This window comes from Chlorocebus sabaeus, chromosome 6, assembly GCF_047675955.1.
Source record: "Chlorocebus sabaeus isolate Y175 chromosome 6, mChlSab1.0.hap1, whole genome shotgun sequence".
NCBI classification, from domain to species: domain Eukaryota; kingdom Metazoa; phylum Chordata; class Mammalia; order Primates; family Cercopithecidae; genus Chlorocebus; species Chlorocebus sabaeus.
In genome coordinates, this window is record NC_132909.1 from 44,788,067 (window position 1) to 44,918,232 (window position 130,166).

General features: G+C 54.0%; 6 protein-coding genes across 23 annotated transcripts in view; 2 read left to right on the top strand and 4 right to left on the bottom strand.

The window, feature by feature from the left end:
• PDE4C (phosphodiesterase 4C) overlaps positions 1–2,082 on the top strand; it is an 18,374-nt gene extending 16,292 nt beyond the window's left edge. For both annotated transcript variants that reach the window (XM_037992215.2, XM_037992217.2), the window contains one exon: positions 1–2,082. This exon is cut by the window's left edge and continues 1,565 nt beyond it. The gene's annotated coding sequence lies outside the window, so the exon portion shown is untranslated.
• A 3,083-nt stretch (positions 2,083–5,165) lies between these two features.
• RAB3A (RAB3A, member RAS oncogene family) lies at positions 5,166–12,412 on the top strand. Its single transcript, XM_007995781.3, has 5 exons — positions 5,166–5,313; positions 6,446–6,673; positions 8,710–8,828; positions 10,363–10,487; positions 11,513–12,412. The coding sequence occupies exons 2-5, from the start codon at positions 6,446–6,448 to the stop codon at positions 11,701–11,703; spliced, it is 663 nt and encodes a 220-aa protein (XP_007993972.2). The 5' UTR covers positions 5,166–5,313; the 3' UTR covers positions 11,704–12,412.
• A 7-nt stretch (positions 12,413–12,419) lies between these two features.
• On the bottom strand, positions 12,420–15,693 carry MPV17L2 (MPV17 mitochondrial inner membrane protein like 2). Its single transcript, XM_007995780.3, has 5 exons — positions 15,422–15,693; positions 14,863–15,033; positions 14,032–14,108; positions 13,799–13,927; positions 12,420–13,168 (listed from the first exon to the last, which is right to left on the bottom strand). Exons 1-5 carry the CDS (start codon positions 15,606–15,608, stop codon positions 13,112–13,114), a joined length of 621 nt encoding a protein of 206 aa, XP_007993971.3. The 5' UTR covers positions 15,609–15,693; the 3' UTR covers positions 12,420–13,111.
• Positions 15,694–35,671: 19,978 nt separating this feature from the next.
• IFI30 (IFI30 lysosomal thiol reductase) lies at positions 35,672–40,919 on the bottom strand. Its single transcript, XM_007995778.3, has 7 exons — positions 40,726–40,919; positions 38,873–39,055; positions 38,710–38,784; positions 38,398–38,490; positions 36,498–36,650; positions 36,025–36,078; positions 35,672–35,940 (listed from the first exon to the last, which is right to left on the bottom strand). Exons 1-7 carry the CDS (start codon positions 40,855–40,857, stop codon positions 35,878–35,880), a joined length of 753 nt encoding a protein of 250 aa, XP_007993969.1. The 5' UTR covers positions 40,858–40,919; the 3' UTR covers positions 35,672–35,877.
• Positions 40,920–44,206: 3,287 nt separating this feature from the next.
• On the bottom strand, positions 44,207–62,711 carry PIK3R2 (phosphoinositide-3-kinase regulatory subunit 2). Its single transcript, XM_037992226.2, has 16 exons — positions 62,562–62,711; positions 59,647–60,391; positions 54,982–55,074; positions 54,575–54,625; positions 54,353–54,484; positions 54,046–54,259; positions 53,486–53,571; positions 53,227–53,335; positions 53,031–53,129; positions 52,392–52,572; positions 52,151–52,276; positions 48,619–48,761; positions 47,462–47,638; positions 46,214–46,285; positions 45,857–46,027; positions 44,207–45,669 (listed from the first exon to the last, which is right to left on the bottom strand). The coding sequence occupies exons 2-16, from the start codon at positions 59,966–59,968 to the stop codon at positions 45,462–45,464; spliced, it is 2,184 nt and encodes a 727-aa protein (XP_037848154.1). The 5' UTR covers positions 59,969–60,391; positions 62,562–62,711; the 3' UTR covers positions 44,207–45,461.
• A 1,760-nt stretch (positions 62,712–64,471) lies between these two features.
• Positions 64,472–119,865, bottom strand: MAST3 (microtubule associated serine/threonine kinase 3). Of its 17 annotated transcripts, none has more exons than XM_007995774.3 (29): positions 119,800–119,865; positions 110,659–110,690; positions 96,138–96,226; positions 95,989–96,061; positions 95,784–95,804; positions 95,155–95,233; positions 94,522–94,679; positions 94,264–94,339; positions 93,771–93,980; positions 93,553–93,654; positions 93,145–93,277; positions 89,416–89,474; positions 88,924–89,009; positions 87,127–87,335; positions 85,763–85,901; positions 81,537–81,669; positions 81,266–81,431; positions 80,437–80,538; positions 78,888–79,010; positions 77,146–77,255; positions 74,125–74,258; positions 72,449–72,693; positions 71,764–71,991; positions 71,238–71,464; positions 70,601–70,723; positions 69,427–69,590; positions 68,853–69,034; positions 66,541–66,959; positions 64,472–64,831 (listed from the first exon to the last, which is right to left on the bottom strand). In XM_007995774.3, exons 1-29 carry the CDS (start codon positions 119,836–119,838, stop codon positions 64,646–64,648), a joined length of 4,047 nt encoding a protein of 1,348 aa, XP_007993965.3. In that variant the 5' UTR covers positions 119,839–119,865; the 3' UTR covers positions 64,472–64,645. The 17 variants fall into 17 exon arrangements, with proteins under 17 accessions (XP_007993965.3, XP_072872905.1, XP_007993967.3 ...); XM_073016804.1 differs by lacking the exons at positions 110,659–110,690; positions 119,800–119,865 and adding exons at positions 107,257–107,346; positions 107,633–107,992 and having other exon boundaries at positions 95,989–96,058; XM_007995776.3 differs by lacking the exons at positions 110,659–110,690; positions 119,800–119,865 and adding exons at positions 107,257–107,346; positions 107,633–107,992.
• Between the last annotated feature and the right edge of the window lie 10,301 nt (positions 119,866–130,166).

Below are 130,166 nucleotides of genomic sequence, written 5' to 3' on the forward strand. Positions count from 1 at the left end.
AAGAAAAGAGAAGGAAAGGAAAGAGAGGGGGGCTCTGAGACTGAGCACAGTGGCCCATGCCTGTAATCCCAGCACTTTGAGAGGCTGAGGTGGGTGGATCACCTGAGGTTAGGAGTTCGAGACCAGTCTGGCCAACATGGTGAAACCCCATCTCTACTAAAAATACAAAAATTAGCTGGGCGTGGTGATGGGCGCCTGTAATCTCAGCTACTTGGGAGGCTGAGGCGGGAGAATCGCTTGAACTCAGATGGTGGAGGTTGAAGTGAGCCGAGATCGTGCCACTGCACTCCAGCCTGGGCAACAGAGCAAGACACTGTCTCAAAAAAAAAAAAAAAGAAAAAAAGAAAAAATTGCCAGGCCAGGTGGCTCACGCCTGCTTGTAATCCTAGCACTTTGGGAGGCTGAGTGGGGGTGGATCGCCTGAGGTCAGGAGTTCGAGATCAGCCTGGCTAACATAGTGAAACTCTGTCTCTACTAAAAATACACAAAATTAGAGATCGGGCGCGGTGACTCACGCCTGCAATCCCAGAACTTTGGGAGGCTGAGGTGGGCAGATCATGAGGTCAGGAGTTCAAGACCAGCCTGGCCAACACGGTGAAACCCCATCTCTACTAAAAATACAAAAATTAGCTGGGCGTGGTGGTGGGCGCCTGTAATCCCAGCTACTTGAGAGGCAGAGGCAGGAGAATCGCTTGAATCTGGGAGGTGGAGGTTGTGGTGAGCCGAGGTCATGTCATTACACTCCAGCCTGGGCGACAACAACAAAAAGAGGGGGCTCTGTGCCCGACATGTCTCTGAAGATTGATTTAACCTATGCACCAGTTGTTGCTTTAAGTCGCTGTATTTTCTGTCTTCGGTATCTGTGGATGTAGGAGCCCCCTGCTTTCTCTGTCCTCAGAACTCCATGCTGGGTCCCCCACATGTTGCTCCTTCCCTAGGACAGCAACAAAAACACACAATTTTCCCCTCCCTAGCGGGTCTCTAAGTCTCCTGATTCCTGAAACTGCCTCAGACTCCCCCTAGAGGGAGGGAGGCCCCTGAGGCTTTCTTGCCATCGTAGCCCCTTCTGGGCCTCCGTTTCCCCTCTGTAACCTGATCCTAGTACTTGGATAAACTCCGATTGGGGGTGGGGAGTTGTTGTCTGTTACCTACCTGAAATATCCTAGACATTTGGGGTACTGAGCATTTATCTGGGGTTAAATAAAATCTTTACATCTTAAGACATTCGATTGACCAAACTGAGCGTCCTGGCCATTTCACTAATGGGGAAACTGAGGCACAGAGCGGTCCTCTTGCCAGCACAAAGTCAAGCATCTGGGCGCCCAATATTAGCCAGCGGCGCCCCCTGGTGGCGCGCGTGGGAGACACGGCGGGGCGCGCTTCTCGGGGGTTGGCGGGTGGGTTGGAGGGGTTGCATCCTCCCGCCCTGATGGTCTCACTTACCGCACCTCGCCAGGAAGAGCTCGTCCTGCTGGTCGGGACTCCGAGCGTACTGGGAGCACCATGCCCAAGCCTAGGGTTCGATCCCCGCCTCCGGAAGCCTTAGTATCCATCCCTACCCTCTGCCTCCCTCTTCGCGTGCCTGAATATTTATACAAGATGCAGGCTTCATCACAGCCGCCCTTGGCTTCCAGAGCAGCTGGCTTCGTTCGTAAATATTATAACCACTCAGAATTCATCATCATCACAGTTAATGATAAAATTCCACAGTGCCAGAACTAAAAGTCATCCGGGTTCACGAACTTGGTGCATTTCCTTCCAGACTTTTAAAAGGCAGAGATTTAGGGAATTTTTTTTTCCAAGATTTTTCCCCCAGTCCCCTTACAAAGTAGTACGTGTTCGTTGTAGAAAATTTGGGAATAATGGAAATGTATAAAGAAGGAAATAAAATTCTGCTGTATCTCCACCCATAGATTATCTGCAGTATTTTGCCTTATTTCCCTCCATTTTTTCTACATCTGTTATAAGATATTCATATTTCTTTTCTTTCTTTCTCTCTCTTTTCTTTTTCTTTTTCGTTTTTTTTAGGTGGAGTATATTTAGTAGAAACGGGGTTTTAGCATGTTGACCAGGCTGGTCTTGAACTTCTGACCTGAGGTGATCCACCCGCCTCGGCCTCCCGAAGTGCTGGGATTACAGGCGTGAGCCACCATGCCTGGCTCCCCACTGGGTTTTTTTTTTTTTTTTTTTTTTTTGAGACGGAGTCTTGCTCTGTCACCCAGGCTGGAGTGCAGTGGCCGAATGTCAGCTCACTGCAAGCTCCGCCTCCCGGGTTTACGCCATTCTCTTGCCTCAGCCTCCCGAGTAGCTGGGACTACAGGCGCCCGCCACCTCGCCCGGCTAATTTTTTGTATTTTTAGTAGAGACGGGGTTTCACTGTGTTAGCCAGGATGGTCTCGATCTCCTGACCTTGTGATCCGCCCATCTCGGCCTCCCAAAGTGCTGGGATTAGAGGCTTGAGCCACCGCGCCCGGCCTGGGTTTTAAGTTAGTGTCTTCTTCCCCAAGAAGTCGTCCCTGGACCCGTATCTGGGATACTTTTTTTTTTTTTTTTTAATTTAATTTTTTTTTTTCTTGAGACTGAGTCTTCCTGTTATCACCCAGGCTGGTGTGCAGTGGTGGTGTGATCTCAGCTCACTGCAACCTCCGCCTCCCTGGTTCATGCGATTCTCATGCCTGAGCCTCCCAAGCAGCCTCCTGGGACAGGCACCAGCACACCAGGCTAATTTTTGTATTTTTAGCAGAGATGGGGTTTCACCATGTTGGCCAGGCTGGTCTCGAACTCCTGACCTCAAGGTCAAGAAGTGATCCTCCTGCCTTGGCCTCCCAAGGTGCTGGTATTACAGGTATAAGCCACCGCGCCTGGCCAGATTTTTATTTTTATTTGTCTAGTGTAGACGATAGGGTGGGGCCATGGGGAGGCCTCTGGACTTTCCTCTGAGTGGGGCCGGCCTGGAAGCCCAGCCCCTTCTCCCACCAGCTGTGTCTCTCCTGCCACACAGAAAATGCCCCAAGCCCACAGCCCCTCCCCCAGCTCAACCATTTCTAATTCCAGAGCCCAGTGCTGCTCTGGATAATCAAGGGCTTGCATTCTTTTTAAATTTAAATTAAGTAATTAATTTTTTGAGACGGGGTCTCACTCTGTCGTCCAGGCTGGAGTGCAGTGGCGCGATACGGTTTCCTACAGCCTCGACCTCCTGGGCTCAAGTGATCCTCCTACTTCAGCCTCGGGAGTAGCTGGGACCACAAGCACGCGACACCACACCCAGCTGATTTTGAAATTTTTTGTAGAAACGGGGCCTCCCTATGTTACCCAGGCTGGTTTCCAATTCCTGGGCTCAAGCGATCCTCCCGCCTTGGTCTCCCAAAGTGGTGGGATTACAGGCGTGAGCCGCCTCACCCGGCTATTTTTACTTTAAAATACTACGTCAGTGACAGAAGCTTTTGCACATTCTCGTGGCTCACTTTTCTCTTCCTGGGGAAAAAAAGGAAGGAGGTATTTCCGAGAGAACCACCCATGTAGGAAGCGTGCCTTTGGGCGATCAGGGAGCTGAGCAGCCTAAAACCTCCTCCCCTCCAACGAGGCCGCAGGCAAGGGCTTGGACCAGCTGCCCCGGAACCCCCCACAGAGCACGGACTACCGCGTGGGCGCGGAGGGCGGGGAGAATGGGAGGTGGATTTCTTTTTGATTTCTTTTTTGTTTTTCTGAATTTTCCCAATCTCTCCGCAGTGGATTCGTGATACTTTTATAGTCCGAGTGGGGGAGGAGGGAGCAACCACGTTACCCTAAAAAGAAAAAAAATAAATTTCCCAAATGCAAACGGTGCGGGGACATGGGGTTGGGCGTCCCAGTACTTCCAGGGCGTTGGGGGCGGGCTGGAGACGGGGTTGGCGGCGGCTGGGCCTCGAGGCGCTAAGTTATTCTGGTCTCTCCGCGCCTCCGCAGCTGGCGAGCTTTTTATAAACAGGACGAGTCACCCCCAACACACACACACTCCAGCCCCGCCTACTGGGAGGTGTGGGGGGAGAATCTAGGGGATCAGGACTCTCCAGGGGGCCACACACCCCTGGAGGGTTTGAAAGCTGGAGTAGAGGGCGCAGGAGACCCAAAGTGGGGGCTGGGGTTTCGGGCTCCTGCCCCCTCCCCAAATTCTGACTTCTTTCCCTGAAGATTTGGAGGAATAAACGATGGACCATCTTAGCTCCCAAAAGGCTCCATTTGCTTTCCCAGGATGGAGGGAGGGGCGTCTCCCAGCCCCCGGGTCTTTGAACCCAAGCATTGAAGGGCTGGAGGCTTCGGCTGGTGCCCTCCCTGTTTCCCGGGGCATTTACCGCAGGCTTTAAGGGGTTTCCAGGACAGGTCGCTTCTCTGTCCCTGCTAAACCTTTTCTTCGAATTTTCCTCTTGATGACGGGGCGCAGGGAGGGGAGGGGTTCCCAGAGAGTCCGTCAGCCCCTTCCTCCTTTTCTGGGAATGGTGGGGAGAGGTGGCTCTCTTGACCTCTACTTCTTTCTTTTCAAACCTCAGAAACGGGGTGGAGTCTTTGCTAGCCCCTCCCTCAGTGGGGGTCTTACGCCTCGGGAATGGGACAGGGGTCCTTCTTGACCCCTGTTTATTCTTTTGTATTATTTTGAACTCCATTTGTGTGAGGGCATAAAACGTCTCTTGGTACTCGGTTTTTCTTTTCTGCAATTGGGAGTCGGGGCATCTACCAAATGTCACAGCACCTTGGACGAGACGGTGGCCTCAAGAGTCCCTACCTGGGGTGGGCGCGGGCGGGTAAGGGAACCGCCCCTCAAAGACCGGGGCTCAGCCAAGGCCTCAGCCTCTCGACCCTTCAATCGCCCAGATGCCACCATTGGACAGGAGGAGGGAGTAGACAATCGTTGATTGGCTACTCCGCCCGTCGCTCGAGGGCTTAAGCCAGTGAGAGAACGCTGAGGGGCCCCGCCTCCCCGAGGCGGACGAGAGGCGGAGTCGGCCGCCGCGCCGCTCCCGCCCCTACTGGATGCAAACTCTAGGCCCCGCCCCATTTGCGCGTCAATCTGCGCAGGAGCCCCGCCCCATCTGGCTCCGCGTTCGTCAATGGGCCACATCTCTACGCGTGGCTCCGCCTCCGGATGGCGTCACGGACTTATCTACATGTGTGGCCCCGCCCCTCCCTTTGCAGGACGTCACCGAGGACTGCAGGGGCCTGAGCCGCTGCCGCCGCCGCCACCGCACAGCCCCACATCAACGCACAGGGGGCCCCGTCACCGCCACCGCCAAAAAAGTCACTGCCGCTAGGGTCGCCGTTGCATCGGTTCAGGGCAAGGTGAGCTCCTGGGCGGCCGGGTGTGCTCAGACTCCAAGCACCTGCATAACCTTCATTTGACTGATGGGTTGACTAGGGTTGAATGAGGGGAAGGATGCGGCGGTCGCGAGGCTAGGAATGGGTAGGGCCTGGGCGCCTCACTCCTGTCTGATCCTCACCACTAACCCCCCCAACCCCCCTGCTCTGCGGCGGAGGGGGAGGGGAGGCGAGCTCCTTGCGGGAAGCTGTGCGCGCGGGAGGCTTTTGCGTGCGCGTGCGCGTGGTGTGCACACGCGTGTGCGCGCCTGCCTGTGTCAGCAGGTCTGTGTGTACCCTTGCGTGTGTACCTGGATATGCTCGTGTGACCCCGTGGGGGTCTTGGCCTAAGTGTGTGCGTGTTGCACGCGCGTGGAGAAAGACGTGTGGACCGCCTGTGCATGCATGGCCCGTGCATACAAGCATGGGGATCCGTGTCCGTGTGGGTGATGTGCACACCCTGCATGGGTGGAGGGGCCTGTGCGCACGGGTGGTTTGCACATTTCTATAGGCAAGTCGGTGTGCAAACAGGTGTCTATGTCTTTGTCCTGTGCACCCCAGTGCGTTCACACACTCCTGTATGTATGGATGAGCGTGTTTGAGGCTGTGTGCACGTGAGCGTGTGCTTGCCCCGCCTGTATCATGTGATGCAGCGGCCTTGGCCGGAGCTCTCCGGCCTGGAGGTTTGGGGGAAGCGGGGGCTGCAGATGCGCGTCCTCGAGGGACCATGCACGCGGTGCACGTGGGGCAGTGCGGCCGGGTTCTGAGGACCATGAAAGATTGATGGGGGGCGGAGCCAGCTGCAGTCATCCCCTCTGGGCTCAGCCCTGGGTTTAGGGTTACAGCCCCACCTGGGGCACAGGCCTTTTGGAGGGGGCTGCTGGAGTGTCCCCATCGGCGACTCTCTGAGCCCCTCCTCCGAAACGTCCAGGATTTCAAGGTCACAGGCTGCCCTCTGCTGGGGGCACCACCAATTAATACTGGGGTTCCTGATGGGATAAGGGTGTTCTCCATATACTGGCCGTTTTCTGGAGCCCTCGCCATCCTCTGCCTGGGCTTGAGCACATGAGGATGGAGAGAGACCCCCTCACGGCTCTCCTACACCCGGTATCCCCAGATGGCATCCGCCACAGACTCACGCTATGGGCAGAAGGAGTCCTCGGATCAGAACTTCGACTACATGTTCAAGATTCTCATCATCGGCAACAGCAGCGTGGGCAAGACGTCCTTCCTCTTCCGCTATGCTGACGACTCGTTCACGCCTGCCTTCGTCAGCACCGTGGGCATCGACTTCAAGGTCAAGACCATCTATCGCAACGACAAGAGGATCAAGCTGCAGATCTGGGTGGGTCCCAGCTGGAGGGCTCCGGCCCGCCTCGGTCTGATTCCTGTCCTTGGAAAAGCAGCCCCAGCCTTGTCTGTCTCTTTCCTGACTGGAGTCATTCACTTACACACTGGGCATTTATCAGGTGCCCACTATATACCAGGGGCAGAAACAGACAGCAACTGTGTTCTCCCATAAGCGCCTAATCCTTGTCCCTCAGTTTCCCCATCTTCAAGTTCTTCTATGTATGAGGTTTCAGCTGGATCTTGGTCCCCATTCTCTTTTTTTGTTTGTTTTTTGAGACAGGGTGGTCTTAGGTCTGTCACCTAAGCTGGAATGCAGTTGCGTGATTACGGCTTTCTGCAGCCTCGATTTTGCAGGCTCAAGCCATTCTTCCACCTAAGCCTCTTGAGGAGCTAGGACCACAGGCGCCTACCACCACGCCTGCTAATTTTTTTCTTTTTTGCAGGGTTTGGCTATGTCTGCCCAGGCTGGTCTTGAACTCCTAGGCTCAAGCGATCCTCCCACCTCAGCCTCTCAAAGTACTAGGATTACAGGCATCAGCCACCCCACCTGGCCTTGTTAGTTTTAAGAGACAGAGCCTCACTCTGTTGCCCAGGCTGGATTTGAACTCCTGGGCTCAAGCAATCTTCCTGCCTTAGCTTCCCTAGTAGCTGGGAGTACAGGCGAGTGTCACTGAGTCCGGCTTCCTTTAGTTTTTAAACCTACACTTACATTCTCTCCATCTTCGTTTGGCTTGATTTTTCTCTTTGGTCCTTGTCACTTTCCAATATAGGATACATTTACACTGTTCTTTTCTTTCTTTCTTTCTTTTCTTAAATGGAGTCTCGCTCTGTTGCCCAGACTGGAGTGCAATGGCATGATCTCTGCTCACTGCAACCTCCGCCTCCCGGGTTCAAGCAATTCTCCTGCCTCAGCCTCCTGAGTAGCTGGGATTACAGGCACCTGCTACCATGCCCAACTAATTGTTTTTTTAGTAGAGACGGGGTTTCACCATGTTGGTCAGGCTGGTCTCGAACCCTTGACCTTGTGATCCACCTACCTCGGACTCCCAGAGTGCCGGGATTACAGGTGTGAGCCACTGCGCCCAGTTTACACCGTTATTTTCTATTTCCCACACTGGGTGTCACTTAGCAAGGGCAGGGATTTCTGCCCATCTTGTTAACAACTGTATCCCCAGTGTCCAGTTCAGGGTATGGCAAAGATCAGTGCCCAGTCCATGTTTGTTTGTTTTTTGAGACACAGTTTTTGCTCTGTCACCCAGGCTGGAGTGCAGTAGTGCAATCTTGGCTCACTGAAACCTCCGCCTCCCGGGTTCAAGCGATTCTCCTGCCTCAGCCTTCTGAGTAGCTGGGATTACAGGGACTCACCACCACGCCCAGCTAATTTTTTTTTTTTTTTTCAGTAGAGACAGGGTTTCACCATGTTGGCCAGGCTGGTCTCAATCCCTGACCTCAGGTGATCCACCCACCTTGGCCTCCCAAAGTGCTGGGATTACAGGTGTGAGCCACCCCGCTGCACCTGGCCCCCTGTTTGTTTTTTTGAGACAGAGTTTCACTCTGTCACCAGGCTGAACTGCAGCGGTGCAATCTCACCTTACTGCAACCTCTGCCTCCTGGGCTCAAGTACCCCTCTCACCTGAGCCTCCTGAGTAGTTGGGACTACAAGTGTGAGCCACCACACCACCCTGTTCATTTTTGTATTTTTTGTAGAGTTGGGGTCTCGCTGTGTTGCCCAGGCTGGTCTGGAACTCCTGGGTTCAAGCCATCTGCCCACCTCAGCCTCCCATAGTGCTGGGATTACAGGTGTGAGCCACAGCACCTGGCACAGTACATGTTTGTTGAATGACTCTGTAGAATAATGGAGCAATCATATATTCCGAGCACTGGTGACCCAACCTGCTCTTCCTGACACTTTGTGCCCCTGGGCAAGCTCCTACTCCTCCCATGGGGCTGAACCGGATGGTATCAGAGCTCATTTCCTCTCCCAGGGCCTTATGTGTGGGTCCTCTCTGACCTTCATCTCTTCCTCCCTAGGACACAGCAGGGCAAGAGCGGTACCGGACCATCACCACTGCCTACTACCGGGGCGCTATGGGCTTCATTCTCATGTATGACATCACCAATGAGGAGTCCTTCAATGCAGTGCAGGACTGGTGAGTGCATCCCACTTGCTCTTTTTTTTTTTTTTTTTTTTTTCCTTTTCTTTGAGAGAGGGTTTTATTCTGTCACCCAGGCTGGAGTGCAATGCCACTATCAGGGCTCATTGCAGCCTCGACCTCCTGGGCTCAAGTGATCCTCCTGTCTCAGCCTCCCAAGTAGCTGGGACTACAGGTGCATACCACCACACCTGGCTCATTTTTTTGTAGTTTTAGTCGAGATGGGATTTCGTCATGTTGCCCAGGCTGGTCTTGAACTCCTTGGCTCAAGTGATCTGCCCACCTTGGCCTCCCAAAGTGCTGGGATAATGGGCATGAGCCATCACTTCTGGCCTTCCACACTCATTCTGGGGCCATTGTCTCTGAGCCAAACTTTCTTCAGAAAATAACAAATAAAAGGTAGGGGTCTGGGAAGGATTTCAAATGGAAAAGTAAAACTATAACCATGTAGAAAAAAAAATGTCTGCAAGCGTAGGGTGGAGAATATAGAGACTATAAGGAGAGTTGGCATGGCCGGGCACGGTGGCTCACACCTGTAATCTCAGCACTTTGGGAGGTTAAGGCAGGTGGATCACCTGAGGTCAGGAGTTCGAGACCAGCCTGACCAAAATGGAGAAACCCCATCTCTACTAAAAATGCAAAAATTAGCCAGACGTGGTAGCGCATGCCTGTAATCCCAGCTACTTGGGAGCCTGAGGCAGGAGAATCGCTCAAACCCAGGAGGCACAGGTTGCAGTGAGCCAAGATTGCGCCATTGCACTCCAGCCTGGGCAACAAGAGCAAAACTCTGTCTCAAAAAAAAAAAAAAAATGAGAGTTGGCATAGGTTAGAGGTTGCAAACATTTCAATTTTCTGCTCAGAAGTAATAACTGTTTTTTTTTTTTTTTTCTAGAAATAATAACTTAAAAAAAAAATTTCTGGGCCGGGCACAGTGGCTCATACCTGTAATCCCAGCACCTTGGGAGGCCAAGGTGGGTGGATCTTGAGCTCAGGAGTTCTAGACCATCCTGGCCAACATAGTGAAACCCTGTCTCTACTAAAAGCACAAAAAATTACCCAAACGTGGTGTCTCATGCCTGTAGTCCCAGCTATTTGGGAGGCTGAGGCAGGAGAATCACTTGAACCTGGGAGGCAGAGGTTGCAGTGAGCCTAGATCGCACCACTGCACTCCAGCCTGGGCAACAGAGCAAGACTCTATCTCAAAAAAAGAAAATTTCTGGGCTGGGTGGCTCATGCCTATAATTCCAACACTTTGAGAAGTCAAGGCAGACAGATACTCCAGCCTGGGCAACAGAGCCAGACTCTATCCAAAAAAAAAAAAAAAACACAAAACACAAAAGCAATAATGGGTCGTTGGGGGCTGGAGTAGGGTGGACGAGGGGCACATGGGGGAAAAGCATGGTGGGGAGGATGGAGGGCCAAGCTTCAGGGTCTTTCTCCCTCGGACAAGGACACGGGCTCCACACCAGCCCATCAGGGTGGAGCTGGGATCCTCCAAGCAATAACCTGTCCCCCTTGCTGCATCCTATAGGTCCACCCAGATCAAGACCTACTCGTGGGACAATGCCCAGGTGCTGCTGGTAGGAAACAAGTGTGACATGGAGGATGAGCGGGTGGTGTCATCAGAACGTGGCCGGCAGCTAGCTGACCACCTTGGTGAGTGCCCAGCTGGGCCGGAGACCCACAAGGCTAGAAAAACGACACTAAGAGAGGGGAGGGCTCACACCCAAGGTCTTACAGCTAAGCCAGGTAATTCACACTTTCTGCAAACTAGCCTTCATCCAGGAGCCATTTGTGTTGGATCTTGAGGGATGTGTAGGAGTTCACCATGCAGAAAGTTTAAGGATTGATTCTGACACTCATCGTCCAACGCTTTGTTGGGTGTTGCTGGGCTTGAGAGGCATCTAGGGAGGCCTCAAGGGACCCCTGAGGTGGAGGGAGGGACCTGGATGAGAGGAGCCCATGAGAGGAGCCAGGCTTCCTGGAGTGGTGGGCAGTGGACTCTAGAGCTTGGAAGAAGGTCTTTTAGGCAGAGGAAGTAGCTTGGGCAAAGGCTTGCGGTGAGAAAGATCCTGTGTGTTTTGGTGATAATTTCACAAGACTGAAACATGAGGGTCAGCTGGAGGAAATGTGGCTGATCAGAGAGGGCCTCAACCATATGCTGAGAGGCTGGGACTCTTTGGAGGGCAATAGGGAGCCACAGAGGGTGTGTGAGCAGGGGCAGGTCACGGCTGGATTTGAGTGTCTGAGGCTTCCAGGGCCAGTATATGGTGCTGGGCTGGACGCTGCAGGGCATGTCTTGCCAGGTCCTAAGGACAACGAGACACAGTTTTAGGAAGGAAGGGCAGGAGGCCAGGTGTGCTGGCTCATGCCTATAATCCCAGCACTTTGAGAGGTGGAGGTGGAGGATTACTTGAGCCCAGGAGGTCAAAACTGCAGTGAGCTATGATCACGCCACCATACTCCATCCTGGGCAACAGAGCAAGGCCCTGTCTCAAAAAAAAAGCAGGAAATGCAGAGCTGACCCAGTTCAACGTTGCTTCTCTGCGGGATTTGTCAGTACCTTCAATAAGCTGCTTGGCACTGGGAATCTCCAGGTGTTTCCTTTCCTCAGAGAAGCATCTCTGGGAGTTGGCATAGGGCGTGGCCAGGGTCTTCATCTCTGCCTTCCCTGACCACAGGGTTCGAGTTCTTTGAGGCCAGCGCCAAGGACAACATCAACGTCAAACAGACCTTTGAGCGCCTGGTGGACGTCATCTGCGAGAAGATGTCCGAGTCGTTGGACACGGCAGACCCTGCGGTCACAGGCGCCAAGCAGGGCCCACAGCTCAGTGACCAGCAGGTGCCACCTCACCAGGACTGCGCCTGCTGAGAGCCACCCCACCCCCTTTCCCCTCTTCCCCGTCTTCCCCACCTTCCCCCAACTACCCGGGCCTGACCTGGCCCCTACCAGCCATGGGCACAAAACCCCTGCTCCTGACTTAGCCCGTCACCCTTATTTATTATTGTAGCTATTTATTTATTTATTGAAGATGTCCCCCAGGGGCCCGGGCTCCCCTGCCCACCCCAAGCCCTGCCCATCCTGTACATATAGCCCTTTCCCCACTCAGCTGTGGTGTCTCGTGGCCCTGTGAACTCACCGCTCACCCTCCTGAACCCCCTCGCCTTTTTTTTAAATTCACCCCCAACCACAGTTCAGTTGTGAAGAGGGGGCCAGATGACACCCTAGAGCAGGCTGATCGGGCAATGGGAGGTGGCCAGGCCTGCCAGCCCCTCGGCTCTGCCGCGGTGGGCCGAGGCCGCTGTTGGGGGTTTCCCTGTGCGGACCATGGGGGTCAGAGTCTGGCCTGCCGGGCTCTTCTCCCCCAGTTTTCTCTTTTGGTGGGGGGGTGTGCTGTGGGTATTCACCACCCTGGGACCCCTCCCCCTACCCACCAGACCTGTTCTGACCTCATGAGTGTCAAACGTGCCCCCCAGTTCCTTAGGAGATGTCAAGACAACACTACACACACCCAATAAAGCGAATGGACCACGTGTGTTCCTGTGAGCACCGGGCCCTGCCCACCCTGGTTTTGACCATCCACAGCATTTTCTTTTGTTATTTTTATTTTTCAATATAAATAGAGACAGGGTCTTGCTATGTTGCCCAGGCTGGTCTCGAACACCTGGCCTCAAGCAATCCTTCCACCTCAGCCTCGCGAAGGGCTGAGATTACAGGTGTGAGCCACTGCGCCCAGCCAGCAGTTTCAATTACATTACAGAGATAAATTAATGGCATTTCCACAGTTCACAACCGGGGAAGGAAACACAGAGGCTGCCCGGCCCTGCCTGAAACTTTTGGGGACCGACTCCAGGCCTGAGCCTGCTCTGAGGGGATCGGCCACATCCCCGCCTTAGTCCCAGGACGTGAGGGAGCTCTGGATCAGTGGCTTGGCCCAGAGCCAGGTGGACGGCAGTGTTGAGGGGTTGGGGCTTGGGACTGGTTGGCAGGGTGAGCCCCATGCTGAGTCCCAAGTGGGACATCTTGGTCACAGGTCGTATGAGGTTCCTGCTGAGAAGAGCTAGGGGATGATCATCCATCTTCATGGGTGTGTTCCAGTTGGGGAAACTGAGTCCCAGAAGTGAGCTTGGGAAGGGTGGCTCAGCCCAATGCCCGGGAGCTGGAGTGGTGCTGGGACGTGGCCCAGAACCTGAGCTCGCTGCAGGAGCCCATTCCCCTTCTGGTAGAGGGGATGGTCTGCCAGGAGTCAGTTTTGCATCTGGTCCCGGAAGTGGACAGTTCAGTCTGCTCGGGTGTCCAGGGCCACACAGCCTGGGGGTGTCAGAGGAACTGGGCTCTGTCCACACAAGACAAGGCATCTGGTCAGAAGCCTGGCTCATCCCTCCTGGTCCCTCCTAACTGAGCCCTATCCTACCTGCCCTCGGGCCAGACGTCAGCCCTGCTCAACAGACATGGCAGGGACCTGGCTGAGGTCGCATCAGACAGCACAGGAGGGCTGGGTCTTTTTTTTTTTTTTGAAATGGAGTCTCGCTCTGTCACCTAGGCTAGAGTGCAGTGGCATGATCTCAGCTCACTGCAGCCTCTGCCTCCTGGGTTCAAGCGATTCTCCTGCCTCAGCCTCTCAAATAACTGGGATTACAGGTGGGTACCACTAATTTTTTGTATTTTTAGTAGAGAAGGGGTTTCACCAGATCGCCCAGGCTGCTCTCGAACTCCCAATCTCAGGCAATCCACCCGCTTGGGCCTCCCAAAGTGCTAGGATTACAGGCATGAGCCATGGCGCCCAGCCGGGGTTGGGTCTTAACGGCTAGTGAGGAGCTCCCCACCAGCCCACTGTTGGGTAAGGGTTGTCTGGAGCATAGGAGACTCCCACCCTCCAGGGTGGCTGGCTACACTGCCACTCGGAGCTCACACGTGTAGCCCCCTGGGGAGTCCCCTGGGTGCCTGGTATGCCCTCCACACTCACCCGGTACTTCAAGTACGACAGGTACGTGTCCCAGCCCAGCGTCAGGCCGTTGATGTAGGTGACTCGAAATTGGGGGGGCACGAAGAGGAAGTTCACGAACTGTGCAGCAGGCCACACGCACCAGTCTGCCTGTGGGGAGAGGTGGGGCATGAGGGGCGGGGCCGGAGCTGGGTGGGAGCCGAGCGTCCATGAGGGGGCCAGGCCGGACAGGGGCAAGGGGCGGGTGCTCCCACCTTGTAGAATTCCCAGAACTTCTCCCGCAGCTCCTGGCAGCTCTCACCCACTGTCTGACCCTCCAGGCAGCCAAGGCCTGGGAAGGAAACCAAGAAATCAGAGTGTTAGAGGCCACGAAGTACTGTTGAGATGACAAGATGGGCTGACGATAGAGGGCGCGGGGTTGGGCCCTTGAGGGCCCGCGCCCCCCACCCCGGGCAGAGGGACAGGGACTTTCAGATGGGATGGACAGAGAATTAGGGTAGCTGGTGTAGGGACAAAACAGAGCAAGTCAGTCCCAGTGAGACACAGAAGTCATAAACATATAAACACGTGCCCCAAAGGAGACAGACACATCCTGTAGTTGAGGCAGTTGTATTACTTTTCCATCACAGACCAGGAAGCCGGCCTGGGAGGTGGAGAATGAGAGACTCCTCTATTAATACTGCTGTCTTTACCGAGCCTAGGGCTGGCACGGTTGCACCTCATGAAGTCCAGCCTCAATTTCTCTTCCTTCAGGTCTCAGAGCCTTTGCATTAGCTGTTCCCTCTGCTCGCTGGTTCCCTCTTCACGTCTTAACTGACTGTCGTCCCCTTCTTTGGGAAATGCTCTCAACCTCCCGCCCAGGACGGCCCCAGCAGATACTGTAGGAGGGACGAGGTCCCTCCTACACTCGCCAGCGTTCACATCGGCCGAGTCTGTCCCGTCCCCGCTGTGCCCTGGCTCCTAGTCCGGGGCCACCCAAACAGGGGGCACATTGGAAATGCACCTCTGCATCCTTCTTAACACAAAGCTGGCTCCACCCCTCGCCACCTATGAGAGGCAAAGCCTAGGCTTAGGAAGCTCCTTACCCAAGAAGTACCAGACGCCCAGCAAGGGAGAGGCTACCAGCTGATCCACGAGGACCTTCTTGAGGACATTTGGGAAGCCTCGGAGGCCAGACGCAGGGAATAGACGGTCCAGCGACAAGTACCAGTAGTGCAGGAAGGGACCCATGCTGCAGCCCACCGCAAACATGCTCACTATAAGAGTGTAAGTCAGGGGGCTGGGTTGCGCCGGCAAATTCTCCAGTCCACTCCCTCCCTCCCTGGCTAAGGCTGGGTAAGCCCAATGCCATCCCGGAGCCTCAGCCTCACCGGGAAAACCGGAAGAGCCCACCCGTGCATTCTTCCACTACAAGCCCCACCAGCAGGCGCGGCTCCAGAGGCTCCTAGGTAGTGGGCAGAGACCCCCGGGGGTTGGGAGGTGATGAAGACCCAGGGCTGCGGGAGAGAGACACCCGGAAGAGGCGCGGTCAGGGCAAGGGTCCTGCGGGGGACTGAGGCCACGGGTCAGGGGTCACGGCCAGCAGTCGGATATCGGGATCAAAGGTCGCCCGGGGTGAAAGGCTAAGTAGCGTGGCGTCCTCACCGGAGCGCCGCCGGTCGAAAACCTGGCCGGGCCGGGCACGGATCTCCCATGACTGCCGCATGCCATCACCGGCCGCCATGAGCGCGCCGCAGCCCAGCGTGTTGGTGACGAGCAGCGCGCGGCCCTGGAATAGAAGCTGCCCCGCGGATAACAGGCGGCGCAGGCGGCGCCAGCCACCCCGCGCCATAGCCCTTGGGAGCCAAGGAATCCGCGGGCCGCTCTGCTCCCGCCGCGCCGACCAGTCGCGAGTCACAGTTGATCCCAAATTGCCCGCCCCTCCGGCGTCCCGACCAATGCATAGGGATCTTCAGTCCGCATGTCCGCTTGAGCCGCGCCGCGTCCACCAATCGCAGGCAGCCTCGGAGAGCCACATTGCCCGCCCCGAGGAGTATTGACCAATAAAAGGCAGGCGTTCTATCCCAAGGTCGATCTCCCAGTGACCGCCCGAGCTTCACGGACCAATCGGAAAAAAGAATTGCGTTACTTCCCGCATGCCGATTGGTAACGCTGCACTCTTGTTGCCCCGCCCCTTTCTGTGCCAGCCTATGGGAAACCGTCGCAGCTACCGAACAGCCCAGTACCGCACTGGCCAATGGTAGACCGGTGTCACGCGGGCAAATCAGTGACTGTCGTCCCGCCTCCCGCTTTGAGGTTGGACAATCTCAGGAAGTTACAACGCCTTCTGGCCTGGTTGCCTTCCGTATTTCCAGATTCTCCTGGACTTAACCAGAAGGGATGTGATCTGTGACCACGACAGCTACCGAGGTGGACTCCAATCCTGTAAAACACATTCATGGAACTTGGGGTGGGGTACAGTTCTGCTGCGGCTCGGCCCAATTGGAGCTCGGTCCAGAAAATGACCTTGGGCCTGACCTTGAGTGGTTCTCTTATCTCAGGTTCCGAATAATGATAGTAATTGAAGTGTTAGTCACTGTTCTGGGCATACCATTCACGTTGACTCCTTCCAAGCGAATTTGTGCTCTTGCAGAAACAATTGTATCCTAATTATACCATTCCCGTAGGGAAAAATGATTTTTTTCTTTTCTTCTTTTTTTGAAATGGAGTCTCGTTCTATCACTCAGGCTGGAGTGCATTGGCACGATCTCCGCTCACTGCAACCTCCGCCTCCGGGGTTCAAGCGATTCTCCTGTCTCAGCCTCCCAAGCAGCTGAGATTACAGGTGTCATGCGCGTCCGTGTGAAGAGACCACCAAACAGGCTTTGTGTGAGCAACATGCCTGTTTATTTCACCTGGGTGCTGGCGGGCTGAGTCCGAAAAGAGAGTCAGTGAAAGGAGATAAGGGTGGGGCAGTTTTATAGGATTTGGGTAGGTAAAGGAAAATTACAGTCAAAGGGGGTTTGTTCTCTGGTGGGCAGGAGTGGGGGGTCACAAGGTGCTCAGTGGGGGAGCTTTTTGAACCAGGATGAGCCAGGAAAAGGAATTTCATAAGATAATATCATTGCTTAAGGCAAGGACCGGCCATTTTCACTTCTTTTGTGGTGGAATGTCATCAGTTAAGTTGAGGCAGGGCATTTGAACTTCTTTTGTGATTCTTCAGTTACTTCAGGCCATCTAGGCGTAGACGTGCAAGTCACAGGGGATGCAATGGCTTGGCTTAGGCTCAGAGGCCTAACAACAGGCACGGGCCACCACAACCAGCTAATTTTGTATTTTTGGTCTAGACAGCGGTTTTGCCATGTTAGTCAGGCTGGTCTCGAACTCCTAACCCCAAGTGATCCACCTGCCTCAGTATCCCAAAGTGCTGGGATGACAGGCATGAGCCACTGCAACTGGCTTGAAAAATGATTTTCGATGGAAACCCCTATGCATTCTCTACTAGAGTAGCAAACTACTGCCTGTGGGTTGTTACCTGTTGAAGGTGTCCAGGTTCTCGGCATCTTGAACAAAGAATTGAACAAAGTGCACAAACAAAGGAAAGAATGAAGCTTAACAAAAGCAGAGATTTATTGAAAATGAAAGTACACTCCACAGGGTGGGAGTCAGTGGAACATAGGGACTCGAGAACTGTTTAGGAATTTTCTGGGGTTTGGCCGGGCACGGTGGCTCACGCCTGTAATCCCAACACTTTGGGAGGCTGAGGCGGGTGGATCACAAGGTCAGGAGATCTAGACCATCCTGGCTAACACGGTGAAACTCTGTCTCTACTGAAAATACCAAAAAAAAAAAAAAAAAAATAGCCAGGCGTGGTGGTGGCCACCTGTGGTCCCAGCTACTCAAGAGGCTGAGGCAGGAGAATGGCGTGAACTCGGGAGGCGGAGGTTGCAGTGAGCCGAGATCGTGCCACTGCACTCCAGCCTGGGCAACAGAGTGAGACTCCGTCTCAAAAAAAAAAAAAAAAAAAGGCTGGCATGGTGGCTCATGCCTGTAATCCCAGCACTTTGGGAGGCCGAGGTGGGCGGATCACAAGGTCAGGAGATTGAGACCATCCTGGCCAACATGGTGAAACCCTTGTCTCTACTATAAATACAAAAATTAGTTGGCTATGGCATCAGATGCCTGTAATCCCAGCTACTTGGGAGGCTGAGGCAGGAGAATCACTTGAACCTCAGGAGGTGGAAGTTGCAATGAGTTGAGATCGCACCACTGCACTCCAGCCTGGTGACAGACCTAGACTCCATCTCAAAAAAAAAAAAAAGAGTAAGAAAAAGAAAAACCTGATTAACTTCAGGTTACTTTTTTTGGTAAATGTTAAAGCAGAGGGGACTTCCTTATTGGGCTAACTCAGGTAGACTAAAATCAATTTTTAGGAAAGACAGGTGGGCACAGTGGACCATGCCTATAATACCAGCACCTTGGGAGGCTGAGGCAGGAGGATTGCTTGAGGCCAGGAGTTCAAGAGTAGCCTGGGCAACTGGGCAGAACCTCATCTCTACAAAACAAATATTTTTTAAAAAAATAAAAAACTGATCTGTTTGGCATATGTCTGCTTCCTCAAAGTTTCAGTTTGATTATATGGCACTTTGCACAAGTGACTCCATTCTTGTTTCATCTGGTCTGTTGGCGCCTAGTGCAAGAGCTCAGTCCAAAACAGTGGTCTCCCATAGTTTTGTTTGACATTGATCTGAGCATTTGGTAATCTATAAATGGATTACTGGTTGCTGAGAGACAATGGTGGATAAATTAAGAATTTATTGGCTGGGCACGGTGGTTCATGCCTGTAATCCCAGCACTTTGGGAGGCTGAGGCAGGTGGATCACTTGAGATCAGGAGTTTGAGGCCAGTCTGGCCAACATGGCAAAACCCCATCTCTACGAAAAATACAAAAATTAGCTAGGTGTGGTGGTGCGTGTCTGTAATCTGAGCTACTTGGAGGCTGAGGCAGGAGAATCGCTTGAACCTGGGAGGCAGAGGTTGCAGTGAGCCGAGATCATGCTATTGCATTCCAGCCTGGGCAACAGAGCAAGATTTCGTCTCAAAAAAAAAAAAAAAAAAAAAAAAAAAAATTTATTGCTTGGCTGGGCTCAGTGGCTTATGTCTGTAATCCTACCATTTGGGACCTGGACACGGGAGGATCGCTTGAGGTCAGGAGTTGGAGATCAGCCTGGGCAACATGGTAAGACCAGGTAACATGGTAAGATCGGATAACAAAATTATCTGGGTACGGTGGCGCACACCTGTAGTCCCAGCTACTTGGGAGGCTGATGTGGAAGGATCGCTTGAGTCCCAGAGGCTGAGGCTTCAGCTGGCTGAGATGGTGACACTGCACTCTGGCCTGGATGACAGAGCGAGACCCTGCCTCAAAAAGTAAAATAAAAAATAAAATTAAGAGAATTTATGGTACTGGGTGCAGTGAGTAATGGCTGTAATTCCACCACTTTGGGAGGCCGAGGTGGGCGGATCACCTGATGTCAGGAGTTCGAGACCAGCCTGGCCAACAAAGTGAAACCCTGTCTCTACTAAAAATACAAAAATCAGCCGGGCATGATGGCAGGTGCCTGTAATCCCAGCTACTTGGGAGGCTGAGGCGGGAGAATCACTTGAGCCCGGGTGGCAAAGATTGCAGTGAACCAAGTGTTAGGCAGGGATCTAGACCTGACATGGCGGCACCACCTGGCATAGCAGGCCCTTTGTTCGAGACTTCCCTTCCTCTTTGAACACACCCGCAGACTTGCATACGTCAGAGGTTCCAGCTGGGCAACCAGACTTCCCCATGACCTACAGCTCACCTGCATTTCACAAGTTTGTAAACAGCAGTTTTGGTTAACAGTTTCCAAAGACCCCTTCCTCATGACCCTTACTCGACTCCTGCCCTAGTAGTTTCAAGACCCCCCAGGCCCTGTTTGCACAACCAGCTTCCCTACCTCTCGGGTCATAAAAAAGCCCCTACCCTCCTCCCTCAGCGCGACTTCCTCGGCCCGCACCTTTGGACCGAGGAACCTCGCCCGTGAGTCCTAATAAAGGCTATTCTCACTGCCATTTGCCTTGTGTCTTCGTTCCTGGTTTGGCTCCAGCCTCAGTTTACCTTTACATTTGGTGCCGAAACCCGGGAGGAGACCCCTCTCCCAGACCCCTGCCGGGTTGGGCAGGCTCTCCTCTCCCCGAGCCAGGACCTTCTTTCCGAGCCGGGAGCCGTTTCACCAAATCCAAGACTCAATTCGATCACTGCTGGGTAAGTTTTCCCCCATCCTGTAGGCCCCCTCTGGGAAGTCCCTGTCTGAAACGCGTGGCCACATCAGGGGCTCCCTCCGGTCAACTGTGACCTTGGCACCAGGGACAAGGAGACGTCCAACCTCCCCAGAAGCCGCCGTACCCCGCACTCTGCGTGGTAGTAGGAGGACGCTCCCATTGCCTCCGGACTGCCCGTCTTAGGACCATGGGAACTACCCAGTCCAAACCAGACCGAAAATCCCCTCTGGGGTGCCTCTTGGCGAATCTCCAGACTTTAAGTCTCAGCCAAGACATAAAACAAAAGCGGCTCATTTTCTTCTGCACAGTAGCATGGCCGCAGTGTAAATTGGATAATCAGTCTCAGTGGCCTGCAGAAGGCACTCTAGACTTTAACATCCTCATGGATCTGGCCAACTTCTGCAAGAGACTAGGCAAATGGCACGAGATACCCTATGTTCAAGCCTTTTGGGACTTGCGTTCTCACCCAGATCTCTGTGCCCAATGCTCGTTAGCTCAGGTTCTACTCACAAAGTTTCTTCCCTTGAGCAAGGAGAGGGATGATTCCTCCTCTTTTTCTGAGCCTCCTGACACCCTATCCCGGCCACCCCTCTGGTCTCCCGCCCAACCTCCTCCTTACCCTGACCCACCATTATCCCCGTCCTCGTCAACGCCTCCCCTCCCTTCCACCCCTCTTGTGCCCTTACCAAACCCGACAGATTCTGTCTCCCCTACCTCCACTTCCTCCCCTTCCTCGCCTGTCTCAGCCCATACTCGGTCCAGGACCGACCTCCTGTGTCCCTTGTGAAAGGTGGCAGGCGCTGAAGGAGTAGTCCGGGTCCATGTGCCATTTTCATTGGCAGATTTGTCCAAGGTTGAGGAGCGTGCAGGCTCCTTTTTGGCCAGTCCTACTCATTATATCAAAGAGTTCAAGTATCTATGCCAGGCATATGATCTCACCTGGCATGACCTCCATGTCGTTATGACCTCAACCCTGTCTCCTGAGGAGCAGGATCGCATCCTAGCGGCAGCCAGGCAGCATGCTAACCAGATTCATTTAACTGACCCCGCCATGCCAGTCGGCACTGAGGCAGCGCCCTTGGCTGAGCCTGACTGGGACTACCAGGTAGGGCAGGCAGGCCGCCGCCGCCGAGACATGATGGTTCAGTGCCTTCTTGCCGGCATGTAGGCAGCCTCTAACAAATCAGTCAACTTTAACAAACTAAAAGAGGTAGTCCAAGGCGCAGATGAAAATCCGGCCATTTTTCTTAACTGGCTGACTGAGGCACTTATTCAGTACACCCGCCTTGACCCTGCCTCCCCTGCAGGAGCAACCGTCTTGGCCTCATATTTCATTTCTCAGTTGGCCCCGATATCCAAAAAAAATTTAAAAAGGTGGAGGAAGGCCCTCAAACTCCCATCCCAGATTTAGTCAAACTGGTCTTCAAGGTCTACAACTCCAGGGAGGAAGCAGCTGAGGCCCAACGACAGGCCAGGCTAAAACAGAAGGTACAACTCCAAACCCAGGCCTTGGTAGCAGCCCTGAGACCGGCAAGCTCCAGGAACTCCCAGAAAAAAGGTACTACCCACGCGCCACCTGGTGCTTGCTTCAAGTGCAGCAACGACGGCCACTGGGCCAGGCAGTGCCCTAACCCAAAGGAGCCAACTCACCCCTGTCCAAACTGTGGGCTGATGGGCCACTAGAAGTCAGACTGCCCTGACCTAAGGATGGTCGCTGCGCCTCCACGTGACGACCCTCCTCCAGGTATTGAAGGCGCCTTCCAGCTCCTTGACACCGACGAAGATTGAAGAGGCCTAGACTCGGGGACCCCTCTCACTCTTGCCGAGCCCAGTGTTATGCTCCAGGTAGCGGGTAAGTCTATATCCTTCCTTATGGACACGGGGGCTACCTAATCTGTTTTGCCTTCCTTCAGTGGCCCCAGCCACCCCTTCACTGTCACAGTCATAGGAATTGACGGCACTCCCTCCACCTACCGCCAGACTCCTCCTCTGTCTTGCCACCTGGATGGCTCCCTCTTCTCGCACTCATTTCTTATCATTCCTTCGTGCCCAGTCCGCTTGTTAGGACGAGATCTCCTCTCCAAGCTAGGGGCCTCAGTTCACTTCCGACCCAACCCCTCCCCACACCTTGCGTTCCTCTTCCCCCTTCTCTTACCTGACAAACCCCACCAGACTGACCCCCCACTCCTGTTTCCAGTCCCCATTAACCCTAAGGTGTGGGACACCTCCACCCCGATCATTGCCCAGCACCACACTCCGGTCCGCATCCAGCTAAAAGACCCTTCCAAGTTCCCCTCTAGACCCCAGTTCCCTATCTCCCTTGAACACCGACAAGGACTAAAACCCATCATTACACGCCTGCTCCGGCAGCACCTTCTAGTTCCCGCCAGCTCACCACGTAATACTCCTATCCTGCCTGTACGGAAAAGCTCTGGGGCCTATCGCCTCGTACGGGACCTATGCCTCATCAATGAGGCAGTAGTCCCTACCTTTCCAGTTGTTCCTAATCCATATACACTCCTCTCACGCGTTCCCCCTGACACCACTCATTTCACTGTCCTTGACCTGAAGGATGCCTTCTTTACCATCCCTCTACACCCAGACTGCCACTTTCTGTTTCCCTTCACATGGGAGGACCCAGACACTCATGTTTCTTCCCAGCTGACCTGGACTGTCTTGCCGCAAGGGTTCTGAGATAGCCCCCATTTTTTCAGACAAGCACTGGCACGGGACATCCTCCTCTGCCCCCTAACCTATAGCACCCTTCTACAATACTAGATGATCTATTATTATGTAGTCCTTCCTGGGAGTGCTCCCTTGCAGACACTACTACACTTTTAAATTTTCTAGGTGACCGAGGTTATTGGGTTACCCCGGCTAAGGCTCAACTTTGCACCCCTACTGTCACCTACCTAGGTATACTCCTCACACCCACTACGAAAAGCCTCACGGCAGATAGAATGAGCCTCATTAAAACTCTCCAGCCTCCTCAGGATGCAGAAGAGATCTTGTCCTTCCTAGGACTGGTAGGGTATTTCAGGCATTGGATTCCCAACTTCGGGGTCTTAGCCAAGCCCCTCTACCAGGCTGCCAAGGAGACACCCACCGGACCGCTGTCCGACCCCTCCTTAGTTGCCAACTCTTTCAGGAAGCTTCAGGACTGTCTCCTTTCTGCCCCTGCTCTCTCTCCCTAACCCCCTTCAGCCCTTTCATCTATTCACCGAGGAGCGCCAGAAGATAGCTACTGGTCTCCTAGCCCAGCTGGTTGGATCCACATACCAGGCTGTGGCCTATTTCTCCAAGCAGTTAGATCCCACAGTCCAGGGCTGGCAACCTTGTCTGCGAGCCCTGGCGGCTGCCACAGAACTTACCCAAGAGGCCCTCAAGGTTACCCTAGGGCATCCTCTCACAGTCTACTCTTCTCACCGACTGTCAGATCTCATCACACACAAGTGTCTCAGCCATCTTACCCCATCCCAGCTTCAACAGTTTCACCTGCTATTCATTGAAAACCCTCACATCACTCTCACCACCTCACCCCCTCTAAATCCTGCTACCCTCTTGCCCACTCTAGGATATGATTCCGCCCCCGCACATTCCTGCCCAGAAGTTCTCACCACCCTGCCACCCGCCCGCCTCGGTCTTTCCAAACAGCCATTAGAACACCCAGACCGTACCCTGTTCGTAGATGGGAGTTCTGTCTTAACCCCCAATGGACGCCGACAGGCAGCATACGCTGTCGTAACAGCAACCCAAACGGTTGAAACCAGGCCCTTGCCTCTAGGCACCACCTCCCAGAAGGCTGAACTCACCGCTCTTACCTGTGCCTTACTTCTCTCTGAAGGGCAGAGGGTTAATATCTATACAGACTCTAAATATGCTTACCTTATTGCACATACTCCCTCTATTCTCTGGCAAGAATGCGGGTTTCTTACCACCAAAGGGACGCCAGTAGTCAATGGACCACATATGAAGAGGTTGCTTGATGCTCTCCAGGCCCCCAAAGAGGTAGCCATCATCCACTGCAAAAGCCATCAGCATTCTAAGGACCCTGTGTTGCAAGGTAACAGCCTAGCTGACTCCAGTGCATGGGCCACTGCCCTCACGTCCCCTGCTCCCCGAGCGCCTTTACTCTTTCTTTCCCCCACATATTCCCCCGACTACTCTTCCCAGGAACTTCAAACCCTGATGGCCCACCCCAGTGTTACCCGAAACAAGGATGGGTGGGTGTTCATTGACAGCCAAATAGTGCTCCCTCAGACTCAGGCGGTGCATATACTAACTGACATACACCGCTCTCGCCACATAGGACCCAAGGCTATGTATAACTTCCTAGAACCCATCTTTCACCTTCCCTCACTGCAGGCCCAAATTAAGAAAGTACATCAGCAATATGCCCCCTGTTCAGCCACTAACCCCCAAGGTAGGCTCAGACACCCAGGGCCTACTCATCAGCTAAGGGGCCACCAGCCAGGAGAAGACTGGCAACTTGATTTTACCCACATGCCCCGACATAAAAAATTTCGCTACCTGCTGACCTTAGTTGACACCTTCTCAGGATGGATTGAGGCTTTCCCCACCACTCGAGAGACTGCAGAAGTCGCGGCAACTATTCTCCTAGAGCACATCGTCCCCAGGTTATGTCTCCCCTGAACCATCCAATCAGACAATGGTCTGGCTTTTTTTTTTTTTTTTTTTTTTTTTTTTTTTTTGAGACGGAGTCTTGCTCTGTCACCCAAGCTGGAGTGCAGTGGCGCGATCTCGGCTCACTACAAGCTCCGCCTCCTGGGTTTACACCATTCTCCTGCCTCAGCCTCTTGAGTAGCTGGGACTACAGGCGCCCGCCACCTCGCCTGGCTAGTTTTTTGTATTTTTAGTAGAGACGGGGTTTCACCGTGTTAGCCAGGATGGTCTCGATCTCCTGACCTCGTGATCCGCCCGTCTCAGCCTCCCAAAGTGCTGGGATTACAGGCTTGAGCCACCACGCCCGGCCCTATGGTCTGGCTTTAATTTCCAAACTCACCCAGCAGGTGGCAGCCGCACTCCAGATTACCTGGAAGCTCCACATTCTCTACCATCCGCAGTCGTCTGGTAAGGTAGACGTTCCTATCTCCCTAGTCCCCAGCCTCACCCTGTACAGTGAAGCTGAGCTATCCTCTCTTCTGTCCCTTGCCCTCCCCCGCCAGGCAAGAGCAGTATTCCTTCTGCTAATGATTGGAGTCTCTTTAGCCGCATCCCTCATGGCCTCTGGCCTTGGAACTGGAGCCTTAACTCATTCTGTCCGATCCTCTCAAGACCTTACGGCCCGATTACAAGTAGCAATCAAAGCTTTGGCAGAATCCCTGGCTTCCCTCCAATGACAGATCACCTCAGTTGCCCAGGTGGCAGCCCAGAATCGCAGGGCACTCGACCTCCTTATGGCTGCCAAAGGCGGGACCTGTATGTTCCTTAATGAAGAATGCTGCCACTACATCAATGAGTCAGGACTAGTAGAAACCAACCTCCTCACTCTAGAAAAAGTCCAAGAAGGACTCCACAAAAACCCTTAGGATTAGAGTCCCCACTCAGGTGGTGGCAGTCGTCCATGGCCGGCTGGGTCATACCCTTCCTAAACCCCTTACTAATCATTGGCTTCTTACTACTCATAGCTCCCTGTATCCTCCGCTTCATCCAGGACCGCATGAAAGAAGTCTCCCGGGTCACTTTCAATCAGATGCTGCTCCACCCCTATACCCGAGTTCTGACCTCTGAAGAACCCCACGATGACCCATACCAGCAGGAAGCAGCCAGATGAACATGTCGCCCCTTTTTTCTTATTAGAAAGAGGTCAGAATGTTAGGCAGGGATCTAGACCCAACATGGCAGTGCCACCTGGCATAGCAGGCCCTTTGTTCGAGACTTCCCTTCCTCTTTGAACACACCCGCAGACTTGCATACGTCAGAGGTTCCAGCTGGGGAACCACACTCCCCCATGACCTGCAGCTCACCTGCATTTCACAAGTTTGTAAACAGCGGTTTCAGTTAACAGTTTCCCAAGACCCCTTCCTCATGACCCTTGACTCCTGCCCTAGTAGTTTCAAGACCCCCCAGGCTCTGTTTGTACAACTAGCTTCACTACCTCTTGGGCTATAAAAAAGCCCCTACCTTCCTCCCTCAGCGCGACTTCTTCGGCCCACACCTTTGGACCGAGGAACCTCGCCCGCGAGTCCTAATAAAGGCTATTCTCACTGCCATTTGCTTTGTGTCTTCGTTCCCGGTTCGGCTCCAGCCTAAGTTTACCTTTACACCAAGATCTTGCCGTTACACTCCAGCCTGGGTGACAGAGCCAGGCTCCATCTCAAAAACAAAAAAACAAAAGAGATTTTATTGCTTTCCAGGAAGAACAGCTTTTGATACCTGGCTGTGATTTTTATGTTTCTGTTGATGGTGTTCAGGACATGTCACCCATAACATGCCAACATATAACTTTGGCATATTGATATGGAGAATTTTGAGTTAAACACACTTGTAAACAGTAGATGCAAGAAGGGCTCTTTTTTTTTTTTTTTTTTGAGACGGAGTCTTGCTCTGTTGCCCAGGCTGGAGGGCAGTGGCGCGATCTCGGCTCACTGCAAGCTCCGCCTCCCAGGTTCACGCCATTCTCCTGCCTCAGCCTCCCGAGTAGCTGGGACTACAGGTGCCCGCCACCTCGCCCGACTAGTTTTTTTTTTTTTGTATTTTTTAGTAGAGACGGGGTTTCACCGTGTTAGCCAGGATGGTCTCGATCTCCTGACCTCATGATCCGCCCATCTCGGCCTCCCAAAGTGCTGGGATTACAGGCTTGAGCCACCACGCCCGGCCAGGGCTCTTTTTTATTTATTTATTTATTTATTTATTTTGAGATGGAGTCTCACTCTGTTGCCCAGGCTGGAGTGCAGTGGCACGATCTTGGCTCACTGCAACCTCCACCTCCCAGGTTCAAGTGATTCTCTTGCCTCAGCCTTCCAAGTAGCTGGGATTACAGCCTTGCACCACCATGGCTGGCTAAATTTTGTATTTCTAGTAGAGACGGGGTTTCACCATGTTGGCCTGGCTGGTCTTGATCCCCTGACCTCAGTTATCTGCCCACCTTAGCTTCCCAAAGTTCTAGGATTACAGGCGTGAACCACCGTGGCCGGCCCAGAAGGACTCTGTGATCTTCCTTTTTATTTTCTCTTTATTTTTGAGAAGGAATCTCACTCTGTTGCCCAAGCTGGAGTGCAGTGGCATGATCTCGGCTCACTGCAACCTCTGCCTCCTGGGTTGAAGTGATTCTCCTGCCTCAGCCTCCCAAGTAGCTAGGATTATGGGTGCCCGCCACCACGCCTGGCTAATTTTTGTATTTTTACTAGAGACGGGGTTTCACCATGTTGGCCAGGCTGGTCTTGAACTCCTGACCTCAGGTGATCCCCCAGCCTCTGCTTCACAAAGTACTGGGATTACAGGCATAAGCTACTGTGCCTGGCCAAAATTTTTTTAAAATTAGCCAGATGTGGTGGTGTGCAACTGTAGTCCCAACTACTTGGAAGGCTGAGACAGGAGGATTGCTTGGGCCTGAGAAGTCAAGGCTTCAGTGAGCTGTGATCACGTTACTGCACTCCAGCCTGGGTGATACAGCAAGACCCTGTCTCAAAACAAACATTTCGGTCTAGTTACTTCTTTGGGTTTCCATTTTTCTTTCTTTTTTTTTTTTTTTTTTTTTTGAGACGGAGTCTCGCTCTGTCGCCCAGGCTGGAGTGCAGTGGCGCAATCTCGGCTCACTGCAAGCTCCGCCTCCCGGGTTCACGCCATTCTCCTACCTCAGCCTCCCGAGTAGCTGGGACTACAGGCGCCCGCCACTGCGCCCGGCTAATTTTTTTTCTATTTTTTAGTAGAGACGGGGTTTCACCATGGTCTCGATCTCCTGACCTTGTGATCCGCCCGCCTCGGCCTCCCAAAGTGCTGGGATTACAGGCGTGAGCCACCGCGCCCGGCCGGGTTTCCATTTTTCTCATGAGGGCTCCCATCTACAATGAATAAGCTTTGTGTGCTATTGTTTTGTTAATCTGTCTGTCAGTCTGAGCCAGACACCAGAGAGAGGAGGAAAACTCTAGCCCTGCTACCGTTTCTGGTGACAAGGATGGGTTACAATTGGCTGGGAAAATCTGCTCCCTCTGAGGTCTGCAGGGGAGAAATCCTGGGACCTGACTAAGCCAATGCAAAGTAAGAATTCGACTGAACCCGGTGGCTCATGACTGTAATCCCAGCTTTTTGGGAGGCCGAGGTCGGTGGATTACTTGAGGTCAGGAGATCAAGACCAGTCTGGACAACATGGGGAAACCCATCTCTACCAAAAAATAGCAAAATTAGCTGGGTGTGGTAGTGTGTGCCTATAGTCCCAGTTACTCAGGAGGCTGAGGCACGAGAATCACTTGAACCTGTGAGGCTGGGGTTGCAGTGAGGTGAGATAGCGCCACTCCACTCCAGTGTGGGCAACAGAGTGAGACTTTGTGTGGGAAAAAAAAAAAAAAAAAAAAGGCCACGTGGTGGCTCACACCTGTAATCCCAGCACTTTGGGAGGCTGAGGCAGGCGGATCACAAAGTCAGGAGTTTGAGACCAGCCTGGCCAACATGGTGAAGCCCTGTCTCTATGGCACAGGAGAATCGCTTGAATCTGGGAAACGGCTGCAGTGAGCCGAGAAAGCGCCACTGCACTCCAGCCTGGGCAACAGAGCGAGATTGCATCTCAAAAAAAAAAAGTACGAATTTTTACCAGGCTGGGATTATGGCTTACGCCTGTGATCCCGGCACTTTGGGAGACTGAAGCAGGAGAACCTCTTGAGCTCAGGAGTTTGAGACTAGCCTGGGCAACATAGCAAGACCCTATCTCCACAAAAACTAAAAAAATTAGCTCGGCTTGGTGGTTCATGTCTGTAGTCCCAGCTACTCAGAAGTTTGAGGCAAAGAGGCTTCTTGAGTCCAGGATTTGGAGACTGCAGTGATCTATGATTACATCGCTGCACTCCAAGCTGGGCAACAGAACAAGACTCTGTCTTTCAGGAAAAAGAAAAAAAAAGGTGCTGTATAACACCACCAGCTCACCCTTGGATTCTTTTTTTTTTTTTTTGAGACAGAGTCTCGCTCTGTTCCCCAGGCTGGAGTGCAGTGGCGTGATCTCGGCTCACTACAAGCTCCGCCTCCCAGGTTCACGCCATTCTTCTGCCTCAGCCTCCCGAGTAGCTAGGATTACAGGTGCCCGCCACTGCACCTGGCCAATTTTTTATATTTTTAGTAGAGACGGGGTTTCACCATATTAGCCAGGATGGTCGATCTCCTGACCTTGTGATCCACCCGCCTCATCCTCCCAAAGTGCTGGGATCACAGGCGTGAGCCACCGTGCCCGGCCTTGTTTGTTTATTTATTTATTTATTTATTTATTTATTTATTTATATTTTTTGAGATTGAGTCTTGCTTGGTCACCCAGACTGAGTCGGCTCCCTGCAACCTCCACCTCCCGGGTTCAAGTGATTCTCCTGCCTCAGCCTCCCGAGTAGCTGGGTTTACAGGCATGTGCCACAACACCTGGCTAATTTTGTGTTTTTGGTAGCGACAAGTTTTCTCCATGTTGGTCAGGCTGGTCTCGAACTCCCAACCTCAGGTGATCAGCCCTCCTCGACCTCCCAAAGTATTGGGATTATGGGCGTGAACCAATGTGCCTGGCTAATTTTTGTATTTTTAGTAGAGATGGGGCTTCTTCTTGTTGCCAAGGCTGCTCTCAAACTCCCTGGCCTCAAATGATCTGCCCGCCTCAGCCTCTCAAAGTGCTAGGATTACAGGTGTGAGCCACCGTGCCCGGCTCCACCATTTTTTTTTAAACTAGTAAGTTTTGTATTATCACACCTGTCTCACAGCTATAATTTTAAAATGAAAGCTCTAAGATCTCTGACTGCACCTATTTATGTTTATATGTGTATGTTATAGGTATGTAACACTTTCTCCCTCTTGACGGAATTCCTAAAGATTAACTTGTGAAGGAGCTCTATTTCATTGACTTTAGAAAACCACATTCGCGGCCGGGCGCGGTGGCTCAAGCCTGTAATCCCAGCACTTTGGGAGGCCGAGATGGGTGGATCACGAGGTCAGGAGATTGAGACCATCCTGGCGAACACGGTGAAACCCTGTCTCTACTAAAAAATACAAAAAACTAGCCGGGCGAGGTGGCGGGTGCCTGTAGTCCCAGCTACTTGGGAGGCTGAGGCAGGAGAATGGCGTGAACCCGGGAGGCAGAGCTTGCAGTGAGCTGAGATCCGGCCACTGCACTCCAGCCCGGGCGACAGAGCAAGACTCCGTCTCAAAAAAAAAAAAAAAAAAGAAAACCACATTCGCTTATGTAAATTAAGACTAGTCGGCCGGGCACCGGTGGCTCACGCCTGTAATCCCTGCACTTTGGGAGGCCGAGGCGGGCGGATCACGAGGTCAGGAGATCGAGACCATCCTGGCTAACACGGTGAAACCCCGTCTCTACTAAAATACAAAAAAATTAGCCGGGCACGGTGGCGGGCGCCTGTAGTCCCAGCTACTCGGGAGGCTGAGGCAGGAGAATGGCACGAACCCGGGAGCGGAGCTTGCAGTGAGCCGAGATGGTACCACTGCACTCCAGCCTGGGCAACAGAGTGAAGACTCCGCCTCAAAAAAAAAAAAAAAGACTAGTCAAACAGGCTTATGTTATTTTTAGACGTTGAAGATTATAAAAGTGTAAACTGTAAAACTATAAATTAAACCTAAGAACAATACATGCAATAAAAGTGAATTGCTTGGCCAGGTGGTGGCTCAGATATGTCATCCCAGCACTTTGGGAGGCTGCTGGAGGTGGGTCATTTGAAGCTAGGAGTTCAGGAACAGCCTGGGCAACATGGCAAAACTCCCTCTCTACAAAAAAAAAAAAAAAAAAAAAAAAACCAAAAATTTACCGTGCGTGCTGGCTCGTGGCTCTCGCCTATAGTCCCAGCTATTCGGGAGGCTGAGGCGGGAGGATCGCCTGAGCCTTGGAGGCGGAGGTTGCAATGAGCTGTGATCACATTACTGCACTCCAGCCTGGGTGACAGAACAAGACCCTGTCTCAAAAAATAAATAAATTTTTAGAAAGTGAATTGAGGGTGGGCACGGTGGCTCATGCCTGTAATCCCAGCACTCTGGGAGACCAAGGTGGGCGGATTGCTTGCGTCCAGGAGTTTGAGACCAGCCTGGGTAACACAGTGAAAACCTGTCTCTACTAAAAATATAGAAAATTAGCTGAGTGTTGTGGCTCGCACCTGTTGTTCCAGCTACTCGGGAGGCTGAGGTGGGAGGATCGCTTGAGCCATGGAGACAGAGGTTGTAGTGAGCTGTGATGCTACCCCACTGCACTCCAGTCTGGGTGACAGAGTGAGACCCTGTCTGGAAAAAAAAAAAAAAAAAAGGTGACTTGCTTAATGGATGTCAAGCCTGACAGTAAATTAATTTTAAAAAGTAAAGGAGAGACCCATATGTGGGTTTTTTTTTTTTTTTTCTTTTTTAGTTGCTTGGATGGTTATTTTTTGAGACAAGGTTTTACTCTGTTGCCCAGGCTGGAGTGCAGTGGCATGATCTCAGCTCACTGCAGCCTCCCAGGTTCCAGTGGTTCTCATGCCTCAGTCTCCCGAGTAGCTAGGATTACAGGTGTGAGCCACCATACTCAGCTAATTTTTTTGTTTTTGGAGATGGAGTTTTGCTCTCGTTGCCCAGGCTCAAGTGCACTGGCATGATCTCGGCTCACTGCAACCTCTGCCTCCCAAATTCATGCGATTCTGCTGCCTCAGCCTCCCGAGTAGCTGGGATTAGAGGCACTCGCCACCACATCTGGCGAATGTTGTATTTTTAATGGAGTTGGGGTTTCTCTATGTTGGTCAGGCTGGTCTTGAACTCCCGACCTCAGGTGATCCGCCTGCCTCAGCCTCCAAAGTCCTGGGATTACAGGCATGAGCCACCATGCCCGGCCACTTTTTGTATTTTTTTATAGAGATGGGATCTCATTATGTTGGCCAGGCTGGTCTTGAACTCCTGGCCTCCAGTGATCCCCCCACCATGGCCTCCCAAAGTACTGGGATTACAGGTGTGAGCCATGGTGCTGGGCCCCCTATGTTTAATTTTTTTGGTTCTTTATTTCTTTGATTTTTGATACTTGATTTGTCAACAAGAAAAGTAACTTAAGATGATGGTGATTTTTTCAATGTTTCATGAAATGTTCATGAGTAATTAAGCATAATTGTTGAACACAAGTAAGTTAAATGAAAGTGAGATAAAAGCTTATAAATAAGCTTTTCAACAATAATTATGTCTTATAATATGCCTGCTTAAATATTGTTTTCAAAATCTTTTTGTAAATGTGTACTTTGGGGTGGGGTGCAGTGGTTCACGCCTGTCATCCCAGCACTTTGAGAGGCCAAGGTGGGTGGATCACGAGGTCAGGAGTTCAAGACCAGCCTGGCCAAAATGGTGAAACCCTGTCTCTACTAAAAATATAAAAATCACCTGGGTGTGGTGGCGTGTGCCTATAATCCCAGATACTTGCGAGGCTGAGGCAAGAGTAATACTTGAACCTGGGAGGCAGAGGTTGCAGTGAGCCAGGATCGTGCCACTGCACTCCAGCCTGTAGTCCCAGTGACTTAAGAGGCTGAGGCAGGTGGACTGCTTGAGTCCAGGAGGTCATGGCTGCGGTAAGCTGTGATTGTGCCACTGAACTGCAGACTGGGCAACAGAGCCAGATCCTGTCGAGTAGGAAAGGAAGAGCTGGGTACAGTGGCTCACGCCTGTAATCCCAGCACTTTTGGAGGCCAAGGTGGGCAGATCGCTTGACCCCAGGACTTTGAGACCAGTTTGAGCAACATGGCGAAACCCCGTCTCCACTACCAATACAAAAATTAGTCAAGTGTGGCTGGGTGCGGTGGCTCACGCCTGTAATCCCAGCACTTTAGGAGGCCGAGGCGGGTGGATCATGAGGTCAGGAGATCAAGAGCATCCTGGATAACACGGTGAAACTCCATCTCTACTAAAAATACAAAAAATTAGCCGGATGTGGTAGCACCCGCCTGTAGTCCCAGCTACTCTGGTTGAGCCCAGAAGGCAGACGCTTCAGTGAGCTGAGATCGCACCACTGCTTTCCAGCACGGGTGACAGAGCAAGACTCTGTCTCCAGAAAGAAAAAAAAAAAAAAAAGGAAGGAAGGAAAGTGAGGGTGGGGAGACAGAGAAAGAAAGAAGAAATGCTCATTAAATGCCTGATGGCTCGCACCATTTAGAGATCTGACTTAGATAGGTTCCCAACTCCCTCCTAAGCCACCCCCTTCTAAAATGAGACACAAGGGCGGGCACACTAGCTCATGCTTGTAATCCCAGCACTTTGGGAGGCCAAGGTAGACAGATCACTTGAGGTTGGGAGTTCGAGACCAGCCTGGCCAACATGGCGAAACCCCGTCTCTACTAAAAATACAAAATTAGCTGGGCATGGTGGCGCATGCCTGTAATCCCAGCTACTCAGGAGGCTGAGGCAAGAGAATTGCTTGAACTCCAGAGGTGGAGGTTGTGGTGAGCTGAGACCACAGTTGCACCATTGCACTCCCGCCTGGGCAAGAATAGCAAAATTCTGTCTCAAAAAAATAAATAAAATAAAATAAAATAAAATAAGACACAAGTGAGTAACCAAGCTAACCTATTCTCAGGACAAAGATACTGATTCGACAATATTTGGCATAGTGTGCTTACATTTATTCCTTTCTATTTGTTCTAATCTGTCTTTTTCTACCCCTTCTATGGATATCTTATTTCAGAACTTCTACCCTGAATTTCTGTCCACCACCCACCAATTCAGCCAGGGAATGAGGAAGTTCAGGATGTGCCACCTCAAAACATGCCACCTTTGCTACTTGATGATTTTTATTTATTTGTTTATTTATTTTGAGATGGGGGTCTCACTCTGTTGCCCAGGCTGGAGAGCAGTGGCATGATCTCGGCTCACTGCAACCCCTGCCACTGGGTTCAAGCCATTCTCCCATCTCAGCCTCTGGAGTAGCTGGCATTACAGGTGTGCACCACCACACCTGACTAACTTTTGTATTTTTTAGTACAGATGGGGTTTCGCCATATTCGCCAGGCTGGTCTCGAACTTCTGACCTCAGGTGATCTGCTTGCCTGGGCCTCCCAAAGTGCTGGGATTACAGGTGAGCCACCGCATCCAGCCTAATTTTTGTATTTTTAGTGGCTAATTTTTGTATTTTTTAGTAGTGACGGGGTTTCACCATGTTGGCCAGGCTGGTCTTGAACTCCTGACTTCAAGAGATCCACCCACCTCAGCCTCCCAAAGTGCTGGGATTACAGGTGTGAGCCGCCGTATTCTTTTTCACTTTCCTTGTTCTACTCTTTGCAATCTAGTTACTAAATCCAGTTCACTATCAAGGTGGTTGTAGGGCCGGGCGCACTGGCTCACGTCTATAATCGCAGCACTTCAGGATCCTCAAGAAGGATCCTTGAGCCGAGGAGTTTGAGACCAGCCTGGGCAACACAGCTAGACCCCATCTCAAAATAAAGAGAAACAAAGGTATTTGTAGGGAGTGGAATTAAGCCTCACCTCTTTGAAGGAAGAATATATACATCTATGATTTGACCAGTCCATCAGCAGGAAATAATACAACACTGAACATGCTCTTTCCTTTCTTTTTCTTTTAAGAGGTAGAGTCTTGGCCTGGTGTGGTGGCTCACGCCTGTAATCCCAGCACTTTGGGAGGCCGAGACGGATGGATCATGAGGTCAGGAGTTCGAGACTAACCTGACCAGCATGGAGAAACCCCGTCTTTACTAAAAATACAAAATTAGCTGGGCGTGGTGGCATGTGTCTGTAATCCCAGCTACTCAGGAGGTTGAGGCAGGAGAATTGCTTGAACCGGAGAGGCAGAGGTTGTGGGGAGCTGAATCACGCATTTCCCTTCAGCCTGGGCAACAAGAGCGAAACTCCAACTCAAAAAAAAAAAAAAAAAAAAAAAAAAGAGGCAGAGTCTTGCTCTCTGGCCCAGGCTGCAGTGCAGTGGCGTAATTATGGCTCACTGCAGCCTTGACCTCCTGTGCTCAAGTGATCCTCCTGCCTCAGCCTCCCGAGTACCACAGTTGCTCACTGCCATGCCCCGCTAATTCCTTCTATTTTCATGTTTTGTAAAGACAGGGTCTTGCTATGATGCCAGCCAAAGCTGGTCTCAAACTCCTGTCCTCAAGCAATCCTCCTACCTTGACCTCCCAAAGCACTGCAATTATAGACATGAGCCACCTCGCCTGGCTACAACCAGTCACTTTTTTTTTTTTTGAGACGGAGTTTTGCTCTTGTCGCCCAGGCTGGCGTGCAGTGGTGCAATCTCGGCTCACTTCAACCTCTGCCTGCTAGGTTCAAGCAATTCTCCTGCCTCAGCCTCCCGAGTATCTGGGATTACAGGCATCCGCCACCATGCCCAGCTAGTTTTTCTATTTTCAGTAGAGAGGGGGTTTCGCCAGGCCTGGGGAAGGGGGAATGGCTGACTTATCAAATTAATTACACCATCCAGAAGGGTTTATTAAACTAGTTTTACTTTAGCACCGTTCTTAGTGGAGCAAGATTCGTGATTATGGGGTGGAATTTTGTGTATCTGGTCTTCATGGGATGCATAGACATTTTCCAGTTGGTGAGAAGCAAGTGCCGAGGGTCCAGATCAGAAAAAAAGGCAGGAAGCTGGGTTCCCGCTTGCCTTGCATCAGCTCTCCACAGCGCACCGGCCATCACTTGAAGCAGACACCCCTGAGGGAGCGGGTTGAGGGAGGGCAGATACCCGGCTTCTCGCCCTGGAGGGGAAGGCCACAAGTTGGAGTCCTGGAAGCAGACCCTACCCCCACCACTTGAATCCCACTGCTCCCCTCCCGGCTTACCTGGTACAACTGGCAGACGAGGGCCAGGAGCTGGCTCTGATCTTCCAAGGGTTTCTGCACAAAGCAAGACAGAGGTCACACACTCCCAGCAGCTACCCCAACCCATGCACCCTGGTTCCAGCCCAGAAAGGGCTGCACGTGTTCCCAAGTCTGGCCCCCACCTCCTGCCTCGAGAATCAGTGGCACACCTGTCCCAGCGGGGGTGGCTATCAATGTTTACTACTTCGAATTAATACGTACATTTTTTTGCCTGATGGACTCCTACTCACTTTTCAAAACTCCAGCCCCAATGCCCCTTTTCCATATGCAAAGCCATCAAGTTTTGCTCTTGTCACCCAGGCTGGAGTTCAGTGGCGCGATCTCGGCTCACTGTAACCTCTGTCTGGGCTCCTTTATCCCTGGTCCCTCTGTCTGGTCCATCCCTGACTCCATGGGACTATGAGTGTCAAGCTGAGGGCTAAAAAGAGTCTTACCCCATTGACGGTGACCCAGGGCACATATTCGTGCGGTGGCTGAAGAGCATCTGTCCGCTGGGCATTGGCATGCATGAGCTGCATGCCGCGGTCCCCCGTTGCACACTCCATGATAGTGTCTGGCGACAGCCCTGGGGCGTAGAGCTGCAGGCACTGGGTGGGTGGGGAGCAGGGGGTTGCCTCAGCTTCCTCCCCGTTATCTCAACGGTCCCCCCACCAGCCCTGAGTCAAGCCTGTTTCGTCACTGAGAAGAGGGTTGGCTTCACAGCGATGCGACAATGCCCACAAACAGCAGACGCTCAATACATGCTTGAGTGGAGGCCCCTGAGTCAGGGCTGAGGCTGCTCCTGCCTCCTAGCTCCCTTGTTTTCATCCCTAAGACCAGACCCCACTGTCTCTGACCCCCATGGTATCTCACTTTACTCAGGGCCTCCACACAGGCTGATCCCTCTGCCAGGAACACCCTTCCTCCTCCGTCCACTGTGTCTCCTCAGTGCCCTCTCCTTGCCACTCTCTCAGCCCTGATCTAACCCTGCAGGACTAGGGTATCGCTAGGTGAGGCCTCTTGGGTGACCCGGATTTTTTTTTTTTTTTTTTGAGACGGAGTCTCGCTCTGTCGCCCAGGCTGGAGTGCAGTGGTGCGATCTCGGCTCACTGCAAGCTCTCCGCCTCCCGGGTTGACGGCATTCTTCTGCCTCAGCCTCCCGAGTAGCTGGGACCACAGGCGTCCGCCACCACACTTGGCTAATTTTTTGTATTTTTGGTAGAGACGGGGTTTCACTGTGTTAGCCAGGATGGTCTCGATCTCCTGACCTTGTGATCCGCCAGCCTTGGCCTCCCAAAGTGTTGGGGTTATAGACATGAGCCGCCATGTCTGGCCGGGTGACCCAGATGTTTGATGAATGAATAAATGATTGGAGCCGATGAGTCACTTCTCTGGAAGTCATTCTTCACAATCCCCTGAGGAAGTAGGTGGGGTCTGTCCTATCATCTCCACATCCTATCATCTGTGTCTCTGCACATTCCTGCTTATCCTTCCATGACCAGCTCAGAAATGCCTCCTCCAGTAAGTCCTCCGTGATCACTCATGCTCCTAAGAGACCTGCATTCATTCCCCTGATTCAGAGATGGAAGTTTCAAGAGGGGAGGCTGGGGCCAGGTGTGGTGGCTCACACCTGTAATCCTTTGGGAGGCTGGGACAGGAGGATCACTTGAGGTCAGGAGTTTGAGACCAGCCTGGCCAACATGGTGAATGCTGTCTCTACTAAAAATACAAAAATCAGCCGGGCATGGTGGTGTGCGCCTGTAGTCCCAGCTACTGGGGAAGCTGAGGTGGGAGGATCACTTAAACCGAGGAGACAGTGGTTGCAGTCAGCCAAGATCGCACCACTGCACTCCAGCCTGGGTGACAAAGCAAGACCCTGTTTCAAAAAAAAAAAAAAAAAAAAACCGGCCGGGCACAGAGCCAGTAGCTCATGCCTGTAATCCCAGCACTTTGGGAGGCCTAGGCAGACGGATCACGAGGTCAAGAGTTCAAGACAAGCCTAACCAACATGGTAAAACCCTGTCTCTACTAAAAATACAAAAATTAGCCTGGTATGGTGGCACAGAACTGTAATCCCAGCTACTCAGGAGGCTGAGGCAGGAGAATCACTTGAACCCAGGAGGTGGAGGTTGCAGTGAACCGGGATTGTGCCACTGCACTCCAGCCTGGGTGACAGAGCGAGACTCCGTCTCAAGAAAAAATAAATCAATAAATAAAATAAAGAAGGGTAGTTGTTTTCTTGGGCTGCACAGACAGCAGTGGTCAAGGCTAAGACTTGAATTTGGGTCTGCCTGGGTGTAGGGAAGGTTACCACCCTTGTCCCCCTCCTCGTGCAGAGTGAGGGGCGTCACTCACTAGTGGCAGACTTTTCTCCATGTCGTCAAACTCTTCCATGCAGACAACGGTCAGGAAGGCTAGATCCATGTCAAGTATATCCAACAGGCAGGCCTAGGGTTTGGAGAGGGGGCAGGAGAGGGCATGAAGAGGGCCCAGGGTACCCTGATGCCCTCTTGTAATAATCACCAGTACCCACCCAGGAGATAGGGAATAAAGATGTGATTAAATGGGAGCACACGAGGCAGAAGACAGAGCTGGCATCCTCGTATTTACTTCCTGTACATCGGACGGTTTTCCCCCACCCCGGTGTGGGGCCCTGGGGACGCTCACCTCCACCTTGTTGAGTTTGCACTCCTCTTCTCCATGCTGGCACTTGAACTCCCATCTGCCGCTGACATTTTGTTCCTGCAAGGCAGCAGGGTGAGAGCTGCCTGGCAGGCTGGGTCCCCTGCTCCCCTGCCCACGTGACTCAGTTTCCCCAGCGCCCATGCACCTGTGCATTTCCGTAGGGCACCAGCGTGACATTGAGGATCTCCATGACCATCAGCCACGTTGGGAAAAGGTCTCGGATCAGGAAGACGCGGCAGCCACCGCACAGTGCTTCATAGTAGAGGGTCACGTTGACAAGCGGTGCATTGGACTTCTTGACGGGCCCCCGCAGGTATAGATTGCCCATCTGTGGATTAGGAAGGGGTGTGAGGCAGGTGTAGCCCTGGGCAGTTCCCCACTTCTCTGAACCCCACTTGGTATTCTTGTAGAAAGGGGGCTGTCAGAGGCAATTCATCTTGCACGCCTTCCAGAGCTTGCCAGGTGGAATCTTGACTTTGAGACGTTTGTTTGTTTTTTTTTTTGAGACGGAGTCTCGCTCTGTCGTCCAGGCTGGAGTGCACTGGCACCATCTCGGCTCACTGCAAGCTCCGCCTCCCGGGTTCACGCCATTCTCCTGCCTCAGCCTCCCGAGTAGCTGGGACCACAGGCGCCCGCCACCACACCCGGTTAATTTTTTTGTATTTTTAGTAGAGAAGGGGTTTCACCGTGTTAGCCAGGATGGTCTCGATCTCTTGACCTCGTGATCCGCCCGCCTCGGCCTCCCAAAGTGCTGGGATTACAGGCGTGAGCCACCGAGCCCAGCAGAGACTTTATTTTTTGAGATGGAGTCTCACTCTGTGTGCTGTGGTGCGATCTCGGCTCACTGTGACCTCCGACTCCCTGGTTCAAGCGATTCTCCTGCCTCAGCCTCCAGAGTAGCTGGGATTATAGGCGCGCACCACCACACCCAGCTAATTTTTGTATTTTTAGTAGAGACAGGGTTTCTCCATGTTGGCCAGAATTGTCTCGAACTCCTGACCTCATGATCTGCCTGCCTCAGCCTTCCAAAGTGCTGGGATTACAGGCGTGAGCCACCGCGCCCAGCCTGAGCCTTTTTTTTTTTTTTCTTTTGAGAGGGAGTCTTGCTCTGTTGCCCAGGCTGGAATGCAGTGGCGTGATCTCGGCTCACGGCAACTTCCACATCTTGAGTTCAAGCGATTCTCCTGCCTCAGCCTCCCAAGTATCTAGGACTATAGGCGCCCACCACCACACTCAGATAATTTTTGTATTTTTAGTAGAGACGGGGTTTCACCATGTTGGCCAGGCTAGCAAGGCTAGAACTCCTGACCTCAGGTGATCCACCCACTTCGGCCTCCCAAAGTGCTGGGATTACAGATGTGAGTCACTGCCTCCGGCCTTCGCCCATGCCCATTTCTTGCCACTTCACCAGGAGACCTTGACTCTGAGCTGAGCAAGGGACCCATGTGAACCCTTTCCAAGTCCGACCAAATAGAGGCGGCACTTAATAGGTGCTGACTTCCGGCTTCAGCTAAGGGGTGGCGGGCGGCCCGTGTCGCTGGAGCCCTGAGCAAGTCGCTCAGCTTCTAGGGCATCTGCCTAGTAGGTCCCAGAGACACGCAAGCCACGCAAGCCCTGCCCTGGCTGGAATGAATACACCAGGGGTAGCAGCAAGAACGCATGCCGGTGGCCCTCGGCCAGCTGCTGAACTTGTGCCCTGGACCATAAAAGGAGACCCCAGCTCCTGCCCCAAAAGTACACAATAGGAGCTCAATGAACCCTTGGGCGGGACGAGGCGGGTGGAAGCAACTGCGCGTCTCAGATGCGGGATGCGAAAGCGAAACGGCACGGAGGGAGTCTGGCCGCAGTGCCGGGAAATGAACGGGGTTTTTCCAGTCGGGGCCCTGGTCTTCCCCTGTGAAGTCTGGGGAGAAAGAAGGAGCCGCCTGCCCCGACAGGGCGCCTGTCCCGACAGGGCGCCTCTCCCCTCCAGCCTGCCCGCCCTGTCGCCGTCCCTACCTTGTAGTTAACTGGCGGCCCATTCCCAAAGATATCTAACGCTTGCAGAGGGGACGCCTGCACCGCTGCCGTGGGGTCGTCCAGCAGCAGCAGCAGCGGTGGCAGGAACAGCAGAAGTGGCGACAGGGACATCGCTGCGGGGCAAAAGTGTGGCGGCTGGAGCGGCTGCCTGGGAAATGAGCGCCTTTAACCAGGGGGTGGTCCCGCCCCTAACCCGGGCCCGCCTCCCGGTGCCCACGCCCCTCGGCCCGGAGCCAGCGTCCCTCCCTCCTCCACTCCTCCCTCTGGGTGTCCCACCCCCACCCCTGCCAGGTGCTGGGTCCCCAGTCACGAGGTCACTGGGCCCCTTGGCAATCAGCCCTGCCCAGGCATGTGAGCCCTGGCACAAGAGTACCTTTAGGGGAGGTGAGGTGGGGCCTTTGAGACAGACACAAAGAGGCTGAGAGGAATGGCGGTGTGTCCACGCACTCCTAGACTTTCTGGGGGCGGCTAGGGGACTTGAGGCCCGGGACCCACTCTCAGAGTGGGCCTGTGATCTAACGGGGTGACGTCGGATGGAGGCTGGGGATGGGATGGAGGCTGGGGATGGGATGGAGGCTGGGGTGTTGGGGGAGTAACTGAAACGTTCAGCCCCCTGAGAATGGGCAAGGCCTGTGTGGCCAGGTCCCCTCCCTCCAGCCTGGCCTGTGACCTCCCTCACGCCCAACCCCCACGTCCTGCCCCTTGACCCTTCCCCCTCAAGCTCCTGACCCCGATGCTCCAGACCCGGCTCCGTGGTCCCGTGGGACTGACTCAGGCTTGACCACAGCCATGCCAGAAAGCAGAAGCTGTCACAGGGAGCGGCGTGTCATTTCTCTAGGGTACCCCCCCTCCAGCCCCACTTCCGACTTGGGGTGAAGAGAACTGGCCTTCCTTCTTTTCACCATCTAAGGCTTGTGGAGGGTGGGGGGCAACCTGGCCTTCAAGGGGCACCCATGGGGGAAAGCGGGGGCCTGTGCTGTCTGGGATAGGGGTGGGGCGGCTTGGAGTCCGTCTGGCTCTGGATTTGAGTGACGGAGCCTTAGCTTTCCCTTCTGTGTAAAGGGGAGAAGGATAAGGTTTGAGGAACAAGAGTCACCATGGAGAGCTCAGAGGCAGGTGGGGGAGAGTTGTCCCAGGTTGGGGCTTCCGGGTGGCATGGTCAGGCCTTGGTGCCTACACAGGACAGTGGCCCCAGCAGTGAAGGCAGAGAGAATAGCCTGGAAAAAAGGCCCAGATGGAGGTTGGAGTGTTGAGGGAATAATTGAGACATTCAGACCCTGCAGGGCCTCACATTCAGGGCAAGACACACCGGATCCTAAGGAAGAAAATATCCCAAAGATGGCTGGAAGATATAGCTGAGTCCCCTGTTTTGCCCCCTTCTAGCTGTGTGGAAGACCCCGACCACGCACACAGCAGCTGGTTTGGGAGCTGGAGTTTCCCTGAAGTCCCGGGGGCTGGATGGTCCCCGAGCCCATCCCTCAGACCACCAAACCATTGGCAAAGCCCTTTTCCTTCTCAAAGCCTCCCCAGGACTCACCGCCTCAAGTCTGGTGCTTACCCTATGCCGGGTGGGATTGAAGAAATAACCATAAATATAATTGCTACAATTTTTCCAGTAGTTACCAGCCCAGCCCTATTGGAAGAAATCGTAAATGTAACCCCACAATGTATTGCTCTCTGGCTTGCTGCCAGGTATAGAGTGGGCCCGCAACCCATTTTATCACTGAACCCTCAGAAGCATCCAGTTGGGGCTGGGGGTAGGGGCTGCTGACTCCAGTTGGTAACAAATAAATGGCTGATCAGAGAGGGAAGGCTATCTTGCCAAGGCCACACAGCCAGTGGTTGAGTGTTTTTAGAAGCCACACAGGCTATGCTCTTCCACCCCTAGCTCAACAGAGCTGGGGCCATGAAGACGGCAACCTTCCTCCTGTGAGAACCTAAGTAGTGAGAGACACTATCTGGGCTGGAGTTATTTACGGGGTGTCTCCAGACAGGACACATGGCAGGGACAGTGCCTGGCAAGGTTGGGGGGCTCTGAGACTAAGGGAGGCAGCTCCTGTTCCAAGGTCCCAGCAGTAGCCTGGATCAGAGGGGAGGTTTGTTTACGCACTTGCCCCAGGTTCAGCCTTGTTGGGCCTTGAGAGGTGGCTGTACAGAACAGACAAGAACAGCAAGGCCCTAGAGTTGGGGAGGGCAGAAGGGACAAGGACATGGCAGTGGTGGTGTGAATTCTGGGTGTGATGGGAGGCTGGTAAACAGGAGTCCAGGTCAGAGATGCCATGAGGCCACACGTGGTGGCCCATGTGACTTGGGGAGGCTGAGGCAGGAGGATTGCTGGAGGCCAGGAGTTTGAAATCCACTTGGAAAACGGCAAGATCTTTTTTTTTTTTTTTTTGAGACAGAGTCTCACTCTGTCACCCAGGCTGGAGTACAGTGGCACAACCTTGGTGCAGGGCTTGGTACAGCGTCGACCTCCCAGGTTCAACGGATTCTCTTGTCTCAGCCTCCCAAGTAGCTGGGATCACAGGCACGTGCCACCAAGCCTGGCTAATTTTTTTTTTTTTTTTTTTTTGTATTTTTAGTAGAGACCAGGTTTTGCCATGTTGGCCAGGTTGGTCTCAAACTCCTGACCTCAAATGATCTGCCTACCTCGGCTTTCCCAAGTGCTGGAATTACAGGTGTGAGCCACTGTACTCGGCAAGATCTTGTTTTTAAAAAAATTTAAAACCAACTAGCTGGACATGGTGACACGCACCCGTAATCCAGAAGGCTGAGATGGGAGGACTGCTTGAGGCAGGAAACCAGGAGTTTGAGGCCGTGAGCCACGAGCGAGCCGTGTTCACACAACTGCGCTCCAGCCTGGGTGACAGAGCGAGACCTTGACTCTTTAAAAAGAAACAAAAAACCCCACAGGGCTTCTGCTCAGCGTCTCCTGGGACCTGGCGGTCTGTGCATGGGAGGGGGTGAGGAGAGATCAGAGAAGAGCCTCCAGTGCTGGATGGAGGTGCCGACGCCTTGAGAACATCAAAGACACAGGAGACCCCTCCCTGTGGCATGGGAGGGTTGTGGCTTTTGACACCACTTGGCAATGAATGAGGAAGCTGTGGATCAGGGAGGGGATATGACTTTTCCAAGGACACAGCTGATGGCTGCGACAGGATTCAAGTTTGGGGGTGGCAGAGGGGAGCAGCTTGGAAGCACCTGAGTGGCTGGATGGGGTCTGGGGTCCCCTGAGCGGTCGGGAGCTCAGGATTTGAATATCTCTCCTGTATGACCTTGGGCACTGCCTCAACTGCTCCCGGCTTGAGCAGCTAAACTGGGGGAGGGAGGGGTTGTCGGGTCTCAGAGGTGGCTTGGAGTTAAACCCATGGGCCCGACCTGCTGTGACCCTGTAAACACCACGGTCCCCGACACGCAGAGATGGTACTGAAGCCCAGTCACTGACAACAGAATCATCCACGACGTTTGATGTTTTATATCATATCAATAACAACGTACCGTACAAAACCTGCCTCCCAGCTCGCCGGGCAGGCAGTGTGGTGGCCAAGGGCAGCGTAGAAAACCAGGGCTCTTGTCCCAAAAGAGGAGAGGAAAGAGGGTTTTGCAGTCAAGGAAAAACAGAGTCAAAACCCAACATGATCGAAGAGAAGCCCTGAATCTGCATCAGGCGGAAGGGCCGTGGGCAGTGTCGCAACTTGGCCACTGCGGCGGCACCAGTACGGGGAGCTGTGATTCCTAGGGGGGGTTGGGACCAGCTCACGAGTTTATTTTTTTGAGACGGAGGAGTCTTCTTCTGTTGCCCAGGCTGGAGTGCAGTGGCACGATCTCTGCTCACTGCAATCTCCATCTCCCGGGTTCAAGAGATTCTCGCGCCTCAGCCTCCCAAGTAGCTGGGATTACAGGCGCCCGCCACCAAACCCAGCTAACTTTCGTATTTTAGTAGAGACGGGGTTTCGCCATTTTGGCCAGGCTGGTCTCCAACTCCTGACCTCAAAAGATCCGCCCGCCTTGGCCTCCCAAAGTGCTGGGATTACAGGCGTGAGCCAAAGCGCCCGGCCTGCGAGTTTAATTATTTTTTTAGGGGTGGGGGAACTTCTCGCAGTGGCCCCATTTGTGGGGATAACTCGGTGGCGGGTTTCACTTCGGGGTTTGGAGGGGAAGTTGGAGTCTGTGGGGCGGGTCCCGCCCGGCCCCGAACGTCACGGCCGAGGTTCTCGGAAGCAGCGGAGTGAAGTTCCTTCCTGCCCTGACCCCAGGTCTATGGCTTAAAAATCAGGGTGCCCAGGCTGGGGCCGCGCAGCCCAGGGGCCCTCTGTAAACATGGCAGGTGCAGCCAGAAGGGGCTTCCGGGGCCCCAGGGGACCTGCGGTGGGCAGGGCAGAGGGTCAGGGTGACCAGAGCCATGGAGAGGGCAATGCCCGGGGAACAGGGAGATATGGGGTCGGGGAGGCAGGACCCCCAACATGGAGAAAGACAAGGACCAAGAAAGAGAGAGAGAAAAGGAGACAGGAGATCTGGAGAATGGGGGAGGGAAGGAGAGAGGGAGGGAAGGAGAGAAGGAAAGAGAAAGAGGGTGAGAGAACCCCAAACAAAAGCCAGAGCCGTAGAAATGAAGACCCCTGGATGTGGCTGGTCTGGTCCGTGGCTCCTGCCGCCGCAGCCTCCGGTGCAGACGGGCCCAGGGGCGGCTCCGCTTGGGGGGGGGTCCTCGGCGCTCAGCGGGCGGCAGGCGGCGGGCCGGGGCCCGGGGCACGTACTGGGTGCGCCAGGGTGACAGTGAGCGCGTCGTTGTGCTGCACGAGCGAGGCGTGCTGGTAGTGCAGCACCAGCTCCTTCAGCGACCCGTACAGGTTGTAGGGCTCCGCGAAGCCGAAGCCGGTGGCCGTGCGGTAGATGACGCAGTGCTTGGTGTCTCCGTCCACCCTGTGGGGGCAAAGGAGAGGGCGGGTCGGGAGGCTGGCCTCCCCGCCAAGCTTTTCCCGCCCCAGGGCCGCGTGCTCCCCTGTGCCCGATGACCCCACCAGGGACTCCTCAAGGCCTGGCACGCATCAGGCATTCAATGAGAGCTCTGGGAGGGACGCGGGGATCCCCAGCGCTACGGTCCACTCACACCACGGAGCAGGCGTAGCAGCCCCGCTGGCTGCTCTCGCGGATGAGGAAGGTGCCATCCCGCTTGCCACTCAGCATCTCCTCTGCCTGCGTGCGGTTGATCTTGCCCACGTACCAAGTGCGTTCCTCGTGGTGCGGGAGATCATCCTCGTCCTCCATCAGCGCGTACTGGCTGGGGTCGGGGCGTGGCGGGGGATGGTGGGGAGGGCCCTGGTCACTCATCTGCCAACTTCCGAGGCTCCCCAGCTGCCTGGACAATTCTTCCTCCCTGGTGAACTCCTACTCATTCTTCAAAACCCACCCCAATGGCCCCCTCCTCTGGGAAACCCTCCCTGCCTCCCTCCAGGTGGTCACTCACTCCTCAGTCTCATTTTTGATCCCCAGCCACTCGTTGATTTTCTTCTGCCGGGCGCCCTTCTGGGTGAGCCACCTGAGAAGCAACAGGAGAAAGGTGGGCTTGTGCAGTTGTGTGGGTGCTGAGCCCACAGTGGGCCTGTCCTGTGGGAGGCAGGGTCTGGCTGAGAAGAGAGGGTTCTGGGTACAATATCTCCGGTTGCCACAAGAGGGCAGTGCTGACCTGGCTCAGGGCAGCCTGAACCCAGGGTGGCTCCCCCAGCTCTGCTGGGGAACCCTGACCCACACCCCTCATTTTTCTGTTTCTGTTAATGCTTGTGGAGCCCCCCAAGAAGATGCCAGCCCAGGCACCTCATCGTCACCAGAGGCTCACTCCAGCACTGCTGGCCTTTGCACAGGGCAGCTGTAGGTTCTGTGTCTCAGTCTCCCCAGCTGTAAAAGGCAAACTTTACAAAGGGCTTGGAAATGAACTCATAAGAAATGAACTCATAACAAGCACGGTGCTTAGCATGGCACCTGGCATGCGACAGTGCCTTCCCTGAGGCTCAGGAGGGAGGTGGACACTCTGGCTGAGGTCTTCAGGAGGTTGGTGGGTGGAGGCAGGATTTGAACTGATTCGAACCCAGGACAGGGCTGCCACAGCCACCCAGCATGGTAGGATGCACAGCAGGCGATTTTTTTTTTTTTTTTTTTTGAGGCAGAGTGTTGCTCTGTTGCCCAGGCTGAACTGCACTGGCGTAATCTCCACTCACTGCAAACTCTGCCTCCCAGTTCAAGCGATTCTCCTGCCTCAGCCTCTTGAGTAACTGGGATTACAGGCGCACCCCGCCATGCCTGGCTGGTTTTTGTATTTTTTGTTTTAGTAGAGATGGGGTTCCACCATGTTAGCCAGGCTGGCCTCAAACTCCTGGCCTCAAGTGATCCATCTGCCCGCCTTGGCCACCCAAAGTGCTGGGATTACAGGTGTGAGCCATCGCGCCCAGCCCAGCAGGAATTTTTGTAGAAAGCTCCCAGCTTTCCACAAAATGGAATGGGATAGGAGTGACGCTCCCATTGCACACATGTCTAAGCTGAGGCTGATCTATGGGAAAACGTTCAAGGGGCCCAGGAGGAACCGAGTTTTGGGCCTGGTGGAGAGGAAGAGGGCTTGTGGACAGATAAGGTGTCTTGGGGCCCAGGAAGGGCCACTTGGTGGAGGGAGAGAGACTGAGACACCTGGAGCCACAGCAGTCATGGGGGAGCCGCCACTTACACGAGGTACTGGTCTCGGATCTTACGCAGCTGCATGAGGTCTGGCTTGAGGCTGTTCATGCGCTTGTCGATCTCCCGGTTGTCCGAGGCCTGGGCCCGCAGCTGCTGCTCCAGCTTCGTGCGGCTCTCGTGGATCTCAGCAATGCGGGACTTGAGCCGCTCAGAGTTAAGCAGGATCCTGTGGGAGGGGTGGGGTAGTGCAGAGACCTCAGGGTTTTATCTCAGCTCACTGCACCCTCAAACTCCTGGGCTCAGGTGACCCTCCCACCTCAGCCTCCCGAGTAGCTGGGACCACAGGTGTGCACCACCATGTTCAGCTAATATTTTAATGTTTTTTGTAGAGAGAGGTTTTGCCATGTTGCCCAGGCTGGTCTCAAACTCCTGGGCTCAGGCAATCCTCCCACCTTGGCCTCCCAAAGTGCCTGGAGTTGCAGGAATGAGCCACTGCGCCTGGCCTCCAGGATCTTCTCAAGGACCTACTTTGTACCAGACTATGTGCTTCCAGTGTCTGAGCCTAAGCATATGCTGTTTCCTCTGATTCTCTTTCTGACAAAGTCCTATTCATCCTTTAAAACCCATTTCCTTTTTTTTTCTTTTTTTTTTTTTAAGAGACAGAGTCTCGCTCTGTCGCCCAGGCTGGAGTGCAGTGGCGTGATCTAGCTCACTGCAAGCTCCGCCTCCCGGGTTCACGCCATTCTTCTGCCTCAGCCTCCTGAGTAGCTGGGACTACAGGCACCCACCACCATGCCCAGCTAATTTTTTTTTTTTATGTATTTTAGTAGAGACAGGGTTTTACTGTGTTAGCCAGAATGGTCTCGATCTCCTGACCTTGTGATCCGCCTGCCTCGGCCTCCCAAAGTGCTGGGATTACAGGCGTGAGCCACCGCGCCCAGCCTAATTTTTGTATTTTTCATAGAGATAGGATTTCACCTTGTTGGCCAGGCTGGTCTCAAACTCCTGACTTCAGGAGATCCACCTACCTCAGCCTCCTAAAGTGCTGGGATTACAGGCCTGAGCCATCACACCAGGCCCAAAGCCCATTTCAACAGACTACTCTTCGCCTCCAGGTGACTGGTCTCCTTCTACTTCCTTCCCTTCCCCGCTTGTACCGCACCAGATCCAGGGTGGGGTGGGGCAGGGCAGAGGCGCCAGACTCACCTCTGCATCTCTTTCTCGTTGCCCTCACGCCGGAAGCGCTCCAGGTATTCCTTGCTGCACTTCTCTTGAGTCTGGCCCTGCTCTTCAAAGATCTTGATAGTCTCATTGAAGGCCTCAATCGCGGTACGCTTCATCTGCAGCTCCTGGAGGAGGGGGCGCAGCTCAGCACCTCCTGGGACTCCCCAAAAGGCCCTCGTGAAGGGTAAAGGCACATCTCAACTCTGATATGGAGACTGCTCAAGTTGGTCCCTCTATCGGAGTGTCATTCTTCTAACTCCTGCTGTACCAAGTGAACTCCTATTCAGCCTTCAAAACCCCACCCCCCAAACCCTCTTCTTCTTTACATCCTCCTATAGGTATCCACAAACACCTGGACCTGTTAACACTGCTGGGAATGAATGAGAGATCTAGTTGCTACAGCTCACAGTGCTTCTTGGGGGAGACGCTTACATTTCCTTACATTGTCTCACGGACCCTTCCAACAATTCCCAACAAAGTAACAACTATTAACAGGGAAACTGAGGCTCAGGGCCAAAGCCAATTCTGAAGTTACAGTGCTCCTAACTGATCCTGGACAGTTGTTTTGTCCATTTAGAGCCTCAGCTAACACATCAGTAAAAAGGGGCAGAGGCCAGGGCTGGTGGCGATTGCCTGTAATCCTAGCTACTTGGGAAGCTAAAGTGGGAGGATCTCTTGAACCCTGAGGAGTCTGAGGCCAGCCTGGGCAACACGGTGAGACCGCACCTCAAAATTCTTTTTTGTTTGAGATGGAGTCTCGTTCTTGTCACCCAGGCTGGAGCAGTGGTGTGATCTTGGCTCACTGCAACCTCTGCCTCTTGGGTTCAAGTGATTCTCCTGCCTCAGCCTTCCAAGTAGCTGGTATTACAGGTGTGCGCCACCATGCCTGGCTAATTTTTTTTTTTTTTTTTCTGAGATGGAGTCTTGCTCTGTCCCAGGTTGGAGTGTAATGGTGTGATCTCGGCTCACTGCAACCTCCACCTTCTGGGTTCAAGCTATTCTCCTGCCTCAGCCTCTCAAGTAGCTGGGATTACAGGTGCATGCCACGATGTCTGACTAATTTTTTGTATTTTTAGTAGAGATGGGGATTCACCATGTTGGCCAGACTGGTCTTGAACTCCTTACCTCATGATCCACCTGCCTCAGCCTCCCAAAGTGCTGGAATTACAGGTGTGAGCCACTGTACCTGGCCCAGCTAATTTTTTTGTATTTTTGGCAGAGATGGGGTTTCACCATGTTGCCCAGGCTGGTCTCAAACTCCTGACCTCAGATGATCTCCCTGCCTCAGCCTCCCAAAGTGCTGGGATTATAGGCATGAGCCACTGTGCCCGGCCCATCTTTTAATTTTATTAATTTTTTTTTTTTTTACTTTAGGAGGCTGAGGCAGCCAGATCACTTGAGGCCATCAGTTCAAGACCAGCCTGGCCAACACGGCGAAACCCTGTCTCTACTAAAAATACAAAAATTAGCCAGGCATGGTGGCATGTGCCTGTAGTCCCAGATACTCGGGAGGCTGAGGCAGGAGAATCGCTTGAACCAGGGAGGCTGAGGTTGCAGTGAGCCAAGATCATGCCACGGCACTCTAGCCTGGATGATAGAGCAAGACCCTGTTTCAAAAAAATAAATAAAAAAGAGGACAGAAAGAAAACCCTTAGGGTGCTAGGGAGGACTGAGGAATTCCCAGCTGTTCCATCTGAATCTATTCCCTCTTAACTTGCAAAAGAAGCTTATTAGCACAGTCCTGGAGTGACAAAACCTCTTGCTTAATTTTTATTTTATTTTAATTTTTTTAAGAGACAAAGTCTTGCTATGTTACCCAGGCTGGTCTTGAACTCCTAGGCTCAAGCTCAAGTGATCCTCCCGCCTCAGCCTCCCAAGTAGCTGGGATTAGAGGTGCACGCCCTGCACCTGGCATGATTTCATCTTGAATAACATCTTGGTTGAAGGGGATGGAAGTAATCAAGATCCATGGTTCTATTCTGCAGATGGGAAAACTGAGGCCCAGCCAGAGACAGGCTCATCCTGGACACTCCCCAGGTCCTGGCTCAGCAACTCTTGTGAGGCTGGTTGGACCCTTCTCATCTGTCCTTTTTTGGTTTTGTAAAAGCTTGTACACTTATTTATTTTTTAATTATTATTATTATTATTATTATTATTATTTTTTGAGATGAAGTACGGCTCTGTGGCCCAGGCTGCAGTGCAGTGGCATGATCTCGGCTCACTGCAAACTCCACCTCCCGGGTTCACGCCATTCTCCTGCCTCAGCCTCCTGAGTAGCTGGGACTACAGGCGCCCGCCACCGCACCCGGCTAATTTTTTGTATATTTTAGTAGAGACGGGGTTTCACCGTGTTAGCCAAGATGGTCTCGATCTCCCGACCTTGTGATCCGCCCGTCTCGGCCTCCCAAAGTGCTGGGATTATAGGCCTAAGCCACCGCGCCCGGTCTATTATTTTTTATTTATTTATTTATTTTTTTGAGACGGAGTCTCGCTCTGTCGCCCAGGCTGGAGTGCAGTGGCCGGATCTCAGCTCACTGCAAGCTCCGCCTCCCGAGTTCATGCCATTCTCCTGCCTCAGCCTCCTGAGTAGCTGGGACTACAGGCGCCCGCCACCTCGCCCGGCTAGTTTTTTTGTAGTTTTAGTAGAGACGGGGTTTCACCGTGTTAGCCAGGATGGTCTCGATCTTCTGACCTCGTGATCCACCCGTCTCGGCCTCCCAAAGTGCTGGGATTACAGGCTTGAGCCACCGCGCCCGGCCTATTTTTTTTTAGACCGAGTTTTGCTCTTGTCACCCAGGCTGGAATATAGTGGCATGATCTTGGCTCACTGCAATCTCTGCCTTCCAGGCTCAAGCAATGTTTCCTGTCTCAGCCTCCTGAGTAGCTGGGATTACAGGTGTTCGCCACTACGCCCAGCTAATTTTTGTACTTTTAGTAGAAACAGAGTTTCAACATGTTGGCCAAGTCGGTCTTGAACTCCTGACCTCAGGTATCCATCTCGGCCTCCCAGAGTGCTGGGATTACAGGTGTGAGCCACCCTGCCCAACCTTGTACACTTAATTCTGTTTTTATTTGTTTTTAGAGACAAGGTCTTCCCCTGTCACCCAGGGTGGACTGCAGTGGTGTGATCACAGCTCACTGCAGCCTCAAGCTCCCAGGCTCAAGGGATCCTACCACCTCAGCCTCCTGAGTAGCTGGGAGTAGAAGCGTGCATCACCACACCCAGTTAATTTTTAAATTTTTTTGTAGAGGGGTCTCTCTATGTTGCCTAGAATGATCTTGAACTCCTGGGCTCAAGTGATCCTCCTGTCTCAGCCTCCCAAGTGCACAGATGTGAGCCACTGTGCCTGGCCTTATTTCTATGTTTTTAGAACAGCCCTTGGTGCTAAGTGTCTGCTCTGTGACCTGCAACCGGATGTTCATCCTCAAGTCCTCTGGGGTTGGTCGTCCTGCTCTCGGCCTTGCCACTGCCCCTCTATGCCTTGGTTTCCCTCATGTGCGGGGCCTGGAGTACCTGGGAGGTCCGTGTGTACTCTTCATAGAGCTGGTCATACTCGCGGCTCTTGTCCTGGTACTGCTGGTGATAGACCTTGAGCTGGGCGCCCACCGCCTCCACGCTGTCCTCCTTGACGATCTGGTCCTGGAGATACATGGGGGAATCAGGGGAGATGCATGGCCTGGTTGGGTCTTTCTAGGAAACTGAGGCCTGGGGCCGGCCAAGTGCTACCCTCCCTGGCTCCCAGGTCGGCACGGACCTGCTGGTATTTGGACACAGGGTAGAGGAGCCGTGTGTCCAGCTTGGCGTTGTACTGGGCCAGCGACTCGTGGCGGTAGTGATTGATGAGGTCCACGACGGAGCAGAAGGTGAGTGGCTCTGAGAAGCCGTAGTGCCCATCTCGGTGGAAGACCTTGATCAGTTTATTGTTTCCGCCTTTCCTGGTGTAGGACAGGGGGTGTTGGCACCTAGTGGGACCCAGCACCTGACTCTCAATCCCCATCCCCCCCCTTTTTTTTGAGACGGAGTCTTGCTCTGTTGTCCAAGCCACAGTGCAGTGGTGCAATCTCGGCTCACTACAACCTCCGCCTCCCAGGTTCAAGCGATTCTCCTGCCTCAGCCTCCCAAGTAGCTGGGATTACAGGCGTCCACCACCATGCCCGGCTAATTTTTTTATTTTTTAGTAGAGACAGGGTTTCACTATGTTGGCCAGGCTGGTCTTAAACTCCTGATCTCAGGTGATCTGCCAGCCTCAGCCTCCCAAAGTGCTGGGATTACAGGTGTGAGCCACCGCGTCCAGCTCCCCATCCTTGAAACTGCACATGTCCCATCATCCCTCTGAACTCCCAGTCTCCATGACCTGTGACCCCCGGCCATCCTTACAGGGACAGGCCCCCACCTGAGGGTCAGCGTGTACTCGCCCTGGATCTTGCTGGAAGCATCTCGGACTAGGAAGGTGCCATCAGGAGTGTCCCGGAGTTTCTCGTTCACCTCCTCCCTGTGGGGACATCCAACATTGGGATTGCTGAGCCACCTGGAGACCCTGATTGACCTGTGACACCTCCTTGGTCCCTGACCCCCTGCCAGCAACCTACCTTGAAATGTCCCCCCAGTACCACTCGGCATCCTGCAGGGAGGGTGGGCTCCCTCCATTCGCCAGGCCTGCAGGGGCCAGCTTTGCCTTGGGGGGTTTAGGCGGCAGCGCTGAGGGACAGGAAAACAAATGCATCCTGAGCACTGACTGGATACTGTGGCTGCCTCCCACTGCAACCGGCCTGCTGATGCCGGCAGCATCCAGGAATCAGCAATCACGGCCCTCAACGGGAAGAAATGACAGCAATATAGGGGACTCACCTGGGGGCGCAACCTCCTGTTCTTCCAAGTGTTCCTGAAGCAGCTTCTCCACCAGCAGCGCCGGGAAGTCAGGACTGGGCTCACTCCTTAGGGGGAAGGGGAGTGCGGTGAGGGCTGGGTGGGGTCTGTCTGCCCACACATGTGCACAGGCGTTTGCACGCCTGGGGATATATATGAGACGGTATGTGCAGGTATGTGCAGGGGGGAGGGGGAGATGATACAGGCACAAGTGCGAGGCCAGCTCCCTCATAGCTGTATGCAGTAAGTGCTCCATAAATCCTCACACAAAGGCGAGCAAGAGAGTAGTACTGGAGCTACGATGAGCAGAAGGGAAGGTGCAGGCTCCACCCACATGCTTCGGGACTAGGCCCCTTCACCTTCTGTCTCATGACTCAGGATCCCAGGTCCCCTCTCCGTCATCACAAGAACGCAGCTTCTCACTCACTCTGGATCCCCTCCCCTCCCTTCTTAGGGTCCAGACGCTGCTCACTCTGGCCATGCCCCGCCCACCCCACCCCAAACTCCACCCCTGCTCGCTCCGGCTGCGCCCCGCCCCTCACCCGTCGGGAGCGCCCCCTGGCGGCGGCGAGGACGGCGGCGGCGCGCGCAGCAGCAGCGGCCCAAAGGTGGCGCCCAGGGCCCGGACCGCGGGACCCAGGGCCGGGGCGCGGCGGGCCACGCGGCCCAGGTGCTGGAGCAGGAAGCGCAGCGTGAGCGCGCGGTGCAGCGGCAGCGTCGGTGGCTCCAGCGCCGGCCCCACGGGCCCCGCGGCCTCTGCGGACAGATGGCCAGGGCAGGGTGAGCCGGGCCTGGGCCCTCCCGCCCGCTACAGGTCCCTCCTTCCCCTGGGCTCATCGCCAGGCTCACCCCGGAGGGCTCTGCGCGCCTCAGCCGAGGCCTCGGGGGTCACGAGCGGTGCGGGCAGTGCCAGAAGGAAGCTCTTAATGCCGTCAGCCAAGGCTGTCACGTCCCACTGGTCCACGTCGCTCAGGGTCCAGTCTGCGGGTGCAGTGGGGGGGACATGTCCAACTCATGTATACTGCGGACCCCAGGCTCCCCCCGCCCCACCCCATTGAGGCTCCCCTTTACCTGTACGCGGTGTGGGCAGCTCCGGCCGGTAGTGAGATTCGCTGTCCAGCCCTGGGGGTGAGGGGAACAGGCGAGTCAGCTCTCAAATGCTGCCCCAACCCCCTTGAAGCCTGGGCCGGCCGCTCAAATCCCCTGCAGTCTCGCTTTGCCGCCCAGAGATAAGGGCATGGGAGGGGTGGGGAGGGAGAGCTGGGAGAGGGCACAGCACATGCAGTGGCCTGGTCATGTTCACCTTCCCATCTTCCCTTAGGAGTCACTCTGTGCCCTAGTCAACACAGAGGCCCAGGGCATCCAGGCTCAGCCTGTTTCCATGCAGCATGAGCTTGGAGGCCCTGTGAGGGGATGAGTCGCCTGTCACTAGAGGTAAGCAAGCAGAATCCAGGGGCTGCAGCCAGACTGGAACTCACCTGTCCTTTCAATGGCCTCCACAAGCTTCACCAGAAGAGGGGGCGCCACATCGGGTGGGGAGAACTGCTCAGGCAAGTCGGGGAGTGTGAGGCCTGGTGGGGGAAGAAGGGGGGGTGGCCTATTGGTGGGGTTCCTGGAAGGAGCCCAGCCCCTCTCTTTGCCGGCTGGACCTCAGCTAGGGCAGTTTGAGGCAGGGCCCAGCTCAGGCAAGTGCCTGGCACCTTGACTGCCATCTGCAGGAGGCTGTAAGACCTTGGGTAGAGGGGCTAGGAGAGGGCAGAACTGATGGGACACAATTTTCTGGGTTAAAATACCAGGAGTTCACACAACTTCACAGAACAGGTGGACTGCGCTGAATAACGTCCCCAAAAAGATATGTCCAAGTCCTCATCCCTGGTACCTGTGACCTTATTTGGAAATAGGTCTTTGCAGGTGTAAGGAAAGCAAGGATCTGTACATGAGACCAGCCTGGCATTAGGGTGGGCACTAAACCCACTGGCTGATGTCCTTGTAATAACAGAAAGCCGGCCAGGATGGCGGCTTATGCCTGTAATCCCAGCACTTTGGGAGGCCGAGGTGGGTGGATCACCTGAGGCCAGGAGTTCGAACCAGCCTGACCAACATGGCGAACCCCCGTCTCTACTAAAATCAGAAAAATTAGCTGGGCGTGGTGGTGGGTGCCTGTAGTCCCAGCTACTCAGGAGGTTGAGGCAGGAGAATCGCTTGAACCCGGGAGGTGGAGGTTACAGTGAGCCAAGATGGCACCACTGCACTCCAGCCTGGGCGACAGAACAAGACTCTGTTTCAAAAATAAATCAATAGGCCGGGTGCGGTGGCTCACGCCTGTAATCCTAGTACTTTGGGAGGCTGAGACCAGCAGGTCACTCGCTTGAGGTTAAGAGTTCAAGACCAGTCTGGCCAACATGGTAAAACCCCATCTCTACTAAAAATACAAAAAATACAAAAAAAAAAAAAAAAAAAGAGCCAGGTGTGGTGGTGCACGCCTGTAATCCCAGCCACTCAGGAGGCTGAAGCAGGTGAATTGCTTGAACCCAGGAGGCGGAGGTTGCAGTGAGCCAAGATCACATCACAGCACTCCAGTCTGGGTGACAGAGTGAGATTCTGTCTCAAAAAAAGAAAAAGAGAAAGCCAAGGCAGAGATTGGAATAATCAACCCATGCATGAGACGAATGAATGCCTGGAGGCACCAGTAGCTGGAAGGAAGGAAACTTCAGAGGGGGCACGACCCTGATTTTGGACTTCCAGCCTCCAGAAACCTGACAGAATAAGTTTTTATTGTGGCGGGGTGCAGTGGCCCATGTCTGTAATCTCAACACTTTGGGAGGCCAAGGTGGGAAGATCGTTTGAGTCCAGGAGTTCAAGACCAGCCTGGGCAACAGAGTGAGACCCCATCTCTTAAATAAAAAAAAGAGGCCAGGAGCGGTGGCTCACTCCTGTAATCCCAGCACTTTGGGAGGCCGAGGTGAGCATATCACTTGTGGTCAGGAGTTTGAGACCAGCCTGACCAACATGGTGAAACCGTCTCTACTAGAAATACAAAAATTAGCCAGGCATGGTGGCATGCGCCTGTAATCCCAGCTACTTGGGAGGCTGAGGCAGGAGAATCAGAATCCAGGAGGCGAAGGTTGCAGTGAGCAGAGATTGCACCATTGCACTCCAGCCTGGGTGACAAGAGCAAAACTCCATCTCAAAAACAACAACCACCACCACCAAAAAAAACGAGGAGGCTGAGGCAAGAGGATCGCTTGGGGCCAGGAGTTCAAGGCTGCAGTGAGCTAGGATTGTGCCACTGCACTCCAACCTGGGTGACAGAGCAAGAACCAGTCTCAAAAAAAATGAGAGGCAATGTCATTGGCCCACTTTTCTTTTTTTTTTTTGAGACGGAGTCTCGCTCTGTCACCCAGGCTGGAGTGCAGTGGCCGGATCTCAGCTCTCTGCAAGCTCTGCCTCCTGGGTTTATGCTATTCTCCTGCCTCAGCCTCCCGAGTAGCTGGGACTACAGGCGCCCGCCACCTCGCCCGGCTAGTTTTTTGTATTTTTTAGTAGAGACGGGGTTTCACCGTGTTAGCCAGGATGGTCTCGATCTCCTGACCTCGTGATCCGCCTGTCTCGGCCTCCCAAAGTGCTGGGATTACAGGCTTGAGCCACCGCGCCCAGCCCCACTTTTCATTTGAAGGAACTGAGGCCCAGAGAGGGCAGGTCCTGTGGCCAAGATTGCACAGCAGGTTGTGGCAGAGCCCAAACCTGCTATATGACTTTCAGTGGCTGCCGCAAAAAAATTACCAACTAGGTGGCTTCAAACAAGGGAAATATATTTATTAATTAATGTATTTTTTTGTTTTGTTTTGAGATGGAGTCTTGCTTTGTCACCCAGGCTGGTGTGCAGTGGCATGATCTTGGATCACTGCAAGCTCCATCTCCCGGGTTCAAGCGATTCTTGTGCCCAAGTAGCTGGAATTATAGGTGGGCGCCACCATGCCTGGCTAATTTTCGTGTTATTTTAGTAGAGACGGGGTTTCACCATGTTGGCCAGGCTGGTCTGGAACTCCTGACCTCAAGTGATCCTCTCGCCTTGGCCTCCCAAAGTGTTGGGATTATGGGCGTGAGCCACTGTGCCCAGCCCGCTTCTCCCTTCTTGATGCAAACAAAAAAGTGGATGAAAGGAAAGAAAAGCAAAATATCCCAGCCTGGGTCAGAACAGCTTCCTTCCAAGGACCATGACCCGTTTTCTTAATCATTTTGCTTCTAAAAAATTATTTTCTCCCCAAGTTAAAATTTAGAAAAGAAAGAAAATTACTGCTCCCCTTTTGGAAAACCGAAACCCCTCCCAGCGGGTGCCGGCGGCATCCTGGGCCCAGCCCCCTCCCAGCCCTGGCTTCCCAGCTCTACAGGGCCTTTTGTGTGCAGCATCCCCGCCTCAGCAGCACGCTGTCTGCCACCATTGGACGCTGCTCTGGCCCTCGGCGGGGACGCCCTGGCACACAGCAGGGGCAAGCTGGGGCCTGCGAGGCCTCCCTGAGTGATGGGCCAGGTGGCGCCTCAAGCTGGAGAAAGGCCCAGCTGCAGTGAAAACGCCAAAAATAAAAAAGGAAAAAAAAAGAAAAAAGACAAGGGGAGAGGAGGTGGGTGACATTCTGGCCGCTGGGTTGGGAAACTCAACCCTGAGAGTGGCCTGGGATCAGTTTGCAGAATCGGGAGGGGGTTCTCATCAGAACTGCATCAGCCCAACTTCACAGGTGAGGAATTGTGGCTCAGGGGCTGCAGCCTCCCCCGTGGGTGCACAGACAGGTGGGGCTCAGGTGACTTCAGCACATTTCCGAGGGGTTGGGTCGCAGCATCCCCAGGGACCAGCCCTGCTGTTTCCAGCTGAGGAAACTGAGGCCTCGAGGGGGCGGGTTCTGGCCGAGGTCACATAACCCTGGAAGATTCAGAGGGTGGGGCTGGGCAGCCGCCCCACGTGGGGCCGTGTATGGTGGCTGGACAGAGGCCAGGCAGAGGAGGGAGGTGGCTGTTACCAGGGGGAGAGGCAGATTCTGGCTGGGAGCCCGGACGGGGCCACCTCCTGCTCCTTCAGGCTGAGGCAGGACGCAGATCTGGACCCTGGAGATACCAGATGCCGGAGGCCGGGGCCAGTGTCACACCACCTCGGCACCCCCTATTCCACCCTGCGCTGAGGGACTCTGATTTGCCTTTGGGCAATGTCACCCTGGCACAAAGCAGGCCTGGCACCTCCCGGGGCTTTGGCCTCCCTGGGTGACCAACTGGTTCCAAGTGCGGCATTTGATGGCCGGCCTTGCGCTCAGGCCTGCCGGTCTGCACATAGGGCCTTTTGCTGGGCTGCTGGGAAGGTCGGAGCAGACCCTGCTGGGCATGCAGTACCCCTCGGCCTCCTTCTTGCAACCCGAGCCTCAGTTTCCCCGGCCAGAGCCCACACTCCCTGCCCATCAAACAGCAATCACTGAGTGGGCTTGGTGCCCTCGATTCTCCACATCTGGCACATCCCTGGCAAGTGGCAATGGCCAAGGGTCTTTGGGGAGGGATGTGGGGTCCTCATACTCCACTGTGCTATATGGCCTCAGTTGAACAGCCCACATCCCACTCTCCTTGTGGCTTCATTTTGGAAATCAGGGTCTCCAAAGGGGTTCTTCAAGGGACCCTGTCTGCAAAATGCAGGATAAAGCTAGGCTGAGCCTCTGAATCCTACTGAACACTCTCCATTGTCCTCAAAATCAATCCCACCAACTCCTTGAGGCCGGCGCACACTGCCCTCCCCTTCCTCCCTCCGGTCCTCCTGCTGGCTGTTCCGGTCATTAGAGTTCTACTCCACAGGCTCTGCCCTTGCTGCCCTCACTGCCTGGAGTCTCCACTCTCACATCTTTCCATGCAAGCCCCCTTCCTCATGGTATGTGTCACCTCCTAACACACTCTCATCCCTTCTTGAACCAGAAGCTCATGAGGGCAGGACCAGGCCTTGTGTCCACCGCTGAGCCTAGCACTTGACAGTAGCGAAGACATTCGTCAAATGACCAAATGTCCCTTTTCCTCCTTCCTTGGAGATCCCATTGCCTCACTAGACAGAAGAGGAGACCAAGGGTCTGAGGGGACCACCCCCCCCTTCTCCAGTTCCCCTGATGGCTGCTCACCTGGCTCAGGGGCCCCATCACGGGGCCTGGCGGGCAGTGGGCGGGGGCCCCGTGGGCGAGGGCCGGGCCGGGCCAGGGCCACAGGCCCCAGGAACTCGACGTAGGTGCCAGGGAAGTCACCTCGCTGCCGTGTGCGCTCGTTGAGGCCGGGCATCCAGCCCACGCTCTGTGGGCAGCGCTCGCCACCCTCGGCCACACCCAGTGCCTGCAAGGCCGCCCGGCTCACTACCAGCACGTCGCCAGGCAGCAGCTCCAGGTCCTCTGGCCGCTCCCGGCGGAACGGGTACAGAGCGCGGTACTGGAAACCCTCAGGGCCCGCCATGGCCGCGTGGGTGGGGTGGGCTCTGGATGGTTAGGTGGCTGCTAGGAGTCCCACTGGCCCCATTGGCTGGAGCAGGGTTGGGAGGGTCCGCTGGGTTGGCTTGGGGTGCTGGGACCTCTATCTCCAGCAGTCACAGGCGACCACGGGGGCCGCTCATGCCTCGCTTCAAATTATTCCATGACCCTTACAAGGGCCACTCGTCGCTGGGTCCACCATTCGTCAACTGGTGGGAGGGGGTTAGTGGCGTGGTGTCAGGTCACTGGGCCACTGAGTCCTCCATCAGCAGGTGAGGCTGGGGCAGGCCGCTCACGCCCTCACATGGAGGGCCATGGGCGCCCAAGGGTGGCGGCTCTGCTGGCTGCACCAGACGAGGGAGCCAAGGGTGCAGGCTGCCACCATGCTCGGCCAGCCGAGGACGCCGACCTAGGGAGACAGGGATAGGGCAGCGTTAGCCAGGCAAACTCCTCTCACCCCCAACATGGAAATGGGCCCAAATCCTGATTTGGAATTCCCTGAATCACTGGGTGACCCTGGGGTGAGTCCCTCTCAGGGCCTCAGCTTCTCCATCTGTAAAATGGGTCTACTGACAGCCTTCCCTTGGAGCTGCTGGGAGTAGAGCTCCCAAGAAACTGACCCAGGTATACTACATGCTCAGTAAATCAGTTTTTCTTTTTTTTTCTTTTTTGAGACAAAGTCTTGCCCTGTCGCCCAGGCTGGAGTGCAGTGGCGTGATCTCAGCTCACTGCAACGTGTCTCCCAGGTTCAAGTGATTCTCCTGCCTCAGCCTCCCAAGTAACATGCCACCATGCCCAGCTAATTTTTGTATTTTTAGTAGAGAGATGAGATTTCACCATGTTGGCCAGGCTTGTCTCGAACTCCTGACCTCAAGTGATCCACTCGCCTTGGCCTCCCAAAGTGCTGGGATTACAGGCATGAGCCACCTTGCCCAGCCTGTTTTTTTTCAACAGAGGTGGGGTCTTGCTATGTTGTCCAGGTTGGTCCCAAACTCCTGGGCTGAAGCAATCCTCCCGCCTTTGCCTTCCAAAGTGTTGGGATTACAGGCGTGAGCCACTACACCCGGCCAGTAAACAAGCTTTTCATCGCCCCTGTTACAGAAGGGGAAACTGAGGCTCAGAGCAGGGAGGTGTCTAGGGCCGTGTGGTAGGCCAGGAGGAAGCCAGGACCTCCACCTAGATCTGCCGGCTTCAAGGCCCAGTTGGACATGAGGGGGCAGCAGCCAGGTGGCCAGATACCCAGGGTAGGGAGGACACAATGGGGGCCACTCCGGTTGCTTTGGGAGCTCCATGGAGGGGTCAGGCCAGCTGAACTAAGAGGTAGGGAAGGAAGTCCAGGAAGAGGCCCCTGCACAAGCAAAGGCCTACAGGTGAGTCCAAGCAAATGGACCTCCGGTCTCTGCAGAGGAGGAGTGAGTGGGCTGGCAGGTAGCTCCAGCCTGGGGCCCAGAGGAGGCGCAAAATGCAGATGGGGAGGTGCTTAGAGGGAACCTTAGCCCCAGGGAGGGACAGGGAGCCAGGAGAAGGTGGGGGTACTGCAGCTGAGGAGGAGGGGAGGCTGCCGGCCGCAGGGCATTGATCATTTCCCCAGGAGCCCCAGTCTGGGGAGGCAGAGATGGGCACACATTCCCAGCCTAGCCCTGCAGGTTCAGACCTCCTGTGATGGACAGGGCTAGGGTGACGGATGGATGTGCTGTTCTGGAGAATGGATCATCACAGTGGATAGGAAGGCGCGCTAGGCAGAGGGAACGAACGGCACATGCAAAGGCTTGGCAGCGGGTAAGCTGCTTGTCAAGGATTCAGGGTGGCTATAAGGATAGGTGCTATCCACCAAGGGGCCCGAGTGTCAGGTGGAGGCTCTGAGCATCCTTCAGTCATGGAGAGCCCCAAGAGGTGTCCGAGCAGGGCGGAGGGGCGCCACATTCTCGGGTGCCCAACTTACCCACTCCCAGGTCTCTGTTACCCTCGTTCTACAGGTGGGGAAACTGAGGCCCCGAGAGGGGATGCCCAGGGAACCGCCTGGATCTGCCTGCCAGCCCGCCCCCACGCCCCGGTGTGCGCGCCCTGGGAGCAGCGCTCCCCGAATCCGGGAGGCGGAGGGGCGGGGCAGGCAGGGCTGGGGGCTCCGCGGGTGAAGGCAGGGCCTGCGCGCTCACACAGACGCGCACTTGGGTCTGCATGGACCCGACTACCCGGCTAGGGGACCGGAAATGGGATTGACCTACCCCCCGGCCCTCCTGCACCCTATTCTGCCCCGCACAATGCCTGGGCGCCCCTCGGTGCTATTCGAAGCCCCATTCCAGGCAGGGCCTCCCTTCATTTGGGGCCGCGGCTCAAGTCCGGTATCTTGGACGCGGGGAATACCCCCATTCTGCCCCGACCGTCCCAGGGAGGCTGCACCGCTGCGGAACCGAGCCCGAGGCCCCCCCCTTACCTGCGGCCCCCCCCAGTTCCCGCGGGGCCCGACGCAGCCTGGCGCTTGCGTTCTGGCTTCCACCGGGGCCCCGCACTGTCCCCAGGCGCCCCGCGTTTAAGCACACTCCCAGCCGCCCCCGCCACGAGGGCCAGTCAGGACTCACCTGGTCGCGGCCGCCACCGCCGCCGCAGTCGCCGTCACACCAAACCGAGCCCGCCCCGTGGCTCCACCGCGGCCACCGTCGCCGCAGCCGCGGGATCCCCGCCTCTGCCGCCGCCACGGTTCCGAGCGGCCTGGCCCGCCCCCGGCGGAAATGCCCGAGCGTATTCGGGCCGGGCTGGTAAACGGAGGCCGAGGCGGAGTCTGAGGGGAGGGGGCACCCGAGTGTTTCCGGAAGTAACCGAACGTAATCCCGCGGGACTGGTGGACCAGAGGGAGCCCCGAGACAGCCGAGCATTTCCGGAGGTAGCCGAGTGTAATCGGGTCGGCGAAAGTTCCGAGGCTAGGCTCGGCTGAGCTCGGCAGGGCTTAGAGACGCCCGAGCGCTTCCGGAAATGGCCGAACATTCTCTCCCGCTGGACTGGCACAACGGAGGCCGATCCCCGAGACCGCCGAGCGTTTCTGAAAATAACCGAATGCGCTCAATGCCCAATGGAGGCCTTGGGAGTTTAGACTCAGAGGGACCGCCAGCTTATGGAAATTGCTGAAGCATAGATGGTTCCGAGGGCAAATGAGGCGTTCTCAAGCTCAGCAAACAGGGGGCACTAGAGTGGGGAAAGGGCCTGCGGCAAAAAGCAGAGGTCCGAGAAAGCCGGGTTGAAGGAGTTTCCATGGCAACCCAGAGCGTCCGGAAACAGCCAACGATCTCGACCCCTACGGGCACTAGAACTTAGCGGACTTGAGCCCAGATGCCAGCTGTTTCCGGAAATAGCCGAACGCTCTCGGAGATGGGGGTGTAGCCAAGAAGGTTTGCAAGCCGCCTGAGCGCCCCGGAAGTAACGGATTGCTCTAGGGCTGGGCTGCGTTCGGCTAGAGGAAGTTTTATGGCAGAGCGCAAGCTAAGACCAGGATAGAAAGGACGCAACGATTGCTTATTTTATTATTATTATTTTTTGAGACGGAGTTTCGCTCTCGTTGCACAGGCTGGAGTGTAATGGCGCTTTCTCGGCTCGCCGCAACCTCCACCTCCCGAGTTCTAACGATTCTCCTGCCTCAGCCTCCCGAGTAGCTGGGATTACAGGCATGCGCCACCACGCCCGGCTAATTTTGTATTTTTAGTAGAGACAGGGTTTCTCCATGTTGGTCAGGCTGGTTTGGAACTCCTGACGTCAGGTGATCGGCCCGCCTCGGCCTTCCAAAGTGCTGAGATTACAGGCGTGAACCGCTGCGCACCGCCGCTTATTTATTTTATTAACATAGCTCAGGGCGTCCAGGAGGTCGAGGCTGCAGTGTGCCGTGATGGCGCCACTATACTCCAACCTGGGTTACAGAGCGAGACCTTGTCTCAAAAACATAAAAATAAGAAACATAGGCCGGGAGTGGTGGCTCACGCCTGTAATCCCAGCACTTTGGGAGGCCGAGGCGGGCGGATCACGAGGTTAACCATCCTGGCTAACACGGTGAAACCCCGTCTCTACCGAAAATATAAAAAATTAGTTGGGCGTGGTGGCGGGGGCCTGTAGTCCCAGCTACTCGGGAGGCTGAGGCAGGAGAATGGCGTGAACCCGGGAGGCGGAGCTTGCAGTGAGCAGAGATCGTGCCACTGCACTCCAGCCTGGGCGACAGAGCGAGACTATGTCTCAAAAAACAAAACAAAACAAAACAAAACATAGCTCAGGGCCCAGATGTCTGGAGGAAGCTTTTAAGGGCAGAGCTATGATGGAGTACTCATAGGTAGCAGGAGGCCACTACCAGCGATGGCATCAGGAAGAATCTCAACAGGAAACTCCTATGCAGCCCTCAAAACCCACTTGCAATGACTTTAAGCCATGGGTCTATTTCACTCCACTCCCCTCCCCACTCTTCCCTTCCTCCTTTCTCAGCCCCTCACAAATCCAGACGTTGGAGCTCATCTTTGTAAATACGGGCTTTTATTCACTGCCAGCTCCAGGATGGAAGGAGGGGGTGAGTCATGCACAGCCTTGGTCTACCCTCCAACACTAGGCAGTGCTGGGCAGGGGACTCAGAAAGGGATGCAGAGTGGGCTGTTGATGTCTGGAAAGCTCCCTCACCAGAGTGCCCAGTGGGTCACACAGCATCATGGGGGATGAGCTGGGGCTGGAGTCGGCTGTATCTGATACCAGACCCTTCATTCAAGCTCCATTGATGACAACGCCCACAACAGGGTCTGGCTGATGCTCCATTTTGCCACGACTCCTGCTGGGTGATCATGGGACAGGTTTCCGCCCCTCGCTGGGGTCTCAGCTGCTTTGTCTGTAAAATGGAGGTGATGACGCCACCTCTAGCCTTCTCAAGGCTGGCTGAGGGAGAAGCCACGTAAAAGCGCTTGGCACACAGTAGGTGCTTAATAAACAGTCAATGGGATTAGTCTTGTAAACACAAGGAAACTGAGGCACAGAGTGGGAAAGCCATTTTCCCAGAGCCACACAGTGAAGCTGAAATTCAAACTCGAGCCTCAACTGGGTTTTCTTGCTTGAACTTCATCCCAGAGAGGCTCTGACATATGGAGGGAACCCCTAACAAGTGTTTCAGATACATCACGGCCAAGGGCTCACTCTGCTGGGCCTCAAACACATGGCATCTTGTCCAGGGTAGACTAGACAAAGTGAGGCCGAGGCAGAGCCTGAGGGGAGGGGACACCGACTGTTTCCGGAAGTAGCTGAACATAACCCCGCAGGACTGGAATACTGGAGTGTGCCCCGAGACAGCTGAGCATTTCCGGAGGCTGCCTTGGCAGTGCCAGGTGAGGCCTATGCCTTCCTTTATCAGTGCCCACCTTGGGAGCGGATGACCCCTCTGCCCAGATCCGGTGAACACCTATTCATCCATCAAAGCCCCAGCTCCCACATCCCTTCTCCAGGCTGAAGCCAGGGGGACTGGAGGCAGACTCTCTATATAGAGAGTAGGCACTGCCTGGGGATGGCAGCTATGACAGTGGGAAGTGGCCTTCAGAATCCAGTCCATCGTTGGGATTACATTGTTTTGTGGGTGAGGGGAATCGTTTACGGACACTCCAGGTTGTATCCAAACTGGGCTAGTACAGGTGACTTCAACTCAATCCCCTCAAATGGGTGGGTGTGGGGAAGGGAATGAGACCAGGTAACATAAAACACTTAAAAAGTACAGAAAAACTAGAAAACACAAACACAGATGACTTGTCCAAAGTGCTTCCTTCTCAGCCCAGAGGGCAGGGCCTGCAAACAGGGTCCCAGGTGCCTGGGGCAAGACCTGGCGGCCGCCTGCAGGGGGCGGCTCAGTCTGGCTATCGCTTATAAAAAGTAATAAATTAGGCTGGGCCCAGTGGCTCACGCCTGTAATCCCAGCACTTTGGGAGGCCGAGGTGGGCAAATCATGAGGTCAGGAGTTCGAGACCAGCTTGACCAACATGGTGAAACCCCGTCTGTACTACAAATACAAAAAATTAGCTGGGCACAGTGGCGGGCGCCTGTAATCCCAGCTATTTGGGAGGCTGAGGCAGGAGAATCGCTTGAACCCGGGAGGCGGAGGTTGCAGTGAGCTGAGATCACGCCACTGCACTCCAGCCCAGGCAACAGAGTGAGACTCCGTCTCAAAAAAAAAAAAAAAAAAGTAATAAATTAGTTGCAGGGATTTGCTGCTATTTACAAAGCTACCCTTATCCCCCATTCCTGCCCCATCCAGCCCCCTGATTGACACCAGAACACAAAGGAAGTGATGTCTCCACCTCCCAGCAAGGACCAAGATGGCTTCTTGCCTTCTGGGTGTCAGGCTGGTGGCTCAGTCCCCATCCAGGCGTGACTTTACAGAAAAAACATTGCACAAGGAAACGTGTGACTTTGAGGCCAGCGAGAGACCTGGCAGGGGGATCAGTCTCTCCCGGTGGGCCCGAGAGCTACTGGCACGGCTTCCTCGCCCTCCACGGCAATCTGTGGCACTGAGGCGGGCAGCCCAGTGGCCTCCTCCTGCGGCTCATCGAAGCTAACCTCTTGCACGGCCTCCTGCTTCTTGAAGGAGTCTCGGCGCTCGGACAGGTGCAGCCGCCGCATGACCACGAGCTCGGCTTCTGGCCCACGACTGCGCCGCCCTGCCTCCCCATCCAGCCGCTCCCCTGTGCCCAGCTTGTCAGCTGACTGGCCTCGGCGCAGCCGCGGGGATCGGGCAGGTGCGGGCGGGTGCCCGGGCAGGGGTGAGGGCGAGCGGGGTGGGGGCGCAGAGATGGGCGGGCAGGCCAGCGGGGAGGGCGGGATGCTGCTGGTGGATTTGCGACGGCCAGTCTTGGGGCGGGGTGGCCCAAGCTTGGCAGCCAGGCCATGCAGGGAGCTGGGGCGGGTGTGGCCGGCAGCAGCTGGGGAGGCGGGGCTGCTGGAGCTCGGGGATGCGCTGGGTGGGGATGCAGTGGTATCTGTGGGTGATAAGTACAGGTCAGGGCTGCTGGCCTCCATGTCCCCAGTCCGGAAGTGGAGCTGTGGGACTGATGAAAACTGCTAAAGCCCACATCCTTCCATGTGGCCACCCATCACGCCTGGTTGTTTTTGTTTTTGAGACAGGGTCTTGCTCTGTTGCCCAGGCTGTAGTGCACTGGCTCAATCATAGCCTCAGCCTCCTGGGCTGAAGCGATCCTCACAACTCAGCCTCCTGAGTAGCTGGGACAACAGGTGCACACCACCATGGCTGGCTAATTTTTTTTTTTTTTTTTTAATAGAGTCTCGCTCTGTCACCCAGGCTAGAGTGCAGTGGCGTGATCTTGGCTCACTGCAACCTTCACCTCCCAGGTTCAAGTGATTCTCATCCCTCCGCCCCAAGTAACTAGGACTACAGGCATGTGCCACCATGCCTGGCTAATTTTTGTATGTTTAGTAGAGTTGGGGTTTCACCATGTTGGCTAGGCTGGTCTCAAACTCCTGACCTCAAGCGATCCGCCTGCTTTGGCCTCCCAAAGTGCTGGGATTACAGGCGTGAGCCATCATGGCTGGTTCATACCAGACTTTTCTGCCTCCTGCTCAGGGTTGTTTCCTTGGCCTAGCTCTGGTGAACTACTTACCCATCAAAGCCCCAGCTCCTACTCCCCCTCCTCCAGAAAGCCTTCTCTGTATCCCTTCTGGTTTTTTTTCCCTTTTGTTTGAGACGGGGTCTCACTCTGTTGCCCAGGCTGGAGTGCAGTGGTGCAATCATGGCTCACTGCAGCCTTGACCTCCTGGGCTCAAGTGATCTTCCCATCTCAGCCTCCAGAGTAGCTGGGACCACAGGTGTGCACCACCACATCCACCTATTTATTTATTTTTTTTTTTTGAGACAGAGTCTTGCTCTGTCACCCAGGCTGGAGTGCAGTGGCTGGATCTCAGCTCACTGCAAGCTCCGCCTCCTGGGTTTATGCCATTCTCCTGCCTCAGCCTCCCGAGTAGCTGGGACTACAGGCACCTGCCACCTCGCCCGGCTAGTTTTTTGTATTTTTTTAGTAGAGACGGGGTTTCACTATGTTAGCCAGGATGGTCTCGATCTCCTGACCTCATGATCCTCCTGTCTCGGCCTCCCAAAGTGCTGGGATTATAGGCTTGAGTCACCGCGCCTGGCCTTTTTTTTTTTTGAGACGGAGTTTTGCTCTTGTTGCCCAGGCTGGAGTGCAATGGCATGATCTCAGCTTGCTGCAACCTCTGCCTCCCGGGTTTAAGTGATTCTCCTGCCTCAGCCTCCCTAGTCGCTGGGATTACAGGCATGTGCCACCACGCCCAGCTAATTTTGTATTTTTAGTAGAGACAGGGTTTCTCCATGTTGGCCAGGCTGGTCTCGAACTCCCGACCTCAGGTGATCCACCTGCCTCAGCCTCCCAAAGTACTGGGATTACAGGTGTGAGCTACGGCGCCCGGCCTCACACCCACCTAATTTGTTAATGTTTTGTACAGATGGGGTCTCCCTGTGTTGCCCAGGCTGGTCTCAAACTCCTAAGCTCAGTGATCCTCCTGCCTCGGGCTCCCAAAGTGTTGGGATTACAGGCGTGAGCCTCTGTGCCCAGCCTCTTCTCAGTTTTCCCACCCTCCTGTCTAGTCCCATTTGTCCATGATGTTTCCTCTGCCGGGCACATCCTTCCCTGGCACCTGCACTCATCTCTGAGTACTTCCAGGTTCCCTGCTAGACACCAGGATCCTGGAAGATGTTCCTTCCGGTCATATCTTTCCCTACATCGCGTCATTCCATCCCCCATTCCATCCTCCAAACCCTTTCCTCCCTCCTGGGGCCCACCGGCCCTTGCCCCCAGCGTAGCCGGGGCGGCAGGGGGCGGGTGGGGGGGTGTACCCACCTGCCGGGACATCCGGGGCTGGGCTTCGGCAGGGAGTGGTGGGGCTGGGGGAGAGGCTGTGGGTGGGCGAGCCAGGGAGGCTCTCGCTGGATGACAGTGAGTGGTGGAGTCCAGAGGAGAAGCTGCGGCTGGTGTGAAGCACGGAGGTCTGCTTGGAGATCTTCTTGAAGAGCGACTTCCGCCTGGGGTAAGAAAATTGGAGGCTTCAGAACCCCTGCTCCTGGCCAGGCACGGTGGCTCACACCTGTAATCCCAGCACTTTCAGAGGTCGAGGCAGATGGATCGTTTAAGGTCAGGAGTTCCAGACCAGCTTGGCCAACATGGCGAAACCCTGTCTCTACTGAAAATATAAAAATTAGCTGGGCGTGCTAGTGCACGCCCATAGTCTGAGCTACTCAGGGGACTGAGGCAGGAGAGTCGCTTGAACCTGAGAGGTGGAGGTTGCAGTGAGCCAAGATCATACCACTGTACTCCAGCCTGGGCGACAGAGCAAGACTCCATCTCAAAAAAAAAAAAAAAAAAAAGAAAAGAAAAGAAAAAAAGAACCCCTGTCCCCAGGGCGTGCCCCGTGTACCGCTCCCTGGTGGCCACTGCCGCGCACCGGTCCTGGGTCTCCCGCCGACGGCTCCGCTTGCTCCTGCGCGCCATGCGGCCCTTGGCCACATTCTTCCGGGCGGGGCCCACCTTGATGGAGGTGTTCTCCAGGGCCGTGGTCCGCAGGGATATCTTGTTGCCGCTCTGTGGGAGGGATGGTGAGGGGTTGCCTCGGTGCCTCTCACAGGGCCCAGCACTTGCCAGGCAGCTGCTATGTCCCCTTCACTCTGGGCACCAGCTAGGACCCACTACCCTAACATCCATTCATCCAGCCAGCCAGTGACCTACCCATTATATCCGGTCAAACAATGGCCCAGGGAGCGCCACCCCTCCTGCCAAGATCCTTCCCTCTGCGGTCAATGCCCGTCGAAGCTGGCCCTCTTCACTCTCCACCCTCCCGGGGTCTGTCACTCACCTATCTGGTATCCACCCATTAACCACCCCAACATCTCTCTATCCCCCAATCACTCACCTAATGGCCCATGAGTTATTAGGCCAAAGACACCTGCCCACTGTCCGTCTATCCAATGAACCACCCATGCAGCTGCCCACATGAGAGCCCTCTTTTTTTTTTCAGAACCAGGGTCTCACTGTCTCCCAGACTGGAGTGCAGTGTGGCACGATCACGGCTCACTGTGGCCTCGACTTCCCGGGCCCAAGCGATGCTCCCACCTCAGGCTCCCAAGTGCCTGGGACTGTAGGCGTGTGCCACCATGCCCAGCTCATTTTATTTTTTAATTTTTTGCAGAGATGGGGTCTCGCTCTGTTGCCCAGGCTGGTCGCAAAGTCCTGAGCTCAAGCGATCCTCCCACCTCGGCCTCCCAAAGTGCTGGGATTACAGGCATGTGCCACCACGCCCGGCCCTTCCTCCTGTCTTGAGCCCATCTCCTACCTCCAGGCTTCAGGCCAGAGGGAGGAACAGATGTAAGGGTACCCAGGGAGAAAGGAGGGCTTCTTGGAGGAGGAGCTCTGAAGGGTGATGTTGGGGGCTGAAGAAGGATATGTATTCTGGGCAGAAGGAAGCGGGTGTGCCAGGCCTGGAGTTGACATTGAATGTAGGGTTGTGTGTCTGGGTGGGGAGAACCACAGGGAACCAGCAGCTGTGGCCAAGGGGTGCCGGGGAGCCCTGAGGGTGGGCAGTGGGGGCGCCGCACCTTCAGCAGCAGCTCCACGACGTCCATGTGCACCAGCCCCAGCACCGACTCCCCGTTGATGTGGGTGATGAGGTCCCCGGCCCGCAGGCCAGCCTCCTGGGCGGGGCTTCCATCCTCCACACTCTGGGGGCAGACAGGGGAACAGTGGGGTTAATGGCCTGGGCCCCACATCTGGAGACCCCAGCCCAGGCTGGGTCTGCTGTGGGACCCCAGCAAGCTGCTGCCTCTTGTGTTGCCTCCGTTTCCCTGATCCTGGGGAATTCCTACTCACCCATCAAAACCCCAGCTCCTATGCCCCCTCCTCCAGAAAGCCTTCTCTGTCTGTTCAGGGAGCAACCAATAAGGAGGGCATGCCCCGACGCCCCTGGGCTGGGGGAGGGAGGATAACACGCCCAGTGCGTTCCTATATGGAGCTGGGAGGTTAATGTCACTTGGGATCTGTGAGCCTCCATCCATCCATCCCTGTCTCTCTAATCCGACCTCCTCCCTACTAACTGACAGGGACCAAGATGAACTCGGTGGCACCAGCTCTGTCTCCCTAATCCTGCCAGGCTCCAAAATGCAGCTCTGAGAAGGGGTGCGACCGGGCAGAGTCAGACTAGAACCCAGGTCCCTGCCATTCCCACTCGGCACTCACCCAGACGACGTGGTGCACAGCGTAGATGTCGCTATCACCCATGTAGACACGGATTGCCCGCAGGCTGAAGCCGTACTTCTTGCCGGAGCTGTGGATGACGATGGGGGGCCGCAGGTTGCCACACACGGGGGACGGGTCTCGGCTCGGCGAGGAGTCACGGGACGACGGGTTCGAGGACAGAGAGCGCGGGGACAGGGGGCTCATGAGGGGGCCGCCGCTGCCATCATCTGCAGGGGGTTAGGGAGGGGGGTCACCCATTCCCTCACAGGTCTCCCCTGGGGCCCCCTCTTTCCCACCCTGGCCACTTTGCTATTGCTTCAATGTCCCAAGCATGGTCGCCCCATCAGGCCTTTGCACGTGCAGAGTTCTCTACTGGGAACACAGTCCCCCCAGCTCTCCCTGTGTCCTGCTCCTCCTCCCCTCTCCTGGGGCTCATCCCCAGCCTCCCCTACTCAGGATAGGCTCCCACTCTGTAGGTTAAAATGGGTGCGGACAGACAAAGGTGAGAGCGGGCCTTGGGCATTACCTGCCGTGATGATGAGGGACAGGGCAGAGACAGAGGCCGACTTGGGCACACGGCCCCCACCGCTGCCACCACTGCCACCACTGGAGGAGGCTCTGGACTTCTCAGGGGCTGGGTCTCTTGGGCCCCCAAGGCGGCGGCCCCGGCCGGCATCCAGAGGCCTCGGTGTGGAGTGTCGGGCGCCAATGCTGTTGCTCCGTAGGCGGGCGTGGCTGAGGGCAGCTGTGTCGGCTAGAGGGTCAGCAGGGTCAGCCGGGAGCCCCTCAAACTCACCACGTGGTCCTAAAGAGACCTTAAGGCCCTTCCTCCCTGGTTGCTATTTACACAGTCCAGCCTCCTGGCCTTTGCTCGTGCAGTTCCCTCGTCCCGCACACCATTCCCAAATTATTCTCTATGCAAAAGTCTTCAAGTCCCCTCTTCCAGGAAGCCTTCCTCCACACCCATTTAGACCCTTAGTTCCCCCATCTTGGGAGCTAGGGGTGCCATCCTGACTCTATGAAGCTGGGGGCATTACCCTAGACTGGGGTTCCTTGGAGGCTGGAGGTCTCTCTGGGACCCTGGCTTCTCCTCTCTTAAAGCCTTTGTTGGCTCTGGAGAACTCCTACTCATCCTTGAAAACCCATCTCAAATAGCCCCTCCTCTGGGAAACTTCCATGACATCATCCCTCTTACTCAGGGTCCCACTTACCGGAAAGGCTCGAGGGCTTGGGCATCACTGGGGTGGCTGCTGGGGGTGGGTCAGGCTCCCCTAGAATGAAGACAGGCCTCTTGGGGCCTGCAGGGGCTGGGCCTGCCGCCTCATCCTCTGATGAGAAGGCAAACTTGGGCATTGTGTCCAGGCTGATGGTATTCAGGAGAGATGGGCTGGGACCTCGCTCGGGCTGGGATGAAGATGACTGACAGGAGGATCCAGAGGATGTCCAGGACCTCAGCCTGCAGGGAGGAAGAGCCTGGGTCACCCCTGCCAGGCACCTGCACCCAGTATACTCAGCCGCCTTTCATGGCCACATCTTAATTCTCAGTCTGCAGTCAGGGGCAGTTTGCATAGACAAGTTCCCTCTGTCTGAACTGTCCTCTCTGTCTACCTGGAGACTTCTCAGTCACCTTTTTTTTTTTTTTTTTTTTTAAAGACAAGGTCTTGCTCTGTCACCCAGGCTGAAGTGCAGTGGTGCAATCTCAGCTCACTACAACCACTGCCTCCAGGGCTCAAGAGATTCTCCTGCCTCAGCCTCCCAAGTAGCTGGGATTACAGGTGCCTGCCACCACAATGGGCTAATTTTTGTATTTTTAGTAGAGACGGGGTTACACCATATTGGCCAGACTGGTCTTGAATTCCTGAGCTCAAGTGACCCGCCTGCCTCGGGCTCCCAAAAGTGCTGGGATTATAGGTATGAGCCACTGTACCTGGCCTTGTATTCAACTTTTAAAACCCAGCTTCCAGGCTGGCTGCAGTGGCTGACACCTATAATTCCAGCACTTTGGGAGGCTGAGACAGGAGGATTGTTTGAGACCGGGAGTTTCAGACAGGCCGGGCAACATAAGATTTTATCTCTATAATTTTTTTTTTTGAGACAGAGTCTCACTCTGTCGCCCGGGCTGGAATGCAGTGGCATGATCTTGGCTCACTGTAACCTCCATCTCCCAGGTTCAAGCAATTCTTGTGCCTCAGCCTCCCAAGTAGCTGGGATTACAGGCGTGCACCACTAAGCCCAGCTAATTTTTTTGTATTTTTAGTAAAGACGGGGTTTCACCGTGTTGACCAGGTTGGTCTTGAACTCCTGACCTCAGGTGATCCACCAACCGTGGCCTCCCAGAGTGTTGGGATTACAGGCGTGAGCCACTGCACCTGGCCTACAAAAAATTGTTTAAAATATTAGCCGGGTGCCGTGGTGCACGCCTATAGTCCCAGTTACTTGAGAGGATCTCTTGAGAGCCCAGGAGTTTGAGGCTGCAGTGAGCTATGATCATGCCACTGCACTCCAGTGTGGGAGACAGAGTGAGAACCAGTCTCCTAAAAAAAGAAAAAAAACAAGTCCAGCTTCCAACACCCATCCTCTGGCAGACATTGACTATTTCTGTTGGATCTGAGCTTTGAAGGATGAACAGGAGTTACTAAGCAAAGGGCATTCTGGACAGAAGGAAAAGTGTGCCTATCAGCATGATGGTGCACAGCTGTTTTACGTTTGCGTGGTGAGGAACACAGAGTCAAAGGGAGCAAGGTTGTCAGGGACCTGATAGGTTGGTCAATATGTTTGACCCTTTTCTACTTGGCCACTAGGAAGCTCCCTCTGCATCAGATTTTGTGTCTCTACCTCCCAGCAGGCATGGAAGCTGGATCTGCCTACACTTCCCCAGGCCACCTACCGGATGTCAGCACTCAGCCGGCGGCCATAGTCCACCTCGCTGCGCTCCCACCCCTCCTCCCGGTCTTCACTGAAGCTCCTTTCAGCGAAGGTAGGAGTGGGCTGGACAGCCAGGAACTCAGAGCTGCTGTAGACCTGGGAGGCAAGACAAAAGAATGTTAAGCCAGGTGTGGTGGCTCATGCCTATAATCCCAGCACTTTCAGAGGCCCAGCCGGGAGGATCACTTGAGCCCAGGAGTTTGAGACCAGCCTGGACAACACAGCAAAACCCTGTCTCAAAAAAAAGAAGAAAGAAAAAAAGAAAGAAACCCAAACAAAAAAACCAGTAAAAACAAAGGTGGCAAGAAAGCTGGCTTAGACTGGGTGTGGTGGCTCATGCCTGTAATCCTAGCACTTTGGGAGGCTGAGGTGGGTGGATCACTTGAGGTCAGGCATTGAAGACCAGCCTGGCCAACATGGTGAAAACCCATCTGCTCTAAAAATACAAAAATTAGCTGGGTGTGGTGGCACATGCCTGTAGTCCCAGCCTCTTGGGAGGGTGAGGCAGGAGAATGGCTTGAACCTGGAAGGCAGAGGTTGCAGTGAGCCGAGATCGTGCCACTGCACTCCAGCCTGGGAGACAGAACAAGACTCTGTTTCAAAAAAAAAAAAAAAAAAAAAGAAAGCTGGCTTAGTCGAGTGATTCCTATGTGCCAGGTGCTTCAGTATGAGTCACTTCCCTAAATCCTCACTCCCCACATCCTTAAAAGAGCATAGACTTTAGCCCATTGTACAGATGGAAAAACTGAGGCTCAGGGGCCAGGCTACCAAGCTGCGTTTTTGCTGCTGACTAGAAAGTCCTGCCTGGGGCCCAGGCCTAAAGCAGAGTGGAGCGTTTTTTGATCAAATCATAAACAAAGTAGGGAATGTGAGTTAAGCTCATGAGATTATAAAATACCACCCAGGGCCAGGCTCGGTGGTTCATGCCTTTAATCCTAGGGCTTTGGGAGGCTGAGGTGGGCGGATTGCTTGAGGACAGGAGTTTGAGACCAGCCTGGCCAACATGGTGAAACCCCGTTGCTACTAAAAATACAAAAATTAGCCGGGTGTGGTGGCGTGGACCTGTAATCCCAGCTACTTGGGAGGCTGAGGCAGGAGAATCGCTTGAACCCAGAAGGTGGAGGTTGCAGTGAGCTGAGATTGCACCATTGCACTCCAGCCTGGGCAAGAGAGAAAGACTCTATCTCAATAAATAAATAAATAAGTAAATAAAATAAAATAACACCCAGCATGGCACCTGTATTCACAAAGTGGAATAGACCCAAACGTGCATCAAAGGATAGGTGGATAAACAATGTGTTCCATCCATACGATGGAATATTACGCAGCCATAAAAAGGAAGCAAGCACTGGTCCACACTGCAGCAGGATGAGCCTTGAGTACATGATGCTGAGTAAGAGAAGCCAGACACAAAAGGCCACATAGTATGAGATCCCATTGATATGAAATGCCCAGAACAGGCAAATCCATAAAGATGGAGGCTGAAGGAGGATGAATGGGGAGTGGTTGCTAATGGCTACAAATTATCTTTTTGGGGGAATCAAATGTTTGAAAGCTACATAGAGGTGATGGTGGCACAACATTGTGAACGTGCTGAATGCCACGAAATTGTACACTTTATTTTACTTTATTATTATTAGTTTTTGAGACATACTCTCGCTCTGTCGCCCAGGCTGGAGTGCAGCAGTGTGATCTCAGCTTACTGCAGCCTCCACCTCCAGGGTTCAGGCAATTCTCTTGCCTCAGCCTCCTGAGTAGCTGGGGTTACAGGCACCCACCACCACGCCCGGCTACTTTTTGTGTTTTTAGCCGAGACAGGGCTTCACCATGTCAGTCAGGCTGCTCTCAAACTCCTGACCTCAAGTGATCCACCCACCTCCGAAACTGTACGCTTTAAAATGGCTAAAGCAAAAGCATAAAAAAAAAAAGAAAAAAAAAAAAAAAAAGCCGGGCACAGTGACTCATGCCTGTAATCCCAGCACTTTGGGAGGCTGAGGCGGGCGGATCACAAGGTCAGGAGATCGAGACCATCCTGACTAACACAGCGAAACCCCGTCTCTACTAAAAATATAAAAAATTTAGCCGGGCCTGGTGGCGGGCGCCTGTAGTCCCAGCTACTCAGGAGGCTGAGGCAGGAGAATGGGGTGAACCCGGGAGGCAGAGCTTGCAGTGAGCCGAGATCTCGCCATTGCACTCCAGCCTGGGCGACAGAGCGAGACTCTGTCTCACACACACACAAACAAAAAAAAAAAAAAGGAAAGAAAAAAATGAAACAAAATGGCTAAATGGTATATTTTGTTATGTGAATTTTACCACACTAATAAAAAAATAAAAAAAAACAGGGTCGGGCGTGATGGCTCATGCCTGTAATCCTAGCGCTTTAGGAGGCCGACGTGGGCAGATCATGAGGTCAAGAGTTTGAGACCAGCCTGGCCAACATGGTGAAACCCCACCTCTACTAAAAATACAAAAAATTTACCAGGTGCGGTGGCTCATGCCTGTAATCCCAGCATTTTGGGAGGCCGAGGCAGGAGGATAGCCTGAGGTCAGGAGTTTGAGACCAGCCTGGCCAACATGGTGAAACCCTGTCTGTACTAAAAATACAAAAAATTAGCCGGGCGTGGTGGCAGGTGCCTGTAATCCCAGCTACACAGGAGGCTGAGGCAGGAGAATCGCTTGAACCCAGGAGGCAGAGGTTGCAGTGAGCCAAGACCGTGCCATTGCACTCCAGCCCGGGCAACACAGTGAGACTCAGTCTCAAACAAAACAAAACAAAACAAAAAAGCAATACAATTCCTAGCACTTTGGGAGGCCGAGGTGGGAGGAACACTTAAGCCCAGGAGTTTGAGACCAGCCTGGGCAGCATAGCGAGACCCCATCTCTACAGAACAAAACAAAGCAAAACCAAAAAAACAGATATGAAAGCAAACAGACATCATGCAATGTTTCCCAAGCAGTGGCTCCCTCCGGGGCCCAGGCCCACCTTGCTGAACCGGTGGGAGCAGGAGGAGAACTGGGGGATCTCTGTGGATGATTCTTCATCATTGGTTTCGTCGTCCTCGGAGCCCAGGTGGCGGTAACGTTCCGAACGTGCTGTGGGAGGGAGAGGCATGTGCAGCACGCCTGATGCCCAGAGATGATCTCGAGGGCAGTGTGGCGATGTAGGGAGGGCACCTCAGGATAGGGTCACTGCCAGGGCAAAGGCTCTGAGGTAGGACAGTGCCTGGTGTGTTTAAGGACCACAGGAGGCTTGGGGGGCAGAGCAGATATCTGGGGATTAACACCAGCCGTGTCCCTAAAAAGTTGTGGGGCCGGGCGCAGTGGCTTACGACTGTAATCCCAGCACTTTGGGAGGCCAGGGCGGGTGGATCACTTGAGGTCAGGAGTTCGAGACCAGCCTGGTCAACATGGTGAAACCCCGTCTCTACTAAAAATACAAATATTAGCTTGGTGGTTGTGGTATGCGCCTGCTTGGGAGGCTGAGGCAGGAGAATTGCTTGAGCCTGGGAGGTGGAGGTTGTGGTGAGTCGAAATCGCACCACTGCACTCCAGCCTGGGTGACAGAGCGAGACTCCGTCTCAAAAAATAAATAATCAAAAAGTTGTGGGACCAATTAGCCAAGCGTGGTGGCGGGCACCTGTAATCCCAGCTACTTGGGAAGCTGAGGCAGATAATTGCTTGAACCCGGGAGGCAGAGGTTTCAGTGAGCCAAGATCACACCACTGTGCTCCAGCCTGGGCGACAGAGTGAGACTCTGTCTCAAAAAAAAAAAAAAAGCTATGGGACCGGGGCGGGAATTCCTATTTCCGAGCTTTAGTGATTCCTTGAGATGGGTCACACAGAATTAAGTAAAATTGTGCATCTCTCTTTTTTTTTTTTCTGTTTTGAGGCAGAGTTTTGTTCTTTTTGCCCAGGCTGGAGTGCGATGGCACCATCTCAGCTCACCGCAACCTCCACCGCCCGGGTTCAAGCAATTCTCGTGCCTTAGCCTCCCAAATAGCTGGGATTACAGGCGCCCGCCACCACACCTGCCTAATTTTTTGTATTTTTAGTAGAGATGGAGTTTCTCCATGTTGGTCAGGCTGGTCTTGAACTCCTAACCTCAGGTGATCTGTCCACCTTGACCTCCCAAAGTGCTAGGATTAAAGGCTTGAGCCACCGCACCTGGCCAAAATTGTGCATCTCAAACATAAAGGATGTTCCTCATTTTACAGAAGAGGAAACAGAAGCTCAGAGAAGACCTCTGACATGAAGCAAGTTCTGAAGGAGGTGCTGGACACTGAAGGGCAGGACCACCAAGTGGGGAGAGACAGTCATTCCTCAGAGCTCACCTACAGTGCCCCTGCAGGGACGCCTCCACTAAAGCTGCACGAGGCGCCCTACCCTCCTGGGTGACAGATGGGGCCCCATGCCTGGTCAGGGATGGACACCCAGGAGGCCCAATTTGCTGGGGAACCCCAGACAAGCGTCTGCCACACTTGGTGCCTTGGTTTCTTCTTCTGAAGCCTGAGGGATGCTGTGGCCTCCTGAGCCCAGACGCACAAGAAATTCAGCCAGGGGACGGCCGACACATGCCCTAGATTCTTGGAGGGCTCAGAAAGTTGGAAGCTCCAGGCCTAGGGTGAGGTGCCAAGCTTGGGTGGAATGCCTGGCACACAGCCCTCTGCACCCAGGGATTGAGGGATGGCAGAGCCCCCCACCCCCGCCGGGGGGACCCCTCCTTACTGTCAAAGTAGCTGGTATCATCCTCGGCTTCGAGCTGGGGCACGAACTCGGCTTTGTGTCGGAGAAGCCCTGCCCAGTCCAGGGCCAGGAAAAAGGGGTGCTGCTTCACTTCATGGGTGCCACCTGCAGAAATGCCCAGCTGAGCCCTGCGGGTCCTCGCCTCACCTGCCACAGGATGCCCATCACCCCCCACTGCCGATGCTGGACACAGGGTAGGGACAACATAGAACCAGAAAAATGGGCTGGGCACAGTGGCTCACGCCTATAATCCCAGTACTTTGGGAGGCCAAGAAGGGAGGATCACCTGAGGTCAGGAGTTCAAGACCAGCCTGGCCAACATGGCAAAACCCCATCTCTACTAAAATTACAAAAATTAGCTGGGTGTGGTGGCGGGTGCCTGTATTCTCAGCTACTCGGGAGGCTGAGGCAGGAGAATCGCTTCAACCTGGGAGGTGGAGATGGCAGCAATGAGCCAAGATAGCACCACTGCACTCCAACCTGGGCAACAAAGCGAGACTCCGTCTCAAAAAATAACAACAACAACAGAAAAAAAAAAAGAAAAGAAAAGAAAAAAAAGAATCAGAAAAATGGGAACAAAAATCTGCTGTCATTTAGGAGACTGGAGAGGGACCAAGTCTGGATTCAGACTCAGGCCATCAGCCAAGCATGGTGGCTCATGCCTGTGATGCCAGTACTTTGGGAGGCTGAGGCGGGCAGATCACTTGAGGTCAGGAGTTTGAGACCAGCCCGGGCAACACAGTGAAATCTCGTCTCTACGAAAAGTACAAAAATTAGCCAGGCACGATGGCACATGCCTATGGTTCCAGCTACTCGGGAGGCTGAGGTACGAGGATCACTTGAGCCTGGGAGGCGGAGGTTGCAGTGAGCCAAGATTGTGCAACTCCACTCCAGCCTGGGTGACAGAGTGAGATCTAATCTCAGAAAAATAAAAAAAATAAAAAAGCACCCAGGCTGCCCAGGTTCCAAAGATTCTGCACTTCTCTCTGCTCCCATCTGGGACCACACCACCTAGAGAAAGCCCAGAGCCTTACGAGGGCCTCCTTCCTGGGCTTCTCCCACTTGTTTCTGCTCCACGGAGCAGGTGATGATCCCCAACCTCGGACTCAACCATCTCCCATAGCGAAGCTTCACTCATGAACAGGAGCCACAGTGGCCACGTGACGGGTGGCTGCATGAGTCTCAAAAGGTCCCTTAATGATTAACCAGGTGGCTGGGAAAACTGGGACCGTGGGATCTTCCGGGTTGGGCCTTTGACACAGGTCCTGGTGACTTCACAGCCTCACATACTTATTCAGGCTCAGTGCTCCTTGTGGGCACCAGACCCAGCTACTTCCTATTCTTTCCAAGGTCTTCTGATAGTTCCTGGAGACCTCCTATGCACCCTTCAAAACCCCAGCTGCAAACTCCTTCCTCCATGCAGCTTCCCAAGTAGAACTCTTGTCTACCCCAGGCACTATCCCTCCCTCTGTTTCCTGGGTCCCAGGGCCTGAAGGAGCCACCCACCTGGGTTCTCCCCCACACTACATACCAGTGCCCAGACGGTCCAGTGGGCTCTGCCGGAGCAACCTGGTGATGAGGTCCTGGGCGTCCGCTGGAAGGGCCTCGTCTCCCTCTGGCCACATGATCTCATCTAAAATGAGGGAGGGAGGGAGAAGGCAGGGGTACCCCTTTCTAGTACCATCCACCATTTCCCTCACTTCACTGTACTCCAAGCCACTGGCCTCCTCTGCCCCTTCAACGTGCCAGGCTTGGTACCCACTGACAGCCTTTGCCGTGGCTGTGCCCTGTGCTCAGAGCCACCTTTCCCTTTTCTGTCTCTATGGCTTCCTCTCATTCTCAGGTTCTTGCAGGTCTCTGCTCACATGTCACTTCTTTTATTTTTTGAGATGGAGTCTCGCTCTGTCGCCCAGGCTGGAGTGCAGGGGCACAATCTCAGCTCACTGTAACCTCAGCCTCCTGGGTTCACATGATTCTCTTGCCTCAGCCTCCCAAGTAGCTGGGATTACAGGTGCCCGCCACCACGCTCGGCTAATTTTTGTATTTTTAGTAGAGATGGGGTTTCATGTTGTCCAGGTCTTGAACTCCTGGCCTTATATGATCCTCCCGCCTTAGCCTCCCAAAGTGCTGGAATTATAGGTGTGAGCCACCATGCCCAGCCTCACATGTCATTTCAGTGAAGACTCCATGACCCCATAATTAATCCAGCCATCCGTCTCACTCAGCACCCTGCCGCCTCCCCACCTGGCATCCAATCCCTCCCATCTTCCTGCTTCTCTCCCTGACATGCGGGTGGAGGACTGCTGCCCAGAGCTCTGGTGGGGCTGCAGCTCAAACCCGGGCCCGTGGAGGAAACGCACCGCTGACCACCTGACCGAAGAGTTCCTCGGGGGTGTCTCCAAAGAAAGGCACGCAGCCCACCAGAAACTCATAGAGGACGACGCCCATGGCCCACCAGTCCACTGGCTTCCCATAGCCCTGGCGGAAGATCACCTCGGGGGCTATGTACTCCGGTGTTCCACACACCTAGGCCAGGCAGAATGGGGAAACTAAGACCAGCCCCCAGCCCAAGAGAGGCCCCAAGAGAGAGGAGGCAGCGTCCCAGGGCTTCCCACCCACCTGCCCGCCCACCTGCTTGTCTATGAACTCTCGGGCGTCCTTCTCGATGTGGCCCTCGTAGAGGTTGGTGGCCATGCTCATGAGGCCGATCTTGGACAGGCCAAAGTCCGTGAGCTTGATGTGGCCAAGCGAGGTGATGAGCAGGCTGTGGGCAGGCAAGGGGTGTGCTCAGGGCTGGGGAGCCGGGGTGCCTGGCCACTCCTTCAGCCCTAGATCTTGGCTCCACCTGAGATGGGCGGAGCTCTGCCTCCAATTCCTGGGCCCTAGGGAATCCTCCTGCTCAGCCTCCCAAGTAGCTGGAACTACAGGTGCACACCACCACACCCAGCTGTTGTTTTGTTTTGTTTTGTTTTGTAGATATGAGGTCTTGCTATGTTGCCCAGGCTGGTCTTGAATTGCTGGCCTCAAGCAATTCTCTCACCTTTGAAAGTGCTGGCATGACAGGTGTGAGCCAGCATGCCTGGTCTCTACTGTGTGTGTGTATATGTGTATGTGTATATATGTATGTGTGTGTGTGTGTGTATGTGTGTGTGTATATATATACACATATATTTTTTTTTTAGACATAGTTTTGCTCTGTCGCCCAGGCTGGAGTGCAGTGGCATGATCTCGGCTCACTACACCCTCCATCTCCTGGGTACAAGTGATTCTTCTGCCTCAGCCTCTCGAGTAGCTAAGGTTACAGACACACGCCACCACACCTGGCTAGCTACTATATATTTTTGTTCAAGCATCCATTATTTTAACAAACTAAACACTCTGTAAGCAACCACTGTTTACATCCCCTATTGAAAAATGAACATATCTCGAGCTCCTGATGTATACAAAAGCATTTCCATGCACTTTGTGAATGAATGCATTTTCTTTTTTGGATACAGGGTCTGTCACCTAGGCTGGAAGTGCAGTGGCACAATTGCAGCTCACTGCAGTCTCAGCCTCCCAGCTCAATCAATTCTCCTGCCTCAGCCTCCTGAGTAGCTGAGACAACAGGCACATGCCACCATGCTTGGCTAGTTGTTCCAAGTCTTGCTTGGTCGCCCAGACGGGAGTGCAATGGCGTGACCTCGGCTCACTGCAACCTCCACCTCCCAAGTTCAAGTGATTCTCCTGTCTCAGCCTCCCGAGTAGCTGGGATTACAGGCACCCACCATCATGCCCGGCTAATTTTTGTATTTTTGTAGAGACAGGGTTTCACCATATTGGCCAGGTTGGTCTTGAACTCCTCACCTCAGGTGATGCGCCCGCCTCAGCCTCCTGAAGTGTTGATATTACAGGCATGAGCCACCGGGCCCGGCTGCCGGGTTAGTTTTTACAATTTTTTTGTACAGATAGGGTCTCACTATGTTGCCCAGACTTGTCTCAAAATCCTGGGCTTGGCCGGGCACAGTGGCTCATGCCTGTAATCCCAGCACTTTGGGAGGCCGAGGCAGGTGGATCACAAGGTCATGAGATCGAGACCATCCTGGCTAACACGGTGACATCCCATCTCTACTAAAAATACAAAAAATTAGCCGGGCGTGGTGGTGGGCACCTGTAGTCCCAGCTACTTTGGAGGCTGAGGCGGGAGAATGGCGTGAACCCAGGAGGCGGAGCTTGCAGTGAGCCGAGATCGCTCCACTGCACTCCAGCCTGGGTGACACAGTGAGACTCCATCTCAAAAAAATAACAAATAAATAAAATCCTGGGCTCAAGCAGTGCTGCTGCCTCAGCCTCCCAAAGTGTTGGGATTACAGGCATGAGACACAGCACTCAGCCTGGATGAACTTTTTTTTTTTTTTTTTTTGAGACGGAGTTTCGCTCTTGTTGCCCAGGCTGGAGTGCAATGGTGCAATCTCAGTTCACCGCAACCTCTGCCTCCCGGGTTCAAGTGATTCTCCTGCCTCAGCCTCCTGAGTAGCTGGGATTACAGCCATGCACCACCATGCCTGGCTAATTTTGTATTTTTAGTCGAGGCAGGGTTTCTCCATGTTGGTCAAGCTCATTTTGAACTCCTGACCTCAGGTGATCCGCCTGCCTCGGCCTCTCAAAGTGCTGGGATTACAGGCATGAGCCACGGTGTCTGGCGAGGGAACTCATTTTTAAAACTCTCGCGCATGTACAGTATACACTGCTATTTAGGTTTTCCTGTGGACTTAAATATATAAATGTTTCACTACATCATAGAGTCTTATGCACCAGCTGTATGAAGTCGCATTTCCGTGCACCTTCTGGGTGCATCTGCCACTTAAAAATACATTCCAGAGAATTCACTGTGTATAACCATCATTTAATGAACTATGTAGTCAGTACCTCCTGTTTGCCCTAGCTCTGTAAAGAAACAATTCTGGGCCGGGGGTGCTGGCTCATGTAATCCCAGGACTTTGGGAGGCCGAGGCAAGTGAATTACCTGAGACCAGGAGTTCGAGACCAGCCTGACCAACATGGCAAAACCCCCTCTCTACTAGAAATACAAAATTAGGCCAGGCACAGTGGCTCACGACTGTAATCCTAGCACTTTGGGAAGCCAAGGCTGGCGGATCACAAGGTCAGGAGATCCAGACCATCCTGGCCACCATGGCGAAACCCCGTCGCTACTAAAAATGCAAAAATTAGCTGGGCCTGGTGGCGCGTGCCTGTAATCCCAGCTACTTGGAAGGCTGAGGCAAGAGAATCGCTTGAACCAGGGAGTCTGAGGTTGCAGTGAGCCGAGATCGCACCACTGCACTCCAACCTAGTGACAGAGCAAGACTCCGTCTCAAAAAAAAAAAATTAGTAATTAGTGGGTGTGGTGGCACATGCCTATAATCCCAGCTACTCGGGAGGCTGAGGCAGGAATACTGCTTGAACCCGGAAGGTGGAGGTTGTGGTGAGCCGAGATTGTGCCACTGTACTCCAGTCTGGGCGACAGAGACTGACCCTGTCTCAAAAAAAAAAAAAAAAAAAGATAAAGTGTTCTGGGCCAGGTACACAGTCATTGCCTAACAACTGTTCTTCTGCCTATTTTGTACACACCTGGTGCCTAACAAGTACATGCCAACCAAGAAAATGTGATATAGAAACCCAACATTAGTGTCTAAGGAGTTATTCATACTTGAGTTCCTTAGAGCATCGAGCACAGGCCCAGGTATACAGCAGGTGCCAAATACATGTCTGTTTTCTAAGCCACTTGCCAACTGCAAAATGCCCTGAAAACATGCAAGGCGCTGTTTTTTTTAGATGGAGTCTCGCTCTGTCACCCAAGCTGGGGTGTAGTGGCACAATCTTGGCTCACTGCAAACTCTGCCTCCTGGGTTCAAGCAATTCTCCTGTCTCAGCCTCCCAAGTAGCTAGGACTACAGGTGCGCGCTGCCACTCCCAGCTAATTTTCGTATTTTTAGTAGAGACAAGATTTAACTATGTTAGCCAGGCTGGTCTTGAACTCCTGACCTCAGGTGATCGTCCTGCCTCGGCCTCCCAAAGTGCTGGGATTACATGTATGAGCCGCTAAGCCTGGGCTACATGCCACACATGTATGTGAGAAACGTCAGTTCTTGCCTCATATCTCGACGACACTTGATAAACTGGCATTCCTTTTCCCTGTACACAGGAGGCACTCAATAAATGCAGAGGAGAAAATCATACAGGTATTTCAAAGCAGGTGGCCCTGTGTCTCCCACTTGCCCATAGAGGGTCTGCCATGCAGTAGGTGCTTACTACATACTAGAATAACATAAACATCCTAAGGCTCTCAGTAAACATGTTCTCTTCCTTGCTTTCCTGCACTAATTTACAGCAGGTGCTCAAGACATGCATGGTCACTGTCTTTACATCTAAGGTCTTGCAAATTGCATAATTCTGTTCTGTGTATGTAGCTGGTGTCTTATAAGTGCATGTTCTTTCCCCTTGTGCTGCAGCAGCTCTGGGTGCGCAGCCACTTCTCCCATATACAGTGTGTGCATCCTAAGTGCACATCCTCTCCCCTTGATTGGCAGCACCTCCATAAGTGCACCGGCCTTCCCCTGCATACAGCAGACGCCTATTAAGTGTCTGCTCTCCTCTCCTCTGTACACACAAGATGTTCATCACGCGCGCATTCCCTGCCTTCTTGTCAGGAGGTGCCAACAGAGCTCAGGCGGATGGGGCTTCCAAAGGGTCCCGGGATCCACCTCAGAGGCTCCGCCCCTGATTCTCTCTGGCCCCGCCGTGATCTGTTCTGGCCCCGCCCAGATCCTCTCTGGCCCCGCCCTCCCCGAGGCCCCGCTCATGCTAGCTCAGCTCACTTGTCTGGTTTGAGGTCCCGGTGCACGATGCCGTAGTTGTGCAGGTACTCGAGCGCCAACACCGTCTCGGCGAAGTACAGGCGGGCCATGTCCACGGGCAGCGGGCCCATGTTCTTCAAGAGCGTGGCGCAGTCGCCGCCTGGGAGAAGGGCGGATGTAGTCATGGGGCCCGGGCCAACGCCTCGCCCCCCGCCCCCCACCCCCAGATTATGCCCAATGGCTACGCATCCTCACTTTACTGCCTGCAAAGCGTCCCCAGTTTGTTCTGTCTCAGCAGGGAGGGTAGGGGAAGAGGGAAGGGGCGGACCCTACCTTCATTTATTTTTTATTATTTATTTATTTATTTATTCTTTTTTTTTTTTTTTTGAGACGGAGTCTCGCTCTGTTGCCCAGGCTGGAGTGCAATGGCGCGATCTCGGCTCACCGCAACCTCCGCCTCCCGGGTTCAAGCGAGTCTCCTGCTTCAGCCTCCAGAGTAGCTGAGATTACACGCGCACACCACCACACCCAGCTAACTTTTGTATTCTTAGTAGAGACGGGGTTTCACTATGTTGGCCAGGATGGTCTTGATCTCTTGACCTCGTGATCCACCTGCCTTGGCCTCCCAAAGTGCTGAGATTACAGGCGTGAGCCACCGCGCCTGGCCTATTTTTAAAATTTTTATTTATTTTATTGAGACAGAGTCTCACTCTGTTGCCCAGGCTAGAGTGCAGTGGCACAGTGTCGGCTCACTGCAACCTCCGCCTCCAGAGTTCAAGCGAATCTCCTGCTTCAGCCTCCAGAGTAGCTGGGACTATAGGCGTGAACAGGGGTTTCGCCATGTTGCTCAGGCTGGTCTCGAAGTCCTGACCCCAAGGGATCAGCCCACTTTGGCCTCCCAAAGTGCTGGGACTACAGGCATGAGCCAGCGTGCCAAGCTGAGACCCTGCCTTCTGATTCTCCCCAGCAGGGCAACAATTACTGCATAGTCTCTTTCCCTGTACACAGCTGGTGTTTCCTAAGTGCAGGTTTGCTCTCTCGCCTGGGAGTACTTTGGTAATAGTGCTTTCCCTGCCTGAACCATACATCTCCCTGCTTTCACTTCTGGCCTCCAGGCCTCTGCCCATCAGTTCCCCCAACCTAGGATGGCCACCCTCCTCTTGCCTCCAGGGTCCCATCCTCACACACTCCTGTCTGGGCTCCCCCAGCCCTGAACCCCCATCGCTGGGGTCCCTACCCCAGACTGGGGTTCCTGAGGGTCTCCCAAAGCAGGGTGAGATCTCAGAGAGAACAGAACAGACCTCAACTTGGTCTAAAAATTTTCTCCCAGGCATGGAGGGGTGAGCTCCCCATCGCTGGAGGCATGCAAGCCCCAGTGACCATACCTTCCACGTATTCCATGACCATACACAGGTGGCGCCGGGTCTCAAAGGAGCAGAACATGCTGACCACAAAGGGGTTCTCGGCAAAGGTGAGAATGTCACGTTCCACAAAGACCTGCTGGATCTGGTTACGCAGGATCAAGTTCTGTTTGTTGATCTTCTTGATGGCAAAGCGCTGCCGCGTGTCACGGTGCCGCACCAGGTAGACAGCCCTGGGGACAGGGGGCCAGGCTTGCTGGGACCAGAGATCGAGGCCCCAGCAGGCACTGCAGTTCAGCTTGAGCCCAGATCCCAACCTGCCTGGCCTTTGCCTGTGCTGTGCCCTCTGCCTGGGCCACCCTTTCTTCTTACCTGGTCTCCCTCCCAGAGCAGCCACCCTTGGGTTTAAGCTGCCATTGCTGGGGGTCATATAAATGGGCTGTACATGGCCCTTGTATATTGGCCTCTAGGCTGTATGTTTCTTTTATTTTTATTTTATCTTATTTTACGTTTTTAGAGATAGCGCCTCACTCTGTTGCCCAGGCTGGAGCGCAGTCATGAGATCACGGCTCACTATAGTCTTGGCCACCCGCCCCGCCCAGGCTCAAATGATCCTCCCACATCAGAAGCCTGGCTAATGTTTACATTTTTTGTAAAGATGGCGTCTCGCTATGTTGCAGAGGCTAGTCTCAAACTCCTGGTCTCAAGTGACCTTCCCACCTCGGCCTTCCAAAGTGCTGGGATTATAGGTGAGAGCCACTGCACCTGGCTGCTTGTGTATTTCTTTCTCTCTTTCTCTCTCTCTCTCTTTCTTTTTAGACGGTCTCACTCTGTCACCCAGGCTGGAGTGCAGTGGGGCGATCTCGGCTCACTGCAACCTCTGCCTCCTGGGTTCAGGTGATCCTCCAACTTCAGCCTCCCAAGTAGCTGGAATTACAGGCATGTGCCATTATGCCCAGCTAATTATTATATTTTTAGTGGAGATGGGGTTTTGCCATGTTGCCCAGGCTGGTCTCGAACTCCTAGCCTCAAGCGATCCTCCTACCTCGGCCTCCCAAAGTGCCTCCACACCCAGTCCAGCTCTTTTAAAAGCCTGCTAGCACCAAGCTCAAATTTTTAACCATCCATTTGTTCTACACACAGCCCAAATAAGCAAAATTTTAGCCACTGAGAGCCTGTTTGCTTTGCAGACTCATGAAACTGCACCCACTATCTCTGAGTCATGGGTAAGATGAACTTTGTGGATTTCAAGACCCTAAGCTGCTACTGCCCTACAGGACTCTGACCCAGAGACTCAGTGCCCGTGCTGTTGAACAACATCACTTAGACAGGTAAGCCCTCTCTCTGATTCCTGTCTACCCGGGGAGTTCCCTTGCCAGCCTCTCCCTCTCGATGGTGACTCCTGGAACCTCAGCCTCCAAAGGGCTTATGCTCTGCGGGACTTCCCTTGTATGCAAGCCTGCCATTCAAAGCAGCACCTAAATAAAACGCACTGCGTGCTACTCCCACTGGGTGGGCATCTATTTCCTTGATCAGCCCCCAAGCTCCTAGAATGCCCTACACCTGGGGCAGGTAAAGGCCTGGCTCGTGGACAGAGCACACGTGATTAAGGCCTGGCTTGTGGACAGAGCACACGTGAGGCCGTAACCTTACTATGGCATGTCTCCACTTCCCCCTCCAGTCCTTAGGTGCCCTCTCTGCCAATTCAGGGGTGAACGTGTGAGCCCTGCTAGGGTGGGAGGGGGACGCAGGAGCTGCCTGGGCCTCCATCATCCCCTCAGGCATCTGTGAAATGGGTCTATGCAGGACTCAGGGACTCACCCATAGGCTCCGTTGCTAATGAGTTTGATGGTCTCAAAGTCGCTTTCGCATGGCTTCCTCCTTGACTGGCCGACCAGGGCACGGCTCTGGGGGACGGGAAGGGCTCAGGGTCCCGTCCCACTGCAGAGCTGGCCAGGCTTCTCCCGCCCCCAATCCCAAACCACTGGTCCTAGTGCCTGATGCTACCTCCTCCCCTGTCCAAACTTCTCCAACTCAGCTTCTGACTTTCTGTACTTGTTTGCTCACAGCTGTGCCCTCCTCCTGGAAAACTCTTATACATCCTGCAAAACTCACCTTTCCGGTGCCCCTCCAGCACTGCCCCCACCCAACTTCCAAGGCGTGGCAGTCCCACATGCTGTCACCTTGCCTCCAAAGTCACCGATGCTAATTAAGCTACATGCAAGACCTCAGCAAACCCAGCCCTTTCTGCGGGTGCCTGGTCCACTCTGGAAAGAACAAGATGGGCGGGGGCCCCCAGCCTCTGCTACTCACCTCCGGGGACTCAGGTGCTGGGGGCTGTTCTTCTTCAAGGTGACTCAGTGGCACCATCTCTGCAAGATGAGGGAGGAGCCTCAGCTGGAGCCTCCCCGCCTCACCCTGCATCACCCAGCAATTTCCTGAGGCCTCTAGATTTCTCACCCTAGGCTGGGGATGCGGTGCCTCCTCTTTTCAGCTCCCATGACACTGTCATGAAGCCACACCGGGGAGGCTGGATGAAGCAATGACGGAGGAACCTTCTAGAAGGGCCAGTGGGCTGCCCTGGCTCTGAAGTGCTCAGTTATGATCACACTCAGGCTCTGAGCCTTGAACCTGTGAACACGGAATGTGACGCAGGCCCCCTGGGTGTCAGCTCCTAACATCTTCCTCAGCTCAGGATGCAGTCCAGGTGGAGGGTTCAGTATGTTCTTGCCCCAGGCCTTGGCAGAGGGGCAGCCCCTAGCGAATGCCTGGCAAACATGGTCCAGTCACAGACCACATGTGATCTGGCCTTAGGTATACCTGGGTTTGATTCCCTGCTCAGCCTTATCTGCCTGGAGCCTCAGTTTCCCCAGTTTCATTTTTTATTAGTATGATTATTTAATTTAATTTATTTATTTATTAGAGATGGAGTCTCGCTCTGTCACCCAGGCTGGAGTGCAGTGGTGTGATCTCGGCTCACTGCAACCTTTGCCTCTTGGGTTCAAATGATTCTCCTGTCTCAGCCTCCCAAGTTGCTGGGATTACAGGTGTGTGCCCCCACGCCCAGCTAATTTTATATTTTTATTTTTATTTTTTTGAGACAAAGTCTCGCCCTGTCGCCCAGGCTGGAATGCAATGTCGCGATCTCGGCTCACTGCAACCTCTGCCTCCAGGGTTCAAATGATTCTCCTGCCTCAGTCTCCCCAGTAGCTGAGATTACAGGCGCACGCCACCACACTTGGCTAATTTTTGTATCTTTAGCAGAGACAGGGTTTCTCCATGTTGGTCAGAATGGTTTCGAACTCGCAACCTCAGGTGATCCGCCCGCCTCGGCCTCCCAAAGTGCTGGGATTACAGGTATAAGCCACTGTGCCCAGCCTAATTTTTGTATTTTTAGTAGAGACAGGGTTTTACCACGTTGGCCAGGTTCGTCTGAAACTCCTGACCTCAGGTGATCCACCCGCCTTGGCCTCCCAAAGTGCTGGGATTACAGGCGTGAGCTGCTGCACCAGGCCAAGTATGATTATTTCAGAGACAGGCTTTGCTCTGTCACCCAGGCTGGAGTGCAATGGTGCCATCACAGCTCACTGCAGCCTCAGCCTCCTAAACTCAAGCGATCCTCCCACCTCAGCCTCTCAAGTAGGTGGGACTACAGGCATTCACCACCACACCTGGCTAATTTTTAAAAATACTTTTTGTAGAGTTGGGGTCTTGCTATGTTGCCCAGGCTGGAGTGCAGTGGTGCAATCATAGCTCACTGCAGCCTCAAATCCCTGGACTCAAGCAATCTTCCCACTTCAGTCCCACAAGTAGCTAGGACTACAGGCATGTGCCATCACACCTGGCTAATTGTTTTGTTTTTTTTTAATAGAGACAGAGTCTCACTATGTTGCCCAAGCTGGTCTCAAACTCCTGGCTTCAAGTGATCCTCCTGCCTTGGCCTCCCAAAGTGCTGGGATTACAAGTGTGAGCTACCATGCCTGGCTTCCCCAGCTTTAAATGGGGACAGTGGCAGCTCAGTCCCACTCCAGGTATGGTCCAATCTCAGGGTCTCTGCCTATGCTGTTACCCTTGCCTGTTTCACTCTTTCCCTTGGATCTGCAACCTGATCACGTCCTGCCCTCCAGGCCTCAGTTTGAACACTACCTCCTCCCAGAGCCTCCCCTGGCTACTGCTGGACCAGGCTAGGTCCAAGTTTAATGCTACAGCTTTCGCTTCCTCTTATCCTGGCTATTTGTGGAAATGTTGTTTTGTTTTGTTTTTTTCTCTTTTTGAGACAGGGTCTGGCTTTGTCACCCAGGCTGGAGGACAGTGGTGTGATCATAGCTCACTGCAGTCACAACCTGCCAAGCTCAAGCAATCGTCCCACCTTAGCCTCCTGAGTAGCTGGGACTACAGGCACGCACTACTACACCCAGCTACATCTTTTTTTTTTTTTTTTGAAATGTAGGCTCACTCTGTCACCCAGGCTGGAGTGTAGTGGTGCGATGTTGGCTCACTGCAACCTCTGTCTCCTGAATTCAAGCGATTCTCTTGCCTCAGCCTCCCAAGTAGCTGGGATTTACAGGCACCTGCCACCACACCCGGCTAATACTTGTTTTTAGTAGAGATGGAGTTTCCCCATGTTGGCCAGGCTAGTCTTGAACTCCTGAGCTCAAGTAATCCGCCCACTTCAGTCTCATGAAGTGCTGCGATTATGGGATTACAGGCGTGAGTCACTGCACCTGGCTGGCTGTGGGAGTTTTTTTTTGTTTTGTTTTATTTTGAGACAGAGTCCCGCCTGTCGCCTAGGCTGGAATGCAGTGGTGTGATTTCGGCTCACTGCAACCTCCACCTCCAGGGTTCAAATGTTTCTCCTGCCTCAGCCTCCCCAGTAGCTGGGATTACAGGCACACACCACCACACCTGGCTAATTTTTGTAACTTTAGTAGAGACAGGGTTTCACCATGTTGTCCAGGCTGGTCTTGAACTCCTGACCTTGTGATCCACCCACCTTGGCCTCCCAAAAGTGCTAGGATTACAGGCATGAGCCACCGCGCCCGGACGGCTGTGGGAGTTTTTGACCGTCTTCTTCTATTTTTTTTTTTTTTTTTGAGACGGAGCCTCACTCTGTCGCCCAGGCTGGAGTGCAGTAGCATGATCTCGGCTCACTGCAAGCTCCGCCTCCCGGGTTCATGCCATTCTCCTGCCTCAGCCTCCCGAGTAGCTGGGACTATAGGTGCCCACCACCGTGCCCGGCCAATTTTTTGTATTTTTTTAGTAGAGACGGGACTTCACCATGTTAGCCAGGATGGTCTCGATCTCCTGACCTCAGGTGATCCGCCCGCCTCGGCCTCCCAAAGTGCTGGGATTACAGGCGTGAGCCACCGCGCCCGGCCCCAGCTGTCTTCTTCTTACCTACGGGTTGTCCTGTTTGACTCCAAGTCCACTTTCTGGGCCATAGTAAAGGCCACAGAAATTAATAAAGCCATTTGTGAATTTGCAGGACAAAGGGAAGGCCACTGCTAACACTGGTCCCCAGGCTTCCGGCCATCTTCATGTGGCATTTGAGGACACTGAGGCCCCTGGGCCCCAAAAGATCAGTGGGTCTCAGCAATTCCCACAGGCGACCAAAGAGCAAGGTCACAGAGAGACAAAGAACAGTGTGGTGGTTCTGGAATCGGATGGGCCTGGGTTTGAATCCTGGCTTCATCTGCCCTTTTGTTTTTTTTTGAGACAGGTCTCGCTCTGTTGCCCAGGTTGGAGTGCAGGGGTGCGATCTCAGGTCACTGCAACCTCCATCTCCTAAGTTCAAGCAATTCTTGTGACTCAGCCTCCCGAGTAGCTGGGATTATAGGCATGCGCCACCACACTTAGCTAATTTTTATATTTTTAGTAGAGAGGGGGTTTCACCACGTTGACCAGGCTGGTCTCGAACTCCTGGCCTCAAGTGATCTGTCCGCCTCAGCCTCCCAAAGTGCTGGTATTAAAGGTGTGAGCCACCGTGCCTGGCCTCCATCCGGCCTTTCCCAGCCTTGGTTTCCTCTTCCCATCCCGGCTTACCCTCCAGGGGGTCCTTGGCCAGGCCCAGCTGCCCAATGATGTACTGTGGAAGGTCAGTCTTAATGCCTTGGCCCTCCCGCGCATGGCCCTCCGCCGCCTCCAGCAGGTGGTAAAACTCCTCAGGGTCAAACTCCTAGGGGCACAGGAGGGCTGGTCACCCGGGGCTTGGTTCCACCTGCAGGCCTCTGCACATGCTGTTCCCTCTGCCTGGAGCACCCTTCCCAGCTCACCCCCTGGGTCTCCGCTCCCGATCCCTCCTCAGGGAAGCCCATGCTAGCCCGGCGGCACCCTGCGTTCCTCTCAAAGCCCTACACGATGGCAACTGTCACTTGTATTTCGGCAGGACTGTCGTGGTCCCAATCTCAGTTCTGCCCGGATCCCAAGTTGGCTGTACAAAAATAAACTTACCAGACACTCCAGCAGCCGAGCTGGCCGCGAGATGATGATTAGCAGTTTCCGGACAAGCTGGACGATGAAGCTGACCTCCTCACTGTCCGAGCGCTCATGGGCCTGGGGGAGGTGGGTCGTGGCATTACCCAGAGGTCCTCAGCACCATCTGGCCCGGGGACCCCCTTCGCTCCACGTCCCACTGCATGCAAAACCTCAACATGCGAAAAACCACGCACATCCTGCAGAAGCCGCTCCAGCTTCTCCTGCATCTCTAGGAAGTAGCGGGAGGTGACGAGGTTCTCGCCAGACTTGGCCAGGCAGTCTCGGGCCAGCTCGATGATCTGGTGGTGGATGAAGCCCAAGACGCCATCAGCCAGCGCCAGCCGGGCGCCAGGCGCGTAGGCCGTCAGGAACTCCTGCAGACGGCCCTCCATCTGTGCTGTGGCCTGGGTGGGGTGAGACGGGGCGACCTGGTCAAGGGTGGGGCTGGAGTGACACGCACAGAAGGGGGCAGGAGAGGCACGGTTGGGGAGAAAGGAGATGGGGCGATGGGGGCGATGGGGTGGGAGGGCTGGGGCAGGAGGAACAACATGTTTCAGTGGAAAGGGAGGGAAAGACAGAAATGAACAGACTGGCAAGGGGGACACAGCCAGGAAGACAGAGTTCCATGGAGGGACAGCAATGTGGAGAGAAGCGCAGGGGCTGGTCCAGCCGCCAGGCACTGCCCACCTTGGGGAACCTCTCCCGGTACACATGGTTCATCATGACAATCTCATTGTCGAAGGTCCCCGTTGCGCGGCCCGGGCTGAAAGGAAGACAGCTGGCTTGTGATATGGGACCTCAGACCAACCCCAGGGGAGGATGTCGGGGCTCTGAGCCAGGGTTGAGGGACAAGAATCAGAGGCTAGGGTGGAGGAGGAGCCACAACTTGGGCCTCCACACCAGCCCAGGGAGGGGCCGGGGCTAGGGCCAGAGGTCGAGGCCCACCTGAGACTGCGAGAGCGGGGGCGGAGGCGGGGTGACCGGCCGCCTTCCTCATCAAGCACATTCTCTGAGCTGCGGAAGTGCTTGGACAGGAAGTGCAGCTCGTCTGGCGTCGGCTGGAAGGGAAGCTGGTGGAGACGTTCCCGGGAGGATGAGCTTGACTGGTAGAGAGTGGTGGGGATTAGAGTCATGAGTTCACCGTCAGTGGTGTGGCCAGGACCCCAGCACCACCCCTCAAGGGCCAGGCTGTCTGCTGGTCATCAGATGGCCATCAGATGGTAACATTCTTTCTCCTGTCTGGTTCCTATGCATCCCTCAAAACCCTAGCTCTGATGCCCTCTCCTCCAGGAAGTCCTCCCTGTCTGTACCCCTGGGCAGCTCCAAGTCCCCCTCTGGCCAGGCCCTGACCCCATAGACTGGGGATATCTGTATCTCCCCGACTGGGGGCTATTTTGGGGTCAAGGCTGGGTCTTCTCAGGGGACCCTGCATTTTCCAGAATGGGGCATGCATGGAGGAAGTAGCTAGTATGGTTGTTGACCGCACAACTACCCAACACCTTGAAGAAAACACACAAAGATGTGTCCCCCCCAACCCGGCATCTGCCTGTCCATCTGCCAAGGTGGGGCTATGGGTACCGAGAGGGTGGAGCTGGGTGTGTTGGTTCCATAGCCGGAAGATGGGAGAGACGCGAGGGACCATCTTCTGCCGTCTGCCCTGGAGAGGGGAACAAGAACAAATGGAAGGAAGGCCTGGCCCCTGTGGTTTGTGGGGACTAAAAGCAGACACTGTGGCCAGCATATTCTGGCCCTGTCATAGGAAGGATCTCCTGAAAATAACCAAGAACAGAGACACAGGCTGACCAAGTCTACTGCATGCTCTCTCTCTCTTCAGGTACCTACCTTTTCCAGGAAGCCCCCCGTGACTCCAGCTGCCTCTGTGTCCCCTGTCAAAGCTTCAACCTCTGAGCTGTAGCTTCTGGGGCACACATTGGCCACCCCCCACCAAACGGAGGACTCCCCAGGGGCTCAGGGCCAGTCGCCCATTTGCAACCACACCCTCAGCCCGCAGCGCAGAGCATACACACAGCAGGTGCTTAATGAATGTTGCTGTATGAATAAATAAATGAAATGCAAGCATCTGGCACATGACAGGCACTCAATCAGCTCTTGTTAAGTGAATGAATGAATGATTTCTTTAGTGAGTTAATGATTCTTAGGGCTATATCCCCCCACGACCACCCACCCCCTGGGCTGGTTGAAATTACCTGTCTGTACGTGGGATGTGGCTGCAAGATGGCATGCATTTGTCAGGGATGGGAGCCAGAGGGGGAGACCACCACCAGATTGGCCAGGGGAGGGGAAAAGGTGAATGAAATGAATGAGGGGCCAGGTCTAGCCCCCGAGCACGTGCCCCTGCCCAACCCCTGCCCGTGGTGCCCGCACTGTCTCCCAAAGCCGGCAATCACTCACCTCCGGGCAAAGGGGAAATTGAGGGCAGAGACAGCCGAGAAATTCCGAGGACTATCCAAGGGGCTGCTGCCTGCTGAGGAGGAGGCGGGGAAACTGAGTCAGCGGGGCAGAGGCAGGACACAGCACCCGCTGGCTGCTCCCACACTCACCTGTTGGGACTGACAGTGGCGACAGGGGGCGGGAGAGGGTCGGGGAGGGCGTTCCTACCACCAAGCTCTTGCGGTTCCCGCTGCGGCAGCTGTGGGGGGAAAAGGGGACAGGGTAGGTGGCTGCCCAGGGCCCTGCACTAAGCCACCTGCCCAGCCTAAATCACACAGGCAGCCCGTTCTGGAGAAGGATGGGATGTTGGACATGGCCACTCCCACTCTGCCCCCAGGTGGGCTCCCCCATGGCCCTTAGCCAGGTCTTCAAGGCCCAGGAGGAGTCACCCCTTGACTAACATTCCTTATTATTGAAACTACTGCTGGCCAGGCATGGTGGCGCATGCCTGTAACCCCAGTGCTTCGGGAGGCCAAGGTGGGAGGATCCTCTGAAGCTAGGAGTTCAAGACCAGCCTGGGCAATATAGCGAGACCCCGTCTCTATACAAAATTAAAAAATTAGCTGGCTGTGGTGATGCACGCCTGTAGTCCCAGCTACTCAGGAGGCTGAGGCAAGAGGATCGCTTGAGCCTCAGGAGGTCAAGGCTGCAGTAAGCCATGATCGTGCCACGGCACTCCAGCCTAGGTGACAGAACAAGGCCCGCTCTCTTAAAAAAACAAAAACAAGGCTGGGCACAGTGGCTCATCCCTGTAATTCCAGTACTTTGGGAGGCCAAGGTGGGTGGATCACTTGAGATCAGGAGTTCGAGACCAGCCTGATCAACACGGAGGAACCCTGTCTCTACTAAAAATACAAAATTAGCTGGACGTGGTGATGCATGCTTGTAATCCCAGCTACTTGGGAGGCTAAGGCAGGAGAATCGCTTGAACCCGAGAGGTGGAGGTTGTGGTGAGCCAAGATCGCACCATTGCACTCCAGCCTGGGCAACAAGAGTGAAACTTCGTCTCAAAAAAATGAAACAAAACAAAACAAAACACCCAAAAATTAGACAGGCAAGGTGGTGGACACTTGTAATCCCAGCTACTGAGGAGGTTGGGGCAGAGAATCGCTTGAACCCAGGAGGTGGAGGTTGCGGTGAGTTGAGATAGCGCCATTGCACTCCAGCCTGGGTGACATGAGTGAAACTTCGTCTCAAAAACAGTAACAAAAACAAACACAAACTATTGGCAGTGTTGTTATTAACAGCAATGGCATGAAGTGCTTCTAGCCTGATGGTGGACACTACATATGGCCAGGAGCCCCCGGCCCAGCTTTTCACGGTTCTGTGTTACAGTCCCACCCCCACACCTTTCCCTGCACCATGGCTACTGCCAGCAGCACCAGCAAATCACGTGGACCAACCACAACCTGGAGCCCAGATATGGGCTGAGACACCCCATTCTACACATCCCTACTAAAGCCCCTGCTCCCAACTCTTGACAACCCTCCTTCTTCCCAAGATGCCCCTAAAATGCCAGTGCGACCCAACTAGAAACCCTAAATGCAATCTCTTTCACAGTCCTGTCTGTTCTGCTGAACTTTTGCCCACATGTTTTCCTCTTTCCATCCCCGTTCCCTTCTGGCCACCAGATCCCTGGCCCAGGTCTCTCACACCCTGCCTGGCCTCTTCTCCCACCTGAGCCCTAGCCTCAGCCCACACCTTGACAGAAGGAAGTTGGGAGTGACACCATCTCCCGCCCCACCAGAGCAGTCGCCCGGCAACAGCTCTGCTCCACCAGAGCATCAGCCCACACACCCCAAGCCGCCAACACAGCTCAGCGGTGGGAGAACCTCACGGGGAGGGAGAGATGAAGTCTCGGGGCCTCTGAGGTGCAGAAATGGGGTCCCAGGCAGAATGCTCAGAGCAGGTCAATGCATGGGAGAACAAGCATACGATCATCAAAGGACATAGGTGACAAGGTGGACAGGGAGAAGAGGCCCAGCCTGTCTACGTCTCCACGTATGGCTGCCCCTTGAGCCTCAGTTTCCCCATCTCTACCTTGAAGGATGAAACCTACTACATCCAGTGCTCAGCTCTGGGCCGGACTCGGGTACATATGCTGTTGTCTTTGCCTCCACAAGGCTCACAGGGCCTGGCTCACGCTGGGAGGGCAGGCAATGCTTCCTGAGCGAATTACATCCCCAATATGTGCCAAGCCCAACAAGCCCCAGAGTTGGGAGCGACCAGTTGAACCCATTTCCCAGACTGGGAAACTGACACCACAGATGTCAATAGTTACAGTGATTGTCTCCCAGCCTGAGCTGCAGAAGCAAAAGTGAAACCTGCAGGTTTCTGCAAAACTTCCTGCCAACCCCTCAATGCATGCTCACCTGGCTGTCTCCGCATCCTCTCCCAGCCCCTCACCTGGTTCCTCGCCCCCACACTGCACCACCAGCACCCTCCCTCCCCGATCCTGCTGTATCACTTGCTGCTTCCAAAAGCATTTGGGAAAAACACTGAGTTGCCCTCCCTCCTGTTCTTGGGCGAGGTCTTCTTGAAAACACGGCCAAGTGTGAGGCCTCAAAGGAGAACCAAGCATCATCTGTTCACTTCCCAAGCATCTATGCAGGGCCGACTCTTTGTTCAACTCTTCCTGGAGGAGATCCAGGACCTCGAGAAGTTGCCATTTGGGAACCATCCTCTCTTGGTACCCAGGACACAACAGAGAGACTGTGGCAGAAAGCAGGGGCCTGAAGCCAGCCTCCTGCACCTCATCCCTCTGGTACCCATATCCCCCCCTCCAATGCTCCCCACGATCTTGGAGGGAAGTTTAAGCCCTGGACTCAGCATTCAAGGTCTTTTGGTAGCTGGTCCCACCGCCCAGACTTTGCCCCAGTCCAGCACCAATGAAAAACCCAAGCACAGAGAGGTTAAGGAGCTACTTGAGGTCACACAGCCTGGTAGTGGCTGAGTCGAAATTTGAACCCAGGTCCGGTAGAATCCACAGCCCTCATTTATCCTCTCTGCTTTTCAAAAGAGGACACTGAGACTCCAAGAGAGATGAGGCTTTGGAGGGGGTTAACCTCAATTATCTGGACTCCTGACACCCCACCCAAATGCCAGCCTCGTGCAGTAAATATTTGCTTCTGAGCCAACATTTCTGCTGAATGGGCCCCCAGGGACAGATCAGCCTCAGTTTTTCCAAGAAGTTCCTCCCTGGTTCTGCACAGCCCTGGACACTCGGGTTCAAATCCTAGCTCAGTCTCAACTCACTCCTGTCTGTCACCACCCCAGCTGCGACGCTGGCGGACAGACACCCCAGTACAGGGAACGAGGGGCGAAAGGAGGGTGCCAGGGACCCCAGGGGACACCTCGATCCACAGGCGTCCTCCCCCCTTCCCAATGCTGCCACAGACAGACACTCGCCGTGGTCCCCGCCACGCGGCCAGGACACACTTCTGGCAACTCCTGTTTGCTCGGCTGGCCGCCGAGCCTTCGCCGGCGCCGTGCCCCCTACCTCTTGGAGCGCTGCAGCAGCGCGCCTTTGGCCAGGCGGCTGCGATGGCCGGGAGCCGCCACCGCCGTCCAGTAGCTGGGGTCGGACATGCTGCTTCCCTTTGTGCCGCCGCCGCCGCCCGAGGCCGGGAAGGCGCGGGGGCGCAGCCGGCGGCGGCGGGGCGCGAACCTCGGCGGTGGGATCGGCCCCGGGAGCCCCGCGGAGCCGGACAGGGAGGGGGGCGCACAGGGCTGCGGGGTTGCGGGGGGCGGCGAGAAGGAAGCGCGCGCCCCCGAGCGCGGCCTGGAACTCCGCCCAGGCGAGTGCGGGGGCGGGGCCGTTGGGGGCGGGGCCTGCAGGAAGGCGGAGCGAGCGACGCGGAAGCGAGGCCCTGGGACCCGCGTGCGGGCGAGTGGGCGGGGCGCTGCCATGGCCGCGGGCGGAGAGGCGGAGCGTTGCTAGGGCCGCGGGCGGCTGAGGCCGGGCGTTGCTACGACCGCGGGCGGCGGGGGCGGGGAGTTGGCAGCACCTTAACCTCGAGCCAGGGACAGGCATTTTGGCTCCTTTCTGCTAAAATGTAAATCTAATTACTCCCTCCTTTTCCTCTCTCCCGGGGCACTGACCCCTTCTCAGTGCGGCACCCAAGACCCACCCAGCGTCCTGGCCTGGCTCATGCTACCACGCCCACCCTGGCCCCACTGCTTGGAATCTAGCCTGGCAAGACAGCGTCCTCTCCTCTGAAAAACCAGCTTTCGTGTCTGTCTGGCTCTGTTTTCCCCAGGTTGGGGACTCCTTGGGGTCCCAGCAGCTCCCAGCACCGGAATGGCACAGAGGGTGTGTTTGGCAAATTGAGTCGGGGCGTCTGACATGCTCTGCCTCTGTGTGGCGGGAAAGGCCATCAGCCCTGCCTCAATTAGGAATAAGCCACCTGATTAAACTCCAGCGTCAGTCTCCTCAACTGTGAAATTGGAGGAAAACTGGACTGACAGTGAGGATTACACAAATCAGATGTAAGGGGGCGCTTCCAAGGGCACCTGGTATATGTTCCATATCTATATATAATTTATAAACGATAGCATCAGGCTAACTTCCAGGCCTCTGTTTCCCCATGCATAACATCCCCCGTATTGAAAATCTGAGACACAGAGCCTGCTACAGGGCTGAGGGTACAGTATGTGTTCACTATGGAAGCCACTATGGAAGCAGAAGTGTCTCCCACTGTAGGGACTGAATTAATGCTTCCTCCTGTCATGACAGCCCAGGCAAGTCAGGGGCAGTGTCATCATGAGGGGTGCCCCTTCCTGGGCCCCAGGACACTTTGGGACCCAGTCCAGGCCCGATGCTGGAGCCCGGGCTTCATATCTAAAGAGACGATTTTTTTTTTCTTTCTTTTGAGACAGAGTTTCGCTCTACTTGCCCAGGCTGGAATGCAATGGCGCAATCTCAGCTCACTGTAGCCTCCGCCTCCTGGGTTCAAGCGATTCTCCTGCGTCAGCCTCCCAATTAGCTGGGATCACAGGCGTGAGCCACTATACCCAGCCTCCATCTGGCTTTTCCCAGCCTTGGTTTAAAACCAGCCTGGGTGACGCCAAGTGTGGTGGAGTGCAGTGGCGCCATGTCGGCTCACTGCAACCCCCGCCTTCCTGGATTCAAGCGATTCTCCTGTCTCAGCCTTCTGAATAGCTGGCATTACAGGTGTGCACCACCACGCCCAGCTAATTTTTCGTATTAGTAGAAACGGAGTTTCACCATGTTGGCCAGGCAACTCAAACTCCTGACCTCAGGTGATCCGCCTGCCTTGGCCGCCCAAAGTGCCAGCATTACAGGTGTGAGCCCCCGTGCCCAGCCAACAGGAAACAATTCAATGAGCAAGATAATTTCGGCTGGGCCTGGTGGCTCATGCCTGTAATCCCAGCACTTTGGGAGGCCAAAGCAGGTGGATCACCTGAGGTCAGGAGTTTGAGATCAGCCTGGCCAACATGGTGAAATCCAGTCTTACTAAAAATACAAAATTAGCTGAGTGTGGTGGCACGTGCCTATAATCCCAACTACTTGGGAGGCTGAAGCAGGAGAATTGCTTGAACCCAGGAGGTGAAGGTTGCAGTGAGCTGAGGTAGCGCCACTGCACTCCAGCCTGGGCAACACGAGCAAAACTCTATCTCAAAAAAATAAATAAATAAAAATATGAAAGAACTAGCTGGGCATGGTGGCGCGTGCCTGTATTCCCAGGTGCTCAGGAGGCTGAGGCAGGAGAATCACTTGTACCCAGGAGGTGGTGGTTGCAGTGGACTGAGATCTCACCAGTGCACTCCAGCCTGGGTGACAGAGTGAGACTCCGTCTCAAAAAAAGAAAAAGAAAAAAAAAAAAAGAAAGAAAGAAAAAGATAATTTCAAACACCAAGGCTGAGAAGGGAAAAGAAAGGACAGAACATTGCAAGGGGCGACTTTAGCCATGAGGCCTCTCAGAGGAGGTAACACTGCAGCCAGCCAGAAATGGAGGAGGAAGGAGCTGGCTATGCAGAAAGCGCATCCCAGGCAAAGGGCACAGCTCTCTGAGGCAGCACTGAGGGCAAAATGCCAGAGGGGCTGACCACATGAGCCTTGTGGGCTGCAGGGAAGAGTGCAATTTTATTGTAGGAGCAATGGGGAGCCATGGAGGGTGCTTGAGCAGAGAAGGGGTGTGATCTGGACTATGTTTGTAAACCCCCTTGTGTCTGCTATGGGGAGGAGACTGTTGGGGGACAGGAATAAAGGTAGCAGGAGGCCAGTAAGGGGCTGGGACAATGTCTGGGAGGGGAATATTGAAGCTATGGGGAAAAATGGGTGGGTTTGGGAGTGTTGAGACCAGGGGAGATGGTGGTTTTGAGACCACCAGAGATGGTAATGAGGATGGGAGTGGTCACCTATGACCCCCAGGTATGCAGCCCAAGCCTCGTGTGGGCTACAGAGTCTCCTGAGTCTGGCTGGGGACCCAAGTGAGGATGGGGCCACAGTCTCCACTTGCTGTCACTACGTGCTGAGCCACCCCATATGCACGGGGACACACCTTTGCATACGCACACACGGCGCTGCCCCCTCGTCCCCAGCCACAGCTATACCCAGTAACACTTACACACCCCCTATTACATACACCCACTGCCCTGACATCTGTAGCAGGGAGAGAACCTTCTCCCATGCGCACTTGGCCTCAGTTTCCCCCTCTGCAAAACAGGGCTGCAGCTAACAATCCAGAGAGCCTGCTGCCACGGTGAAGGCCTTCCATGAAAGGCTGGCTGAGCCACTGATCTCTGGTGTCAGTCCACTGCTCCCCAGATTATTCCCTTGCCCTGCTCACAAACCCTCCATGGCTCCCTATTGCTCTTACAGCAAAACCGCATTCCCGGGTGAATCCCTCTCCCAGGGGTCATATCCTAGCCCTGTCCCTGACAAACTCTGTGACATTGGCATTTGACTCTCCCTGCCTGTGCTGTGACTGTAAATGCCCAAAGTCTCAGGCACCCCTCTTCACCGGCCCCTTTTTAGTGGGACTACCCCAGCGCTTCCCACCTGCCCATATATCTGTGTCAAAGTCTCAGACACCCCTCTTCACCGGCCCCTTTTTAGTGGGACTACCCCAGCGCTTCCCACCTGCCCATATATCTGTGCCCCTCCCAGCACCACACTCTATGGCTCCTAGTGCCCTAGGTAGAAAATCCACATCCTTCCTGCCCTTGGCATTTGAGGCTCCAGAAGGAATGTGTCTCTAACGATGCTGTTCCTGCCTGGAACAGCCACTTTGTCTATAAGCGCCCAACTCATCGCCTTCTTCAACACCACCCCCAACCCCCAATGCCATCACCACCACAAGGACAGCCCTCCCAGATACTGCCCATTCATCTAAGCCACATGCATTAACTGAGCACCTGCTGTATACACCCTGGGGCTGCCCTGAGGCTACAACATGACCAGGACAGATAAGGTATGGTCCCAGAGAGGCTGTCAAACCTCTGGGTGAGAAAAATAACTGGATAATCACACAAGACAATGTGGAAATTGAATCTCTGGGGTTGGCTGGGTGCCGTGGCTCATGCCTGTAATTCCAACACTTTGGGAGGCTGAGATGGGCAGATCGCTTGAACTCAGGAGTTCGAGACCAGTCTGGCCAACATGGTGAAACCCCGTCTCTACTAAAAATACAAAATTAGCCAGGTGTGGTGGCGCATGCCTGTAATCCCAGCTACTTGGGAGGCTGAGGCAGGAGAACTGCTTGAACCCAGGAGGCGGAGGTTGCAGTGAGCTGAGATCGCACTACTGCACTCCAGCCTGGGTGGTAGAACAAGACTGTCTCAAAAAAAAAAAAAAAAAAGAAACAAAGAAAAAAGAAAATCCCTGAGGTCTGGATAGGGAAATGGACAGGTATAATGCATGTGATACTCCATGTTTGTGGGGCCTGGAAGGAGGGGGTGGTTGGGGAAAGCTTCCCATCTGAGGCTGAGGCCTTGATGAGGATGTGACGGAATAAAAAAGGAGGGAATGGAGTTCTGGGTAGTGGGGACAGCAGGTGCAAAGGCCCTGAGGCTGGACCAGCCTGCATTCTGGAGGATCAGCCCAGGAAGCCATGTGGCTGGAGCCAAGTGAGCAGTGGGGAGATGGATAGAGTGGAGGCAGGGAAGTTGCAAGGCCAGGCACGATGGCTCACGCCTGTAATCCCAGCACTATGGGAAGCCAAGGCGGGTGGATCACCTGAAGTCAGGAATTCGAGACCAGCCTGGCCAACATGGTGAAACCCCATCTTTACTAAAAATACAAAAAATTATCCGGGAGTGGTGGCAGACGCCTGTAATCCCAGCTACTCACGAGCCTGAGGCAGGAGAATAACTTGAATTCGGGAGGCGGAGGTTGCAGTGAGCCAAGATCGTGCCACTTCACTGCACCCTGTGCAACAAGAAAAGAAGAAAACTCTGTCTCAAACAAACCAATAAAACATCCAAATGTTAGCTGGGTGTGGTGGTGCATGCCTGTAATCCCAGCTACTCGACAGGGTGAGGCAGGAGACTCGCTTGAATCCAGGAGGCGGAGGTCGCTGTGAGCAGAGATCACACCACTGCACCCCAGCCTGGGCAACAAAGCGAGACTGTCTCACAAAAAAAAAAAAAAAAAAAAAAAAGAGGCAGGGGAGTTGCAGAGGCTGGACCCTGTTGGGACAATTATGAGCTTATTCCTAGGATGCTTGGAACATGGCAGGCAGGGACCCAGTTCCCTGCCAGGGACCCATTCCCCCTGGCTGGCCCAAGGCAATGTGGCTTTGCTGCCCCCTGGTGGTGAGTCAGGCAGCCTGGTGGGCTTTCACAGCCCCAGACACTTCCTCCCTTCCCTTCCAGTTAAAACTGGTCAAATCTGCTCAGTGGCCTCCAATACAAGGGTCCCTCCCTTCATCACATCCTCACCTGGGATGGAAGCCAAGGATTTAGACAGAGTCAGATCTGGCCTGAAACCTTCCTAGGATGCTCCCGATAATACATTCTGAGGTCCTGTGCCCCCATTTTCTTCATAAATGGGGGTGATGGCAGTCTCTGCTTCCCATTGGATGCCTCAACTTGGTCCTGGATGTTGTCCTAGCCACCTCCTTCTCTCTGGCCACTCCATTCCTGGCCCCAGCAGACCTTTCTCCCCTCAAGGCAGCCACAGAGGCTTAAAAAATATCTCGGGAGTGGGGGGTGGGTGCAGAGTGGCTTATGCCTGTAATCCTAGCACTTTGGGAAGCCAAGGCAGGAGGATCACCTGAGGTCAGGAGTTCAAGACCAGCCTGGCCAATATAGTGAAACGCCACCTCTACTAAAAATACAAATATTAGGCCGGGCTCGGTGGTTCATGCTTGTAATCCTAGCACTTTGAGAGGCCAAGGCAGGAGAATCACTTGAGGTCAGGAGTTCGAGACCAGCCTAGCCAACATGGTGAAACTCCATCTCTACTGAAAATACAAAAATCAGCTGGGAGTGTTGGCATGCGCCTGTAATCCCAGCTACTAGGTAGGCTGAGGCAGGAGAATTACTTGAACCCAGGAGGCGGAGGTTGCAGTGAGCCGAGATGGCACCACTGGACTCCAGCCTGGACAACAGAGCAAGACCCCTTCTCAAACAAATAAATAAACAAACAAAAAATTAGCTAGGCATAGAGGCACACTGGTAGTCTCAGCTACTCGGAGGCTGAAGCAGAAGAATCACTTGAACCCAGGAGGCTGAGGTTGCAGTGAGCCAAGATCGTGCCACTGCAGTCCAACCTGGGTGACAAAGTGAGACTCTGTCTCAAAAAACAAAAACAAAAACAAAAAACCCACCACTTCAGTCCTGCCACAGGACCTTTGCACATGCAGTACCCACTGCCTGGTGCCAATCTTCCCTTAGCTGTGCCCAGGCCTTGGCTCAAACATCACCTCCCCAAGAGGTCCCTGTCTGAATGTATCTTGTTTATCTATTCGTTTTATCACTGAATTCCCCAACTGGACTGAGAAGCCATTGATGGAGGGACTATGTTTTCTTTATAGCAATGCCTTTAGCACCTGGATCTCAGTAGGTATCTCATAGTGCTTGGTGCCCGAATGAAGCTACCTCCCTGTTGCCCAGCACGCAAATGTGGGCTCCATATTGTTCTCTCTTCTCCCCATTAAAGGTCTGTGGATGGCCTGCTGTGTGGCTTATACCTGTAATCCCAGCACTTTGGGAGGCTGAGGCAGGTGGATCACTTGAGATCAGGGGTTTGGAAACAGCCTGGCCAGCATGGTGAAACCCCATCTCTACTAAAATACAAAAGTTAGCTGGATGTGGTGGTAGGTGCTTGTAGTCCCAGTTACTTGGGAGGCTACAGCAGGAAAATTGCTTGAACCCGGGAGGTGGAGGTTGCAGTAAGCTGAGATTGCGCCACTGCACTCCAGCCTAGGGGACAGAACAAGACTCTGCCTCAAAAAAAAAAAAAAAAAAAAAAAAGGCTGTGAAAAGATTTAAGCAGCTCATTCATACTGAAGTGTAAATGGTTGATGGGCCACATAATTCTAATAGACACCATTGACCTCACATCTGTCCCTCCCTAAATGTCCCTCCTCCAAACCATCAGAGGAGCTCACAAAACTCCCTCCTGTCCTGAAACCTGGCCAGTCACAGAGTCAACCAACTGGCCAGTCAAACCCTCAACAGACCTGGTGGCAAAACTGTCCCTGACGCTTGGCCCCCAGAGGACGGACTGAATCAAAAACTGGCATCTCCTCTCTGAGTCTCAGTTTTCTTAATTGGGAAGTGGGGAGCAGGAAGGGCTTATGGAGCGCTCAGTCATGCTGGTTCTTTTCTCCCAGCGCCACTTAGGTTAAGCTCAATTCACAGCGCTCTCGTTGGTGGCCTCTCAGCCTTGGGTGTGCGTGTGTGTTTAGAGGGAGGAGCTTTCTCCCTGAGGTCACCACCCAGGAGTCCAGGCCGATTCAGCAGGGAGTGCCCTGAGCAGCTTGGGAATCCAGCACCTGTCTTGGGAAAGTCCTTGGGCAACAGCTTAAGTTCTTCCCTTGGCTTGGCCACCTGTCAGATGCTGGCCTGGCTGAAAATGGAATTTTCCCATTAACCCCCTAGAACGGATCGCAGTGCCATTATGCGGAGGGGTAAACTGAGGTCCAGAGAGGTGGTCACCAACCTACAGTACCTTAGGGAGAGTGATGATTCTGGCGGGTTTCCAAGGCTCTGGGGTGCCGGGGCGATGTCTGCGACCCGCCCACACGCGCTGTCACTTACCTCCAGGGGTGCAGGCCCAAGGAGGGGCTACAGGGGCTGCAGGGGCTGCTGGGACCCAGCAGAGACGGGCTCTGGCTGCTCGGAGACAGACTGCAAAGAAAGAGGCCGGGGACGGTGAACCTGGTGGCCGCCCCTTCGCGTGGCCGAATCCGGATCTCCGGATGGCGGCTGTGGTTCCCTCAGGGAGTAGGGGCCCAAGACCGGGGATTCTGGGTTCAGCTCAGGCCGTGAGGGCGGGGCCAGACCGATGGCCCGGGAGGACTCCCCGGAGGCGGCGATGCGTTTCTGGGCGACACGAACAGAGACGTGGGGGGAGGGTGGTTGTCATCCTGTCCTCCCTGCACCACCCCACACCCCCGCCCTGCCCCACACTCACTCGAGGGTCAGCGCCGGGATGTGCAGCTTGTCCCTACGGGACTTCATGCCGAGGCCGAGGTCGCGTCTGTGCGGCCGGGTATCGACGCCCCCTTGGTGGCCCCCGGAAGCCCTAATCGTGGCGCGATCGGACCGACGGACGGACACACGGACGCAGGGACAGACGCCTGGCGGGTGCGGCGGACTCGACGCGGGGGCTGGGCCGCTGGGGGCCGGGCTGGCTCCGCCTCGGGGCGGGGCTCGGAGCTCCGCACCTGCGCGCAGGCCGGGCCCAGCAGCGAGGGTCGCGCAGCCGGATGGCGGAGCCGCGGGTGCCGCCCCGTCTGCTGCAGGGACGCCGAGGCCGCCGGGTCGGGAGCCCCCGAGCTGCGTCCCGGAAGGGAAGGGCGGTCACTGGCTCCGCGGTCGGCGCGATTGCTCCATGGCCTGACCCCGCCTCTCCCCGCCCTGGCCCGGCCTCAGCTCTTGCCCCAGCCCTGGGGCTCTCTGGGAGCCAGGATCTGAGCGCAGTCCGCTCCAACTCCCCAACGCAGCATCCCGGCCAGCCGCTCAGCACTGACGTCCTAACCCGCTCGGGTCTCCGCATCCCCGCGCACACTAGAGGCTCTGATCACACCTCCAGTCCCTGGCTTCCAGCTGTTCCCTCTGCCAGGAAGGTCGTCCCCCTCACCCATATACGAGTCCAGCCCCACCAGCCCCTCCTCCGCCAAGCTGTCCCTGCACCGCCACCAGCCCTGTCCTCCCTCCCTCTCAGCGGAAACCCCACGGTCTGGGGGTGTCTGTGTCTCACTCTGGCCCTCTAGAGGCCCCGGTGGGCCCAGTGGGGCACAGGGAAGGTGGCAGGGAGTGGACATCCCTTGTGGAGTCTTTGGCTCTGTCCTGCCCCAAAGTCCAGGGCTTTGCCCTCTGCAGTCCTCATTGATTGACGGTCCAACACTGCCCACAGCTTGGGCCAAGGTTGGAAACAGTGCCCGCTCTTGGGGCAATGTCCGAGTCCCCGGGCAACCCCCAACCACTGGGGCCTTCAAGCACCTCCCCACCGACTGCATCATCCCCACTGGAACAGGAGCAGATGGCCTGGGCTTGGGGGCCACTCTGACCCCATTCCCAGGACCTCCTCCTTCTCCTGTCCTTCCACCTCACCTCCACTCACCCCACTCAGCTACCCTTGTCTTCATGCTGTTCTTCTAATGCCAAGTGTGCTGGCACCCCAGAAACTTTGTCCACGCTGTTCCTGCTGCCTGGAATGCCATTCTCCCCAGACTCCCCCCCTGCCAGCTCCTCCTCTTCTTCCAAATCTAAACTCAAAGGTAACTTCCTCCAAGAGGCCACAGATCTTCAGGATAAAACCACCCCCAGCACCTCTGTCTTTCTCTGGTTAATCTCTCTCCTGCATACAAAACTTCAACCCTTACTCTGAGATTGAATTGTCTGTATCCCCTCTGCCTTCAGCAGGGCCCAGTGTACAGTAGGTGCTCAAAAAAATGTTCGTTGAGTGATTCCCACCCCCAACTCAGTCAAAAGCAGCCCCCAAAGATGGGGTGTCCACACTCACACACTTCCAGACCACTAGCTCAAGGTAAACCCCTCCCCACCCCGGGCTTTGGTTTCTTTCATCTGTAAATGAATGAAGGCATTGCACAAAAATGTTCTTTAAGCTTTGGGGATAAAAAACGGTAACCTAGATTGGGCATGGTGGCTCATGCCTATAATCCCAGCACTTTGGAAGGTTGAGGCAGGCAGATCGCTTGAGTCCAGGAGTTTGAGACCAGCCTGGGCAACATAGTGAGACCCTGTCTCTACTAATCATACAGGTCGGGTGTGGAGGCTCGTATCTGTAGTCCCAACTACTCTTAAGACTGAGGCAGGAGACTCTCTTGAACCCAGGAGGCAGTGGTTGCAGTGAGCCAAGATCACACTACTGTACTCCAGCCTGGGTGACAGAGTGAGACTCCGTCTCAAAAACAAAACAAAACAAAAAAACCTACAGGAACACTGATGTGACCCCAAGAGAGATGATTTTTTGCTTTTCTTCCCGCCCCCCACCCCGCCCCGAGACGGAGTCTCCCTCTGTCGCCCAGGCTGGAGTGCAGTGGCCGGATCTCCGCGCACTGCAAGCTCCGCCCGCCGGGTTTACGCTATTCTCCTACCTCAGCCTCCCGAGTAGCTGGGACTACAGGCGCCTGCCACCACGCACGGCTAATTTTTTTGTATTTTTTAGTAGAGACGGGGTTTCACCGGGTTAGCCAGGATGGTCTCGATCTCCTGACCTCATGATCCGCCCATCTCGGCCTCCCAAAGTGCTGGGATTACAGGCTTGAGCCACCGCGCCTGGCCTCTTTTCTTTGTTTTTAGACGGAGTCTCACTCTGTTGCCCAGGTTGAAGTGCGGTGGCGGTCGCTCGTTTCACTGCAACCTTCACCTCCTGAGTTCAAGCGAATCTCCTGCCTCAGCCTCCTGAGTAGCTGGGATTACAAGCGTGCACCACCATGCCTGGCTAATTTTTTTGTATTTTTAGTAGAAACGGGGTTTCACCATGTTGGCCAGGCCGGTCTCAAACTTCTGGCCTCAAGTGATCCGCCTGCCTCAGCCTTCCAAAGTGCTGGGATTACAGGTGTGAGCCACCATGCCCAGCTGAGAGATGATTTTCTGATGGTGTTCCCCAAAAGGAAGTGAGTTCCCCATCATGGGAGGCATTCAAGCCAGTTCTAATACACTTTAGTTGAAATTCAACATGCAGACTCTGGATTTCAGACAAGTTTCTCCCCTTCCCAGCTGAGTGCCCTTAAGCTGGTGATGAAACCCCTTTGCACCTCAGCTTCCTCATTTGCAAACTGGCATGGCCTCCCATGTGTGTGGCGAGAGGCCAGGTGCTTGCGAAGCACTTTGCAAACACAAGGGCAAGAATGAATATGAGACGTGTTGCTGTAATTATTAAATACATTCACAATTCAGTGGCTGTTGCTGAAATATCCACTTCCAGGACCACCAGGGCCCACCCAGCCCGCCACCCCCAGGTGAACTCACCCACGTCCCCGGCGTGGCAGGCTCAGCTCCTTCTGCAATGAGACAGAAATGGAGATCATTCTCAGACAGACTAGCCCTCAGAACACCTGGCCTTTGATGCACCCCCACAATCCCCAATCCCCTGCCCCAACCAATGTGTCTTTCCTGCTCACTCTACACACTGGGCTCAGCCCTGCCTCAGGGCCTTTGCACTAGCTGTACACTCTCTCAGAATGGCCTTCCCTCCCTTCTGGCCCTAATTAACTACAGCTCATACTCCAGGTCTGAACTCAACATCCCTTCTTCCTGGAGGCCCTCCAGATTCACAATTTAATTCCCCACCCGGCTCCTACCATACTTGTATTAAAAATTATTTTAGGCTGGGCACGGTGGCTCACACCTGTGATTTCAGTACTTTGGGAGGCAAAAGCAGGAGGGTTGTTTGAGCCCAGAAGTTTAAGCTAGACTGGGCAACATAGAGAGACTCCATCTCTACAAAAATTTTTTTTAAAATTAGCCAGACTGGGCTGGGTGTGGTGGCTCATGCCTGTAATTCTGGTACTTTGGGAGGCCAAGGCGGATGGATCACTTGAGTTCAGGAGTTTGAAACTAGCCTGGGCAACATAGTGAAACCCTGTCTCTACAAAAAATAAAAAAAATAAAAAGTGAAAATTTAGCTAGTCATGGTGGCTCGAGCTTGTACTCCCAGCTACTTGGTTGGCTGAGGTGGGAGGATTGCTTGAGCCCTGTCTCAAAAAAAAAAAAAAAAAGGCCAGGCGCAGTGGCTCACACCTGTAATCCCAGAGCTTTGGGAGGCCGAGGTGGGTGGATCACCTGAGGTGGGGAGTTCAAGACCAGCCTGGCCAACATGGTGAAACCCCATCTCTACTAAAAATACAAAATTAGCCAGGCATGGTGGTGGGTGCCTGTAATCCCAGCTACTTGGGAGGCTGAGGCAGGAGAATCACTTGAACCTGGGAGGCAAGGTTGCAGTGAGCCAAGATTGCACCATTGCACTCCAGCCTGGGCAATAAGAGCGAAACTCTGTCTCAAAAATAAATAAATAAATAAATAAATAAATAAATAAATACGAAGGGCCGAGTGCAGTGGCTCACGCCTGTAATCCCAGTACTTTCGGAGGCCAAGGCGGGCAGATCACGAAGTCAAGAGATCGAGACCATCCTGGCCAACATGGTGAAACCCTGTCTCTACTAAAAATACAAAAATTAGCTGGGCATGGTGTCGCACGCCTGTAGTCCCAGCTACTCAGGAGGATCTGAACCTGGGAGGCAGAGGTTGCAGTGAGCTGAGATCGTGCCATTGCACTCCAGCCTGGCAACAATGTGAGATTCCATCTCAAAAAAGAAAAAAAAAATTAGCCAGGTATGGTGTCCCACGCCTGTAATCCCAGCTGCTCAGGAGACTGAGGTGGGAGGATTGCTTGACCCCAGGAGTTGGAGGTTGCAGTGAACTATGATAACACCATTGCACTCTAGTCTGGGTGACAGAGCAAGACCCTATGTCTAAAAATAACAATAATAATTTTATTAAAAATTATAAATTAGTTTTATTTATGAAGAAGTATGTCAGTAGTGGCTAAAAACTAATAATCTGTTGAGAAAATAGAGATTCCTGAGTTGTCCTATCCCTGTCCCATCTCAGATGTCCCTCTCCTCCTGGGTCTAGGTCTGAATGCCATTCTCTTCTCACTTGCTGCAAAGTCTATGCAGGTTTGAGCCCTGGGTACCAGTGGGGGCGTGGAGAGGATGGCTGACGGATGACTCCCTTTTGAAGACCCTTTTAGAGCTCAGCAAGCCGATCTGCACTCTCGGTGCCCTCACCACATGCAGGATAGAAAGCCTTGAGCTTGTGTTCCACTGTGACCTCACAGTCCATCCTCAGACATGGCCTGCCCAAGAGGGTTTTGTTTTGTTTTGTTTTGCTTTTTGAGACAGAGTTTTTCTCTTGTTGCTCAGGCTGGAGTGCAATGGCGCAATCTCAGCTCACTGCAACCTCTGTCTCCTGGGTTCAAGCGATTCTCCTGCCTCAGCCTCCTGAGTAGCTAGGCTTTTTTTTTTTTTTTTTTTTTCCTTTTTTTTTTTTTTAGTAGAGACAAGGTTTCGCCACGTTGTTCAGGCTGGTCTCGAACTCCTGACCTCAGGTGATCCACCCACTTTGGCCTCCCAAAATGCTGGGATTACAAAATGCTGGGATTACAGGCATAAGCCACCATGCCCGGCCAAGAAACGTTTTTTTTGTGGTTGTTTTTTTAGATGGCGTCTCGCTCTGTCACCCAGGCTGGATTGCAGTGGTACAATCTTGGCTCACTGAAACCTCTGCCTCTTGGGTTCAAGTGATTCTCCTGACTCAGCCTCCCGAGTAGCTGGGGTTACAGGTGTGTGCCAGCATGCCCGGATAATTTTTGTATATTTAGCAGAGACGAGGTTTCACTATTTTGCCCAGGCTGGCCTCGAACTCCTGACCTCAAGTGATCCACCCGCCTTAGCCTCCCAAAGGGCTAGGATTACAGCATGAGTCATTGCACCCGGCCAATCAAGAGGGTTTTTAAATTCTCAAAATGCCATGTGGCACAAGTTTAGAATCTGGGGACACCCAGACCTGGGTTCAGTTCAATTCTCTGCTTCTTCCTGGCCATGCAAGTTATTTGCATGCCCTGTGCCTCAGTTTCCCCATCTGTAATCTGGAGATGACATCAGGAGGGTTCTGGGTTAATCACGATCAGCCATTACTATTGCTGCTGTTGTGAGCTGTTGTACTATTGCTGAGTTCAGCAAGGGACTGTGGAAGCTATCATAATACCTGATAAATGTCCTTGCATTTACTGAGCCGCCTACTGTGAACCACGGGCAGGGGCTGTTTTACTGGCAGAGAAACTTAGGCGCAGAGGAAAGCCGGCTGCCCACATCTCTTAGTGGAGTGAGAGGCAGGAAACTGGGTCTCAGGACACCCTCCCTCCACACACATCAGGGCGGCCACGCTGGGGACACACGACTATTTTTACTTTGGTGGGCTCCAGGCTGCCCACGTCCTGATCTGGGTGTTCGCCATGGCAACCAGTGACGCCATCGGCCCCCACAGCCAATTGGAGGGGGCCGGAAGCTGCTGGGCTGCCGGATGACCCAGCTGGGAGGGCAAGGTCTCCCGGGAGAGGTGGGGAAGGGTTGCAGGGGTGTGGTGTCACCCCAGGCCTGACTTCAGCTGCTCTGCGCTCAGAAAACCAAGCTGTCACGATGGGAGGAGAATAATCTACCACTCGGAGGTCTCCCTGACTGCGTGAATACGTCTGAGGATAACTCACTACCTTGAGTTCAAGCAGTCACAGTGATGGAACCATCACCACCATCATCGTGGCCATTAGGGTCTCCTTCTGGCCCTTCCAATAGCTGTGGGACTTTTTGTTTGTTTGTTTGTTTTTGAGACAGTATCTCGCTGTGTCGCCCAGACTGGAATGCAGTGGTGCAATCTTGGCTCACTGTAACCTCCGCCTCCCAAGTAGCTGGGATTATGGGCATGTGCCACCACACCTAGCTAATTTTTGTATTTTTTGTAGAGATGAGGTTTCACCATGTTGCCCAGGCTGGTCTTGAACTCCTGGTCTCAAGTGATCCACCTGCCTTGGCCTCCCAAAGTGCTGGGATTACAGGCATGAGCCACTGCACCCAGCCAGTTGTGGGATCTCATACCACTTCCTCCACTACCCCACGTGAAACAGGGAGGGATTTGAACCCTGGTGGGGGATCCCACTTGCACCCCATCCAGCACACAGTCCTAGATTCCCAGTCTGCCTCCCCCCCTCCTGCACTGTGTGACCCGATGAGTGACTTAACCCCTCTGTGCCTCAGTTTCCTCATTTGGAAAATGGCCCAGTGACATAGGGTCCCTGGAGGAATCAACGAGTAGCAAGCTCAGGGCCTGGTGCTGGGGGAGACTTTGATGGATGGGAGTCAAGACAGTGATCAAGAGGTGAATAATAACCACCAGTTGAGAGTTGTTTCCAAAAGACAAAAAGATGTGAAGATTTTTCTTGTTGTTGTTGTTGTTGTTGTTGTTTTGAGATGAAGTCTTGCTCTGTCGCCCAGCATAGAGTGCAATGGCACGATCTTGGCTCGCTGCAACCTCTGCCTCCCGGGTTCAAGCGATTCTCCTGCCTCAGCCTCCCAAGTAGCTGGGATTACAGGTGCCCACCACTACACCTGGCGAATTTCACATTTTTAGTAGAGATGGGATTTCACCATGTTGGCCAGGCTGGTCTTGACCTCCTGACCTCATGTGGTCCTCCCAGCTCGGCCTCCCAAAATGCTGCATTACAGGCATGAGCCACTGTGCCCGGCTTGAAGATGTTTTTTTGAAAGTGGCAGAGAGAGGTGAGGCCAAATCGGCAGCTCCCTGCAAAGGCTCTCGGGGAAGCTGGACCACACAGAACTCTCCTGGCACCATTCCCGGACCCTTCGGTCCCCACACCATCTGCTTCCGCCCACAGCCCCCTCTGTGCCTGCTGTTCCCCTGGGAGTGGCTCCCACCCAGAGGAGTGGAGGTTGGGGAGGCCCCGACCCCCTGAAACTGCCCATTAAAAGTGATATTTATGGTATCCCCGTCTGTGCTTGCCCAGGCTGAGGGATGCTGCCTCCCCCACAAGCTTTAGCCCCACCTTGAGGAAATTCCAGTTTGGAGAAGACATAGCAGAGCAGGAGCACCTCCATACTGGAGGGATTAAGAGAGACACCCAAAGTGGCTGGGTGCCGTGGCTCACGCCTGTAATCCCAGAGGCTGAGGCAGGAGGATCACTTAAGATCAAGAGTTTGAGACGGGTGCAGTGGCTCACGCCTGCAATCCTAGCACTTTGGGAGGCTGAGGTGGGCGGATCACAAGGTCAGGAGTTCAAGATCAGCCTAGCCAACATAGTGAAACCCCGTCTCTACTAAAAATACAAAAATTAGCTGGGCGTGGTGGCATGCGCCTGTAGTCCCAGCTACTCGGGAGGCTGAGGCAGGAGAATTGCTTGAACCCGGGAGGCGGAGGTTGCAGTAAGCCGAGACCATACCATTGCATTCCAACCTGGGTGACAGAGTGAGACGCCGTCTCAAAAAAAAAAAAAAAAAAAAAAAAAAAAAGTTTGAGGCTATCCTGGCCAACATGGTGAAATACCATCTCTACTTAAAAAATACAAAACTTAAATTAGTCAGGTGTGGTGGCATTCGCCTCTAATCCAGCTACTCAGGAGGCTGAGGCAGGGAGAATCACTTGTATCCAGGTGACAGAGGCTGTAGTGAGCCGAGATCGCGCCACTGCACTCCAGCCTGGGCGACAGGGCAAGATATTGTCTAAAAAAAAGAGACTCGAAGGGAGAAGAGGGGTTGGAGGCACGCAGAGAGGAGAGCTAAGGGGCTTCCTGGACTAGAGGGCCTTGGACAAAGCCAGTAGGCACACGGAAAACACCAGTCCATGCCCAGCAAACAGTACGTGCAAACGGAGCACTCAGCCTGCTGGGCACCAAGCCCCATTGGAAGTTCAATGCCCATGAAGTGAAATGGGAGAGAAGTCAGCATGGACCACATGGCAACAGCCCCAGGGCTTCCTGGAGGAGGAAGAGGAGGAGGAGGAGGAGGAGGAGGAGAAGGAGGAGGGGGAAAATAAGTGGAAGCGGGCCATGAGAAAGCAGGATCACCTTTGAGGGCTGAACCTAAGGGAGCCACCCCAGTAGTGGCAGAGACAAAGTCCAGATACAGGCTCTAACCACCTTCTCTGCCAGGGGATGCTCTGTTTGTGGGACCTGGTGTTTTGAAATTCAGTCATGTGTAAAGCAAAAGTCCAAGTGGGAGATGATAAATGTAATAAGCTAATAGTAGTAGTAGTAATATCAGCTCACCTTACCCGGTGCCTGCACACGTTATGTGTGAGGCTGAGTTTAACCCAAACTGGGAAGGTCTTCACCTCCTCCCTGGACGCAGGGCTGTCGCAAACTGGCCGCCCGCGGGCCAGGTCAGATCCTTTTTCAGACCTCTCCTGCACACAGCCAACAGCACGCCCCACATTGTCACTACCGGAGAGGATGCCCTGGGCTATCCGTCTGGATTGGCCAGTCAGCACCCTTCTGTGAATGGACTCTTTGGCCTTTGGCCTCCAGGAAATCTGATTGGCTCTCATCAGCGATCTGCCCCCTGATTGGCTGGGATGCTCCTGGACTATTAACAAGGTTACCAGTCAAAAAAGACCCCAAACTGCAGCTGATGAAGACAACACTTTTCAGGTGTCAGATTGTTTAGAATTTCTCTGGCTTCCTGGTGGGTACTTCCCTCTTTGGGCCTCAGTTTCCTCCTCTGAAAAATGGAACTAATAAAAGCACTGACCACTCGGGCTGTTAGGAGAATTGAATGCATGAGAGGGCTTAGCATGTTAATATGAACAGTTATTATCACTTTACTATTATTTTATTATTATTTTAATCTTCTCCCACTTGGACCTTTATGTTTATTTTTGAGATAGGGTCTCGTGGTCATGGCTCACTACAGCCTCAAACTCCTGGGCTCAAGAGACCCTTCTTGGCTGGGCGCGGTGGCTCACGCCTGTAATTCCAGCACTTTGGGAGGCCAAGGTGGGCGAATCACCTGAGGTCAGGAGTTTGAGACCAGCCTGGCCAACATGTTGAAACCCTGTCTCTACTAAAAATACAAAAATTAGCAGGGCGTGGTGACATGTGCCTGTAATCCCAGCTACTCGGGAGGCTGAGGAAGGGAGAATTACTTGAACCCGGGAGGTTGAGGTTGCAGTGAGCTGAGATTGCGCCACTGGACTCCAGCCTGGGTAACAGAGCAAGATTCCTTCAAAAAAAAAAAGAAAAATAAAAAAGAAAAAAAGAGAGAGATCCTTGGATCCTTCTGCCTCAGCGTCCTGAGCAGCTGAGACTACAGTCATGAGCCACCACACCTGGTACACTTAGACTTTCATTCCATGCTCCTTCCTGGCTTCCTGACCTTTTTGATTCCCCGGCTCCTGTTCCTAGCCCTCCAGAGGAGTTTTTCCAGCCCCTCAATATGGGCATGCCCTCTCCTGCTCCAGCACCTTCCATACATAGCTCCCCATCACCCTAGGGGGAAAGTCTAACCGCTTCAAAATCAGCACTGAAGGCCCTGGAAGCGTTAAGTCCTGGCCATCAGCCTCTAGTGCTAAGAAATAGGTTCAAGTTCTTGTTTCCCCATATAAACAGGTAAGAAAGGCTACATGACTCTGGGCCTTTGCACGTACTGCGGCCTCTGCCCGAATGCCCTCATTCCGTCGGAATCCGTGCTCATCCCTCCACCTTCGTGGATGGACGCCTGTGCTGGGTTGGTCTGGAGAGGAAGCTGGAACTGCTTGGGTTCAAATCCTGTCTGACTCTGTCACCTACACTTTGTGAAACCCGGACAGTGTCTATGCTTCTCTGAACATCAGTTTCCCCTTTTGTAACATAGAACTTATCATCAGGAAATGTTTGACCCCCCCATGGAACAGGCCCCACTTCCTGACGTCAGCAGCACCCCCATTCGCCTACCCGGAGGCGGTTTCTCTATTTTAAGAGGCTGCGGGCGGGTTGGCATCTAACTGGGGCTGGAGGCGGGGCTGCCCCCCCCAACACCACGCTGCTCGCCAATCCCGCCCCGCCCCCTCCTTTCCGCCCAAGTCCCCCCACTCTTGCCTCTGGCCTCAGTGCTTCCAGTTCTGCCCCACCCCCGCGCGGCCAGAGACCGGGTGTCTCTGATCTGCAGTTCAGCCCGTGCCTTCCCTGACCACTCCCGACCTGGCGTCCCATCACCTGCAGAGTTCGCAGTCCCGCAGCTACCGGTGCGGCTCCAGGTTGGAGACCCGCCGGCCCCATTCCTCTCACCCCCTCAACCCGCCCGGAGCTAACCTCAGTCCACGACCCCCACCACACCTGCTCAGTCCTCCCTGGGTACCAGCTTCTGTCAGCCTCTTTCATTTCCCTAAATACCGCCCCCCCGCTGCAATGCCCCACCACCCTTGACTGCCTCCTCTAACCCAGGGCTCCCAGCAATGTCTGGGTCAGGCGCCTCCTTCACTTGCGGTGAGTCCCTTATCACAACTGACCACTCAGTGGGGTCACCGCTGCTCCGGCGTCTACCTTCCGGAACAGGTTGGGGTTTCTAGGAGGGCAGCTCCAGAGGTTGCAGAACACTCTACTGCCTGTCCAGAGCCAGGCATACAGCAGGCGCCCCATAAATGTTCGTTGGGTAAGTGCTGAATCCCAGGTTCCCTACCTGAAAACTTGGTGGCTTCTTAAGGGTGTGGTCTAAATCCCAGAGGAAAATGGCCAAATCTTAATTCTCGTTTTTCATTTCTTATGACGGGGAAACTGAGGCCCAGAGAAGTCAAGGGGTGGCTGTCCGGAGTCATGTAGCCCGTGTGTGGCTTCAAACTTAGGCTTCTGCTGTCCCCGACGCCGTCCTGATGACACAGCCTCCCAAACATGAACTCGGTAAAAGGAGGACCCTGTGGCCCGTTGGAACACTGAGGCCCGGAGAAGCAAGGGTGCCCTCCCCCCAGGTCACACTGCTGGTTGGCAGCGCCTTGTGCCCTAAGACAGCTGGTTGAGGGCGCAGGATCGAATCCCAGCTAGGCGACCTCTGGAGAGTGCTTTTCGGGACTAGAACCTCAGTTTCCTTATTCTGACAAATGGGCGCCTGACAGCCCCAACCTCCCCAGGTCGTCGTAGGGCTGAACTGAGGGGGGTACTGCGGTGCAGCGACGACCCAAGGAGGTATTAATACATATGAACTAATATTAATACATCGCTAGTAATAGGACTAAAACAACCATGAACATATGGTGAGTTCTCTGGCTGCTGTTGCTAGCATTATTATTAGAACAGCTGGTGGGGAGGGGCAAAGCCCTCAGCCTCTTCCTCCCACGCCATCGCTTGGAGCCTCAGTTTCCCTAGATGTCCAAGGGGGACACCTTCCCCCTTCCCACCAGGAGAAAAAGCACTTTGAGAAGCGGGTGGTCAAAAAGAAGCGATCTGAGCGTTCCCCGCCTTCTGCCTCAGTTTCCCTACAGCCCGCGAAGGCCCCGCCCCCCCCCCAGCACCTTTCAGGCCGCGTCCACTTGGCCGCGCCCTCCGCCTCCCGCCCGCCCGCGCAGGGGCCTCACCTGGAGCCCGCGGCGCCGCAGGAGGCTCGACTCGTCCATGGCCCGGGAGTCCGCGCCGCCAGGCCCGCCCCCGGCCCCGCCTCGGCCTGCCAGGCCCCGCCGCCAGGTGCCATTGGCCAGGCCGGTCAGCTGACGAGGCCTGGCCCCGCCCCTCCCGGGCGCCCGACCACAAGGCCCCGCCTCCACTGGGCGAGTTGGCCCTGCCCCTTCAGCAGAGCACAGAAGTAAATATTTTACAATGAATCCTCTCAGAAGTAAGGGAGCATCATTCAGCCCCATTTTGCAGATGAAGAAACTGAGGCTAAGAGAGGTTAATCAATGTGCCCAGCGCATTGGCCAGACGCAGTGGCTCACGCCTGTATGCCAGCACTTTGAGAGGCCGAGGTGGGCAGATCACTTGAGGTCAGGAGTGACCTGGCCAACATGGTGAAACCCCCTCTCTACTTAAAAAAAAAAAAAAAAAAAAAAAAATTGCTTGGGCGTGGTGACGCGCGCCTGTAATCCCAGCTACTCAGAAGACTGAGGCAGGAGAATCTTTTGAATCCAGGAGGCAGAGGTTACAGTGAGCCGGGATAGCGCCGCTGCACTCCAGCCTGGGTGACAGAGCGAGACTCTATCTCAAAAACAAAAACAAGACAACAACAAAAAAAGTGCCCAGTACACACAACAGAACGGGTTCTAGGGTGAGGCAAGTGAGGATCTCACCCCTGTGCAAAATTTAAGGGGGCCCCAAAAAACTCAGCCATCAAGAGAAATAATATTTTAAAAACATAAAATTAATGAAAACATTTATGATGAACAAAACATCAAAACTTTTATTTTTTATCTTATTTTTAGAGACGGGGATCTCACTATGTTGCCCAGGCCAGTCTTGAACTCCTGGCCTCAAATGATCCTTCCGCCTAGGCCTCCCAAAGTGTTGGGATTATAGGTGTGAGCCACCACATATGGCCAAAACACCAAAACTTTTTTTTTTTAATTTATGAGACGAGTCTCGCTGTGCCACCCAGACTAGAGTGCAGTGACATGATCTCGGCAACCCCTGCCTCCTTGGTTCGAGCTATTCTCGTGCCTCAGCCTCCCTAGTAGCTGGGACTACAGGTGCCCACCACCACACCAGACTGGTTTTTTTTTTTTTTTTTTCCGTATTTTTAGTAGAGATGGGGTCTCACCATGTTGGCCAAGCTGGTCTCGAACTCCTGACTTCAGGTGATCCACCCACCTTAGCCTCCCAAAGTGCTGGGATTACAGGCCAAAGAGTTTTAGTGTTTTGCCTGGCCAAAACACTAAAACTCTTAAGACATGATCAGACCCTTGTTCTTACACCACTCAGCCTCATTTGCCTCCCTTTAATCCTGTCCCTGGTGCCAATAAAACTTTACTTACAAAAACAGATAGCTGCTGCAGTTGTCAGTTTCTTTTTCGAGGATGATTGCCTTTCTGCCCTAAATGTCTCATAAGCACCACCTCTCGCAGATATTTGAAGATAATTGTTCTACTCCATTTTACAGAAGGGGAAACTGAGGCTGAGAAAAGCCCAAAGTCCCAAAATAGCGCCCACATTAAAAAAAAAAAAAAAAAAAAATTTTTTTTTTGAGACAGAGTCTTGCTCTGTCCCCCAGGCTGGAGTGCTGTGGTGCAATCTTGTCTCACTGCAGCCTCTACCTCCCGGGTTCAAGCGATCTTCCCGCCTCAGCCCCCATATCCCAGCTCCCAGAGTAGGTGGGACCACAGGCGCATGCCACCGTGCCCGGCTAATTTTTGCATTTTTTTTTTGTAGAGACGGAGGACTGCCATATTTCCCATGCTGGTCTCGAACTCTTGGCCTCAAGTGATGCTCCTGCGTCAGCCTCCCAAAGCGCTGGGACTACAGGCATCAGCCACTGTGCCTGGCTTAGCACCTGCATTTTTTATTTCCCTGCGACTCGCACTTTCTCTACAGCCGCAGTTGTCTTCAGCTGCCCTACTGTTCAGCTGGGACACTGGAGTATGTTTTCAGGCTGGAAGAGACCCTAGGAAGGATCACTGGGCCCGATTGTCCATGAGGTACTGTAGAGTTGCATCAAGTTATGATGGCCAGATTGAGCAAATGAAAATACAGGATCCCAGGGAAAACTTGTTTTTCTCATATAATTTAAAAAATTGACATAAAATTCACATACCATAAAATCCACGCTTTTAAAGTGTGCAATTCAGTGTTTTAAGCATACTCACCATCACCACGATCTAATTCCAAGACATTTGTATCATCCCCGAAAGAAACCCTGTACCTATTAGCAGCCAGTCATCATTCCCCCTCCCTCAGTCCCTGGCAACCACCAATCTGCTTCCCGTTCTATGAATTTTCCTGTTCCGGATAGTTCATAAAAATGAAAACATACAACATGTGGCCTTATGTGTCTGGCTTCTCTCAGCATCATGCTTTCAAGATGTGCCCACGTTGTGGCAAATATCAGTACTTCTTTCCGTTTCATGGCCAAATAATATTCCATTGCATATATGTACACATACATTTCGCTGATCCACTCATTTGTTGGTGGTCACTTGGATTTTTTCACTTTTTGGTAGTTATTCTGAATAGAGCTGCTATGAACTTTGGCATACAATGTTTTGCATAGGTTTTTTGTTTGTTTGTTTGTTTGTTTGTTTGAGATGGAGTCTCGCTCTGTCGCCCAGGCTGGAGTGCAGTGGCCGGATCTCAGCTCACTGCAGCTCCGCCTCCCGGGTTTACGCCATTCTCCTGCCTCAGCCTCCCGAGTAGCTGGGACTACAGGCACCCGCCACCTCGCCCGGCTAGTTTTTTGTATTTTTTAGTAGAGACGGGGTTTCACCGGGTTAGCCAGGATGGTCTCTATCTCCTGACCTCGTGATCCACCCATCTCGGCCTCCCAAAGTGCTGGGATTACAGGCTTGAGCCACCGCGCCCGACCTTTTCCTTTTTTTTTTTTTTTTTTTTTTTATATGAAGTGTTGCTCTGATGCCCAGGCTGGTGTGCAGTGGCGCGATCTTGGCTCACTGCAACCTCTGCCTCCCAGGTTCAATTGATTCTCCTGCCTCAGCCTCCTGAGTAACTGGGATTACAGACACCCGCCACCACTCACAGCTAATTTTTGCATTTTTAGTAGAGACAGGGTTTCACCGTGTTGGCCAGGCTTGTCTCGAACGCCTGACCTTCAAGTGATCCACCCACCTTGGCCTCCCAAAGTGCTAGGATTACAGGGTCTTGCTCTTTCGCCTAGGTTGGAGTGTGGAGTAGCTGAGACTACAGGCACACACCACCATGCCCAGCTAAATTTTTGTAGAGACAGGGTTTCACTATGTCTTAAACTCCTGGGCTCAAGCGATCCTCCTGCCTTGGCTTCCTGAAGTGCTGGGATTACAGGCATGAGCCACCACTCCCAGCAACTCTATGTTTTAAATTTGTAAAAGACAACCAGGCTGTTTTCCAAAGCAAACACCCAGTTAAATTTAAATTTCCATAAACAATGAATGTTTTTCAGTATAAGTATGCCCCCTTCAGTACTTGGGACATAGTTATATTAAAAAACAATGTGTTGGCCGGGTTTGGTGGCTCATGTCTGTAATTCCAGCACTTTGGGAGGCTGAGGTGGGTGGATCATCTGAGGTCAGGAGTTTGAGACCAGCGTGGGCAACATGGTGAAACCGTGTCTCTACTAAAACTACGAAAATTAACTGGGAGTAATGGGGCACACCTGTAATCCCAGCTACTCGGGAGGCTGAGGCAGGAGAATCACTTGAACCCAGGAGGCGGAGGTTGCAGTGAGCTGAGATAGTGCCACTGTACTCCAGCCTGGGTGACAGAGCGAGACTCTGTCTCAAACAAAACAAAACAAAACACAAACCAATATGTTGGTTGTCTGAAATTCCAATTTAACTGGGAATTTAACTTAAATGTTATTTAATGAATAAAGACTATAAGCGAGTTTGTTAAATGAATGAATAGATTTTCTCCTGGAAAACTCCTATGTATCCTTCAACACCCTCTTTAGATGACCCCTCAAGGGTATCAGGGTCTCTTGGCCACATAGAGGGAAACTCCCCACTCCTCAGGCTGAAGGTCCTTGAGAAGGCAGAAAGCAATGGGCGTGGGGAAGTCCTGTGTTTTATCTGACAATCCTACACTAAGTGAACTTCAGGCTGTAGCTTACACACCCCAAGTGATGGGAAGCTCATGTCCTCCAATGGCCAATTGTTCTGACTCTGGTCAGCTCTGCTTCAGAGTTCTCCCTTAGTCCAGCCTGGGGTGGACACGTAACCCAGAGTCGTTTATCCACCTCAGCCACTGTGATAGGTTCAAGGTGGACATGTGACCCAAGCTCAGCCTATCAGAGCCCTCCCTGGGGCTTTGAATGGAATCCTGGGGAAAGAGAGGTTCCCTGAACCAGGGTTGGGTTGGGCATGTGGGAACCTGCTGAAGAGAGCCACCAGAGAGGTCTCAAATCCGCTGCTCCTTCTGGAGAACTCCTACACAGAACTGCCTCCCGAACAACCCCTTAATAGGCAAGAAGGACTGCTCACTTAGTGACTGACTGACTGGACTGACTGAATGAATGAATGCAGTTTTTCTATGGTCAACACACACACACACACACACACACACACACACACACACACACACACACATTTTGAGACAGAGTCTCGCTCCGTTTCCCAGGCTGGGGTGCAGTGGCGCAATCTCGGCTCACTGCAACCTCCGCCTCCCGGATTCAAGCAATTCTCCTGCCTCAGCCTCCCAAGTAGCTGGGATTACAGGCACCCACCACCACACCTGGCTAATTTTCGTATTTTCAGTAGAGACAGAGTTTCACCATGTTTGCCAGGCTGGTCTCAAACTCCTGACCTCAGGCGATCCGTCCGCCTAGGCCTCTCAAAATGCTGGGATTACAGGCGTGAGTCACCGCACCCAGCCTAACATCTATATATTCTTCAAAACCCACTTCAAATTATCTTTGAGAAGCATCAGAGGACCTTGTATTGAATGAGCAAATACATTTTATTCTTGTGAGTTTCTATGCACCCATCAAAACTCTCCTTACATGTCTCTGTAAGGGATATTGGGAAGTATGGTGGTTGAATTTTTTTCTTGGTAACCTCCTGTGTCTTTCTTAAAACATCCTCTAATCTGTTCAGGAGCCGTGGCTCATGCCTGTAATCCCAGCACTTTGGGAGGCTGAGGTGGGAGGATCACTCGAGACGAGGAGTTTGAGACCAGCCTAGGCGACATAGTGAGACCACATTTCCTGTTTTCTTTTTTCTTTCTTTCTTTTTTTTTTAGATGGAGTTTTGCTCTTGTCTCCCAGGCTGGAGTTCAGTGGCACAATCTCAGCTCACTGCAACCTCTGCCTACCAGGTTCAAGCGATTCTCCTGCCTCCACCTCCTGAGTAGCTAAGATTACAGGTGCGTGCCACCATGCCTGGCTAATTTTGTATTTTTATTTTATTATTATTATTATTTTTTTAATTTTTTTTTTTTTGAGACAGAGTCTCGCTATGTCACCCAGGCTGGAGTGCAGTGGCCGGATCTCAGCTCACTGCAAGCTCCACCTCCCGGGTTGACGGCATTCTCCTGCCTCAGCCTCCCGAGTAGCTGGGACTACAGGCGCCCGCCACCTCGCCCGGCTAGTTTTTTGTATTTTTCAGTAGAGACGGGGTTTCACCGTGTTAGCCAGGATGGTCTCGATCTCCTGACCTCAGGTGATCCGCCTACCTCGGTCTCCCAAACTGCTGGGATTACAGGCGTGAGCCACCGCTCCCGGCCGTGAGACCACATTTCTACCAAAAACTTAAAAAATAAAAAAAAAAAAAATTTGGCCGGGCACAGTGGCTCAAGCCTGTAATCCCAGCACTTTGGGAGGCCGAGAAGGGCAGATCACCAGGTCAGGAGATAGAGACCATTCTGGCTAACACGGTGAAACCCCGTCTCTATTAAAAAATACAAAAAACTAGCCGGGCGAGGTGGCGGGCACCTGTAGTCCCAGCTACTCGGGAGGCTGAGGCAGAAGAATGGTGTAAACCCGGGAGGCAGAGCTTGCAGTGAGCCGAGATCCGGCCACTGCACTCCAGCCTGGGCAACAGAGCGAGACTCTGTCTCAAAAAAAAAAAAAAAATTTTTTTTGAAAATAATAACTGGATGGTTGGGGGTGGTGGCTTATACCCGTAATTCCAGCCCTTTGGGAGGCTGAAGCTGGCAGATCACTTAAGGTCAGGAATTTGAGACCAGCCTGGCCAACACGGTGAAACCCCGTCTCTACTACAAATACAAAAATTAGCTGGGCATGGTGGTACACGTCTATAATCCCAGCTATTAGGAGGCTGAGACAGAAGAATTGCTTAAACCCAGGAGGCAGAGGTTACAGTGAGCTGAAATTGCACCACTGCACTCCAGCCTGGGTGACAGAGCAAGACTCTGTCTCAAAAGTAAAAAGAAAAAGAAAAAGATATAAAGGCAGGGCATAGCGGCATAGGCCTGTGTCTCCGCTATATTGGAGGCTGAGGTGGCAGGATAGCTTGAACCTGGGAGGTCGAGGCTGCAGTGAGCTATGATTGTGTCACTGCACTCCAGCCTGGGTAAGAGAGTGAGACCCTGTCTCAAAGAGAAATAATAATTAAACATCCTCAAATGATACCCCAGAGGCATTAGAAAGTTCTGATTGAATGATGAAAATTGTTCTTGTTGATGAGTGATGCCTACAAGTTTGTTAAATGAACAAATGTATTTTCTGCTGGCTAACTCCTGTGTATCCTTCAACACCCTCTTTAGATGATCCTCAGCAGCATTAGGGTATCTTGGCCACATGGAGGAACACTTGGCCCTCCTCCTCGGGCTGAAGGTCTCTCTCCCTGAGAAGAAGGCGGAAGCTGAGGAGGTGGGGAAGTGCTGTGGTTCCTCCCATCATGTTTTCCGGGGCCCCCATGACTCGATCCTTCCTGTTTCACCCTCCCCCGAGTGTGTGGGGCATCTGAAAGTGGGGCAGCCCTGGGAGCTTATCTCAGATGAACTTCTGGGACAGCTGGGTGGGGCCATAAGGGGCCCACAGGGCCTCCTGGCAAGCCTAGAGAGGAAGGGAAGGAGGTGGGCATGCCAAGATGTGGCAAGGGGAAGGTGGGATATGGTGAACTTCAGAGGGAGTGTCAGGTTGTGACTTCAATAAGGGGAGAAATACCACTTCACCTTTGTGTGGGGTACCCCTCCAGCTCACACACCTGCCATGGCTCCCTACTGCCCTCGGAGAAAGCCAGGCCCTTTAGCCTGGCGCTCGAGGCCCCAGCCCGTCACCCCACAGAACCTCAGATCCACTGTGTCCATCTTGGTGGTCCCCAAAGCACCTCCTCTGGACTTTTGGCTCTGCTGTGGCCCCTGCTAGAGATGCCCTGTAATTCTATAAATACGAGCTCAAGTGTCCCTCCTCCAGGCAGCCCTCCCTGCTCTACTTTAGGGCACTCGGCCTTCATCTGTCCCTGATCCCAAGGGGCTGGGGCGTCTGTGTCCAGCTTTTCACCTCCCCGGCTCTGTATCTCCCTCCCTCGATGTTTTTCCAGCAGCTGCCAGGCAGAGGCCACTGGGGAACAACAATGACTAATCACACTGGCCAGCGGGTGGACAGCGCTCACTGCGAGCCGAGCTCTCCTGCATACTCACAACAGCCCATTTTGCAGGTGGGAAAGATGAGGCCCGGGAGGGCCAAGCTCTGTGGGGGTGGGGGAAGCCCTGAGGCACGGTCTCCACTCTGGAAGGGGCAAAAGTGTACTCCACGAGGGGTGGTTTGAGTCCATCTCTTCATCTCCAGCTGGGGCCTCAGGTGGTCTGAGTGTCCCTGGACTCAGTTTCCCAATCTGTGAAATGGGGCAAGTGAGGGACTCTCTGGGAATTGGTGGAGTCAGGAGGGTCTCAGGATGGTCAGGAGGGGGCCATGACTTTCCTCTGATCTCTTCCTGTTTCCTCCACCTTTCTTACTATTTTTTGAGACAAAAAATAACAAAAATTATTTTTATTTTTTGAGCCCAGCCTGGGCTCTGGGGCCCAGGCTGGAGCGCAGTGGCGCAATTAGAGCTCACTGTACTCTCGACTTCCCTGGCTTAAGCCTCAGTCTTCCAAGTAGCTGGGACTCCAGGTGCCTGCCACCACGCCCAGCAAATTATTTTTTATAGAGATGAGGTCTCGCTATGTTGCCCAGGCTGCTCTTGAACATCTAGCCTACAGCGATCCTCCTGCCTTGGCCTCCCAAAGTGCTGGATTACAGGTATAATCCACCCTGCCTGGGCTCCTCCATCTTTATGTATCTCTCCATCTCTGTCCTTTCTCTGTCTCTGCCCCTCCCCCAGGCCTCACATATCCATCCCCCAGCAGACCCTGGCCTGGGCCCTGGGGCCAGAGAAGGCTGTTCTGTATGGGGTCACAGGGTCCCCGTCCCCAGTGTGCCAGGCCCAGGACACTGAGTCTTTGTCCCCAACTCGCTGACCTCATAGCCTGCTGGGCGCCTGACCCTGGCCAGCTCAGCTGCCCCTAGGGGCCAGGCTTCTTGAAGGAGGGACCTCCTCCCAGGAGGGTGAATTGTGTGGTGCGACCCTGGCCGCTTGGGCCTCAGTTTCCACAGATGCTCACCCCCTAGAAGAGACCCTCCCCCTCTCCCTCCTCAGTGCCCCTGGACTCTAATAATATTTCCTTTTTCTGTAGATGCGTCTCGCATAACCTAAAACTGATCTTTTTTTGTTTTTGAGAAAGAGTGTCACTCTCTCACCCAGGCTGGGGTGCAGTGGCGTGATCTTGGCTCACTGCAACCTCTGCCCCCCGGGTTCAAGTGATTCTCCTGCCTCAGCCTCCCGAGTAGCTAGGATTACAGGTGCCTGCCATCACGCCCGGCTAATTTTTGTATTTTTAGTAGAGACTGAGTTTCACTATGTTGTCCAGGCTGGTCTCGAACTCCTGACCTCAAATGATCCACCTGGCTTGGCCTCCCAAAGTGCCGGGATTGCAGAAGTGAGCCACCGTGCCCAGGCCGGAAATTCATCATTTTAAAGCAAACGATTCAGTGACATTTAGCACATTCACAGTGTTGTGCAACCACCACCTCTATCTGGTTCCAGAACATTTGCATCACCCCAAAAGGAAACCCCGCATACATCACCAGTCACTTCTCACTCCCGCCTCCCCCCAGCCCCTGACAACCGCTCAGCTACTGTCTGCCTCTGTACATTTGCCTATTTTGGATGTTTTATATAAGTGGAATCATACAATGTGTGCCTTTCCTGTCCATCTTCGTCCACCCAGCATGATCGGGTTTTTTTGTGTGTGGCTTTTTTTTTTTTGATATGGAGTCTCACTCTGTCACCCAGGCTGGAGTGCAGTGGTGTGATCTTGGCTCACTGCAACCTCTGCCTCCCAGGTTCAAGTTTTTCTCTCTGCCTCAGCCTCCCAAGTCGTTAGGATTACAGGCACATGCCACCACACTCGGCTAATTTTTGTATTTTTAGTAGAGACAGGATTTCACCTTGTTGGCCAGGCTGGTCTCGAACTCCTGACCTCAGGTGATCCGCCCACCCCGGCCTCTCAAAGTGTTGGGATTATAGACGCGAACCACCTCGCCCGGCCCAGCATAATGTTTTTGAGGGTTCATCCACACGGTAGCTTGGATCAGAGCTTCTCCACTGACATTTAGAGGCTTTGCTGACAGTGGGGAGGGAGGGGCAGGAAATGAAATACTCAGAGGCTAAGAAATGGAACATGGGCGGTGGCTCACGCCTGTAATCCCAGCACTTTGGGAGGCCGAGGCGGACGGATCACGAGGTCAGGAGATCGAGACCATCCTGGCTAACAAGGTGAAACCCGGTCTCTACTAAAAATACCAAAAAAAAAAAAAAACACCAAAACTAGCCGGGCGAGGTGGCGGGCGCCTGTAGTCCCAGCTACTTGGGAGGCTGAGGCAGGAGAATGGAATGAACCTGGAGGCGGAGCTTGCAGTGAGCTGAGATCACGCCACTGCACTCCAGCCTGGTGGACGGAGCCAGACTCCGTCTCAAAGTAAAAAAAAAAAAAAAAGAAATGGAACATGGGGGAAAAACTAAGTTGCATCTCTTAAATTTTTTTTTTTTTTTTTTTTAAAGGCAGGATCTTTCTCTGTTACCCAGGCTGTAGCGCAATGGCATGTTCATGATTCACTGAAGCCTCAACCTCCTGGGTTCAAGCCATTCTCCCACCTCAGCCTCCCAAGCAGCTGAGAATACAGATGCATGCCACCACGCCTGGCTAGGTTTTTATTATATCTATATACATATATATATATTTTTTTCTTTTCTTTTTTTTTTTTTTTTTTTTTTTTGAGACATAGTCTTACTCTGTTGCCCAGGCT

What these genes read in the sequence shown, in the direction of transcription:
- MPV17L2 (XM_007995780.3), bottom strand. Translation starts at nt 15,608, where the DNA reads ATGGCGCGGGGTGGCTGGCGCCGCCTGCGCCGCCTGTTATCCGCGGGG. An exon ending in AGTTCTGGGAATTCTACAAG is followed by an intron (nt 13,928 to 14,031) that starts GTGGGAGCACCC and finishes CTCTCCCCACAG; the next exon opens with GCAGACTGGTGCGTGTGGCC. An exon ending in TGTCGTACTTGAAGTACCGG is followed by an intron (nt 13,169 to 13,798) that starts GTGAGTGTGGAG and finishes TTGTGTGGACAG; the next exon opens with AGCCCAGTTCCTCTGACACC.
- PIK3R2 (XM_037992226.2), bottom strand. Translation starts at nt 59,968, where the DNA reads ATGGCGGGCCCTGAGGGTTTCCAGTACCGCGCTCTGTACCCGTTCCGC. An exon ending in AACGAGAAAGAGATGCAGAG is followed by an intron (nt 47,639 to 48,618) that starts GTGAGTCTGGCG and finishes CCCCTCCCACAG; the next exon opens with GATCCTGCTTAACTCTGAGC. An exon ending in TGCTACGCCTGCTCCGTGGT is followed by an intron (nt 45,670 to 45,856) that starts GTGAGTGGACCG and finishes TTGCCCCCACAG; the next exon opens with GGTGGACGGAGACACCAAGC.
- RAB3A (XM_007995781.3), top strand. Translation starts at nt 6,446, where the DNA reads ATGGCATCCGCCACAGACTCACGCTATGGGCAGAAGGAGTCCTCGGAT. An exon ending in GGATCAAGCTGCAGATCTGG is followed by an intron (nt 6,674 to 8,709) that starts GTGGGTCCCAGC and finishes CTTCCTCCCTAG; the next exon opens with GACACAGCAGGGCAAGAGCG. An exon ending in GCAGCTAGCTGACCACCTTG is followed by an intron (nt 10,488 to 11,512) that starts GTGAGTGCCCAG and finishes CCCTGACCACAG; the next exon opens with GGTTCGAGTTCTTTGAGGCC.
- MAST3 (XM_007995776.3), bottom strand. Translation starts at nt 107,679, where the DNA reads ATGAAGTCCCGTAGGGACAAGCTGCACATCCCGGCGCTGACCCTCGA. An exon ending in GGTCATGGAATACGTGGAAG is followed by an intron (nt 85,902 to 87,126) that starts GTATGGTCACTG and finishes CCCTTCTCCCAG; the next exon opens with GCGGCGACTGCGCCACGCTC. An exon ending in GTCCCTCATCATCACGGCAG is followed by an intron (nt 71,465 to 71,763) that starts GTAATGCCCAAG and finishes AACCCCCTGCAG; the next exon opens with ATGATGGCAGCGGCGGCCCC.
- IFI30 (XM_007995778.3), bottom strand. Translation starts at nt 40,857, where the DNA reads ATGTCCCTGTCGCCACTTCTGCTGTTCCTGCCACCGCTGCTGCTGCTG. An exon ending in TGCCCTACGGAAATGCACAG is followed by an intron (nt 38,785 to 38,872) that starts GTGCATGGGCGC and finishes GCTGCCTTGCAG; the next exon opens with GAACAAAATGTCAGCGGCAG. An exon ending in TGGAGAAAAGTCTGCCACTA is followed by an intron (nt 36,651 to 38,397) that starts GTGAGTGACGCC and finishes CCACCCACCCAG; the next exon opens with TGCCTGCAGCTCTACGCCCC.